At 46.1% G+C, this 106,031-nt stretch overlaps 2 protein-coding genes across 5 annotated transcripts in view; one reads left to right on the forward strand and one right to left on the reverse strand.

Moving 5' to 3' along the window:
* Oda (Ornithine decarboxylase antizyme) overlaps positions 1-488 on the forward strand; it is a 9,386-nt gene extending 8,898 nt beyond the window's left edge. The window contains exon 4 of the mRNA XM_089550990.1: positions 1-488. This exon is cut by the window's left edge and continues 484 nt beyond it. The gene's annotated coding sequence lies outside the window, so the exon portion shown is untranslated.
* A 5,492-nt stretch (positions 489-5,980) lies between these two features.
* Rbcn-3B (WD repeat-containing protein Rbcn-3B) lies at positions 5,981-104,429 on the reverse strand. Of its 4 annotated transcripts, XM_089548426.1 has the most exons (33): positions 104,298-104,429; positions 101,685-101,883; positions 100,663-100,769; positions 99,090-99,168; positions 95,311-95,479; positions 89,855-89,925; positions 89,467-89,586; positions 88,595-88,740; positions 86,469-86,492; positions 84,244-84,334; positions 83,178-83,343; positions 80,964-81,046; positions 79,418-79,577; positions 78,377-78,597; positions 76,561-76,756; positions 68,988-69,223; positions 66,564-66,699; positions 65,104-65,208; positions 63,243-63,374; positions 61,245-61,357; positions 56,680-56,826; positions 51,894-52,033; positions 45,879-46,097; positions 45,015-45,276; positions 42,557-42,787; positions 41,810-41,969; positions 40,579-40,782; positions 32,830-33,016; positions 26,100-26,370; positions 24,241-24,323; positions 22,197-22,296; positions 19,492-19,596; positions 5,981-11,648 (listed from the first exon to the last, which is right to left on the reverse strand). In XM_089548426.1, the coding sequence occupies exons 2-33, from the start codon at positions 101,844-101,846 to the stop codon at positions 11,463-11,465; spliced, it is 4,812 nt and encodes a 1,603-aa protein (XP_089404552.1). In that variant the 5' UTR covers positions 101,847-101,883; positions 104,298-104,429; the 3' UTR covers positions 5,981-11,462. The 4 variants fall into 4 exon arrangements, with proteins under 4 accessions (XP_089404552.1, XP_089404549.1, XP_089404550.1 ...); XM_089548423.1 differs by lacking the exon at positions 65,104-65,208; XM_089548424.1 differs by lacking the exons at positions 65,104-65,208; positions 86,469-86,492.
* Positions 104,430-106,031: the final 1,602 nt, after the last annotated feature.

Here is a 106,031-nt window from a genome sequence, read left to right on the forward strand (position 1 = left end):
TTGAGGTGTGCTTGTATGTGCCGTGACTGCACCTCTTTGTCTAGTTGCTGTAGGGGATGTATTGTAGAAGTTTGTTTGGGACCAATCCAGTTAGTGTCGGGGCTTAAGCTAGAGGTTAGGCTACTTACATTAGCAAAGGGGAAAAAAAAAAAGTTTGCATCTCAAAATTTGAAGCACCCATTTGCCTCGCTTGTGGTGAAACTGGCTTCCTCCTGTGCTAGGCTAGCAGGACGTCTTGTACTCTTCACTCATAAAGTTCAAAAATGTAAAAAAAATATGCATAAACTGCCAAAAATGTTCAAAAAAGACAAATGGCCTTGTGTATGTCATTTCTTCATTAAATATTTCTTTCTCGCATTGTGCGACTTTTTTTTTTTTACTTCACAGTTAACCTTCCTTTTTGTGCATGCAACACATACTTTTTTTTCTGTTCTCCACTTCCTTCTGGTTCTTCCTTCTAGTACAAATAAAACCTTTTGTCTTGCTGATGCTTCGTTTCCAGTTCTCTTTTGCTTCTCCCACAACTGCCTGTGAGGTACAGTCGGAGGAGATGGTGGCTGTAGCAAAGCTGCCCGAAACTGGCATGGAGCTCTGCCTCTAACTGCTTTATGTTTGGAGGTCCTGAGTAATTCTAGACCAATGCGTATTGTGAAATAGTGTTTGCTTGTTTTTGCAGATTAGAATGTGTGCGTGCATTCGGCAGGTTCTTTCACATCATGAATGGCAGTTTACCAATATCCCTCAAGGGAAAAGTATATAACAGCGGTATCCTACCGGTACCCGCCTATGGGGCAGAAACGTGGAGAAAAACGAAGAGGGTTCAGCTTAAGAACAACGCAGGAAAGAAAAAATGGTAGGTGTTAAGAGACTGGAAACTGGCGGAGTGGTTGAGGGAACAAACGCGGTTTAATGACATCTAGTCGAAATCAAGGGCTAGGAATGGGCGTGGGCAGAGCATGTAATGCGAAGGCAAGATAACCGCTGGTCTTAACCCTTTCAGGCGCCATTTTTTGTTTTGACTGAAATCGATTACTTTTTCACCTAAGTAGTGTATTGAGGCCTCAAAAAAGGGAATTTGTTAGTTTTCGAACGTTAAAGACTAGCAGGTAAGTTTTTACAACGATGTGAAGAATTTTGTACAAAGTGTCAGATTTGTTAGAAATAACATCGAAATTTTCTCCCGTGTCAGGTAAGCACCGTGGAAATCGTTGAATCGCTTTATGTTTCAAAGATTCACATTATGCTCGAAATTGAGCAAAAACAATGTTTTCACTCGCGGCAAAATCTGTCTGCACAAAAATGGCGGACAAAGTGCTACCTAGCTCTCTTAGGTGAAATATTTACTGCATTCGCTACATGGTACAAAAAAGCAACTTATTTGCAACAAGAAGGCTGCTCAATTTGACTGAAATAATGAAATCACTGTTAAGTGCTCCAGTTTCTCAGAAAAAGCTAAGTTTGCCGCTTACGCAATTGTGTACAAAGCGCCTAATAGGGTTAAGGGTAACAGAGTGGATTGCAAAAAAATGCAAATGCGACGGAGGGCGGCAGAAAGTTAGGTGGGCGGATGAGATTTTTTGCGATGATACGGTGCCCGCAGCTGGCAAAGGGCGAGACATGGGAGGGGCCTTTGCCGTGCAGTGGGCGTAGACGGGCTGGTAATGGATAATTTTGACCACCTGAGGTTTTTTAACATGCACCGACGTCGTGCAGTAGACGAGCCTCTAGCATTTCGCCTCCATCGAAATGCGACCACCACTACGTCTACGTAATTGCGTCCGGCTTCGTAGACGCAATTCAAGAAACACTAAAGAACATCATTCTGGAGCTGCCACAGAGGGAGCTTGCAGACTTTCGCGAAGTGAAGAAGGAACAATGGAAACTGGCAAAGAAAGTGCCTGGAGTTCAGACGCTCCACCTGTGGAAGTAGGTTCAGTCAACTGAAGGCAGCTCCTACCTGGCCTCCACCGCTGCTTCTGAATGGAAGAGACTGTGATCTGATCAGTGCTTCGTGCTGGACAATCTACTCCGCGCAAAACCGAAATCAACTGTCGCCGTTTATTTCTTGTTGGCATCCCATTTTTAATTGCCTCCCGATTAAAACTCCCCATGATTAAAAACCTTGCAGATAAATCGTTCCCCTCAGGAGACGACGTTTTGTTTCCTGACAGTGCCTTGTAGAACCATTCAACACAGAGGACGCAGGTTTGGAAACGCCGACTTCAGAAACGCATTAATATTAACTTTTCTAAACAAAAATTTTTCTAAGAACCGAGAAATGATCTAATATCTTTAATGAATCGATTATATATACCAATAGACCGTACGACGAATAAATTAGAGAATACAAACAACGTTTTACTGCTACCAGCCAATACTTATGACATCAGGCAAAATAGCGAATTTATTCCCATTTTCACGCATTAAGAGCGCCGCTAACAAGCGAATAGAAGCTCTATAAGCATTGAGAATGGTTCGGATATTGGGTTAAATAAAATGTAACCACGTTCAATGAGTGCTAAATCAAATTTCTTACAGCTACTATTTCTAAGAGGCAGTAATAAACAAAAACATGAACTCAGTTTTGTGCTCATTTTTGTATTTTAAAACAATATAATGCAACACTTTTTTAGTGCCTTAAAATTATCATTTATTAAGGATTATTCAGGCAAATTTTAACAAAATTCGATGATGATGTTTTTTTTAAACCCAATTGTCAAAGTTGTCACTTTTTTGGCGTTTTTGAACCTCGGCCAATTTTGAGACCGTACTGAAAACTATCTGTCAAGTCTAGAGCAACAGAACGTGCCTGAAGTGAGTAAAAACAGCTGAATACTGAGAAAAATATTCAGTGGGAAGATCTTTAGGCATCTTGCCCTAAGGCTGCCCTGAAAAGTGCCTTTTTTGCACCGCATAGCTCCAGAAGCGAAGTTTGCAATTTTTTTGCTCAGAAGGTTGAAAGAGCAAGAAAACATTTTTCATTTTTTTCGGATTGTACAAGCTGTAAAGAGGTTCTGAAAAAATGCTGATGTGCGGAAAAATTTTTTGTGCATGGAATGAGGCTTCAAAAACGACATTCTCCACTTCTTGTGACGTGCGATTTTTTTTCCGAGGAAACTACGAAGCTTCTTTCAAAAATAAGCTTCATTCCTTAGTGTGGACACATTTGCCCATCATATTATAAAAATTTCATTGAAAACAAAAAACGCTTATGGGACCTCGATTACCGTTCTTATCTGAACACGCCCTGCTACTTTCTCATGAGTGCAGCGCATATGGGCTGCGCACTTGGGAATACCCAACATTTCCTTCTTTTCTAATGTGGACGCAAACTCAGCTCCCCTGGCCTGGTGCTCGGCTGAATCAGGGTGAAATTCTCGGGAAATGGGTCTTTGACCTTGAGCAAACGAAAAAACATTGTGCCATGACGCTCTTTGGCCGCAGATGCCCTTGCGCCATAAAAATTTATCACCATCAAATTTCCAATGTGGAAATATTAGAAATTTCCAGTACGAATCGCGTATGTTTGACATTCGGTTCGTATTCGAGAAATTGATACTCGAAAATTCCTGAACAGTTGCCTGAACACTTGCCAGCGACCGTACACGTACCGCGACGACTTACACAAATTCGACCGTTGCAAAACCACAATGTCTGAACAAATGCAAATAATGCAATACAAAGGTCATATTCCCTTTCTTCGTCGTTTATCACATGGAGTGACGCATACCGACGCCGCTGGGCTCGACCTCGTGCGAAATTCCGCGAGTGGGCTTTCCCACATATCACACGTGTTGCGAACAAGATGGCCGCGGCGACCCGCTTCGAACAATCGCAATGCGAAAGCGCGGTTTTGTGTTATCCTTCCGTAATATGTTAAATGCCCACACCCATGATGTTCGTCCTGCCGCCCTCACAGCTCTCCTAGCTAGCGTGAGGTCCGACATCTCGTTTTGCGACTACGATATGCGGGAAAGCCCACTTGCGGAACTTCGCATGTGGCTCCCGAAAGGGAGAGTCGAGTTGTCACAGCAGGCCAACGATCGTGTAGAAACCCCGCCTATTTATTGGTTGGTGCATTGCGACCCGCGCACCTCTTAAATGGGCATAACAGCAGGCGTGACAACGATCGGAGGGACACCGTCGCCAGGCCAAAAAATAGCCTGGCCGCGTTGTTTCGGTTTCTGAGCTCCTCGCGGTCGACGGCAGCTGTCGGTCCGCGCAGTCGGCAGTAGTCCAATCGACGACTGGCGCGTCGCTGGTCATTTTCCTTTTTAAGGCGAAAGCCTTTAATGGCTCATGCTCGCGGTGTCCGCCCGTGGGAATCGTGCCAACTGTGGCCTCTTTTCCGCGCAGCGGCGCAACGTCCCCTCCTTAGCAACCGGCGTGCCGGTGGGGGGCGCAGCTGTGCATAGCAACCGTGACGTCACACAGTAGCGGTAGAGCGAGCGTGCGCGCGTCGGCGATGGCTGGCAGCTGCACTGTTGCAATGCTGAAAGTATTGCAATGTTGCAATGTATTGAAAGTATGTTGCAATGCTGAAAGAGACGCCTTTATGCTTGAGAGAGTTATTAATGCACTTTTTTTTTGCAGCATAGCACAGGAAACTGTAGATAGGGTAAAAATCTGGTTATTCCAGAGAATGTTCCATAATCGGGATTTTTTTGCATCCTTTTTTTTTTTTTGCAACAAAAGACAATGCACTACAAGCGCTCATTTTTGTGTGGGACACAAAATGCCCTATTTTTGCTCAATATTTCACAAATATGAAAACTGCAGGTTGTACAGAAAATAATGTTCACAAAATAACATTTTTGTCTCATCTATTGCAAATATTTTGTTGGCTGTCTGCTGTGAATTAAACATCGTAGAAGGTCTGAAATGGCAAGAGCCCTGCAAAGTCATTGGCGTGGAAAGTGTTTCATACATGATGTCGAATAAATGCTTGTTTAGCAAGTGTTTTGGAGTCTTGCTTCTGTAGGTTACTTTTTGAACCTATCCTGTAAGTCATGTCATGAATAACAACCGTGAAGATCATCAGTTGAAAAAACACTTCTCTTGAATAAGCAGAGGATATTTGCTAAATTTCATGCAGCATCTTCAGCTTGTTCAACAAAACCTACATTCTCCATGCCCTTTCCTATATACCTAAATATTAACAAGCCCCTCATTTTCTTTCCCTTAATTGTTTGTACTCTAGAAGGGGCATTTTTGGAAAGAAATTAGGTTTAACATGAAAATGAAGGGCTCTTGAGTATAGACAGCCCATTAGTTCCTAAACAAGAAACAATAATCAGAAAAACACTTTTTGCTAGTTTTCGGCAATTTTTTCCTCTGTGTACTAGTTGAGCTATACAATTCTACGCTGTATGCTCATGGTACTTTGTTGCATTGATAAATGGCAAGAAAGGGTTACTGAGGGAAGGTGCTTGCATATGATAAATGCACCGACATTAGGCTTTCTACATGCTAAGAAAGCTACAGGGCCTAATGACTTATCACCTAGAGTTATGAACGAATTCATCTCAATGTGTCGATGCTTCTTTGCAGTCACGCGCTCTACACAGACCAGACAAATTTAGGGGACGCTTAAGCTTCGCCTTTAACAGTAAACGTGATTAACGTTATCAGGTCCGTTCGCATCGCCTACTCAGTTGCCCAATTTCTAATTAGCACACTCGTAATTCACTAATGAAACACCACAATATATTCACTGGGTTCACCTTTATTCAGCTTGAACCAATTAGCCTCCGCGGCCCATGAGTATAGAATGCTCGTCTTGAATATGAAGGTCCTGGGTTCATTCTCACCAAACCCAAGATCGGCCAATTTTTCTTTTCAGCTCAATTTTAATAATTCCTTGCTTCCATCAGGATCTTTTACTCACGTTCTGCGACACAGGACACTAAATTCTCTCACGTCAAAACTTTCCACATATGTGTCTGCCATGTGTCCACTAATGCAAATGGACCAGAGGGACTTCAAGTCAACACATTTATTAACTATATATGCACACAACATGTTGACCCGAAAAACATGGTCAATTATTGTACACAATTCAAATAATACATACGAATCTTCCATGGAACCTTGACAATGTAACGCATAGCTAATGAAACAACAACACTTGTCAAGCATTCCTTATATCTTGCATGCACAATATACACAATATACTAAGCTGAACACGTGTCGTCTTCTTGCATGAGTCCGCTATGCACTAGACTAGATACGAAAGGGTGTTCGCATGGCTGGACAGTCCCCTGCAGCCACGGGTTGGGGTAAACAGGTTGCCAAAACCAAGAGCACACTGCGTACACAATTACTAGGGAAAAGCACACAGGTGGCAATAAAAACATGCAAAAGTTGCCTTAAATGTCATTCCTGCAGCCTGTTTTCTGTGGTGTCTAAGACTGAGCTGCCCTCCAGATGTTAACAGCAGCACTCGAAGTGTCTTGAGGAGAAAAAAAAGAGTATAATAAAAACGTCCCATGGTTACGTAACGTCAGATGGTTCACGGAAGCAGCATCTTGCTAAGAAGTTAGGACAGAAAGAATGAGATCCTGAAACACGGAGAGCAGAAACAGAGCATGAAATACACATGAACCAGTAAGTGAAACCATGTACAGTAGAAAGCAATTGACTGTTGGAATCCAAGCACCTAACAAACAACCCTGGAGTTACCTGTACGGAGGAGGAGCTGGAATATAACAAGAAAAAAAGCTTACAAAGCTAAAAAAATTGCCTAGTATCTTTGCTCATGCTTCTGTATTGTACAGAAGAAGCCAACTAATATGAAAGAGCTTTGTCAAAGCATGATGTCCAGGAAAATGACAGCAGAACCCAGTAATTTACACGGTCCTAGACAAACTGACCTCCTAAGGCATGCTGCTTGATTACAGGTGAGCTGGCTGCCCAGCTCATACACAGTTGAAAAACAAGCAACAATATAAAACTGTTAACCTAGGACAACAGTCTTAAACCTATAAAAAGTTCTGTAACTAAACCTTGTTATATATACACGGTACAACTGGCATATATTTTTCATACTCGATTCCAACACGATCAACCTTAATTTCCATGATTTCTAGGAATACACATGCCTAGAGAACAGAACACACGCAGCCTTCCAGTCATTTAACTAGCTTGTCAGTTTACAATAGCTAAGATATAGATATTTGATTTTGATGACACAGACTGAAAGAAACGAACCAACAAGCACCAATTTACGCAAAACAACCTTGATAATGGCTGCATCCTATGCTCTCCTTTCCTGCAAAGCACAGTAGGTAATGCTGCAGTGACGACCCTATCAAGCAAAATGATGCATGTTTCTTGCACACAACACATCAGTGCACAAGATCAGCACAGTATATGATGGGCTGGGCATGCAGAAAACAAAAACATGATCATGCGCAACATACAAAGGAGTCTCACATAACTTGAGCAATACAAGAAGAAAAGGGTCCACTCATCTTGTACAGGCAGCAGCATGTGCCCCATTCTATTAATTCGTGACCCAACAATTAGCAGAGATGCTTGAAAATTTTCAATGAAGATTTGCAGGGCATCAGAAAATAAATGCCTCACAGTGCACTCACAAAATAAATGAAAACAAGATCTGAAGTTCCGTTTTGCACAAAAAATACAAATTGTTTTCAGCATCAGCCACTTGTGTGTCATAACACTAATGGATGTGTCATAACACTAATGGAATTTTACAAATTTTATATATTGCTCCCAAATACGGTCACAAACAATGGCAGCTCATCTGTCTATCCCACACTCAAGCACAGCTTAACTTCTAAGAAGCACTTGGTTTGCTTCACAGAATTGCAACCTTAAATGCTTTTTTCTACAAATTCGCTCACTTTGAGATGTACCACGAATTGGGAATACAGCACAAATTGCTCAAGCTTGGCGAGAAATAACCGCTCTTTGTAACATCAAAGCACTGACATGTACAATCGATCCCGGATATATAGAATTGTTATATTATCTATATAGAATTAGATATTACATATAATTGGATATTAGATATATAAAATTAAATATTGTTCATACTGAACAGTCAGAACATCCCCTCGAAAAATCCCCTGCTAAAGTATAACACGACTGTTCGTGTTTATCGAACTCCTGTTCAATGGAACAGTGAATCTATCGAACGGCGCGCCACACCCCTTCGAGTAGCATGTCTCCTGGTGACATTTACTTCTTGCACATTGACCTGTGTTGGCAGCACAGCCTTGGACACCTGCGGGCAGCGCTAGTTATGTGAATACATTATAAAATCACGTGATGTTGGAAACACGGAGTGTGGTTGTGGACAGCCTTCGGTCCGGCGTAAACGCGATACAGTTATCATACAGTAAGCCGGCGTTCCGTGCACTGGTTGTCGTGTGGTGAAGCCCAATCTAGCTGACCAAAGGCTTGTGGCGCGCTTCTCATGTGGCCTGCTTAACTGCTGGAAGCACTATGGAAATCAACTGTACTGTAATTTTAATTAGGTCTCATTGTGTTTATAGTGTCCAACTAACCGGATTATGTCGCTGCAGAATGTGTGTCGCTACCATGGTTGCCCCGTATTGATGCTTCTAGGTTACACACGGGCTCATCTACTGCCATGTTTTATATATCAAATCGATATATTTCGGTTCCCTTCGAGTTCAATATATACGGGATCAACTGTACACACATGCAACGAAAGAAAGAATTCATTTGAAAATCCTGCAGTGATATGCATTCCAGACATTCTGCACAGACCCTTGAAGGGCAATGATAACATGCATAGTGTGTCCATGTTAATGGTTAATGTGTTTCCATGTCACTACCAGAAAAAGGCAAAAAGAACAAAAAGGATAAAAAAAAATCTACAGGTGCCAGCAACACCCGCGCAGACCATTCAAGCGCACCATCAAAGATACGCACTTGAAATTGCTTGTTTCCAGGACATTCACGCACTGCACAACTTGAGGGCATGACTTGAGTGCCACATTTCTGCGTCCTATGTTTTAAAATTTTAGCTTAGAATGACAGCAGAAGAAACACAAAATCGCATTACCAAATATATAACAGCTGGAATATAGTTCAGTGAAAAAAAAAAAAAAAAAGGTCAAACAGCAGCCTGTCAAGCATGTTCAGCACAGCTTGAAGGCAAGTTACAAGGTGATCTTTTCTGTGCAATGAAAGGCTTTTGCTATGACAATATTTACAAGGGAAAAGTAGGAACCAACATAGGCACATCCATTTACAAAGGGAGGAGAGCAAAACACACTGCAGTGCAATAAAAGAAAACATCACTAAACATTACAGACATGGTGCAGGGTAAAACTGCCTCTGTGTGTGTATATAGTATATATATGTATGTATACGAAACAATTGTACAGTATTCTATCTCTGCAACAACTATCTTTCGAACATGACATCGCCAAAAACAGGTGTATCAGGGGGGGGGGGGGGGGGGGGCATAAAAGGGCGCTTTAGACAGAAGCAAAACAACAATTCTTGTAAATAAAACTATGGAAAAAGCATTCTCCCATACCGAGCCACAGAAAGATGGCAAGATCATCTGGGCACTGCGACAAAACGTGACAGTGGAGGGAGTCCAGAACAAAGCAACCAGCACTGTGGAATGCAGTGCTCTCATCTGTTGTGACGCAAGCTGGACGAAAATGTAGGCTCAGAGCCTACTGTTGCGAGCCTCCAACAATGAAAAGCAAAAAAATCCGGTTATTTAACATGGAATTCTCAAAACCTAGATCTGTCACCCTTAAGAGAGCATGCCGCTGAATGTGCAAACACAAACAATAACAGGAAGCATGCGCTTGTTGGGTTTGTTGTGTCCCCTTCACGTCCTTAGTTGTGTTTGCGCAGTTACCTATCACCCTGAAGTCCGGCACAATGCCAATCTCGGATGTGAGCTGTAATAAAGGCTTATAATAGTCATGAAAGCTAATAACTACGCCAAAATTATGAATTTTGTTCTGGAGTGCTTGCTTAACATGCCAAGCAAGCAATGTCTTACTTTCTGCTTAAGCAATTATAAACTTTGCCTTGCACTGGATGATAGAAGCACATTATGCACTTCGAACTGCAGGGTACCAAAAAACTGCGAATAATTCCACTGCCGAGACAGCTGAAGCTATCTCAACAGTGGTGCTATTGCGAGCTACACGTCAGCAGTTACTTACTGTAGAATAGATTTTTTGTTTCCCTCAGACTCTTTTCACAGACAACAGAAAAACAAAAGAATAACAATCTTAGTGACCTACAAAGTTATGCAGGTCAACCAGCTAGAAAAACAGATTTTCCATTGCTTTCTTTTTGCCAACACAACTGAGACGAGCGATCCACAAAGAATTATTAGCGGCACACAGCCATACATTACAAAGACTGCGAAACACACTGTTATGAGCATGTCTGTGGCATAGAGACAGTGAGGCTGCACCTTGATCAAAAGCTCTCACTCTTGCACTGTGTTTCGAATTACTACAGTGCAATGCATTTCTTTCACCAGACTGAAGCATACTTGTCTGCCCAAGACAAACACTCTGTGCGACCACCTACACTAGCAGCAGGGCTGCGACGGGAAACACTGCACTGCATGAACTGCGGCACTAGGAACAACACTGTGTAACAATGTGACATTTTCTTTGCGAGCTGTCTCCACATTATCCGCACAAAAATTGCAATGCTAGACGGCTCACTGATTCTGTGCACAGAGTCCCGTGCTTGATGCGGAGAAGCCATTCTTGCTCAATCGTAATGCCTACCAATTTAGACACTGCAGCAGGGATTCATACAACATGCAAGCACCGCAAAAAGAGGAGCGGGCTGTTTGCACGCTATGTGCAAGGGAGAATAAGCTGGCCTTAACTAGCGGCACAATGCAACACATTTTGTGTCACAGTGTCAGCAGACTTACCTATAAATCGAAGGCAGTGCATGCAGTTTTATGTCCAGCATCAAGATTCTTAAGTCTCACTACTAGTGTATGAGTGATCATTTCTATTGATTACACTTCGTGCAGCAACCATTGAGAATACCAAGGATGCCATTCTTCCTCACAGCATGGCAGCCTTATCCACAATCACGACTCACGAACAAGACCCCCGTGCTGGCAGCTGGAATGTCATTTTCGAACACAACTAGTTGGCATCCTTGTTCCCTATGCATCCTCCCGGCTAGAAAGGATTCCATCGCATCCTAGGCTTCATGCAACAACCGATATGTAATGCGAAAGCAGTGAGTACGTTAGAACACAAGGCAAGTGCAGCTCAAGAAAAATGGGCCGTTTTGTCTCCTTCACTGCACCCCGCAAAGCCTTTTCCCAAGAGTCACGTGGAACTGCTGATGCAGCAAAGCAACACAAAAAAGCGTCACCCCAGTTTCTTGGCCCCAACGTGACTGCCAACATAACGAATGTGGGGGTGGGTATGTACTTATGGCGAAGAGGATAAAGTGGATTAACTGAGGTTGAATCGGTGCTCGGAGCCGTCGGCCAGCATAAGGATGACGATGCGACTTGTCACCCACACCAGCCGCGCCATCTTGAGCGGGTTGGCCCGCACGCTCTCCGGCAGAGGCGGTGTCGAGTAGGTGCGCACGCAGCGCGTCTGCGCATTGCCCAGCCCAAAGAGGCCAGCCGCCGTCTGCATGAACACAGGCAGCGCAGAGTTAGCGACGTGCAGTCAAGCATCTTGCTGAGTTTTAAGTAACAAAGTGGCATGTCAGTGCATATATATCGACCTTGAATGCCCCATACACTGTCACCAAATAGGATCGCATTTTGTTTTGTTTTTTTTTCCCTCGCTGATTCTGACATTTCATCATCATCAGAAGGAGCAACAGCTTGACTACACCCACTGCAGGACAAAGGCCTCTCACACATCTCTCCAATTAATCTTGCCCAGTGCCAGCTGCAGCCACCTTATCCCCGCACATTTCTTAATCTCATCCGCACAGCTAAGTTTCTGCCACCCCCTGCTACGCTTGCCTTCTCTTGGAATCCACTACGTTACCCTTAAGGACCAGCATTCGGTTATCTTGCCTTCGCATTACATGCCCTGCCCAAGCCCATTTCTTTCTCTTGATTTCGACTATAGGATGTAATTAATCTGTGTTTGATCCCTCATGCAATCAGCCCTCTTCTGAACTGTTAACGTTACACCTATCATTTTTCTTTCCATAGCTTGCTACGCTGTCCTTAACTTAGGCTGAAACCTTTTCATTAACCCCCACGTTTCTGCCCCATAGGTGAGTACCGGTAAGATACCACTGTTGTAGACTTTTCTCTTGAGGGATACTGGTGAACTTCCATTCATGATCTGAGAGAACATGCCAAATGTGCTCCACCCCATTCTTATTCTTCTAGCTATTTCACTCCTTTCTAAATATGACTCAAAATGTGTTTGCAACTACTTTATTCCTACCTTATGATGTGATGCCACTGGCTGTAGCAAAGAGCAGGACAACTTTTTAGGTGCTTTTAAATTTAAATAGAGCTGAACCCCGCTAAGGAGGCATGGGGATGTGCCAGACAATTGGGAACCGGAGATATTTTCCTCACACTTGGTTGGCCACCCTATCTCCCATGAAGCAGAATCGATAATAAAGGACGTGTTGTCTTTAAATTATGATCAAGGACCTCGCATATAATCGACATTTCAACTCTAGTTAATTGCGGGGTTCGCCCCACCTACATGGATGTGGCACCGAAGTGGTGCCATTGCTTGCAAACCGCATGTGTGCTCGAGGGAGACTGCAAGGTACAATCACCCATGTGGCATTTATTACAACCCCAAGTAAGACAAAGTGGTCTGGCTAGCTGCAATGTGTTGGCGAGGAGCTCTTTAAGTACGAATGCTGCATTAGAAAGGGCTTGCAACCTGCTGGCAGGGGAAAGCGTGCAGTCGTCCGTCCGCACTACGAATGGTGGGGGCTTCCCTGCTTATGCGCCGCTCCTATGGCCACGAAGCTCAAAATGAGGTAAAAGGGCCATCAGCTAATGGCTTGCGCAGCCAGCAAAACATTCTGCAACCAACCAGCAACAAGCTGCAACCAACCAGCAAGCCTCCGCTAGCACGCTGCAATGTGCGCACCTCACTGCTGTGCTGATAGATGACGCATGTCATTGCCGCTGCTGGTTGTAGCTTGGCAAATTTATGGCAGAGACCCTGGAGAACTCATAGGAAGGGGCAAAGCAAAACCGTTTCCTAGGCCAAAGGGCAAATTGACGGCGGTGAAGCGAGAAGATGCAGGCCTCCAAGACCCCCCCCCCCATCTCAGATTGCTATGGACGCCTTATGAACATCATTGCACACCCAAAGCAGGCACCCAAAGCAGGCGCACTTTTTTGTTGGCTGTGCTTCATGTGCTACCGTGCCACTACACAGGGCTCCTTTTATTGCAGTTCAGTGCCTAGACTGAGCAGCAGATTTTGATCCGCAGAACAACACCAGACAGAAGGCTTAAATTTTAGAGCGCAGCTCTTAGGCACCCGTTTGTTGCTTGTGCGCTGTCATCACCGTAACCAACAGAGCTACAGCAAAGCGAAGAGTACGGCGAAAGATGAAAGTAAGACAATAACGAAGGGAGGGCGAGAACGAGAAGGCGGAGAAAGGGATATTGGTGGGAGAAAGAAAGGCAGAAAAGCCTAAGATGGAAAGTGGAGAAGGATGGTACGGCGGTGGCAGGTGAGAGGCGTCGTGCTCAGTTTGTGGCAGCCGTGGTGTAATGACTTTCCAAAAGCGTTACCCGATAGACATCATACTTAGAATGTGCACCGCAACCCCCTGTGCAAAAGGGACTGCAGTTAATGCAATAGCAGGCAGGTACCCCACAAACCCCACCATTTTCAGGCGGCACACATTGGAGGATTTGTCAAAAACGGCACACTGTCTTGCCCATATGAGGTGACTCCTTGCACAAATATTATGGGCCATTTCATTGTCGCGCAGGAATACGGCTGTTTGTGTTCGAATCAACTAAAATCTAGCACAAAACTGCTAGTCGCAACTTGGCTTAGCTGAATTGACACCTGAACCATCAACCAGCACCATGGGCATCTACGGAGGCTGTTTACCACGGAAACAGGCACACACAGCTCTGAATATGCGCGCCACATGGCTCTTGACCCATTCCAAATGAAGGTGCATTCTTTGTGGTTTTGGAGTTTCTTCTTGAAGCAATGAGACAAGCACATTGCAACGCATTCTCCCAGAGAGCAGCAAAACGCGGGAGAGTACGCCGCAACCAGGCAAGGGTTTCACAGCACCACTGTACACCACTGAGAAGCGTTCATTCAGTGCGATAGTTCAGAGGCCTTGCACAACAAAGCAGCAATGCTTTGCATTGTGCTCTTAACCCTTTCACTGCCAGGTTTTTTCACTCACATCTGCACACACCCTGCCGGGTTTTTTTGCATGTTAGTTTCCTGAAAATTTTTTGCTAGTAACGCACTAAAATGCTCTGCAGGACATGTAGACATGTTTATTCTGGATAATCTTATAGATATTAGTTGTAATGAATCAAATCTTCCAGCACCAATCTGGCCTGTCGGATTTCCTCCTCTTACGCGGATTTTTCGATGGCAGGGGGACTTAATAGCTGTCATCACTCGACAAAGCACTTAGGTGGGCGCCTTCTTCGTTCTCATTATCATTGAGCTCCAAATTCACAAGCAATTTTGAATTTCTTCGTCCGTCAAGGCGCGGATGAGTGTGGCACAGAGCATCATGGCTGCTGTGCGTAGACCAAAACGAAGTCACTCGCATGTGGAAACATGCGCGCCATCTGTTGTTTAAAATTTACCCTACAAGATCTATGAATTTTTCGAGTCTCTCCATAGATGGCGCTACATGTTTGCGTAGTTTTTTTTACACGAGTATTATCGGGAGCGGCAGGGGGTGAGTTAAAAAGCCAAAACGAGTTAACTCGGGATAGGCAGGGGGTGTGCATATGTGGTAGCCCGAGTTATCTCGGGAGTGGCAGATTAAGGGTTAAGGGTAGCTTAATCGTCATACAAGTTTTTTGCCTCAGTGTATCACAAAATCAAGCTGCGTTCAAATTCCACAATCGGGAACACCGTAATCGTTGGTCAATTTTTTTACAAATCCACGAACAGCATACTGAAAATTTCAGTAGTTCGCTTATCTCGCAACTCCGTTTATCGAAATATATCTCTGTTTTTGTGACTTGAAGCTACCAAGGACTGGCTGCACTTTTCAGCAGCAAATCAGTGCAAGAAAGATTGCCAACATGTGAAGCTGCAGGGCAGTGGAAGACCTGCACTGTTCTCAGGAACGCCATATTTAAAGCACACAAAATTAAACAGCTACCTCTGCAAGTGATGAACTAATGCAACATGCCTCTAGCCATCTTGTGTAAAATACTTGGGTCACTTGTGTGACATCAAAGTAGGCGCAGATCAGTAATTAATGAAAATACAAAACTTTGCTTATAAGAGACCTTTCATGTAAGAGACAAAACTGCTCTCTGGTACATGTCTCTTATAAGGGGCTCAACTGTGCGCAAAAAATTTTACAGTGGGAAAAAAATGCAAGGCTGACCACACTCTTAAGACTGCTCACAAAGCGGCCAGGTGCATGTCATCAATCATGGAATGGTGAAACATTAGTATCCAATACCAGCTGTTCTGTTGTCATTCAATGCTGCCACTTTAACCCGACAGATTAACAACAATGCTTTTGTCATGTCTTCACTACTCTTGTTGGTGTCACGCTAAAGGGGCTTTATAATGTGTCATGTAAAGTGCACACGAGCACATGACACCATAATGCAATGCCAACCAGAGTGATCGTACCCTCAAACACAACCTTCAAGAGCCATGAGGAGTGTTGCTGCTTCCTATTGCTTATTGCTGTTGCTTGTTTGAAAATCTAGTACTATATCCATCCAAAATGTTTAAAATATGACAAACCAGCTGTGTGAGTATCAGGTTTGCATAAAGCGAGAGTCAGGCATGCACAAATCAAAGTCTGCAGCTGGCCTTGTCCATGTGCATTACGAGCTAACCAAGCATCCACACTGATTGGCTAGAAGGCTCTTTCATAAGTCTAGCATGGCTCATTTCATCTTATATATTGGGCTGAACGATTAACTTACTGCAACTACGAATGCGTGGACATAAGTCTGAGCCGTAATGAGCTGCTATGATCCTAGGCTGTCTTCCACCTTGTGCATACAGCAGAAACTCATTGATAAGTTTTCCAAAATTTGAAAAAAAAAAGAAAAAATGACTGTGGCTCAACTTGGTTAAGCCGGGAAATTGCGAAAGCAATATCCATGGCTACGCCCCCGCTCACATGATAGTCGTGCTGTTGTGGTGCTTGTGTGAAACTTGTTGTATACCTTGGTGCTGCTGTGGTGATCACTTGGCTAATCTATGTAGCTCGCACGTTCTCGCCGAGCTGCATACTGGGCACGTCGCTTAGTGAGTCTTGTTTCACGCTCTTCCTCTGTCTCTGTAGCTCGCCGCTCTCTTTTACGCGCATTACGACGAGCCTCCCTAGTGGTAGGCGTCATCGCCGCGAAGCAATGTTAAGGCGCTGGTGGTTGGCACAGCTACTGCTTTCTAGCGACGTGAGTCGAGCCTAAATCTCTTCAGCGCCAAAATCGCGCTCCTAGCGGAGAGCGCAGGAGTTAGGCGCCCGTGGTCGTGGCCACCGCGATCTGCTCCGGCGGCGGCGCGCGCCGTTGCTCAAAAGCGCGCTTCGATCGCGGAGGCCACGCCGTGGTGGCACCGCCACGGCTTGCGACGGCGCGAGTCGGTCGCCCTTCTCTTCGGCGTGACGTCACAAAGCACCGGTTGCAGGCGTTAGGCACCGGTGGTGGTGGCACCGCCGCGCCACGGCAAAGGCTGAAAGTGCAAGTAGTAAAGCTTTCGCTTTAAAAAAAGCATTATCAGAGAAAGCATATGATCCAAACCACCAAATTCTGAGAAATGTGACTGTTAAACAATATACAAAAGCACTGACTGACCATCCGACTTCACAAAAATGTTGATTAATACTCCTTCCCACACGGTCTGAACAGCGAATTTTCTAGTGTTAGCAGAATTCAGCCCGCATCTGCGTTGTCCTCAGCGCGGAAGAAACATCCAATCAGTTGACAGCAATGGCAAAAGTAACCAGGATATCTTCCTCTTTGTTTACGGATGCTTCACCCTTTTCACTAGTATGCTGTAGGGAAATTGCTGCGGAGGATGATTATAGTATGTTTTTGATCTTCATGCTACATTCTCCAGACTCAGCCCACAAGCATGTTAGTGCAGTGTTGTAGTTCACAGATGCTTTGCCCCCTTGCACCTAGGCACTGTGAGGAAGTCGCCAGGATTCTCTTTCTCCTCTTCGTGTTGCTTCCCCCAGGAACAGCCAATTCATATGCTAGCACACTTTTTTTTTTTTTTGGATGCTTTGCCCTTTTGCACCTATAACTGCAGAAAAGCCACCACAGTGGGTGACTGCTGCCGTACTTGAGCTTTTCAAGTCAAGTTGATCCAGGTTCGGCCTACATGTATTGATCATCATCAACCTGACCACGCCCACTGCAGGGCAAAGGCCTCTCCCATGTCTCTCCAATTAACCCTGTCCTTTGCCAGTTGTGGCCACAGTATTCCCGCAAACATCTTAATCTCATCCGCCCACCAAACTTTCTGCCGTCCCCTGCTACGCTTGCCTTCTCTTGGACATGTGTTTATGACCAGAATTTGCAAAAATTCTCAACATGGTAGCCGGGAAAGTGCGCGATCTGAAAACATATTAATCTGAAGAAAAGTACCTTGTGTAACTCTATGGAACGTTTGTGCTGCCCATGATTTCAAAGATATAAATAGGGAACATACCAAAGGGGTTTTACTGTAGTGGATGCAAGTGACCATATGAAAGTACATGAAATTAAACGCTGCGTTCACTGTAATCCCTTTTCGAGGCATTGCCCTGCTTTTACCTGCTGAGCCACTGTCTTGTAGTTAAGTTGATCTCCGACGTGCATGTGTTTTGCGTGTCAGCCATTCATTTGTTTTCACTTACTAAGTCATTCTTGAGGGCAGCTATGCTCCCATATGCATGTGCAGAGCTTGTGTGTGGCGTCCGTTCACTCTACTTTCACTTGTTAGCCACTGTCTTGTATGTAGCTGTGCTTCCGCATGCATGTGCCCAGTTTGTGTGGTGGATGTAACGCCTGTATTCCTCACTAATTTATTGCTTGAGAAAACCTTGGGAAAAGTATCCAGTCTCACCACAATGTGGCTTATAACAGAAAACTAAGCTTGCCAGTGTTTTAGAGCACAACCCCCCCCCCCTTTCCCCTCGTTCCCCAGGCACACCCGTTCCCCAGGCACCCGTACCCCAGGCACCCGTACCCCAGGCACCCGTACCCCAGGCACCCGTACCCCAGGCACACCCATTACCCAGGCACCGTTCCCCAGGTTGAGCAGCGAGCCTTGACGTAACAGAGCGCTGAGCGCAGCGTACGAAGAAAGACGGCGACAGCGAAAAGAGAGCGAGGAGGAAAGCGGAGTCAGAACCGGTCACAACAACACTTGGTATGAGCTCCATAGTTGCCGACCGATTTCTAGAAGCGCCATCTGTTGTAGCGCACCTACACCTCTATGCTTTCTCTGCATGCTTGATGGTGCTGGTGACATCAAGGAGAGGAGCAAACAGACAAACAAGCAAGCCACCTGCGCCTCGCAACCTCGTTTGTGGTTTATGGTTATGGTTTATGGGGCTTAACGTCCCAAAGCGACTAAGGCTATGAGAGACGCCGTAGTGGAGGGCTCCGGAAATTTCGACCACCTGGGGTTCTGTAACGTGCACTGACATCGCACAGTACACGGGCCTCTAGAATTTCTTCTCCAAAGAAATTCCAGCCGCTGCGGCCGGGATCGAACCCGCGTCTTTCGGGTCAGTAGCCGAGCACCATAACCACTGAGCCACCGCGGTGGCCAACCTCGCTTGCATGGGAAAAAAAAAGTGCTGGGCTGCTCGAGCAGGCTCAGCGGTGGCAGCGCCAAGCCTCAACAGCTGTGCCCAAATTTCACATTAGGAGTATCATAGTCAGTGATTTTTGTCTTGGCACACTGAGTGTGGTTACACTAAAGGAAAGGGTGAATTTGGAAATGAATGCTATAAGATCCTAATATATCAATTTTGTGCAGTGAAACGAAAGAAAAAGACATCATAAACTGCTTAGTTAGAATCTCAAGTTTCATTACAAATGTATTAATATTTTCAAGTAAGCCGACTTTGTCAGGAAACAAACTTCACCTCATGAATCTGCATTCGGAATCGCAGTTGCAACTACTGTTACCATACCACTCCTTTCTTCGTAACCTCCAAGCATCCTTAAAATGCAGCGACTGCTAAGGGCTACAACTACTCATATCCTCTGTGGACATAGTTACACTTCAAGCGAAATACATCTACTCAGTGTGCCATTCACCTCTCATACTGGCCTAAAAGGCATCCTCACCTGCCAAAAGCACAGCTTGCTCTCCCCGCTGGAATAGGTGGCCAGGTATTTTCCGTCAGGGGAGAATGTGCAGGCCACCACCGATGTCGAGTGGGCTGTTATCACCTGAAGCACACGGGGCAAGAAAATGTTTAGTGCCACGACTGCACACTCACTATGCTGTTTGGAACACCACCATGTCAAAACGATCCCGCTGCCAGGAGAGACGCAAATTGTCCTTGTATTGGAAATGGAGAGAAAACCCACACATAGTAGTAATTGAAAACCATTTTAAAAAAAATTTTTCTGCCTAAACAGAATATCCAGGTCTCAAGAAGGCTCTTTACTTTTGCAATGCGAAACACCAATTCTTAATTTCTAATGACATCTACAAAATTGCGTACAAGGCCTCACAACGGTTAGAAATTGTAACATTGAAATACTTGGATTTGTCAAATAAAAACCTGATGAATCGTGGAATTGCTCAATCTTTTTTTGAACAAAAGGATGCTACAAACACAGAGAAAAGTATAGCACAGCATTCCTAGAAATAAGGGAGCAATAAGACCACAATAACACACTGACAGTGGCAAAGCACTCCAAACAAGAACTTTGGTTTGGTTTGGTTTACTGGGGTTTAATGTCCCAAAGCAACTCAGGCTATGAGGGACACCGTAGTGAAGGCCTCCGGAAATTTCGACCACCTGGGGTTCGTTAACGCGCACTGACATTGAACAGTACATGGCTCTCTAGAATTTCGCCTCCATCGAAATTCGACCGCTGCAGCCGGGATTGAACCCGTGTCTTTTGGGTCAGCAGTCGAGCGCCTAACCACTGAGCCACCGTGGCGGCCCTAACAAGAAGTCATGGCGAAGTAAGGTAATCGTAGCTAGCTGAAAGAATGAACCCTAAAACATTTGTCTACAGGGAGTCAGTTACCAGACCAAGTTAAGAAGGGATGCGGGTCTTGAGATCGCAAAAAATCGCGAGAGACTCATTTTTCGAAAAGCAGCTTTTCGTACTAACTACACTTTCTACTATATCTCTGAAAAATATCCATGCTCACAACAATCCCTAAATTGAGAAAAAATTACTATTTTGAGAGTTGCACGGCTCAGAAATGAAGCGCAAGCTTCGAAATGACATTCCACTTCACATCATCAAATCGCTACTATCGTTTAAAAGCTCGTTTTGCGCCCTTTTGTTTGATACCTTCTAAGATGGCGTCGGAGCAGCATAGCCAACACTAGAGCCATTTTCCCCCGACTTGATTTCCCAAGACTCGGTAAGTGCACATAGGCTTCAACTCTCCTTTATCTCCATGCCTGATTTTACAAATACAGTCTCTCTGCCTGATGGGCCTTTTCTCTGGTTTGCCTTGGACAATAGAAACGAGCTTGGTACCAATTTATTCAGGAGGAGTGGAGCTATGCGGTGGTGCTATCTTCACTGGCTCTTACATTATGCATTAAATTTAATTTGTTGCTTTCCTAAATTACCAGCAAACCATTTTCATATATTTTTTTACCAACATATTTATACTGAGGCAAACGTAAGAATAGCATCACTGCTCAAAGTACATTTTGAGTGGTGCAGTTCTCATAAATATCTTATAATTTATAAACATTTTTTTGGCTAACGACCTGAAACGAAGAGCCCAATTAAAACCAAAAAACCTCCGTATAACTCATTATCTATTTTATGTATTGAAAATCTAACTACACATCTTGACTCTAGATAAAAAAAAGCACACTTTTGTGACAACTATGAACCCAACTAAGCCAGAAATTTAAAAAAAGAAACAGTTTTAGGACCTGCATCCTGTCTAGTCCTTCAGTTAGGTTGATCGTTAAATACCACAATAAGAATTTAAATGCCCCGCAGTTGCTGTCACCTCTCATCTCTGACAAAGGTCATGGACCTAGACACCCCTACACACACACCACACACTCTGCTTGCAACTTAATAGAAAGGGTGCTTAAGTTCTCATTAATACCACACCTTTTTGTGGTGTAAGCAGCACAATGCCTCACAATTCACATGCGTTAGCTTAACTGACTCAGCAAGGCAGCAAAGCACAGCTGAGAAAAAAAAAATCTCCTCTGTAGCGGAAGCTTTTGGAATGAGAAGAATGGATATCTGACATGAAGAGCTAGCTTGGATCAAATCTTGCCCAGACCTAGTAAAAAACTTAGTTGGCAAAGCTGGTGCATTGCTATCTGAAGTGCCAAAGGACAGCACACAGGAGGGAGATGATGGGACATTCACTACCTGCAACTGCTCTATATAGCCGTGAACAAAAGGGTGAGAGAACACACACAAACTCCAAACACACGTGTCAATGGCAATACAGAAATGTATGGTCAGCAAAGCACTGTTTACTTTCCATTTCGAAAACATAGACCCGTATTTTTGAATTGCCTATGCCACACACATTTCTTCTCTCCCACACACGTGTGCTTCTTGGCCATGTGTCTTCTCATAAAAAACATGTCTCCCAAATTAGTATCAAACTTTTTGGTCAAAAACTGTGTCCATTATGTGAGCAAATATGGCACTGCACAAATATCTGCAATCATCGACTGGGTACACATTATGTAAAAGCTCTTTTGTTTTCCTGTCTCCTGATAGTAACAACTTGTTCACACTGTTAAAAACACGGAAGGGTCGTCGCAAAACTTGGCCACAAGACAAGCAAACCGTCCAGATAAAAACAAAAGACTTACCTGTGACTTGGAGGCCCTCAATTCGTACAGCGTCAGGTTTCCACTCTTGGCCCCAACAGCAATGCGCCGTGTTGCCCCGCAGTAGCTGACATTGTTAAACCTGGTGAGAAGTGCAAGGGGCACATGCAGCATGTCGCAGAGCACTCTACCACAAAGGACAGCTCCCAGGAAAATGAGGAAGACTGCATGAAGCGCTGACTTATAAAAATAAAACAAAACCTTATCACCCTCAGTCTCCTTGCATATTACACTGCCACTTATTCATGCAAATGTGGAATCTGGCAACCAAGACATCCTCACACAAAGCTCACTGCAGGACATGGTCAGGCCACTAGCTTCGCGCAATTTCGCAAATTTGGCAAAATTGCAAATTTTACCATTTTTCATGAAACTGTGCATTAGCAGCAACACTCTTTTTTTGATGATACTGTGCTTATGGTGACGTATATATATGACATATAATCCGGTGTCCAACGAAGTTTGTTGGTGCCCTGACACACTCAGGAGACGAGCTGCAAAGCATGATCAATGAATTATCGACAGGCACAGCAGAATTGTACGCCTTAAAATTAACAAGGAGAAAACCAAAGTAATGTTCAACAGTCTCGCAAGAGAACAGCAATGGTAAGGAAATAAATTCACTAAGGGCAGGCAGTGGCCGCTGATCTAGGTCGTGAGAGGGAAGTAACTAGAAGAATAAGAATAGGGTGGAGCACATATGGCAGGTTCTCTCAGAACATGAAGGCAGTTTACCAGTATCCAAGGAAAAGTATACAACAGACACATCTTACTGGCACTCACCTATGAGGCAGAAACATGGAGGCTAACAAAAAACATTCAGCTTAAGTTAAGGACAACTCAGCGAGATATGGAAAGAAAAATGATAGGTGCAACTTTAAGAGACCGAAGCGAGAGTGAGTCAGCGATCAACCTCGGGTTAATGACATCCTAATCAAAATCAAGAGGAAGAAATGGGCTTGGGCAGGGCATGTGATGCGAAGGCACAATAACCGCTGGTCCTTAAGGGTAACGAAGTGGATTCCAAGAGAAGGCAAACGTAGCAGGGGGCGGCAGAAAGTTAGGTGGGCGGATGAGATTAAGAAGTTTGCGGGGATACGGTGGCCACAACTGGCGAAGGACAGGGTTAATTGGAGACACATGGGTGAGGCCTTTGCTCTGCAGTGGGCGTAGTCATGCTGGTGATGATGATGATGATGATGGTGACACACACACACACTCCCCCCATTTGTGCAAGCAAGCTAGCGCTTCAAGTGCTACGGTTCTGGCACCTGTTGAAACAAATATCACCGTATCTGCGCAAATATAATGCATTTTTTTAACTCTTGAATCATGAGATTTAGAAACCATGTCACGTTATATTTGGAACCAAAGTATGAATACAGCATCGACCTTTTATTTGCAGTTCTTTCAGATACCTACAGCATGCTCACTCACTAGACTTATGAGCCGTGAGGAAAAGTCAACTTTTCTATGACCTTGGGCCACTGACGCGTGAAATGCCACATGCGTTAACGCAAGGGAGGCTTCCTGCGAAATAGTGAAGATTCTTTGTTCTCACTTCACTTTGCGGAATTTAAAATTTTCCGCCGCAGAAAGTTAAAAGCCTTGCCTATCAAACTGTACTCAAAGTTAATGAGCACCAAAATCCCAGCACACACACAGCTATGCTATCTGTGATGTTGTTTTCATTGCCACTTCTTAGTGGTTTGAGTGTAGCAGATCAACCTCTGGAAAGGTCTTATACGTTACGAACTAAAGTAGGCAGTAAGTTGACAGAGGTCGCCCAAGACTCCTGAGACCAGTACTAATTGTTAAAGGTGGCCGAAATTCACCTGCCTTACAGTCTGCCTGTTCTGGCACATAAAAATGCACTCACCATTAACGTCAACCATGTGTGCCTTGCTAAGGTGCAGCTGCTCTACCTCAACTCCCTGTCTGGCTTACGGTATGAGCTAAAATAAATTTTAAAAAATCCTGCAGCAATTTACTTTTAAAGTATGGGAGATACAAACTTGATGCATACCTGCAGATGGCAGGAAAGAGTTCATTGAGGCCGCGCAACTTGAGCTGTGTCGGGTCAAGGCAGTGGAGCACAATGTCCATCACCTGTGTCGTAAAAGCCGAAAAAGTGGGAAAAGCACACAGAAACATGGCTGATTACGCGTAGGAAACAATACACCACATTCAAAGTGCACACAAACCACTGAAAATGCTGCGATTAAGAGACCCCCAGGCTTTCCACTACCCCTCACTATCCTTTCTCACTCACTCACTCATTTGCAAGCATATATGCCCATGCAGACACATGCGCAAACTTATTTGAATTACACAAGAAAAAAAAAGTACCCATAAAAGTGCAAAAAATAAGGAATGCCACACAGGCCACACATTACCCTTGGTTATGCATCACCCTTTCATTATGCTGAAGCTTGATGAAGCAAACTTCTGCAAGTAGTGGAAGGTTACAGACATCATCCCCTCAGAGTACAAGAGACGCTTCACCAGAAAGAAATTCAGGAGCTGACCTTGAGTTGAGCAGTTATGGTGCATGCTCGCATACTTTCCTTTCCTACATCGTGAAAAACCCCATTTACTCACATAATAGGTGCAATGCCTTCATCAGTCGTTAAAATCTCTGAAAATTTGATAAATTTACCCTGTGTAATAAGTGCACTTCCCAAATTAGCGACAACTTTTCTTACAGAAAACCGTTCACTATGCGAATATATGTGGTTAAAACCTAAGCTAAGCCCGACACCCTGTAAAAAAGTACAGCAACACGTTTCACATGGTTGCCTTGCATATATAATGTCAGGTGGAATGCAAATAAAAAGGATTACACTGGCCCTGAAAAGTAGCATTCTCAGGACACCAAATGTGTTTATTGTAGGCTTGTGAAAATGTTGATTATTCGGTTCGAAGAGAATTCAAAGCAAACAGGGATTCTCTTTGAATAATTTCCAAGCAAATATTTCAAAAACCTTTGGCGCACAAGGCCACTACATAGAAAAAAAAAAAGAGAGTAGAATACTCTGAACCCTAGTCGCCCTCACTGAAGCTATGCTGACCTTTAGCAAAAATGGCCGTCCGAAATTGAGAGTTAACTTGCACGCGGAGCTGAGGGTATTATGTGCTTTGTGTTGGTGCATGTTCCCGCCACGATTCATGGATTTCCGCGTGTAAAAAAAAAATCAGTTCATATACAGGTCAGTTCTGCTAATCAAAATTCAAACTGTGTGCTGTACGCGCGGCTTGCTCATGCTGAGGGTCGCTTTCCTGGCGAAAGCAGTAGGTACCAGGACAGCAAACTTCCAGTGCTTTTGGTAATGTCCGGAACGTGCGTCATGTCAGGATCCGAAAGTACAAGACCATTGGCAGTTCGATTTAGCACTTAGTCAAGCGGGTCGTACATGAGTGGTAGGCATGGAAGCTGCACGGTTCTACTGCCTCTCATCGTCACTTGCCTCCGAATGCTGGTCTTAATTGTGATTGCAATTTTGTCATTGCGTGGCTATCGCTTTTAGCTGCCCACACGCTGCAATGCTACCCTGCAGGATGTGCATCGAACCGAAATGACACAAAGCGAGCATTCCGGACACGCTATTCGCTTCAGACCAACACTTTGAGATTTTGTATACCAAACATTCTGGACAAATGCAAAATACTTAACTATTCAACCAAATATATAAAATTATCGAATATTCGTGCAAGGCCAGTTTGTCTCATCGATGTCTCAACATAGCACATTAAAAAGCGCATACTGTGCGACTGAACATTGAATGCATATTACAAACTGTGTGTGAAAGCTCTGTAACATCACACCAGCAATGCACTGAGAGTGGTGCACTATGTCACTTAAATAGGACTAAACGCAAGACTCACCTCAACAAGCAGGTCTGCCACCTCCGTCTGCATCTTGTCGATCAGCAGCTCGACAATGCGCAGGATCTCGGGGCGTGCGCGGCTCAGCACCGTCTGGTGCAGCGAGATGTTCAGTGACTGTGCATTCTGGGCGAGCGTGTTGTAGCGGTGCACCTCGCGTGCCAGCGTCGTGATGAACGCTGGCGGACGCGCTGTGGCAATCAGGGACAGCGCATGCCGCGCTGTGCGGCACGAATCTGCCGCCGGTGTCAGCGGCAGGCCGTACGACATGCTGCAAGCAATGCCAACAGTGTTTCATGAAGTCTAGGGCCCAAGTCTCTGCCTTTTCAGTGCCATACGTGAAGACTTATGACACCCTTTTTCTTTAAATATAAAAAAAAAGCACCTCAGATCAAGCAGGCCAACTTATGCATGCAATTTGCAATCAGAGGTTACTTATCACTGAGATGTTTCCCACATTTAACTGTTGGCTTATAAGTTGAACTCGGAAGATGTACAGTTTTTGCCAAATGTAACCAGGCATCGGGGTTTGCTTCTCCACTACGCAGCAGAGCCCTAATGGCACCCCTAAAGACCAAAGCGGTCTCAAAAGGTGAGGGCAAGGGTTCTCCTTACCTTACACTGATCTCGAACTTAAGGGCTGCCATAAGTGCTCTCCTACATGGTTAAGAAACTTACTGCATTGCCTGGTCACTTTAGGTGGTAACTAGCACACATTAGAGAGTTATAGCATATCGTTACTGTGTTTCCATTACTGTTTACCGGGCTCTGCTAGCGAGATCTGCGCATGCGCGCCGATTACCGGGCCGCTAGCACTTTATGGAATGGCTTTTAGCACTGCTGAGAGAGCTAGCGTTCACTCGTAAACATACATGGCGGCACCCTGCACGGCCGCTTCGGACCAAATACAGCATCGCTCCGCACTCTTCAGCGTCATTTCCCGCTCTAAATGAAGGCATTCGCTCTTAATCCGCATGCTCTCACTCATACGTCGAGGTTGAAGTGACAACTGGCCCATGCTGTTGAGATAATTCAGCGATTTTCCACCAGTTCAGCCTAACTATCTGCGTATGTAGCCAAAGCACCAACGACAACACTAGTTTTTGTGCCAGCTTTAACGTTTTCCTCTATTGTCAGTTTTCTTCCTTGAAAAACAGAAACATTCTGGTAATGCTTGTCATATTAACCACTAAATTCAGAAAGAAAAAGTTTCTCCAGTCCAGAGTTCAAGGGCTTTGACTTACTGTCACCAGATGGCGCCACTATGTTTATGTCCAAATCATGCATTCAAACATCCAAAGAAGCGACGCTGCGCCCGGCAAACAAACAGGAGGTGTTGTAGCTGCATTTTTTACAGCGTTCGCAACGCAGTAAGCGCAGCGTACACAACATTAGTGCGTTCTGTATTGTAAACTTGTGCACTGGTCATGGTATCATTAAAGCCGCTGAGCCGGCTGTTAGCAGAAAAGTAGTGTGCACGTCTTTATATGCGGAGAAAACGATGATTAAGGAGCATGTAGCATCTCACTGCAAAGAAATGCTTGCAATGCATGCGTATTTTTGTTTGTAATTAATGTTGGGGCATCTGCCATCATCATCATTCATTTTCGCTTTATGGTAACTTGTTATGGGAGAGACGGTATGCTAAAATGTCTTCTAGAGTGCGCAGCGCTAGCCGGAAAGTCCGGCATCCAGTAACACGGTAAACGGTAACGTAATCACGGTAATAATATGCTATAACTCTCTATTAACTACATTAGACGTAGGATCAATTGCTTTGGTAGCTCACTTAATAATTTGTAATTTCATGAATTTGAAATTAACTGCAGCAAGGAAGAATTAAGCCACAAACTGTGCACAACAAGTACAGGCATTGGGAGAAGTGATGAAGCACCACTGCCGTGCAGGTAAGAACTTTCAGAACATGAACCTTGGGTGGCAAGCATTAGACTAATTTCTTGTATGTAAAAAATTTGCGCAACATAAAGACGTTCACACCCGCCACAGTGGCTCAGTGGTTAGGGCGCTCGGCTACCGAGCCGGAGTGCCCAGGTTTGAAGTCGACCGTGGAGGCTGCGTTTTGATGGAGGCGAATGCAAATGATGTCCGTGTGCTGTGCGATATCAATGCACAAAGATCCCCAGGTGGTCAAAATTATTCCAAAGCCCTCTACTACGACATCTCTTTCTTCCTTTCTTCTTTCACTTCCTCCTTTATCCCTTCCTTATAGTGTGGCATGGTTCGTGTGTCCACTGAGATATGTGAGACAATCACTGTGCCATATCTTTTTCTCAAAAACCAACTTTCAATTCAATTTCAAAGATGTTCACAAGAAAGAAAGACAGACACCTTCATGTTGCACTAATTTTTTTACCTACGAGAAAGGAGCCCTAACTAGCCCAGAAAAAAGTTATTTTCCACTAGACTAATGGCTGAAACCACTGAGCAGGACCTTTTGCAGAGATTTTGAGCCTATACTCAGCTTTTGCAGACCACCAAACTAAAGCAAGTCATTACACTTCTCACACAGACTGTTTACAGGCGGCACTTTATGTATAAATTGTGAGTAATCTACAGGTCTTTTTTTCTATCCAGTGTGTACTGCTAGCGAAGGTTTGCAATAGCTGAGTATCTGCGTCTGAGTACAGTCAAACCTGGATAAAAAGAACACGGACATTATGAATTATTGGCATGACATATTTTTGACAAACCCATGCAATTTCTACTTTATATATCGAAAGCGGTTGGCCATGAAACGGCTATATCGACCTTCCCAGTGCCAAACTGTGCCCGTTCAGATGGCAGGCTTCACCACACTGCACAAGTGACTGGTAGTGGTGCGGCAAGTGTTTGTGCCAAGGTTTGCACTTTCATCTCGCACTCTCTAACAGTGGCGTGTAGGGTTCGCAGTCTGGCAGTCAGCACGCCTTCACGCCTCTGGCATCCGTTGACAGCGCTATGGAAGCAGCACCATTTGTTGTAAGCTTGCAGTGAAAATCCAGTGCTCAGGTCGGCTGTGGCGGAGGTAGTGAAAACTTTGATAGCTTTCGCTCTGATGTACCGCTTCAAACGCGACACGGCTGTGATGTGGGGAAGCCACAGTAGACCGTGCTTAACCTGCGCTTGCATTGCTGTGCGGGGGAGCCAACCTAACTGGCGCTCGGTTTTTTGCGGCCTTCGGAATAGCCGCAGGTGTCTTCGAAACGCTTCCAAATCCTGGGAGAACGTCTCTCCATTTCTCTAGTAAGGATCGCCAGAATTGCTGTCTCTTCAATGACTAAATTGTGCCGCTGTTGCACGCGTTTCTGATGAAATTTTATATTAAGAATTTCGGCTATAGCAATCTATTCTACAATTTTTTACTTGTTCGCTATAAAGAGATTTCATTAGTGGTCAATGTGGCCACGGCAGTTTTGGGTACCAGTTATAATCTTCAGCTAAGTGCATGTGCCACGGTTTGCAACTACGGTAAGTTCAGAGCCTTGGTCAGCTTCAGGACCCCATAAAGGTTCTCAACATTCAGTGCAGAAAGAAGAAAAATGAAGACATTAAAGGTACTGCTATTCACTGACATTTCACCAGCACCTTAAATATAAGTTCTTGAAGCAGAAGTATCAAAGTACCAAATAGAGTTACTCTAGCACAGTACAACTATGAACAGTGTTATGTACTTTAGGATAAAAAAAGAGCACATATGCTTACGGTCCTCTACTGGAACAAAAATGTAGGTTCACTGATTAGAGACCAGACGCAAGAGCACTGCAGTGACACTGTGTTAATCACTTGTGTAAAATATGTCCACTTCAGGTGTCAAGATGTGTCCTTTTAAAAATTAATGTGAAGCATGAGGAAGTACTTGATAAAAATCTACTACTGTCTTTTGAAGAGTGACACAAGGTCATTTGCAAACAAATATGCACCCATGCACATGTCGCACCTACTAAAATGACAGGACGCTAGATCTGACATTGTCCACTTGACACTGACGATGCTCACTTGACATTTGACATTGCCGCCCCCAAAAAAACAATGGCAATCAAAATTTAATGTTATGGGCCACAGACTAAATGGCAACTGAAAGAATGGCACACAGCACAGGCTTTTTATACCTTAGGGCTGAAGATTGTCGCCTGAATTTCTTGCACTCAGTACCTCGCCTTAAGAACAGGAATTTTCTATCCATTTTTTTCTTGTTTCAGTTTGTTTTTGTCTTTAATGTCCCCTCAGGTAATGAATATATTTCGCATTTTAAACGCTTTCATGCAATCCGATCGATCGATCGATCGATCGATCGATCGATCGATCGATCGATCGATCGATCAATCAATCAATCAATCAATCAATCAATCAATCAATCAATCAATCAATCAATCAATCAAATTTATTTTCAACATCAATGGTGCTGAAGGACCGCAGGCAAAAAGCCTCAAGATGGGCTTGACAGGGTTCGCGTACCCGATAAAAGCTAGCTCAACATTGCAAATGTGTTCCTCAGCAACAAGTTTTAGCTTTGCTGCAGCAAAGATAAACTAAAATGAAACTGAGGATTCTTTCATGGAAAAGTATCAGCTTGCTACCTTCTAACCAATGGTGGTGCTTCTCAAAGTGGCTGATCCTCTGTCGCAACATGAAACTTTGGGCAAGTTCCAGGAACATTAAAACTATCGAGGGACCCTCAAAATGCCTTCAGTGCTAACCTGTTTGCAAGAAACTAGTCTAAAAAATATGCAGAAAACCAAATACTGTAATCCCCATACACGAGAGCAGTAAAGACAACACACCGAAAACTACCACACAAGCACCAACTTCTTAACAGCATCTCACAGATGTACTTAGAAAAGCCTTGTTAGTTGTCTAAGTGAAACTATAACGCAAAATTAAATGCCTCATGAGGATGAAGAAATTAAAGGGACAGTCTACAGCCAGAGACAAGTATAAAATAAATATCGGCATATTCTTGTATTTTTCCCTGTGATAACACTACAGAGTGTAGAACTTGCAGTTTTGCAGGAATTTGTATTTTAAACTGGCAAAGAAAGTCAAGCCAGAGTCAACAACTGCGGCATGCTGTGTTAAAACACCCCAGCTCTCCGAATAGTGGATGGCAGTTGCATGGAGTTAATATAGTAATACACTTTATAAATATGACTTTAATTTTTCTGAAAAAACTTCAAACATCTTAGTTTTTTTTGGTTAGCAACTATACGCAATTTTTTGCACAGTTTAAAGATGCTTCCTCATCATCATCTACTCAAATGTTTTTAGAAAGGCAGGCTGCCACTATGCTGCCAGTGACTTCATGCAACTCTATGGACACAACAACTGCGACATCGTCTAGGCAGCGTGCAGTGGTGACATTAACAGAGATGTGCAAGTATTATTGAAATTACGACTGAGAGCTGTTAAACAGTATTAGAAATACTATTTGTAAAATAATACTAGTGATACCTCTCACGGGTACCAACAACCACTTTTGCCAGCAGTACCGCTGGCAGCATAATGGCAGTCTGCTTTTCTAAAAACATTTGACTACGAGATGAGAAAGCATGGTTAAACTATGTCCTTGCCTGTGCAACTAGTGAATGAGCAATGAAAAGCATGCACTTTGCCCTGCTTCATAGCAACCTAGAGAAATGTGAAGACTAGAATGGTGCAGGCCTACTTAATCATGGTAATAGGCGCTGCGACTACTGTTCCCAAGCGTGCGTGCATGTGTGTGTGTGTGTTCGTGCGCGTGCGTGTGTGCATGTGTGTTGTTTTGGGCTTTATGCATTCAAAACTATCACACACCAAACACTAGGTTAAAATATCTGCATGCCGTGTTAAAATTTTTCAAGTCAACGATTGTTTCGAACATTTCCTTCCTTTAGGAACATAAAGACACACGATAAGCCTACAACTGCGTTTCGTCCTAACAGCAACACCACAGGTTGGAGAGAAATATGGTCATCATAAAATAGAGTAAATTAGCATTTTTTCCCAGTTCCTTAAGATTTTTATAACTCTGTCTTCATGCTAAACATAAACAGGTGATATCATGTGCTCCCACCAAAATCCTGAAGGCGTGATGATTTCAGTACTCTGATATAGAGCAAGCTACCTTTCAAACTTGATCAATGAGTATCAAGACAATATTGCTTTCAAGTGCGATTCTGAATCTTTAATGCAGTATAAATGCTATTCCAAATGAAAGGAAGTGCACAAAAAAAAAGGAAAAAAAAACCCTACTACACCTGCATATCTACCCGATCTGGACCAGCTCTAGACGTCCAAATTCAAAAAGCATATGTCACTGCTATGTGAATGTGATTGATATTTAGAGACCTTTTATAATGAAATGTTCAGACAGCTAGCTTGATCAATTCATTAGGAAAGACTACACACAAAAAAATCAAACCCTAGAAAAGAACAGGATGAAGCGCACTATTTGTCTTGTCCTTTCCTAGTATTCCATTTTTTTGTGCACGGCATTTCCTGATGCATTACCGATTGGACCAACGACGTTCTACGTTATAGTTTGATCAATGCGGGGAAAACACTTTTGCATCAAGTGCATAGTTTTTACAAGATATATTTACACGACTATACTGCAGTCTGGACAATTTTCTTCAACGTGCCATGAGGAGAAGGCATCAACGCGTGCCTAGTTTGGTAAGCTACCGGACGGCAGGGTGCAGACAAGCCAGTCCTCGCTAACAGGTGATGCAAGGAAAGAGAAGAGGGACCAGACCTGGGCACGAGCTTGTCCGAATCGCAGCAGAGCTCAAGCAGGCCAAGCAACACGCGAGAAACGTCCATGTAAGGCTGCCACACCGTGAAGCCCCGACCAATCAGGTCAATGGCTGCTCGGCGCAGTGAAGTGTGCGCAGGCAGGGCCGGCGACGCTGGTGTCAGCAGCAGGTATGCCAGCGCCTGACCTGTTGACACAAAAGCAGGTTGTCGGGCTCTGGCACAAGCTCACAAGCAATCTGCACAACAAGCAGGCAACACAAGTGTTTTTGTTAAAGGTGTAGGGACACCAATTTTTCAATTTCTGATAGCAGCTCAGAGGGCTTGGCTTTCAGTCTTACTTTGGCCAGAGCCTAGCTGAACACCGCAGAGCAATTAAACTGGCTTTTGAGCAATGTGCACAGTTTTTGTTTGGAAGCTTAGAACATTAGTGCAGAGCCAGACATCGGGACAATGAGTAAGCCATGACCTGTGCACGCGAGCATGCAAGTTCAGTTCCAAATTTTCTACAATACTCAAGAGGTGAGAACTTAGTCAAGAAGCCTGCACACATTGCTCCCTGTGATGAAGTTTCCAAACTGTGGAACACAAGCTCTCAGAACATATTTAGGAAGGCATGACTGCAGGTTAGTTTGGCATAGTATCGCGAAAATGGCATAGAGAAAATCTACTCTCCCAAAGCCACACAGACTAGCCCACAACCAAGCCTTCCTAAATGTAACTTCAAGCACATCGGGCCAAAACCACAGCAAATAATGTCTCTGTCCTTGTAGTAATTCACCAGTGCGCTATATTCACAATCTCAGACTACGTTGCGCTCATATTTTATGCACCCTGACATTGAATTCCAGACTGACTGGTTGGTTGATTCAAGCCAATCCGGGTAATCAAAAGGAGATGCATGAGTGAAGTGATCAAATAAAAACTCTTGTGGCCCTAACAAATACCGTATAAACGCATGTAAGGGCCGCACCCATGAACGGGCTGGACCCCGTTTTCCCGAAGGAAATATTAAAAAAAGAAGATCCGTGTAAGGGCCACACCCAAACTTTCCACGACCCAAGTGGGAATAGCCTTCTAAATGCACGTGCCATGACCTCTGCGATCACCTCCAGCTGCGAGCAACGGTGCGCTTAATCATGGAGGCCAAGCACGCACACAGGAGCTTCCAGGTGCCGTCCACGGATGGCGCCCTAGGCCACGGCTCATCATCATCATCGTCGTCAACTTTTTTCTCTGCCGCGAGCTCCCGCTATCCATAATGGCATCATTATCACCAGCTCCAGCATACATGAAATGTATAAACACAAAATGAACGAAGAGAACCTGAAAGCTAAGAACGAAGTACCCACAGGTGAGAGATAGGGCTCAGCAGAATACTAGTATGAAAGCGGAGGTAAAGGAGACAGAAAGAAAGATGTGGAAAGAAAGAATGCAGGAAAAATCAGCGCTAGATATATATAGGACATGAAAACAGGGCATTAAGAAAGAGCGATTGTTTAGTAACTCGCGGGGCAGTTCACTGCTTTTTGAAGCTAGGACAGGGGCTTTGAGAACAAAAACGCACAGGTCCAAATATGAAGAAGTGGATATTCTGTGTGCTGCCTGTAGAACGAAAATGGAGACCACAGAACACTTGGTTTTTGCCGCCCCCCCCCCCCCCCCCCCCCTCACCGAGGGAGAAGCAACAGACATAGAGAGAGTGCTGGGATTGCTGAGGAGGACGGGCGAGTGGATGAGAAAAGCCTGAAATAAACGAAGGGGATGTCAGAGGATTGGTGGAGGAAGTCATGGGAGGGGTAAATTTGGAGAGGAAAAGATAGCCAAACTAGACATTTTAAAAGTGAAATAGAAGGAAAGGAAAAAAAAAAATTTAACAAGGGGGAAATTATAGGCAAGGCAGTGTACGCCCAATACAGAGGGTAATGCCATTATCATCCATCCATCCATCCTTTTTGTGGCTGTCAAAGGCACGGTAGTTCTGGTAGTGTGTTAGTTCACCGTAGTTGTGGCTTTTGTGTGCTGCCGCCGAGTGCTGCAATTTTAGCATGATGGGCAAGCACCTTAATAGCTACATGGCTGGGAGTTTGCTCTTGAACACGGCGAGCATGCTGCCGGGCAGGCAGGAAATTCGATGTGGCCGAGAAGTGCGTCAGATGATGGTGCAACCAAAAGGATGCATTGAGAAACACAAGCTGCAAAAAGCAGGCTCTCCGAGGCAAGTCATGCAAGTTTCCCGAACTGGAAGAAGAGCTGCTCTGCTATATCATGGAGGTGCGGAATAACTGCTACGCGTTGACAGCGGACATGCTGCGCGACTTCTCGTGGGATGAGCATGCACCACAGCACAGCACCAGCTCAGAGTTGGAAGCCTCCGTGAGTGATGATTGAATGTAAAATAAATGCCGCTCATTCCCTGATTGGTGCTTTTACTTAAATTTTTTTTTTCGCACATCGTGTGTATGGGCCGCACCCCAAAACTTGGCCCTAGAATCTGGAAAAAAAAGTGCGGCCTACTATGTGCCTTAGCCCAAAACTTTTGTGCTGTCTGCTGGCTTGCTATTCACTGTGAGAGACAAAGAAGCACTTTTTAGCAGTGCACCAGCATGTTGGTAACCGTGCAAAGCAGAAGGCCAGAAAGCATGCCAAAAGTGGTTTGGTCTATGAGTGTTTGACGTCCCAAAGCGACTCAGGCTATGAGAGATGCCGCAGTGGAGGGTTCCAGAAATTTCAACCACCTGGGGTTCTTAAACATGCACTGACATCGCACAGTACACAGGCCTCTACAATATCGCCTCCATCGAAATTCGACTGCCGCGGCCGGGATCGAACCTGCATCTTTCGGGTCAGCAGATGATTGCCATAACCACTGAGACACCACAGCGGCTTACATGCAAAAGTGGTATGATCATGCGAGCAAAGATGGTGTTGTCCATGCAATCTTGTTGTGAAGGGTCCACCAAACATGCAACAAAGTGCGTGCAAGTGCTTGACAATGTAAGTTACTGGCTACCTGCGGTATCTATAGTCGGATACAACTCAAGAACGAAGCGGCTTTTCCCCGTCAGAGGACTCTCTTCCAGCCAATGGTGTCGGCCGATTCTCATCAGCCTGCTAGCAAGAGAATGCGGAAAGTGGCAGATGAAAGGGGATAGCCCCTCTTTCCATGGTCGGGGATACTGTACATACTCGTTTATATGTGCACCAGTCTGCCCAAGTGGTACGTTAAACTGGGAGCTGATAACTGCATGCATGCGACCACGCGAGTCGCCCAGTGCACCAGACTCCGCCTGGAACTGCGAACATGCAGTGCCACAGCACTGCTAACTCTTCTTGTGTGCTTTGTGTTTGCACTGTTTGTACAAAACGTGACGCTGCACAAAAAACTGGACTGGGGTGCACCCACGCTAGTGGCGCGTTTCTTTGCGGTGAGGTGCCATTCGCCAGGAGTCGCTAGGCCTAGTAAGCTCCACATCAAAGTGCTTTGAATCTAGTTGCGGTTAACTACAAAAGGTCTAACCTTGTTACCAGTTCACTATCACACAACAACCTCACATTAAAATGACATATAACTGATTTTTGCAAGGCGTTCAACAGTGAAGCGCGTGGAAAAGCAGGCCAGGCGAACGCCACCTCATAATGATGGCCGCGGGCCGCAAGCGTGGTGAGCCGCTCCAAACCCTTCTCCACGGTCGGTCAGTCAAGCGCCAGAGCTTTACAGGATATCCTTTAGAGGATCTTTAGAGGAGAGGACCTTTAGAGCAGAGGCCTTTGCCTGCAGTGGGCGTAGTTAGGCTGATGATGATGATGATCTTAGAATCGTGCAACGTTTGCCAGTAAACTGATCTAACAACCTATTGCACATTTTGCGGTTACTAATTCACGTTGGTCATTGGGCACGCGCGTCCTACCATGGATACTTTCGATGCATTATGTATTTTAAGGATTTGCTGGGACTGCGCTAATTTGTCATAAAAATGCCTGTTGCAGCATAAAAAAGGGACGCATAATCGAGGTATCTTTCTGACTGGGGTGCGGCCCTTACTTGGGACCGCACCCCGTCAAAAACATGGAAATAAAACGCGGTCCTTAAACGAGTATTTACGGTAGTTCCCTCCCTGCAATGTCATGCTAGCGGGCATATGAGAATCAGCTGAAGCCAGTGGCTGGAAGGGGGTTCTTTGATGGGGAAAAGCTGCTTCGTTCTTGCGTTGTATCCGACCATAACATCTATCATTTGTGTGTCAATGTCATCAGCATTACGTATCGCAAGTAGATGTCATGCATTTGAGGAAGTTCATTTTTTATCTGAGTTTACAAAGAGCATTTGATTCATTTGGATCATCAGCAGTCATGCAGGCACTGCGTAATCGGGGTGTGGAGGAAGCATATGCAAAGGTGCATCAGAATGTCTATGGGGACTACACAGTGACCACAGTACTGCCGAGAAAGGGTGGCAGGTTATCAATCTGAAAGGGTGCCAAAGCAAGGTCGCACAACCTCTTCCCTGTTATTTGTTACATATCTACAAGTTGAGTTCAAAGAAAACACACGTTAGGCTTTGGGTGTGACCTGCAATGAAAGAGGGGACAGCAGAGAGCCAGGTCGGGTATGAGATTAGGAAATTGGTAGAGAAAGGGTGGCTACAGCTGGTGCAAAACAATTAAGTGGAGATCAATGGGAGAGGCTTTTGTCCTGCAATAAGTGGAACCAGGCCACTGATGACGATGAAATTATCCAACAGTGTGAAAGAGCAACAAATGTGTGCGAACATTTCATCTTTCTGACCACCAGATGACAGCCCATGACAGGCTCCAAGCTACTCACAATGTGTGTACAGCATAGTCAAGCAAGTACAGCTAGAAGCAATATGAGAGGGAACACAGGAGCGCGTGGCCTCCGTGCTTCGCAAAGCACTGCTGCTGACAGATGACGAGAATGGGTGGCACCAGAGGCATGCACGGAAAGAGCAGCCGGCCATGCTTACTGGGCATGTGCTTTTGATGCCGATTCTCACCACCTTTCGGCGAGAGCGGTTCGCAAAAGTGCGGCGGCCATGCGCTCCCGTGTTCCCTCTCATATTGTTTCTAGCTGTAGCAGAGACCAGGGGCTGGTTACTTGTATATTTCAGTCGGCAAATAAGTTTGCCAACTTATGTTTTGTTCTCTAACCTACTGCATTTTGCACATATCAAGGGAAACCCTAGGGATTCTCAAGCTACAACTTGTTCCACACAGTAGAGTCTCCTGTAAGAGTGGAGTTACTCGCTATCAAGCAAATTTGTCATGCTTTCTTCATTGCTGGGCATGTTCAGTGGCAGTGTGTAGCATGTCGGGCTTTCGGTCTGTCCAATCTCCCTTAGATCACAAAGAATGAGCAATAAGTATTCCCTCTTTAGAAACCCAGTGAGGCGCATTTTCTTCTAGGTTGTTTCTAGGTTACAGAAAAAGCCTATCTATTGCCATTTTTGATATATCCAATTATCGACATATCGAACTTTTGAGCCATATCCTTCAAGTCCTATATATCTAGGTTCTGCTTGTAGAGCTACAATGCCGCATTGGTTAAAAATTCAGCTCCCATTTAACTGTGCAGATTCCAAATCAACTACCAGGTTTCCAGAGGCAATGCGCGCATGATGCTGTGGTCTGCCTATGTCAGATTGCATAGGCCGACCCCTACCTGGCCTAGCCAGACCTGCAAGGTAGCTTTCCCGCACAATCGCGTGAAGGCGCGGGAAAGTTACCTTGCAAGATAATATAAAATATGAGAAAGCTCTCTTGCATGGTATGTTTTCTGGCGATGAAGTTTTCTTTTAAATTTTTTTTTCTAGCTTTCCTCGAAAGTGCCTCACAGAGGCTCTGTACACCGTAAAGGTTCGTCTTAACCAAAGAACGCATGAAATAATTCCTATTAAGGAATTTTTTTATACTTAGTCTATGGGAAACCAACCAAACGCTGTACATAATACTGTTCACCTTATCGGAGAATCATGCTAGCAGAGTTCACCTTAAAGGGACACTGAGGAGAGCACTATTAATATTTTTTTTATAGTAAAATCCGATAGTTCGGCATGTCATGGCTTTGTTGCCACTTGGCCGGCAGCGAAAGATGCATTTATTTCTAAGAAATTTGGATTCGAAGTTGAAAAAGTTTTTCCCGCCGCTCTGATTCAAACTTGGGATTCGTCTATGACGACAGAGGACTAAGAGATGTGAAACATGACGTGCACATGACGTAACGCAGACTCCGTGATTTCTGGCTGCCAGCAGTGCGGCCTAGCAGCAGCCGAAAAGAAAGCTACCGCCGGCCGCACGTTGAAGGCATCTATCGGCTATTGCGGCCGTCGCTACAGTCGCTTCAATTACGTTTGCACTGGCGTTTTGCCAGCGTTACGATGGATCTCGTTCTCGAAGTCGTCAACGAAGTTCTCGCAAATAGACACCTTTAGCATATCGTGTACCTTGTTACCGCTAGCGGAATACCGGGAGCCCGCCTACCGCCGGAAAACAGGCGCTGATTTGTCCCGATGCTTCAGGAGCGCGCGTAGCAGCCGGGCACGTGGCGCCATCTGGCGACGTCAAGGAGATTTGCGCATGCATTGGCTGCGCCTCAGTGATGCATGGTTTCTCGGTTCCTGGTGTTGCTAGAACCATTCGTTCTAGCAACACTGTTTTGTTCTATGATCTCATCACGCTTGTACTTGCGAGTTTGGCCTGTGGCGGCGATACCTGTATTTTGGTTCTTGCTCTTTTCTACGTTACAAGAGCTTTGTTGTCAGTATGAGTGGCGTTTTTGTAATCAGGAGCTGGTATTCTGTCGATACAAGCCAACTTCGATTTCTCCTCAGTGTCCCTTTAATGGGAGTCTACTGTAGTGTCTGTTTTCGGTGGCTTCACCTCAGGGTACCGTATGCACCAAGCATATGCATTTTGCAAGGCATTCAGAAAATGTTGCATAGGGATTTTCACTGCTTGCGTATGCAGAAAGAAGCGCATGAAGTTTGCTGCATAGGCATTTGCGTTTTTCACCCAGAAGGGTACGTGGCATACTGCAGACCGGTGGCTACGGGGAGCTGTGCCCGTCATTGCGTTTGCAGCTTAAAGACTGGCCTTGAAAAAGGAAGAGGACTGAAGAATTGTAAAAATGAAAAATATTGAGGAAGGCACATTTACAGAATGAACACATATCTTAGCACCTTGTACCACTTCGTCAAGGCATTTCCACAGTACTGAAGACAAGGTGTGCCTTCAGGTGCCTTTGTATCGGATAAAAGCGAAACACACAACTCAGTTATTAAGTAGCCCAGCAATGTGAGCATTTAGTTTTTGAATGAAAGGTAAAGCGTCTCATTGAGAGCAAGCAATATTAGTTTATAGGTGCTGATAGTTTGTGTGCTAGATGCTACTTTTTATGTGCACTTCTTGCACACGATGGTGCAAACCAAACAATGCACAAGACAATGCGCAAATAACCATAAATTTGCTCTGAAGTGGGCGACTCATTGTAAAAGGCGTCAATACCTTGGGGAACAAGATGGGCCTAGAAGATACCTACAGTTTTTTGGGGGGCAGGCGCAAACCAGGAGATGGCTAGGGACCATGACATATGTTTCTGCTTAATCTTGAACTCATCTAAGTGAAGCAAATGGCCCCAGAGCTTGTCTATATGTTTCTTTCCTCCAGTGCCTGAATGAAAAAAATGGTGGGACTCCCCCTCCTCAACCTGTCCAAAAGCGAGAAACACTCACTGGTGTGCCATGCGAGGGAGTAGTTGGTGGGGCCAAATCCGTCCACGACAGACTTCTTCTTCTGGTCGTCGGCGCCCTTCCGCTTGCTCTGTTCAATCTCGTGGCCGTACTCCGCCCCGATCACGCCCAGAAGAACAATGGCTGTCGACTGCTTACGGCGGCCCTCGGCAGCACTCCAGGCATGCTTGGAGACCCCCTCCCCACCTGCAGGCAACGGTGAGGTGCTCAGGTGCTCAGTGCCACCACACTGCCCTCTCATTCAGTTTCTCGTTAACTTACGTTGCTGTTCAAGTAAGCTAATACGTTAAGTGCACTTACAGGGAGTGCGCTTTGGCATTCTGAGTGACACTTTAGGCTATGCAGTGCTAAATGGGAAAGCAAAGTGCACTTGTAGTAAAAAAAAAATGGTGACAGAAAATGAGCGGAATTGCTGAAGAGGACGATGGAAAAGAAAAAGGACTCATAATAATTATTTAACGTGATAGCGCAAATAAAACGAGGTTAAACAGTTTTCAACGATGAAAAAAAAACAGAAATAGAAGAAAAGCCAAGACCAGCCAAGACTATCTAGAATTTCCACAACAAACAAGATGGCGGCAGGCAGTGATGTTGCATGTGACCACGTTTCCTTTGTTTTGTTGCTTCGCCTGTAGCTATAACGAACAAATTTTTTTTCTGAAAGCAGTGTTATAGCATGTAAAATAAAGTTGTAAGTACTTTTTATGCACTATACATGTTTTGCCTTTGAAGTCGCTGGTGGCGAGGCTACGCACTCGGCCAGAAAAGTGTGGTCCGTGAACGCACTCCTAGCGGAGTGCACTCTTCCGCGAGTGACACTCTACTTGCGTCATTTAGATGTGGCAAAGTGTACTTGCAGCGAGTGACACTCTCCGTAAGTGCACTTAACTTGCCCGCTTGACAGGGGTATAAGTTTGCTGTTCAAGATAAGTAAGGACCAGTACAAGGACTGTTTGACCAGGCTAGTTAATCCCTTTCTGAAACATTATCTCTCCTGGACAGCCTGAGCAGCTGGCTAGAGGGCACAACTGCTAGCATAATTTCGGCTAAAATCTACTAAGAGGTTCTCATTCACAGGATGTCATCCAATAGAAGTATCCTACCGATGCATATGATTACATGCATCACTTGAACACAAAAAAACTTCATGCACTTCACGCAAAACAAAAAAACAAAAAATCTGACAACATGCAAGTTTGGTGGACAGCCTCACCTTCCCTCTCTTCTTCATCCTCTTCCTCCGATGAGTTCTGTCCATCGCTAGTTCGAATCGACTGTGCGTCCGCCTTGGGTTGGGCCCCAGAAGGCGTGCTGGCTCCCGAAGAAGCACGGCTGGCTGCCGCAGCACCCACTTGATAGCTTGCAACACTACCCTGGAGGCCAAACAGCAGGGATACTATGAGGCGCAAGCAATAATACCAGATGTGAAGTTCAGCACACCCGTTATGAAAAGACGCATGATCTTTGCAAGCACTGAAACAAGAACAACGTGTTAGCTGCAAAAAACAGCGCTAGAATGAGGAAGAGAAGTACAGGAAGACAAATAAACAAAAAAAGGAAGGAGAATTCAAGGAATGAAACAGAGGAGTAAGGGCCACCCCTTACACGGGAGCGGCCCTTACATGAGTATGTGCAGTATTTTTGCCTGAGGTACTGTTCTCTACCTAAAGTCAGCATCGTGTTCTCAAATGCCCCATGCATCCAGTGTATATCAAATTTTTGACATTACCAATCGACTTATATTTGCAGCTACCGTTACTGCTTTCCTTCTTTTTAAAGTGGCAGAATTGCCGGAGTTTGAATTCAGCACTACTAGCTAGGTTTTGGGCAGACTTTTTGTCAATCATCATCATCAGCCAGATTTTTTAGAAGATAACGCAAACTAAAGAGCCTTCCTAAGGGCCTGAGAAGTGACCTGCTGTAAGAGAGAAGAAAGAGAGGTCACCACTGTGATACCCACCTCAATATTCACGCTGCTTGGGCTGGCAGCCCCAGCATTTCCCGCCTGCTGTCCGGCCTGTCCCACCTGTGGTGCTGAGGCGCTGGGCCCGCCTGGGACGTTGTGCGGTGCAAGAAAGGCCTCGCCGTAGTTGGGCAGGTAGACGGCCCACTCGTCCACGACCATCTTGCGCCCTTTGGGGCCAATGCGCCGAAGTTCCGCGAGTAGCAGCGCCTGTGCTGCCTCACGCACCTGGACGACAACCAGCCTTCTTTGTCAGGGTTACAATCCATGGGGTTTTCCCTGCACTACAATCCTGAATCTAATCTCAGACAGATAAGGACGACAGAAGAAGCGAACAGCAAATTCCAATTTCATCAAGAATAAAAGAAAAGAAACACGAATTTTCTGGCTGCAGACTGCTGAGTAGCACATATGCTGCAGTCTATCACAACAACAGACAACTAAATGTAAATTCATGAGCTGAAATTGTTCTGAATCTGTCATGCTTCAGCCCTTTTTGGCTGCCACTCACTGTTTCTATTCAAAATGAATTTTCTTCCACCTGAATACTCTAAGCAGGCCAGAAGAAAGCTGCTAGTTATAGCGGACTCAGTTTAAGCCGAATTTTAAGAGACAGAAAATTTGTTTGCCTAAACAGAGGTATGCCCCCCCCCAAAAGGTATGTCAGCGTGCAAGATGGACCCGAATATATGTTAGATGAAAACAATACATAAAATAGCCTTGCAGTGAGAGGACAATTGCTAACAGAACATTCATTGTACTATGCATGAGCTGAGCTGAAGACTAAGAGCATGAAACAGGCTCACGTTGTTTAACTTGAAAATGACATTGGGCTAGTTTTCTTTTTCCACTGTCTTTCTTTTTTTTTCTCACTGTATCCCCAACAACAGCTGCTATTATTTTTTTTTTTTTTTTTCTGATTTTTGCTTTCCACCCAGCTCTGAGCACTTCAAAGGCCCCCCAGCAGCGTAGCAGTATGTCTCTTATCTCACTCCTTTTGCGGCATAGTTTCCAACTCCATGAGCAGGCACACCTTTCAGGCGTTTTTGTTCAACATTACTGGAGCCCAGCTCGGCTCGTCGCGTATGCTCGTGACGGTGCGGCTACGAAACAACCTTGAGTCGCCGTTGCCTAGCAACCGCTTCAGCTGCGCTCCAACAGATGGCGCTGTGCCGCTGCCGCCTACACACCCAGAGGGCAACACCCTCGCACAGGCGCTGGGTTTCACAGCTCATGACGGCGCCGTGCCGGCCAGGGAGCCAGCACGAGCTAAACCAAATGCTTAAACGCAAGCGTATCAGCAACAACGGCATGTACGATCTTCACTTCACTTCACTTCACTTTATTTTCCTTAAAGACCCTAGCAACCCGAGCTTACTACCCGAGCTTACACGAGTTGCTTGGGTAAGCTCGGGTAGTAACTCGGGTAAGGTCGGACGAGCGTCGTGCCATCTGCACGAGAGGTTGCTCGGGAAGAGCAACATGGGTCGCAAAATCTCGACGGGTGGCTGGGATAGAAACAAGCCACCTGCCAGTGCAGTGGCGCATCGCTCAACCGCTGCGCCACTGCGCTGGTATAGTGGTATATGAGGACTCGTCGCCATCTATGAATCATAAGTAGTAGTTACCAACTCAGCTTACATGGGCATTAACCCACTAAATACATCATGCCACACCCCTAAGGCGGAGTTTAAGTGCCCCCTCCAATTGAAGAATGAACACCTGCTTTTGCAGGTCTACTCGGTTTAACTGTGTTAAGCCCCTGTCAATTTTTTTCATTTGCCACAGACAACATGTGCATCACCAATATCTGGCCATCTCTGCTTGACGATAACAAATGCTGCGACACTGGGTCAATTGAAAAAGCGGCCTCAGAGCTTTTAAGCCCCAAGTCAACGAACAAGTGTACTCTGCACATACGTGCCTATTAGTCTGTCAAAGGTACGCACGCATGAGGGTGGCCTGCCCTTCCTTTTTAAATTAACGGTGGTGATGTGGGGGACACAACTTATCGACCACGTGGGTTTTGGTTGATTCTAGACGTAAGAATGGGCAGATGAATGAACAAGGGGGTGAGCGGGCGGACGAACGGGCGTACATAAGATATGAAATTTCGACTTACAAGAAGATCCGAAACTTTTTTTTTTTTTCCGCGTAATGAGTCCTTAAAATAATAATCAGTAACAACAATTTTAAAGAGGTCAGCATTTGTAATGGAGGCGATGGAGGCAGGGTGGGTGGTTCCATTTCTTGGACGTCTTGGGACTCCCTTTCACTGACGTCTAAGGGTCAGAAACCCTTATAGCCAACAACCACCATTCTGTGTGTGTGCACTGCGCTACTGGACCAGAATGAATGTGTAGACAGGGAAGCCACAACAACCACCAGTGATAAGACTGCCTTTCGTGCGGTCAAGGAGATAAAAAGCTGAAAGAGAGGGGGGAAAAGCACCAACCTCCAGGCAGCGATCCTGCCAGCGGCGTGCGAGCATCTCCACCTGGGGCCGCTTGAAGTCGGGCGTGCGCACCAGGTCGGGCAGCAGGACGCAGTGCAGCGCAGCCAGCAAGCTCCAGCCCTGCTTGACGTGAGCCTGCTGCTGCGACAGCACCTCCTGGATCACAGCCAGGGCCCCACTGCTGTCCATCCCCTGGCCACCACTGCCACCCCCTGCCTCGGGGGCCATCATGAAGGCACGGCTGTCCGCACGGCTCAAGCGCCTGCAAGGGATGATGGGGCATGTGCTCATGCACGGCACAGCGACTTCCACGAGTGCAGTTCACTCTTTCAGTGAAATTCAGTGTCTTCGTGCCTTTCCCTCTCCTCTCGTCACTTTTTGCATGCCCAAAGGTGGGCACTCCACCGACAGCCCCACAGCGGGAATTCCCCGGGGGAGGCGGAGGGGAGCTTCCTGACCTGCTGGAGCGACGTTGCTAACTGGCCACAGCCATGGGAGCTGCCTGATACCTGAAAGCATCCAGTCACACTAGCCATCTCTTGAACAGAACTGCACAGGAGTGCGCAACGAAGCAGGGCGCGAGCGTGAAAAGGTCACTGAAAAGGACTCGCCAACTTTCGCGGGCCACTGTGAGCTCTCTGCTGCGTGTAGAAGTGTATTATTTGGCTCAGGTGTTCACGATGAGAGAATGTAGTGATTGAGCGAATTTATGCACTCTCCCCACAAGCTGCTCCAGAGCCCCTTTAAAAGAATCGCTGTGTACAACCAGCAAAAGAATATACTTTCCATGGTGACGTCTTTGATGAAACTTCACGTGCTGCTCAACAGCTCACCGGCTGAAAGCAAAGCCGCTGTGGCACTTGCCTGTGCAGCTTCCGCCGCTTCTCCTGCTCGGGCACAAAGGTGGCGCTGTTCATGGACATGAGCGTGTTGGCCAGGGCAATCACCGACAGCAGGTGGTTGGTTGTGACGGCTGTCGAGAGCTCCCAGTGACCCCGAGAAGAGAAGCGTCGCGCTCGCTCCTCTTCCTCGATCTGCTCCTTGGGCACTGGGATTATCACCTTGCGGGACTCGCCCTTGTTGCTGCAAGATAGGCGACAATGGGGAACCATTGTCACTTGAATCAACACTTGAATCAACAACATCATAAAAAAAAGGTGGCCTTCCTTTACACTTTCCTGTTTCATTGACTGTTGGCTTACTTCGCACACAAAAACCAAGTGAACTAGAGTGCAAGGCAAAATCAAACCTTCTTAAGGTGGTCATTACGAAATCCAAAAATGCAGCTCGAAACTATACCAAGGGAACTTGAAGACAATGGCATGGGACATGAGCGACTATGATCGTTTGGGCTCTGGCTCACTCTGTCCACCTCTGCCTACAGCTACTGCTCTCAACGGTCAAATACATGTACAATGAACAATGTACAATGAAGACTTGCAGAATTTAGTCACTCGCAGGGAATTCTCCTCTGTGTTGAGGCAATAATGACACCTTCAGCATCCCCTTAACCACATGCCCGTCTGGATTACAAAAACAGCAATAAAGCATCAATGCGCTGTTTCTCCAGATATAAAAGGAGCTTTTTTTTTTTAAGGGCAAAGCAGCGAGCTATGGAAAGAAAAATGATAGGTGTAACGTTAACAGATCGGAAGCGGGGGAAGTGCTTGAGAGAACAAATGTGGGCTAATGACATCCTAGTCGAAATCAAGAGGAAGAAATGGGCTTGGGCAAGGCATGTAATGCGAAGGCAAGACAATCGGTGGTCCTTAAAGGGATACTGAGGCGGTTTTCGAATCAGCTAACCTTCTAGGGTTTTGAAGTACTGTCATTGCTGATCACGTCTGTGAAATTATTTTTTCGATTTTGGCTAAAACAGTGGCGCAATCACCAATTAAAAATGCGATGTTTAAATTTCCCGCGCCCCGCGCGAGCGCAGGAGAGGGGAACAGCGGAGAGGGAAACCTCGTCCATGTCGGCCAGCGTGACGTCATGTTGAGGAGCCGGGGATGCTTCGGCGCACCCGAGCGCGCTTTCAGCACGCGTTGTTTCTCGTGCTGCATGCGTTGTTCCTCGTACTGCGTGCGTTGTGACGTACAAAGCGTGTCAGCCGACCTTGCGAATCAGATTCAACAGGCACTACTCTGCGTTCGTGTCCACGAACAACTACGGCCGCGACTGTGTCGTCTTCCACTGTTTTCCGCAAGATCACAAGCTCGCAGCGCAACCGCTCGCTGCTGTGACGAAGAATTCAAGCCGACAAAAGCAAGCTTACTCTGCTCGAAACACTTTCGTAAGAGCGGCTACAGGCAGAGCTTGTCCTAGTGTGATCTTTGGAGATTTCTGTCGAAAAGCCGCGGCTGAACCATGACACAGTTCCATTGATTTCCTCGCGCATAAGAGGCGTGTCACCATTTCGAAGAAGCGCCTCTTTTAAAAGTAGAAACATGCTCACTTAGCCCCTGAAGAAACCTTATAGAGGCTTAAGCATGTGTCGCTCTCCTCAGCTTAGGTGCGGCCAGACCACCTGAGACGTGCTCAGCAAGGCTCGGTTAGTGATTTTATACTCGGTTCGACGTGTCCAAGCAAGTAAGCAAGCAAGCAAGCAAGCAGAGCAAAGCACAATAAAGCAAAGCAAGCAAGCATCGAAGCTCTTCATATGCGGCATCTCGTTTAATCCTAGCTAAGCAATTAAAATGAAAGCGTTCGACGTTGATTTCGGATGCAAATTTATGAGAGAAATGAATGCCAACCGAGTTTTTGCAAAAAAACGCCGCAACCTTACTCGGTTTCTTCATCAAGTTGTGGCAGCGGGCGAGTTGCAGCTAGCTTGGCTTTTAAACACACATATAGTTGGCAACTACTTCACTGAACCTAAACTGCAAATCTAGGAAGGGCGAACGTTTCCGAGGCAGCGATTAATATTTTCTGGCATCTGCTGAACGCGCCAGGAGTGAAGCGTATTTGTGCGCGTATTTGTGCGCGTATTTGGCTTGGTTTCCAGCACACCATGATTGCGTCACTATCTTGTGGTCACATGCCTCGCAGTGCTTGGCCACTGCGCTTCGCTAATTTTGACACCAACTTTGTGCTTCTTCATCGTTTCCTTGAAATACTTTCTTGCCCCAACCTGCGACGCCGGGTACTGAGAACAGGATTTTTTGTACACAGTGTTTTGGGCCTTTTCTTTAGGATGACGCTCTTCCGGGCGAGCCAGGAGGCGTCCGGTGGTGGTAATTGACTTGAGTATTGTTCGCACCCCTTCCTTTCCGAGAATACGAGCCGAGGTTGTGCTGGCACCTTTTACGCATGGTCTGCATCGCGTCTTTGACGCTGGCGTATGCTTGTGCTAGGCATAGAATTTTTTGCTTGTGTCTTTTTTGGTTTCAGGCGATATGTGGAATGAGCAAACTGTAGTATCCTTTTGTTCGGTGGTCAGTAAAAAAAAATACTCGCCGTATTCGCTTTTACAACGACACGGAAAGCTGCGATCTGCCCTCAACGCAGCGCCGGATCCGCATCGGCAGCTTCTCCAGTCCTCAAAGTGACGTCACGACCTCTCTTGACCAATCACGGGCGGCGGCGCGCCGCGCGGTGTGCCTCGCGGCACAGGCCGCATATTTCGGCTGAAAAAGGCAATTCGCGCTTGTTTTTGCCTTATTTGGATGCGATATTCCAGTATACAGCATGAAAAACTATAGGATGGCGCTGCCAGCCCGATTTTCAGAAAAAGTGCTTCAGTCTCCCTTTAAGGGTAACGGAGTGGATTCCAAGAGAAGGCAAGCGTAGCAGGGGACGGCAGAAAGTCAGGTGGGCGAATGAGGTTAAGAAGTTTGTGGGGATACGGTGGCCGCAACTGGCAAATGACAGGGTTAATTGGACAGACATGGGAGACTTTTGCCCTGCAGTGGACGAGGTCAGGCTGATGATGATGATTTTTTTTTTATTACAGAGACCTTGCCCACACAACAAGCAGAAGCACGAAAGAATGGCATAACCTTTCACGTGGCAACAACAATCTTGAATTTCCTCAGGCAAGATTCTGAATACGCAAGAGAACTTTTTTCAAAATATAAGTCATTTTTGGAGAAAAAAACTGCTTTAATTAACATGTTGCTTCAAGGGGTATGAAAGGTGCAATTCTTTGTGAGCACTATACATAGTGCTAGGGTCGTTCAAGCTAGATTTTAAAATTGTGAAAAATCCTGAACACAGAAATAATGATTAAAATACAGTATAATCTAAATAATATGATAGGGTTAATACGAATTTCGAGATGATACGAATTAGTCAAATTTCCTGGCCGAGTGCAAAGTGTACAATGCAGAGAATTTTGGATGAATTTCACACGCACAGTGCCAATCATCCTGCTGATTGCGATGCACGAGAATGTGCTTGTCCAGGCCAATAGAGACTCGCATTCAACACGCAGACACTGCACGGCGAAAGTCCATGTTGCGGTTTTCATGAATATTACGTTCAGTCCACTTAGTGCGAACATCTGGTTACAACAAGCGAACAATGCTTTACAGTCATGTTCATTATAAGGGGCTGGACAGAAACACTAACTAACACAAGAGAACAGCAGTAGCAGTGTGGCTGCGGATTTCTATGACATTCTAAAGCACATGCTCTAAAGCGGTCCCTATATTTAGCTTGATGAAATGAAGTTCTCACTTTTCCTCCTTCCAAATTGGTCTTAGTAAAATGTCCATTACAATTCACAAATATCGGCTTCTTCAACTTGAAAATGCTCTGAAAAGATATCAGTTGTGTATGATTCAGCACTTAACTGGGATGGCATACGCCTTGGGTTTCCACGAATTTTCTGGCTCCTGCTGCATCTTCTGAAACTACATTTCAGGTGCTCACATCACAGCGGGACCAATAATTTTAAAACATGCCAGCGACGCTTTTGAGAATTCTAAATGGCGCATTTTTGCGCTGGCATTCAGTATGTTGCAATTAAAACTGTGAACATGCAAGTCAGGGCATAAAAAAATAAAGGACTCCCGGGAACTGGCCGCGGTGGCTCAGTTGTTAGGGCACTCGGCTAATGAGTCCCAGTTCGAGGGTTTGACTCAGTTGTTAGGGCACTCGGCTAATGAGTCCCAGTTCGAGGGTTTGACTCAGTTGTTAGGGCACTCGGCTAATGAGTCCCAGTTCGAGGGTTTGACTCAGTTGTTAGGGCACTCAGCTAATGAGTCCCAGTTCAAGGTTTGACTCGGTTGTTAGGGCCCTCAGCTAATGAGTTCCAGTTCCAGGGTTTGACTCAGTTGTTAGGGCACTCGGCTAATGAGTCCCAGTTCCAAGGTTTGACTCAGCTGTTAGGGCACTCAGCTAATGAGTCCCAGTTCGAGGGTTTGACTCAGTTGTTAGGGCACTCAGCTAATGAGTCCCAGTTCTGGGGTTTGACTCAGCTGTTAGGGCACTCAGCTAATGAGTCCCAGTTCGAGGGTTCGACTCAGTTGTTAGGGCACTCAGCTAATGAGTCCCAGTTCCAAGGTTTGACTCAGTTGTTAGGGCACTCAGCTAATGAGTCCCAGTTCCAAGGTTTCACGCAGTTGTTATGGCACTCAGCTAATGAGTCCCAGTTCTAGGGTTTGACTCAGTTGTTAGGGCACTCAGCTAATGAGTCCCAGTTCCAGGGTTTGACTCAGTTGTTAGGGCACTAAGCTAATAAGTTCCAGTTCCAGGGTTTGACTCAGTTGTCAGGGCACTCAGCTAATGAGTCCCAGTTCCAAGGTTTGACTCAGTTGTTAGGGCACTCAGCTAATGAGTCCCAGTTCCAGGGTTTGACTCAGTTGTTAGGGCACTCAGCTAATGAGTCCCAGTTCCAGGGTTTGACTCAGTTGTTAGGGCACTAAGCTAATAAGTCCCAGTTCCAGGGTTTGACTCAGTTGTTAGGGCACTCAGCTAATGAGTCCCAGTTCCAAGGTTTGACTCAGTTGTTAGGGCACTCAGCTAATGAGTCCCAGTTCCAAGGTTTCACGCAGTTGTTAGGGCACTCAGCTAATGAGTCCCAGTTCTAGGGTTTGACTCAGTTGTTAGGGCACTCAGCTAATGAGTCCCAGTTCCAGGGTTTGACTCAGTTGTTAGGGCACTAAGCTAATAAGTCCCAGTTCCAGGGTTTGACTCAGTTGTCAGGGCACTCAGCTAATGAGTCCCAGTTTCAGGGTTTGACTCAGTTGTTAGGGCACTAAGCTAATAAGTCCCAGTTCCAGGGTTTGACTCAGTTGTTAGGGCACTCAGCTAATGAGTCCCAGTTCCAGGGTTTGACTCAGTTGTTAGGGCACTAAGCTAATAAGTCCCAGTTCCAGGGTTTGACTCAGTTGTCAGGGCACTCAGCTAATGAGTCCCAGTTTCAGGGTTTGACTCAGTTGTTAGGGCACTAAGCTAATAAGTCCCAGTTCCAGGGTTTGACTCAGTTGTTAGGGCACTAAGCTAATGAGTCCCAGTTCCAGGGTTTGACTCAGTTGTTAGGGCACTAAGCTAATGAGTCCCAGTTCCAGGGTTTCACTCAGTTGTTAGGGCACTCAGCTAATGAGTCCCAGTTTCAGGGTTTGACTCAGTTGTCAGGGCACTCAGCTAATGAGTCCCAGTCCCAGGGTTTGACTCAGTTGTTAGGCACTCAGCTAATGAGTCCCAGTTCCAGGGTTTTACTCAGTTGTTATGGCACTCAGCTAATGAGTCCCAGTTCCAGGGTTTGAACCCGGCCGTGATGTCCACTGAGATGAGACAATTACTGCACCATTTCCTTTCCCCAAAAGCCAATTTTCAATTTTTCATTTTTTTTTTCTCCCAGGGTTTCCAGAACTTTCCAGAACCTTCGGGAGGAAGAGACCAGGGGTCGTCTGTACAGGTGCCCACGGCCCCTACCTGACTGCGGCCGTTTCCTGGCAGGGCAGAATGCGGTACGTGTGGGTGGGCAGCAGCAGGCTCATGTGGCTGCCTCGTGACAACAGGCCAAAGCAGATGGGCCGCATGGGGCACAGCAGGCCAAGCTTCCCTTCGCAAACCTGCCACAAAGAGAGAGTCAGCTGCATTACACCTTCAACCCTGTCGACAGACACATACAGCGGTTAGAGAAGTTACAGCACATCACTGAGTAAACAATGGATAATGTTGAGTTGGCTACTGAAGCAATGCCAAGACAGAACTCCACTGCGTGTTTTTTTTAGACTTCTGCCCATTTTCTTCATTCAGTGGCTCATTAGGACGATCTGTGCCAGGGAAGACATGATAAGAAGTGCGGAGATTCAGCGCTGTACAAGACTTGCTCGTGCCAAGAAACTTCGTGGCCTCTTGCAACTTTTTAAGGCGAAAACCTTTCATGCCTCATCGTTGTCAATAGAAGGTTGTCAGCAGAGGTGTCACGCTTTCAGGGGTGGAAGCAGGCTCCAACTTTTTGGAGCAAGCACAGGAGCAGCAAAAGTCTTATTTTGGAGCAGGTTTGGAGCAGCAAAAGTCCCATTTTGGAGCAGGTTTGGAGCAATTTGCAGGATATTTCGGAGCACTTTTGGAGCAGATTGGCAACATTTAAATGCGACTGAAAGCAATTTTGTTTGCAACTAGTCCAAAATCTGCATAAATATTGATCACGGATCCCACAGGCCAGAATTAATTAAAAAGATTGCAATTATTCTAAAGATATTTTCTAAAGTTCATAAAAAATTAGACATGTGGCAGCTACTACAAACACATTAGCTATTACTAATTTTAGTTCAGAAAAAAAAGAAGAAAGCAACAACATAATGGGGACAGTTTGTCAAAACCACCAAAAGAGTGCAGCAGAATCTTGAATATACTATATCAGGACCGGAAAAAGAAAAAAAGAATCAATGCTCACCAACCGGTGGATTTTAAAATTCGGAAAATTGCCGCAGCCAAACAGACAAGGAGGGGGCTAACTTACCCTATTTACTCGCATAATTTGCGCCCTCGTGTAAATGCGCACCCAGAATTTATTACCCAAGCATATATGAAAAAAAAAATGCACCAGCGTGCACGCAAGACAGGCTGTGGAAGACCGGCACGAACACGTTGCGGTGTACGGCTGTGAAAGGTGCGAGCGGTGCGAGCAGCGAGGGGATGCCGGCCGCGCCGCTGTGAAGATTAACTGTCCAGGCCAAGCCAAAGCAACGTCAACTGGGTGCGAGGTGCGAGCACGACGGGTAGTAAGCCCGGTGTCCATTCCCTGGCAGCTCCATGTGTAAGAAGTTCGTAATTCGTTTGTTCAATTAGCTCTGGTAAAGAAAATTATATTTGCGCGCAGTTTACCCGGCCCACTCGCGCTGGCAGTTGCTTTCCAGGACAAGGTGCCCGAATTCCTAAACAACAGAACCGCTGGCGATTCTGTTAGCCGCTAGTCACCCGGGCCCATCGCGAGGACGCCATTTTAGCGCCGTTTATCTCCACTGGCTCCTGACTGCTGGCTCTGCGATTGTATCATTGCACATTTATTGCTCAGAGCTGCGCACGTGGCGTCATACCATCCAGCGGAGACAGGGGTTGCGTCGACAGCGAGGGGTGCAAGTGGAGGGTCGACGTTTGCGCGACAATGTAGGACATATATGCGCGTTATGATCTTCATGGAGTTTTTTTAGGACGCGTTTCGCGAAATCTCCATATCTCTTTTTGGAGCCCTAAAGTACGAAAAAAGTGCATTAATTATGCTAGTAAACCTGGTATCTTGTCCGCACAATACCGGCCGTGCTCAAGTTACATTACCAGACAATAGTTAACCGTACTTTTACTCATGGCTGTACAAGCCTTTCGAGACAGCCGCGCCGACCACCACGAGCGAACCCAACTGTCAATGCGAATGCGGTTGCGCCCGTTTCGTCGCGAGCGCCCAGTGTTGCCCCGCCGACAATAACACTCGGCTAAATTTGGTTCTGTATACTTGCAATAGGCGTAAATTGCCGTTTAGGCGCAGCTTGGCACAGGAGATCAAATTGGCGCAGCATGGCACAATTGGCGCAGCACTTCCACCCCTGAGTTTTTTCTAGTCAGACCAGAAAAAAAATCTTTGTGCACGATGGGATCTGAACCACCATCCTCCTTCCGTTCCGCAGCCGAGCGTGCTAATGGCTACGCTACTTCCTGCCAACGCATATGTAGTTCTCCTTGTCTAGGATGCTGGAGAGTGTTTGCAGAAAGGCGTCGAATCCGACGGAGGCCTCTCAAATGCCCTCCAGGGTCTCCAGCATTTTAGACTCACAAACAATTGTGTACTTAATTAACATCTTACCCACACATCAGTGACACAACCACACTGCACTAAATGCTTTCGCCTCACCGCACTTTAGGTCAACGAAGTGGCCCCATGAATTTTTTTCTGGTTTGGTTTGGTTTTATGGGGTTTAACGTCCCAAAGCGACTAAGGCTATGAGAGACGCCGTAGTGAAGGGCTCCGGAAATTTCGACCACCTGGGGTTCTTTAACGTGCACTGACATCGCACAGTACACGGGCCTCAAGAATTTCTCCTCCAAAGAAATTCAACCGCCGCGGCCGGGATCGCACCCGCGTCTTTCGGGTCAGCAGCCGAGCACCATAACCACTGAGCCACCGCGGCTGTCATTATTTTTATTTTTCTGCACAGAGTCTAACCATTTCAAGACCAATATGCAAAAATCATGTAGAATGAAAGCAGCCTCTATGAAACACTATGAAAGTGCATGCTTTTTCATGCAAGCCCCCCACTCCACTACTATCTGCCCATCCTCTACGGCAGGGGTTCTCAAACTGGGTTCCCCAGAACCAAGGAGTTCTGCCGGCTGCTTTTGTGTGTTCCGCGAGCATCCACACTGAATTGGCTCCCTTTCTGGGGACACTTCTTCTGGGGACACTTGTTCTGGGTGTGTGCGAAACAGACACAGTAGCCGGCTTGTTGAAACTCATTTCATTCAGAGCGTCAGCTCTTCTTAGCTCGTTCCTTAGTTTCATGCTGTCGGTGCCAGCCACAGCACACACTTTGGCAGCACGGCAAAATGCTGTGTGCCAGTAACGGCACCACTTGTTTACATTTTGATGGGAGCGCCAGTGATGGTGGCTCGCCCGGTGAACTTGGCAGAGTGCCAAGACAGTGCTGCGCCCAGCTGCACCAGTGCACGTATGTTTAGAGCGCTGGCAAGATGGTGTGGAAGAGGCATGGCGCACAAGGCAGCACTTGTTACGTGCATGCGACGTGAATGAAAGTGTGGGCTGCATTGCTAAACTAGCCAAGCCAAGCCCAGCCAAGACAAAAAAAAAAGTGAGCATCTCTTGGGCGTTTTTGCCGTTGACGGAGCCACAGTGAAGTTTTGCCACCAGCAAGCCAATTTGCGCTGGAAAGGCAGTACCTGTCGAAATTAGAAAAATGCCGACTCCACGCTGATGCCGTAGCGGGGAGCAGCAGAGAGCCAATGAAAGCTGAAAGAGGAGCCAGTTTGACTCTAAGCGCAGCCCAGACAGTCCAGTGCGCGAATGCAGGGGAACGTACTATGCCTTGTGACTAGTTTTTTGTGTTTTTATCTCGGGGTTAGAGGCCTGAGCATGAGTGAGAGATGTGCACTGAATAAAAAACTTATTGCTGAAAGCAAGAAAACAAACAAATGGTTGGTTTATGGCGTTTAACGTCCCAAAGCGACTAAGGCTATGAGAGACGCCGTAGTGGAGGGCTCCGGAAATTTCGACCACCTGGGGTTCTTTAACGTGCACTGACATCGCACAGCACACGGGCCTCTAGAATTTCTCCTCCAAAGAAATTTGGCCGCCGTGGACGGGATCGAACCCGTGTCTTTCGGGTCAGCAGCCGAGCACCATAACCACTGAGCCACCGCGGCGAAAAAACAAACAAATATTCGTAGACGTGAAAGAAACAGCAAAAAAAAGAGCACAAAGGATGATGCCCTATAATGACAGGAAGCTCTCTGGCACGTGTTCCTTCGGTCAAAAATTGTGAGAACCCCTGCTCTGTGGCCCAGGTTTTACAGAGGCTATGCTTCTGCATGTGCCATCTTCTACAGTGAAGATGGGAACAATATCAGACTTGAACAGCAGCACTTGCACACACTCGCTTTCTGCACTGGAATGTTCACAGCAGGTTGAATGCGTCACGGCCCTCAGTACTAGCGAGACGCTGTGCTGCACTTAGTTTTGATCTACGAGTAAAAGGCATCTGCACTGAAAACAGTGGCACCTCACAACAGATGTCAACTAGTTAGCCTTTATGCATGCGATCAGGCCCATCTAGTAAACCCAGCAGTTGCTTTTGCTGTGAACTGGCAATAAACTTCGCAAGTTTGGGAGAGAGCTGAACGAGCAAGTTTATTGCTGCAACAAGTGTGACATCCGTAACAAAATGCAAACTACGTGCAACAACAATTCAAACAAAAAACTGAACTGAACCGGCAAGTGTCATTCGGGAAGGCCACAACACTTGGCCACAAGTTCGAATGAGCAATTGAATTCACAATTTTTGCACATTCCACCGGCAAAAGTATGGTGTGAATTGCACTGAATAGCAAAGTGCTATACTCAAACTATATTAAAAATTTCAAATATGCATGCATTACTGCTTCTATTTACTGATTCATCAGAAAAAATGAGAGAGAGAGTAAACGTTTATCTGATAAACATAAAGGGGGAGGAAAACTGAGCCCTCCCTGCAGCAGCCTTTACCTTGTCCAGGTCATTGTCGAGGCCCCAGGCATGCAGGAGGGAGAGCAGCAACTGGGCAATCTCCATGGTCAGGTTGGTCTCGGCCAGGCTCAGGTGCTTCATCTTGGCCCCAGCTGCTGCTCCCGTCACACTCCTTGCCTCTCCTGGCTGAGGGCCAAACAGGGCAAGACATGATCCACCATCATCATCATCATCATCCTGACTACACCCACTGCAGGGCAAAGGCCTCTCCCATATCTCTCCAATTAACCCTGTCCTGTGCCAGCTGCGGCCACCCTATCTCTGCAAACTTCTTAATCTCACCTAACTTTCTGCCGCCCTCTGTTGTGCTTGCCTTCTCTCGGAATCCAGTCCGCTACGCTTAACGACCATCAATGATCCTGCCTTCACATTACATGCCCTGCCCAAGCCCATTTCTTCCTCCCGATTTTGGCTGAGATGTCAATCCAGGGAGGGGCCTTGCTAAAAATTTGGGGCTTGGGAGTGGGTTAACTCGCACGTTACCATGATCAGTAATGATTTCAAATCTGTCCTTCACTAGCCATGGCAAAGCCCTTTTGTGAAAGTGCCAAAGTCACTCTAGTTCACAAAAGCAGGGCTCCTGTTCTGAAATGATTACTTTCAGCTACACTTTCATATCTGTGCCACACTGCAATATCTGCGGCAGTGCAGTGGTGCAGTGAAGGGCATTGGCTCGCAGTACTGAATGAAACCTGCCTGCCATGTTTACTTGAAGATGTGGAGCTCTAATTTCAAACTTGGAAACAGAATCTCTGTAGCCATGTAGAGAGGGTTGCGTGGCAACAAGATTCGGCTGAATAGCTGTTGATATACCAACGAATTATGGTGATAAATGCCTTGCAGATGTCAGATAGAGCTTCAGAAGCTAAAAAAATGAGTTAACGTGTGTGTAAGCCCCATTCTTTCATTTGCGGCAGCAGCTTTTGGGGAGCTAATCGGCATACCTCAGCTCTAAGTACACACTGAAAACAAAGTGATGAGTTATGCAGCTGTGACGCACAGTTTCAGTCCTTCATGCCTTGCAATTTTGAGATGCAACTAAATTAAGCCCTGAAAAAATAATTAAGCTGCAAATTTACCACCAAGCAGTGCTATTTGTGCTGAAATTTCACAACACTTCTGTGCTGCGGCAAATAACCAGCCATAAAAAAGGCTACTACAGAATGAACAGCACCTGACAGCATTCAACTTACAGTTCGCAGATGCAAGCGTGATAAAGCTAGTCTGATGCATTGCAGAAATGCGAAAGCATTTGCATGTGAACATCACCAACTTTTTTTTTGCAAGTCATTGTTGTCACTAACACTTATCATGAGACACTTAGATGACACCAGCAACATTTTTTTTTTTTTTGCAAGTCAGCATTGTCTAACATCAGTATACATCCGCAACCAGGGGTGTAGCCAAGGCGGTGTTTCAATGTCAGAAGCCCCGTTCTCGTGTGGACACGCTGTGATGATGCGTTCTGCCAACAAGCTCTGCTGACAGGTCCTTGTACTAGAGGTGTCGACTTTAAGCAAAGCATGCTGGCGGACTCTTCAAACAGGCCACCACATTACACTCACAGCCAGAATGAAACAAAGCATGAATGAAACAGCATGTGACCACTAATCGCATTATCTGTGCAGTTTGGACGCTACTAACGGAGCGACAGACACTCGTGGGCATGGCTGTGTAATGCTATGACCACACTTGCATTTTGATGTCCTATTATAGAGGATGTGAATTCGGTAGTTTACTGCAAGCAGCAGGGATTGCATTTAACTGAAATTCACTTCATCTCATGCCTTTACTGTTTTAAGGTCATGCCTGTATGCAATCACAAAATGCACACTCTCGTAACGTTTCATGTCATTCACTTATTGTTAATGGATCTATACTTGTCCCTGCACTGACTGTGGTCCAGTCAGCACATGACTGGTGCTGTATCAATGGAGACTATGAGCCCTCAGGAAATAGCGTAACTGATGTCACCCCTGCATACTTATTTGCAGAGTACAAATGAAGATAAAAGGGGGAAAAAAAAAAAACCCCAGGAAAGAAGATATGATCCCTGGAAGAAGAGTCATCCCAAGATAATTGTTAAGCAGCAAGTGTGAATATGGCAGTAACAAGCGCTAATGTGCAGCAACATGAAAAAAAAAAACCCACATAAAAACGCAAAAGAAATCAGGTGCAGCATGAGAGAAACTGGGAGAGAAACTGCAAGAAACTGGGGTGGGACATATATCCTACACTTTTCACTAGGAGTGCATGCACTAAGGCATAACAAGAGACACACAAACGTAGAAAATTCGGGAACTACAAACAAACAAACAAAAACAAGAAGAAGACATCACACAAGCATTCTAACAATGTTCACTAATAAAAGTCAATTGATTGCATGCAGCAAGCAAGCAGACTCCACTAATATACATCCACACAGGATGTTTGCAAAAACCACATGCCTACTAAGGTATGACGAGACTAAGTTAGCATACAAAGTGAAACCTCGTTCATGCACATTTTGAAAATAAGAGGAAAAAAGTATTACTTAGGAAAACGCATGACCAACCCACCTGAATTTCAGAAACTAACTGCTGAATGCGGTACAAAGACATTTTCTGATAATTTAGCATTTTCACCACAAGGTTTGAACAGCTCCTTAACTAGTGCTCGCAGAATTCGACCCGCATTTGCGTTGTCTTAAGCGCGGAATGCCCTTCCCAACACACCCGGTCCCCCGATGTCAATGACAAAAGTAACCAAAATCTTCCATTTCTTTTTTTTTTAATGCTTCGCCCACTTGCACCTAAGCAATGCGGGGAAGCCGCGGCTGCGGCTGACTGTCGCAGCGTTTGAACCTTTCGTGCTGCGTTCCCCGGACCCGGCCCACTCGAATGTTAGCGCGTCGTTGTAGTCCTCAAATGCTTCGTCCCTTAGCGTTTAGGCTCCGCGAAGAAGCCAATGCGTTTCTCCTATTCATGCCGCGTTCCCGCAGAAATAACCTGCTCGTGACCATTTTTTTTTCTCCTTCGCCCCCGTGCATGAAAGCACTGCAAGAAAGCCACCGCGGCGGGTTTCGTCGTTGCATTCCAGATCAAGTCGCGTGCCCCCATATTCCGCTAATCTGTACGTTTGCACATCTGCGGTTGGCCACTAAAGGCATTATAAGACTAGAATTTTGGGAATCGCAAACGCAGTAGCCGGGAAATCGTGTTACCCGGGAACATATTAACCAGGAAAATAATAGTGCAACTCTATTGGACCTTTTTAATGCCCACGATTTTGAGCTTATGAACAGGGAACAAACATATCAATGAGGCTTAACATGGAACATAGGCGAAAAAAGAAACAATTCTAGAAGAAGCATTTTGTTTAAACACAAGCAGTGCATAGTGGAGAAGCTCAGAGAAAGGCATGCAAGTCCTGAAAAGAAAACCTAACACAACTGTGAAGTTAATCAGGCAAGCCATATGCAACGTGCGTTCAAGCAAACGAAACTTTGAAACGAGCATACCCCCAGTTGCAATAACAGCGAGCACGCATTTCAATGAAATTTCAAACCTCAGTGGCAGCGTGATCGGGTATGTGGACACCTTTAAATCATTGGCTGTAATGTTTAGCAGTACGATGACATGGGATGCACATGTTAATAACCTTACATCAACACTTTCTAGAATCGTTGAAATTGCGCTGCGTAACAGGCATACTTTACCTATCAAAACTAAAATTACATTGTATTACGCATTTTTCTATACCCACCCAAGCTATTGTTTCCTCGTCTGGGGCAACACAACGGTATCTAATGTCCTATAACTGCAAACACTGCAAAAGAAAATGCTTCGTGCAATTGTCAACGGATCGTGTGATTCGCCGACTAGACACATTTACCCGCATAATAATACTGTACCTGCAAACAAATTATTTGACGACAGAATTGCAGGTTTTCATAAAACAGTGATAAAAAAGAGTGATTCATTTATTTCTCAAACTGTACCAATTACCTGTCGCCACTCATCATACGACATCAGATTGCAGTGTCAGTTTGCACTACCAAAATGAAGGACTAACTATGAATTCTGTATGTTAAGGTATATTGTGCCATAGTTCCTCAATACCTCATTCAGTGACCAAGTGAATATTTTGTCTTTGTCTGCCATCCGGAAAAGCTTTATTCAGCAATCTGTGCCACAGAGATGCCAAGTGTCTGCGTGTACTGTGCCACTTCTGTGTTATAGCCTCACTGTCTTTTGCCAACAATTATTGCTGCCAATCACTAGATCTGTTTCGGTCAACCTTGTTCCCCATAAGCGCACTTGTATTCACTTTTTAGCAGTGGTTGTTTTTGCCTCGTGCCAACTGCTGACTTGCAAGGATGGTGAGGACTGTCAAGCGGTGTATCATTCACTCCTTTTTTTCTCACCATCCCCAGTTTGCATGTACAAACTGAAATAAAAGATTGATGGATTGATTGACGTGTGAGGTTTCTGAGAAGACGATGGCAACGCGACCTTCAGGATAAGATTGCACTCGAAAAGAAAAATCGAAAGAGAGTTCCATACTTTGCTGCCCCCTGAAGAATCTGTCTGAGACGTCTTGATGCCGACGCTTTCTGCCTTGGCTTGAATTTTCGATGCTGCCGTTTCTGCGGTGTCTTTTACCTTCGCAATGAACCCTAAATGGCACAAACAGAGAATTAGAAGCTTTTTTTTTTTTCATCAACTCAAAGCTACAACTAAGAAGTTATCCTCAAAAAACGTCAAACTTTTCTAATATAGAAATAAGCTGGACTGTTTATATACACAGGCAATCTCTAAAGCAAAACGTGGCAAGACAAAAACATCTACTGGAACTTGACCGGTGTAGTAATCCAGCATAAATATAAGTGACATCTTAGAGTGAAACATAGGATGTACAAAGATTAAACTGCACCACCAACATTCAAAACATGCAAAACATATTAGACATAACTAAGACACTTTGTGAAAAGAGAAAGGAATTTGTTAACACTTGTTCATACACAGATATGGTTAGCAAACACACATATCAAGCAACTGTTTAAAGACTGACAAGGAACAGACAGCAAATGTAGCAACATGGTTTTGACTGACACAGTTCTGAGCAGTGTGCGAAAAAGTAATGAATACAGACTTCAGTGAGTCAATGCTAACTCGTGAAGCCATTCAGCACACGGCAAACACCAGTTGCTGGTGCGCACCTCAAGAAAAGAATTAGATATAAATAGTTAAGCTTCATTTCAGTTTGCTAATAATGTTTCTTTAGCTCCATCAGCAATATATGAGTTTCAAACAAGAACAGATTGAGTGAGTTGTCACCCCTTCCCCATGAGAGGCAGTGATTATCTGTGATGGCCAAGCTTGTGAAAACATCAGATATGTAACAAACAAGAGGCTAAAGCCAGGAATGAAATTTGTAAGCAGACTGCATGCTGCTTACAAATGCCAAGTACGCCTACTTTTAAACTATGTTTAGACTAATGGTGTGTGAAACGACAGAATGAAACTGAGAAGCTGCGGGTCCTCAAACTCAACCAACAGCAATCTACACTCTAAACAAGAACATGTCTATATGGGAGTAAGAAAAAGGAGTAAGCTGTCCTCTATCAAACTCCCCTTTACAAAAGGGTGTGCACTGGAAGACAGCTGACTGGCTTTTTACTCCTTTCTGTTTAGTACGAGTGATGGAGAGTTGTCACAGATGTGAATAAATTCACTTCAGTGTGAAAGTTTAAACTAGGAACCACCTGCACTCCTCAACGCTTCCTCTTCCAATTAGGTTGAAACAAAAGCAGGTAAAAATGAGCAAAAGGCTGCCTTAATTGACAAGCATAGCAGCAGGTTAGTTAGCTGGATGCTAATACAAAGCAATGCAAGCCCAAGATTAGATTAGTTTAAGCAAGCAGCTGATCATTTCTTAGTGTGTTTCTTGTCAGTCTCCACTTTTAAAATAATAACTGCATCCAAATAACTCGTACATACAAATGAAAACATAGCAGGCTTTACAAACCATCATCATCATCACCATCAGCCTGCCTACGCCCACTGCAGGGCAAAGGCCTCTCCCATGTCTCTCCAATTAACCCTGTCCTTTGCCAGTTGCGGCCAACGTATTCCTGCAAACTTCTTGATCTCATCCGCCCACCCAACTTTCTGCCGCCCCCTGCTACGCTTGCCTTCTCTTGGAATCCACTCCGTTACCCTTAAGGACCAGCGGTTGTCTTGTCTTCGCATTACATGCCCTGCCCAAGCCCACTTCTTCCTCTTTATTTCAACTAGGATGTCATTAACCCACGTTTGTTCTTTCACCCACTCCGCCAGCTTCTGTCACCTCAGAAGCTCTCTGTGCAAGTAAATTGAGGCCTTCGCTAACGCCATCCCTCTCAGTTGCCATCGCTACTTCCCCACACAGCGGCAGCTCGCACATTGCAGTTTTAAGCAATCCAGCTAGTATGAGCTCCTCTTGTTCATACAAGTATACCATTCCCTCAGAATTACGATGCAGTGGATTCAGTTTCACAGGGACCAGCATCTGCTATGCACCTGAGAGCTTCTTGTGTGTCTCCGGTGACGAAGATAAGGTCAAGTACTTCTGGTACTCGGACTGGTTGATGAGCCCCTGGGACTCCAGTGTGCCGGGCGACATTCCCGAGTACTCTTCAGACAGCAGTTGCACTGAAAGCAATGCAGAGTCCCAAGGACATCAGAGGCCCTCCTGTGCTGGGAAACTTGGAGCACAGGCAATGTCTCCAACGTGCCCCAAAAACTCTTCAGTTCTCGTGGGGCATTTATTTCGCTACTTGAAAACTGTGCTCACGTATGGTTCACTAGCATTTATGGTGGAACTGGTTCAGCATAGAATTCAAAACAAATTCAATAAATATTGACCTTCCCCTGTGCCTTCGCAGTACATGGGTCTAAGACACTGAGGTAAGAGAATGTATGTTGCTCGGGTACACCCGCAAACAGCACAACTTATGCTAGGATTGAATAAATAATGAATGTGTTTCACGAAATGGACAAGGCAAGCAATCATACATGACTAAAGGGCCAGTATAAAACTTCTTTTTACTTTCACAGTTTTTTCCCCTTGTCCTAAAGGCTGTTTGCCATATACACCAAACAAAAGAGCATGCTTGTCCTGCACCCCTTATACGACATATTTAATAATAAATATGTCATATTATTGCGCCAATTCAGCCCATGGCCAATAGCACTTTGATTATTAGGGCAAGGTTATCAGAACCGGCCCATGGACAATACTTAATTTATAGTATATATGCGCAATACTTAGCTCACACGAAAGTAAGCTCGTGAAAATCAGCCCATAACCAAATGCACTTGGATTATCAAAGTTGAGCTTATCAGAATCAGCCCAAGGGCAAAGGTTGGCTTATGGCCAGTGGCCAATACTTCACTTACTAGAACCAGCCCAGTGGCACGCAGCAGCTTTAGTGAAGAGGGTGTTGAATTCTCTGCTTTGCGTCTTTTTACATTTGTGATAGTCAGAGTGACAAAGTACCATATGATGTGAAGTATCTTTAACACCTTAAACGTGAACAGCATCCATTCCAGAGCAGTTGGCCCGCATTAGGGTTTCAGGGTCCTTCACTGAATGCACAATGGGCAGATGTACATGACTGAATTCTCTTAAGAGTGACCCTCATCCCAATCACAGCGAAGCTAACCTGAACCATGAAGGTCTGGACACAAGAACCACAAAATCTGGTAGTAGAAAACGTAACTGTTATGAGCCCAATTCCTAGAAACTGGCACCAAACTGAACATGATAAGTGAACTTGAAACTGGACTGAAAGATAAGAGAATATCCCTGACCAATCTTCAAAATGCAAGTGAAAAAGGGAGCAATTGCTTTAAGGTACGTCGGTGTTGCATTTTTTTCTTAAACCTTCACAGTTTTTCTGCGGAAATCAGTTATGTTTTGTGGTTTGCATGATGAGTAGCTACACACACAATTATTCAAGCAGCTGGAATATCTATGCACAACTGTTAACTTTTATAAATCGTCTGCAAGGGCTCTGTAATGCAGGTAATCTGCATCTATGTATATCTAGAGCACTGGGACGAGCTTACTGTTTTCATGAAGAGAAGGATTTCTGTGTTGTACACAACATTTTCAGAAAAATCTAGCAGTTATCAATAAAGCATGGCCTTTAGCCAAATTTTTTAGGACGAAGGTGTACTAAAGTCCTAGGCTTCGCTCCACCACGTGTTTGAAACTAATATTTCTGTGCACACTGAAGTTAGGCTCCTTTCCCCTATCTACACCTAGAAGAAGCAAAAGACCCCCAGCCAACAAAAGTGCAAACATGATGCACACCACAGACACAATTAATAAGAAAACAGCACCAATGCATCAGCAGCCCCCAGACAAGACTCGCACCTTTGAATTCAGCCAGCAGCTCTGACATATCTCGAGAGGTAAGCTTGGCCACCCGAGCAAAGGAGGCATCTCTGCGTTGTTTGCTCTTGAGAGAGTGCAGGATGCCTTCATGCAAGCACATGCACACAGCAGATGGTGCAGGAGACAGAAGAACAAGAAAGTCAGGTCAGAAAGGGAGCTACAAAAAAAAAAACACTACAAGAGACAAACCAGAAGCAAGCAGTAGAAGGCAACCTAAGCTCGTTGACTGATGAGATACGCAGGCCACACTAATGCTTTTTCAAGCAAGCATGGACGCATGTCAAACGGAGCAAACAAAATAAAACTACAGGGGTGCACTTAAATCTGCTTAGGTACAGTAATACGAAAGCATTTCTCTCAATTACTGCGCGTCCTTCCTCCCTCCTGCGTGTCCGCCATCTCGCCTACGCGCGCGCCATCTACTGGACCAGTGCCGCACATTGCGAGGGAGGCTTTCAGTGGGTGCCGCACGATGGCGCTACGACTGCGCTCCAAGCATAGAGGAAATTTACCAGAAACGTACATCTGTAATTTAGATGCTCATAATCACTCGCATACGCGCCTCAGTGCTTATCTCGAAGATACGTTTCTGAGACATCTGTCTGTGCATTTACCAGACTTCATTATTTTTATTGAGTTTGTGTGGACACGCTTTGTCACAACTTCCACCCACAGCGCCTGTCCACAGCTTCCAGTGACACCGCTCATGAGACAAAAAATGCTTTCGCATTAAAAGTCTTCACGCTGCATCTGCTTAACCACTGATGTAAGCAAGAATAAAGCAGCGAACTTCACCAGTTAACAATGCTTGGCTTATAGTTAAAATTAAGTGCAATATGCATCCTTGCATCTTTAAAAGGAGCATGCCAAAATTACAGCATATGTCAAGCTCTAGCTCCATGTATGCGGCAGGACGCATGCAATATCAATAAAAAATACTGAGACTTATCTGAAACATAAGCCAAATTTTACTGTGCTTTTCGACATTAGTGCATTCCCCACACTAATATTCAAAGGTGTCATAAGAAGGCATCATCTCAGAGCTAACTGCCACGTATACACTGCATTCAAACTAATCAATTCATTTGACTTTTAAAATTTTCAAAAAGCAAGTAAAACTAATTAGCTTCTACCTCCACCCACCAGAACTGAAGAAGCAGGTATAGAGTTTTAGGATAAACCAACTCTCCATTTTGTGCTTGTGCTGTGCTCATTTAGAACAAAATATGGGAATCTGTGCTTATGGGAAAAAAACCAGCTGCACAGAAGGCCAGGAGGTGAATGCCATGCATGACAGCTAATGGGCAAAAGCATTCTGCATCCAAGCAAGGACAAACAAGCCAGCGCATCAGAGGCAAAACAAGTTATCCAAAGTGGTTGCGTTCTTCTCTGAACTGTGAGCCAGCTGTACGCAAGCTTCGGGATGCACAGGTGCCCACCGATGAGCGCTTCAATGTCGAAGAAGAGCACGTGGCTGTCCTGATCAACAGGGTTGGTCCTCAGCCCTTGGATCATGAGTGGATGTGCCCGGGATCTGGCATGAGCACTGTCGCCCACTTCGTGGCCCATGGCATGCTGCAAAGAAGCATGAGCTAGACTCAAAAAAAGAAAAACTTAGGTTTCGTCTTTCCTGCGGACACAACAGTGTGACCAGAAGCTACATCACAATCCCCTCCTCACGGCAACACCTATTGGAGCATGCCCATGTGGACCATGTCTTGGTGGAGCATGCTCAGGTGGAGAATGCTCAGGTGGAGCATGCCCGTGTTGACCATGCCTAAATGGAACATATATCTATGAAGGGCATCCTTTTCTAGGCAGCACTCACTCCCTTGTCCACCTGTACAATATTTTTATAGGCCAGCATGTCAACGTAGATGTCTTCATTCGCAGCATTTATTGGCCCTAAAAATGTCGTAATCTCAAAAGGAAGCCCGTCAGCCAGCTGCTGTCGCAGAGCTTTTCAGTGCTTCTTTCCCAATGCTTGGAGCATGAAGCAAGAATTTATGGGATGAGAAGCTCAGCTTTCTGGCAGGGCAGAATAAAGTACCACTACAGGCACTTTGAGGGGCCTTGTAATACTTGGATGCAGTCAGCATCCGGTAGCCAGGAAGACAATTAGCATCTCCATGCATTTTCTGCACCTTTTGTAGAGGCAGGTTTTGACGCTGGGCCTTCAGTAACATTTTTAAACAGGCTGTAGATGCTTCGAAACTTGAAGCAAGTGTGCAGCCGGTTTTGCCACATTTTTCATTGGGCAAAGGGCAGTCAGGAGGCTTGTTCTCCATGCAACCAGGTGCTTCTACCACATGCACTTTTATTTGATGTTTTCAGGTAAAATGCGAATGTGTTTGTTGTGCAAAGGAAAAGCTTTCCCCTTTCATGTTATTGCTCTAGTCAAACCTCGCTACAACGAACACCATGGCAGCAAAATTTCTGTCGCAACAAAGTATTTCCAATCTCCCGTCAGCAAATTACCCAAAGCAATGCAATTATTTCCCTCCATAACGAGCAATTTTCAACTAATTTTTTTTTACTAAGCGGTCGATTTGCTTTTTTTTTTTTTCCTTTACGCATCCACACATGCCTGTATCTCATAAGGTTTTACCAAAAACAGCTGCCAAAAACATTTGCACTTTCAATAGCGCAGCTGACATTCTCTGTGGAATCGGAATTAATGTGCGCTTAAGATGCGATGCGGCGCACGAATGCTAGTGATGGTTTTGCCGGCGTCTCAGAATCCGTGCTTGCAAAACCGTGGTTGTTGATGCAAGTAGGCTTTCAGTTTTTTTGTAAGTTTCACAGAACTGTAAGTTTCAACGAAAATCAGTTCAGCAGCGTTCATTTCGGCGTGAAGCTATCATGTCGATGAAAACCGGTGAAAACGTTGAGCGGTTTATGATAAGCGGTGGCTAGTTCCGAAGCACTTTTTCCGAGGCTTCACCGTGGAGCACGTTACACCTAGTCACACCGAGCAAGCAACGCACAACGATCTGCTGTCGCCCAGCATGCTCGTGGGCAGCACATCATTGCAAGATGCCTGCGCTCACTAGGGTGTGCTCTTGCTTTTGCACTGCAGGCAAGCATCATAATAACTTTTTTTTTTTCCTATATGGTGCATCTGGGCACTTGGTGGTTCTAGGTGGAGTCTCAAAAGAACAACACTCCACTGGTATGTTTGTACCGCATGTTGCAAAACGTCAAAGAATCGGAGCAAACTCATTTCTGGCACATCATCTAGAGCACTGATTTCGAGGTGCATGTGGCCGCTACTCAAAGTGCGGAGACACGGGCGCATGCGTGACTAGCCCGTGTGGAAATGTCTCCAGGCAGTGCATTCTCAGTACGGGTTCTTGCAGGGCAAAAGCCCTAGGGACACTTTTAAAATGTGCGTTGAAAAAATATTACTTTTGATAACAAATGTAGCGGGTGCGTCCGAGATTTCCGGAGTACCAAGAAAATTGCGCTGCAGTGTCGACTTTGAAATGAAGGACAACCGAAGCTCACAGCCGTTTGGAAAGTAAACACTGTTCATGTATTTAGTCCAATCTATCGATTTTCTGGCCCGATTTCACGACTACGAATCTTCCTCTGCAACACAATTTTTCGGGGGCCCGTTAATGTCGTTAAAGTGGGATTCGACTGTATAACGCAGTGCGGACCTACTGAAAGCTGGATGACGTGGTGTAATGCAGTGCAGACGTACTGAAAGCTGGATGATGTGGTGTGGTGTCGTTTTAAGAAATGCACAGCGGGAAAGACTAAGCAAGGAACAAGACCAGACCTGTCCTGCTGTTTCTCGCTGGCATTTCTCAAAAACTGATCTGTGTTAAGGGCCCTTTTTCGCCACCTGTAATCCTGACCTGGTGGTGGCCGGGTCCACTGTGGCCGTGGTGATGCGAAGGCGGGTGGTGCTGCTGCAGGTGGTGGAGGCCCCTCTGGGCAGCGTGCCGGATGGCAGCCATATTGCGGTGGCGCAAGCCTCGGAAGAGGTGCACCGCAGGGTTTGTCATGCGCTCACCCGGGTGTCCCGTGTGCTCATCGCAGGCACTGAGAACCTCCTCTGCCGCGAGGCCCTGAAGCACCCGGTCCAGGTGGCCTGCAAAGTCAACAGAGCCGCACCACGCAACAGAGAGAGCCCTTGTCAGAGACATTCTCTAGGGAAGCAGAACACAAGGATATGCACATATTGTTCACCCCCATTTCGTTTTCTCACCACAAGCACTGCATGGTAAAGCCCCTATCCAGTCTTGCAAACAGTGGCAAATGGGCTTTAATCAGTGGACCACCCACTTAAAGCACACTAAAAGGAAACGTTAAAAAGAAAATTAGAAACTACATAAGCTGGAGTGATACAGTGAGCTGGAGTGATACAGTGACACGCCACCCTTCAGGAACACTACGGAGCACCCACTTTAAAAGGAAAGCACATTAAAAGAAAATTTAAAAAGAAAATTACAAACTACATAAGCTGGAGTGATACCACGCTCAAGGGATACTACCAGCATTTTTTCTGAGTGAGAAAGGTGGCTGCATTTTTAGAAAAAATCAGGAATGAAGTCCTTGATTTCTTCTCTGATTTACACATCCAAGCAGCACGGTGGGCGTTACATCCTTTTCCCATTGTGTGATCACCCTTTAGATGAATCAAAGAAAATGAAAGCAAAAACACCAGACCAGAACAGAGCCCTTTTGTTAAAGGGACACTGAGGAGAGCTCTATTAATATTTTTTTTATAGCAAAATCCGATAGTTCGGCATTTCATGGCTTTGTTGCCACTTGGCCGGCAGCGAAAGATGCATTTATTTCTAAGAAATTTGGATTCGAAGTTGAAGTAGTTTTTCCCGCCGCTATGATTCAAACTTGGGATTCTGCTGTGACGACACAGAACTAAGTGACGTGAAACATGACATTCCCATGACGTAACGCAGACTCCGTGATTGCTGGCAGCCAGCAGTGCGGTCCAGCAGCAGCCGAAAAGAAAGCTACCGCCGGCCGCACGTTGAAGGCATCTATCGGCTATTGCGGCCGTCGCTTCGTTTACATTTGCACCGGCGTTTTGCCAGCGTTACAATGGATCCCGTTCTCGAAGTCGTCAACGAAGTTCTCGCAAATAGACGCCTTTAGCATACCGTGTACCTTGTTACCGTTAGCGGAATACCGGGAGCCCCCATACCGCTGAGAGCAAGCGCTGATTGGTCCCGGCGCTGCAGGAGCGCGCGTAGCTATCGGGTACGTGGCGCCATCTGGCGACGTCAAGGAGATTTGCGCATGCATTTGCTGCGCCTCAGTGATTCGTAGCTTCTCGTGTCCTAGTGTTGCTAGAACTATTGGTTCTAGCAACACTGTTTTGTGCTATGACGCCATGAAGCTTGTACTTGCGAGTTTGGCCTGTGGCGGCGATACCTGTATTTTGGTTCTTGCTCTTTTCTATGTTACAGGAGCTTTGTTGTCAGTATGAATGGCGTTTTTGTAAAAAGGAGCTGGTATTCTGTCGATGCAAGTCAACTTCAATTTCTCCTCAGTGTCCCTTTAAAATATTTACTGCACTATTGGTCATGCTCTGAAAGAATCCTGTGAAGATACAGTGGCCTTGTGAATTGGAAAGAGCTTGAATCTGGCTGGTGTTTCTGAGGTTGCCAAGCAAAACGGCTTCAGGCAGGATGAATTGGTGGCATGCAGAGAGAAACTTTACATTCTCATCTCTCAGCAGAACTTGTCTCACTGCTCACCTGCATAGCAACAGTATACCTGCTCGTCCAAATAGTGCTGCATATGAAAGTGATGATCTGGTTTCGTTTGGTTTGGTTTATGGGGTTTAACGTCCCACAGTGACTAAGGCTATGGGAGACGCCATAGTGGAGGGCTCCGGAAATTTCGACCACCTGGGGTTCTTTTATGTGCACTGACATCGCACAGTACACGGGCCTCTAGAATTTCTCCTCCAAAGAAATTCAACTGCCGCGCGGCCGGGATCGAACCCACGTCTTTCGGGTCAGCAGCCGAGCACCATAACCACTGAGCCACTGCAGCGGCTGAAAGTGATGATCTAATCATGGCTTGTGTAGACTTCATGTGAATGGGCACAATAACCGAAATTTGCAGTGATCATTACTACATGTACTGTATTGCAATACGTTATAGCTGTACCAGTGGCACGAGGCGAAAATATCGGCGTCATCTGTGTGAAGCCTCAGCAAGTGAAGCCTCTGTGAATGAAGCCTCCTCTCTCCAGAAGCACCACGTACCTCCACCCCTCATGATGCCTCCACCTACTGGAATGGAAGCCCAAGCAGCAGCGGAACGAAAAAGTGACGCAAAATCAAGTTCAAGGACACAATGGGAAGGCCAGACGCTCGCCAGAACCTACACCTACCAGCCCAGCCCAGCCCAGCCCAGCCTGTATCGTAATCTGTATCTAATCTGCTCAGCATGCAGCGCGCTCTGTGTTCATGGCAAGATACGCCCCCATGTGATAAGGGCGTTACCCGCATGTTCACATCGTGTATAAAACCAGTGCTGAATAAACGCGGGGGCTCACTTTGGCCCAGCAAGTGACACGCGACGTGTCGTCGTCTGTTCCACTCGATGCATGGTGACAGAAGTGGTTAGCATGGCAATGCACTTCCTGCACGACGCGTGAAGACCAGCGACCCTGTGGCGGAAAATGGATTTCCTCAAAGCACCGGAGCCGCTCCTTACAACAGGCGACCTTCGCAAGAACTGGCAGCTCTTCAAACAAAGGTTTGAAATTTTCCTCACGGCGTCAGAGGTCGCAGAAAAGCCTCGGACTGAGTCCAAGAAGACAGCGTTGCTTTTGAGCGTCGCGGGCGCAGAGGCCATTGAAGTCTTTAACACCTTCACGTTTGCAGAAGGCGAGAAGAACGACGACTATGCCACAGTGGTGAAAAAATTTGATGAGTATTGCATTGCACAGACCAATGAGGTTCACGAGCGGTACATATTCAGGAGAAGAATCCAAGCTGCTGGCGAACCAGTGGAGCATTTCTTACGAGACCTGAAGAATCAAGCACGTGCTTGCAACTTTGGCGCTTTGGCGGAATCGATGGTGAGGGACCAAATTGTGTTCGGGATAAATGACGACACGGTACGTGAAAAACTCCTCAGGGACAACAACTTGACCCTGCAGAAAGCAGAACAAGCCTGTAAAGCAGCTGAAGCATCAGCAACTCACAAGGAAATGTGGAACCAGGAACACCAAGTGCATCCTATCAGCAGGACTAGCACGAGCCGCGAAAGCCGAGAACAGACACGTTATGACTGCCGAAACTGCGGCGGAAAACACTCCCCAAGAAGGTGCCCTGCTTTTGGGAAAACGTGCCGTAGATGTCAGCGGAAAAACCACTTTGCCAGATGTTGTAAAGCAACGGCAGTCGTTGGCGAGTTGCAAAGCGGCCAAGACGATTTCGACATTCTCGACGTATCCGCAAGGAACGTGTCCGGCAAGCATGACTGGACGGTGGAAGTCCAAATCAAGAACATGGCAGTTCAGTTAAAGGTTGACACTGGATCGCAGGCAAATTTGTTGCCTTATGGATTATACGCCAAAATGAACCCACAGCCGCCCCTGTACCCCAGCAGTGCGATTTTACGCTCCTACGGCGGAGATGTAATCAAACACATTGGCGTCATGCGGGCCGAAGTCTCTTTAAATGGTTGCATTGCCATGCTGAGCTTTTTCGTGGCACGAAAGGGGCGCCAAGCAATCCTAGGACTTGAGGCGAGTGAACGCCTGGGACTGATTTCACGCGTAAACAGCGTGTCGCAAAACAGCTCTGAAGAAGTGGTTGCCAGCTTTCGTAACCTTTTCACTGGCACCGGCTGCGTCAAACGAGTATACCACATGGTGCTTCGCAAGGACGCCACGCCAGTGGTTCAGAGACCTCGTCGAGTACCACTGGCTTTAGAGGAGCCACTTCGGGACGAATTGTCACGTATGGAACAAGCCGGAATAATTGCAAAAGTCACTGAGCCAACAGACTGGGTAAGTCCCCTTGTTATCGTACGAAAGAAAGACGGGAAGCTGCGAGTCTGCATGGACCCCAGGAAAATAAATGAGTGCCTCAAGCGCGAGCACTACGCGATGCCGAGGCGGGAAGACATAGAGGCCGAGCTGGCCGGCGCAAGAGTATTCTCTCGCCTAGATGCAAACGCAGGGTTTCACCAAATTCCCTTAGATGACGAGACGTCTAGGATATGCACTTTTGCGACACCCTTCGGCCGCTATCGATTTTTGCGACTGCCTTTCGGAATATCATCAGCGTCCGAAGTATTTCAGCAAACCCTAAGTGAAATTTTTGACGCGCTTCCTGGCGTTAGAGTGTATGTCGATGACATACTTGTGTGGGGCAATTCCCAACAAGAGCATGACCAACGTCTCAGATCAGCACTAGAAGCGGCAGAACGTGCGGGCCTTACGTTCAATCCAGCAAAGTGCGAGTTTGGCGTTCAACGAATTGAATTCCTGGGCGACGTGATAAACGAAGAAGGAATCCGTCCAAATGCATCCCATGTCGAGTGCATGTTGCAGATGCCACCCCCTAATGATAAACTAGCCGTTCAACGCATGCTGGGTGTCGTGAATTATTTCGGAAAGTTTTTGCCAGCACTAGCAGAAAGGACAACGCTTCTCAGAAGCTTGCTAAAAAAAGATACTGTTTTCGAATGGTCGGCAAATCACGAAAAAGAGTGGAGAGCGCTGTGCGACAGCCTTAGCAAGCAGCCCTTGTTATCAGTTTTTGACCCTGAAAAAGAAACCAAGTTATCATGCGATGCGTCACAAAACGGAATCGGTGCTGCCTTGCTCCAGTATCACAAAGGTGCATGGAAACCGGTTGCTTACGCCTCCAGAGTGCTTACAGATACGCAGCAACGCTATTCACAAATTGAAAAGGAAGCAATGGCCATAGTTTTCGGCTGCGAAAAATTTCACCATTTCATGTATGGGCGGAAGGTTGTCGTTGAGACTGACCATCGTCCGTTGATCTCCATTTCGCAGAAGGCGATCGGTGACATGCCGCCAAGACTGCAGCGATTTTTTTTGCGTCTGCTACGCTATGACATTTCCATGCATTATGTTCCAGGAAAACAGCTTCTATTGGCGGACATGCTGTCCAGGGCTTTCGTTAAGGACGCAGCAGATAACGCAGACAACGGCGACGACATCGAAGTGCACGCAGTAAGTGTGGTCGATTCTCTTGTCAGCGAAACCACGTGGAAAGAACTGGCTTCCGAGACACGGAAGGACAAGCAGCTCGCCGCTGTGCTAGAGCACCTGGAGAACGGGCAACCAATTGAAGGACCGCTCAAGCCTTTTGCCGCTGAGCTATCGGAAGTAAAAGGGGTTCTCTTGAAAGGCTGTAAGATTATCATTCCGGCAAGTATGAGGCGCGATATGTTGGCAAGAATTCATCAAGGCCACATGGGAATTAACAAGTGCAAAGAAAGGGCACGGCGCCTGGTGTTCTGGCCAGGAATGAACACTGATATCGAGACGTTTGTACAGGCATGTTCTGTATGTAAAACGCACGCTTACAAGTTGCCGCAAGAGCCTTTGATTATGCGTCCCGTTCCAGACCAACCATGGTACCCGCGTCGGCATGGACATTTTTTGCCACGCAGGTCGGTCATACTTGTGTATTTATGATGCCCTATCCAATTTTCCCGAAGTCCAACAGCTCGCAGACACTTCAGCAAAAAGTACTGTAGATGCAGCAAGTGCCATATTTTCCAGATATGGCATACCTGTCGAGGTATGCACTGATAACGGGCCTCAGTTTTCCAGTAGAGAATTTGCCATGTTCTCAAAAGTGTACGATTTCAAACACGTGACCTCAAGCCCGTATTTTCCCCGCTCCAACGGACTCGCCGAGAAGGGGGTACAAGTAGTCAAGAGAATCTTGAAGAAAACAACTAAAGCTAAACAAGACTTTTGGCTTGGTCTTCTCGCTTACAGGTCAACTCCACTGGAATGCGGCTGGTCACCAGCCGAAATATTGCAGGGACGCTCGCTGCGAACAACTCTACCAGCCGTTCAGGTCGGACAAAGCCGGCGGGTTGACAAACGCCAGCAAAAAGACTACTCAAGAGGGCCACTCGCACCACTCAACAACGGCGAAACGGTTAGAATAAAAGACGGCTCATCATGGAGAAGAAAGGCTCGGGTTCTTCGGTCGTCTGGTCAACCAAGGTCATACATAGTCATGACGGAAGACGGGCAACTCTTGCGACGCAACCGCGAGCATCTGCTACCAACCAGAGAATCTTTTCGCCTTAGGGGTCCTCCTCACGACGACGAAGGTGATTTTGAAGAATACGCTGCCCCTGCCAGCACACAACACGACCCAGAGGCGGCGCAAAGTCCAAACAGCACGGCGAGCATTGTGCCGACAGTTCCGCAACAAGCAGCTGCTCCAAGGAGGACTACAAGACAACGCAGACCACCTCGGCGCTTAATGTATGACGAGAACTTTCAACAAGTGCCGTGACTGTATTCAGTGCTCTGATCTTTGCTGTTTTTGATGTGCAGTGATTCTTTAACTTCCTTTTTGTTCTCCCGAGCTAAAAGCGCTCCTTGTCCGTTTTTTTTTTTTTTTTCTCTCTACGAAGGGGGATGTATCGTAATCTGTATCTAATCTGCTCAGCATGCAGCGCGCTCTGTGTTCATGGCAAGATACGCCCCCATGTGATAAGGGCGTTACCCGCATGTTCACATCGTGTATAAAACCAGTGCTGAATAAACGCGGGGGCTCACTTTGGCCCAGCAAGTGACACGCGACGTGTCGTCGTCTGTTCCACTCGATGCACAGCCCAGCCCCCCCCCCCCCCCCCCCCCTGTCCCACCATTGCAGCGAGGGGCCTACCCACCCACCGCCACTCTCCGGAAAAATCCTGTCAAGTGTGTCAAAAGCCTCGGCTTGGAGTAAAAGCATCGGCTTGGAATAAAAGCATCGAATTAATCAACGAGGCTGAATCCAACTGCTACCGCAACTTCCTGGCATTAGGTTTCACAACCGTCTTGTCAATTGTTTTCTTTTTTCTTTTACATAATACTCTAGCTCTACATAATACTCTAAAATCCTGTCAAGTGTGTCAAAAGCCTCGGCTTGGAGTAAAAGCATCGGCTTGGAATAAAAGCATCGAATTAATCAACGAGGGTAAATCCAACTGCTACCGCATCTTCCTCGCATTAGGTTTCACGACCGTCTTGTCAATTGTTTTCTTTTACATAATACTCTAGCTTACCTATGCTCTGTTCTCAATAAAAATGACATATCTGCTGCTTTGGGACACTAATCTCTCTATCTAGCTAGAAAATATTCCAGTTTATATCCCTGCAAGCTATTTTAAAAGACTTGAACAGCCCACACAACAGTTTCCATCCTATCCGCCTTCAATGGACCAGGCATTGCTCACCTGTCTCCATCTGCCAGACGTAGACTGAGCCGTCTGAGCAGCCAACCACCATGAAGTCGTCGAAGGGCCGCCACTTGACCACGCCCACGGGGAACAGGTGCCGGGAGGCCAGCATGACGCACTTGCGCTCTTTCAGGCTCACCAGTGCCACCGAGTGGTCACTGGCCACACTGCAGATGCTCTGCACCACACGGTTCTGCGACGGAAAGCAGCAGCTATACGAAACCGTGAGCACCTATCGTGTGCATTCTGCGGGAAATATGTAGTAACAACACCTGAGCCCTCCCGAATGAAAAATTCACACTGACACCTAATTTCACTCAGGTAGTGATAGCTGATCTGGACCATGAGAGGGAAATAACTAGAAGAATAAGAATGGGGTGGAGCGAGCGCTTAGGGCAGGTTCTCTCAGATCATGAATAGCAGTTTACCAATATCCCTCAAGAGAAAAGTATACAACAGCTGTATCTTACCGGTACTCACCTATGGGGCAGAAACATGGAGGCTAACAAAGAGGGTTCAGCATAAGTTAAGGACAACGCAGCGAGCTATGGAAAGAAAAATGATAGGTGTAACGTTAAGAGATCGGAAGCAGGCAGAGTGGGTGAGAGAAAAAACCCGCATTAATGATATCCTAGTTGAAATCAAGAGGAAGAAGTGGGCTTGGGCAGGGCATGCAATGCGAAGGCAAGATAACCGCTGGTCCTTAAGGGTAACGGGGTGGATTCCAAGAGAAGGCAAGCATAGCAAGGGGCGGCAGAAAGTTAGATGGGCGGATGAGATTAAGAAATTTGCGGGAATACGGTGGCCGCAACTGGCAAGGGACAGGGTTAATTGGAGAGACATGGGAGAGGCCTTTGCCCTGCAGTGGGCGTAGTCAGGCTGATGATGATGAATGCAATGACATTAGCAGCTGCCGATGCCTTTACTGGAAGTGACATCCCTTCTTTCCGGCCAATGGGAATGCTAGCATCTTGTGGTGTCATTTCCCTCCAGCCAATGGGAATGCTCCGGTCCAACGACTTCCCTTCCCTCCAGCCAACGGCCGAATTTTATGGCAGACGAGGCGTTTTGGCCTTGTGGGGCTTCGAATGCCACTGCATTAAAACAGGCAAAGAATACAGCAGTGTTCTGGCTGCACTGAGATCCTAACCCAAGGAAAGTTATTTGTGGTGTCCATGTGTGATGAAACAACTAAACCAACTAGGCCATGCATAACCACTCTATGCCTATTGATTTCCACCAGGATGTATCAGAAATCTGAACAGGTCTGCAGATTGAGGCATCCCAAACGCAGACAGCATAAAGGCTGCTTCCTGTAAGATGGGTAATAAAGGATGCTAATTTTCCGATCGTAAATAAAACCTACTCTCTCAGCAAATGCAACTTTTGATGAAAAAATACCGCTCAAAGACACACAGACCACTTTTCTGTGTGGTCCACCCAGAATATTCCACCCAGAAATATTACTGTGAGCAAATCAAAGAGAAAAAGGAAGGCACTAAGAAAAATGAAACAAAGAAAATTATTTGATGATTTATGTTACACATCGGAACGATGTCATTTAAGGATAGCGATCATTGTGCACTTTATGTGCGAAGGCTACCCCTAGTATAATTTGGCAACCATTGTTAAGATCTCCTTATTTTTTATATTTCATTTGTTTAATTTTTTTCACCATAAACCAAAGAGGCCAACAGTCACACGTCAAGCACAGGCAACAGTTCATCTAGCTGGCGACAGGTTTGGCAGCCATGAAAACACTGCTCCAGCCAGGAAGTCAGAGAAGCTAGTTTAAGAAGCCAGGCAGACTCACACTGCAGTTGCTGGGCGGCACTAGTAGCTGTGTGACTTCACCAGCATGGACACAAAACCGATGCAAGAGGGTGCCCGCGTACAGGTCCCACAGGCAGACCGAGAAGTCGACGCCACCGGACACCAGGTGTGCAATTTCGTAGCGCGAGTGCACGTGGTTTGGATACAGCAGGCACGTCACTCGACCCGCGTGGCCATGCAGCAGCTGGTGCTGTGGGTGGTCTGCACAGGCAGCCAGCAGAAGAAAAGAGTGGCACAACAACTGCTACACGGACAAGATGGGATTGTTCGTTCCCTCTGGGAGACTGCATAGCACTGGCCCACACACATAAATGAAGGAGTAAGAGATGGCGCGGTATGTTCTGTGTCCAGAATGCATCTGTGGCAGCACTACACACTCTCTCAGCGCTGTTGGCTTTTGGGATCACTGGCTCAGAACTACAAGAAAGCAGCGCTAGTAAGGATAGGCACTGACTAGCAACTCAGTTTTCTTTTTTAAAAATGAAGGAATGGCTTAAAGGGATAATGAAATGGTGCTCACCAGACTTAAGTCAAGCAGATGGGTGATAGGTACTCCCGTCGCTCGTCCCCACCCCTCCCCCCTCCCAAAGAATTTTTTGCAATGTCTTCCCGTCTGTCATGAGATGGGATGCCCTCTCTCCCAATAGTGCCACCATGCACTGAGGGATGCTAGTGAGGCCTTTTCCGTTATATGGCAATATTCAGTGGCTGCTGCTAACCGCTCACAGCGACCACAATCCGCACATGCAGCACATGCGTTGTGGTGCCACACTTTGAAGAGTGCCTGCACCTCTTAACAAAAGTTTCATTCTTGTGTGTGAAACTTAGGCCAAGGAATTGTGGGACAATCCTCGTATATTACAGGACAAAATGCTGGTGTTTTCCCAGTGTCAAGACACATGTTACCAATGCCACGCTGTATGTGCCTAGTTTCTGCCAATGCGTAGAGCATGTGTTAAGAAGGGGTGAAGGCACACTCACATGAGCACACACACACACATAAAAAAGGGCCTCTCCTTACCGTCATGGTGGTGCTTTCCGTAGAGTAGCTGCAGCATGACAGCCTGGGTGGCTGACACCACCACTATGCTGCCATCCTCCCTGCCAACCACCAGGCGCCCTTGCAGGGGAAGGTACACACTGGCAGTGAGCTTCAGTTCTTGGCTCTCTCCAGGCAGCTCCTGCACACGCATGGAATGCACATGTTTTTCGTTTTCCAATGCAATCAGCAACATACACACTACTTGCTAGGAAAGTAAAAAAACAAAATAAAAGTTGCTAGTCCACTTCGTTACATCTATGTCAGATGAACACGACTGTTGGTAGTTCATTGTGACAGAACAGCAACAAAGAAAAAAAGACCATGACTGTTGGTAGTTCATTGTGACAGAACAGCAACGAAGAAAAGAAGACGACAACAAATGTAATGCGATTGTATTGCCGCACTCGTGTCATCATGTTCTTTTCTTCATCCGTGTCTTTTCTGCGCTGCTCGATCACAATCAATCTAGATGCACGAAAACCTTTGCAGTCAAGACCTCAGCACGACCTAGCAATGTTGCACAAGGAAAAACTTTGCTGTACAGCCAAGCACCATCTGGCACTGGGCAACGTAACTTTGCTACCATGCGAGTGACAGTACTGCAGTACTCCTGCAAAAGTTGACACTTCTTCAATGCTCTGTGGTCAAATTTTTCTATTCTGCTATAAAGTCGATCGAAATCAGTTTCCACACACTTGCCTCTTAAAATTACCAAAATGTTGCCCCGACTCATCACATGTTTAATAAAAACTGGACACTTTAAAGGGCTACTGAAGCGGTTTTAGAATTCGATAAGTTTAAGATTGCCGAATGTGTGAAATGTGCTGGTAAAGCCTGCGAAATCATTTTGCTCTAGCATTTCAAATGGTGGCGTAATCACCGAATAAAGTTGTCGTCGGCATTCAGCTTCTCTGAAGTGCACAGTGACGGGCAGAGACCCCGATAATGACGTCACGTATGACGGCGCTACGTTTCCAGCGAAGAAACGGTTATTCCATGGAAGGAAACCGACGCCATAGAAGGCGAAGCTCACGATGCATTGTTTGACGCCATCTGACGACGCACAGCAGCATGCAGGTGTAAGCAGCGGACATCTCAAATTTCGGCAACAATGACGTCACTGCAGAGTTTCCTCGCACTCCTCCAACGTAGTGAGGAGAAGCCTAAACATCGTCACGGTTTTAATAGACAATTATGTCACCATTTTAAATGCTGGCGCAAAAATACTTTGGATGCTTTGTGTAGAAGCTTGATAGATTCGAATTCTTGAATAACCTCGAATTCTCAAAAAACCGTTTCAGCTTCCGTTTAAGAAATGCTCAACTTGTGCCCTCCTGGAGACAATGGAAGAAATATGAATGTTGCCAACACATTTTCAGAGATGGCAATTACATCACTTTGCCCCTTCCAGAAAAAGTGGGCAGCACAACAGTTACAGGCTGCTAACGTAAACTTGCAGCTTTACAGCAGTGGAGTAATACTTAACATCCAATGCAATAAGCTCAGCAAAGATGCAGCGACGAACCATTTTGTCTAGGATGCCCGGTGGTGGAGGCTTCATTTCGTCCCAAGCCTCCTGCAGAGCCAGGCTCAGGAACGGTTCCATTTCTGAGACACAGGCAAGAAAATGATGACAGCACACGGTTAATTTACAGCACATGAAAGCTTCTCCCACTGTGCGTGCTAGGCAATCGCAATGACAAAACTATATACAAGCAAAAAAAAAAAAAATTCAGCAAGGCAGACTTCGAAAAACCAGCGTTTACTATACTGAATGCTTGCTTTACCCTACAAATATACAGTTACACTTCCAACTACACTGCCAGTATTGCAGACAAACTATGGCATTAATTAAACAGCAGTAATGAAGAAACAAATGAAAAAAGCTTATGCATTTCATATTATTCACTCTAGATACAATGATAAAAATATTCAGGCACTGTGGATGTCCCTTGCCAAAGGGGGTCCTAATATGAAAAGAGAAGGTTTGGATTAGGTTTGGTTTATGAAAAATTAACGTCCCAAAGGGACTCAGGCTGTGAGGGACGCCGTAGTGAAGGGCTCTGGAAATTCCGACCACCTGGGGTTCTTTAACGAGCACTGACACCGCACAGTTACACTGGCCTCTTGAATTTCGGCTCCATCGAAATTCGACCGCTGCAGCTGGGGCGGAACCCACGTCTTTCGGGTCAGCAGCCGGACACCAAGAGAAGGCTTCGTACGAATTCACATGTGGTACCACCAGGAGTTACGTTAGTTTACACCATTTCAAAACAGCTTGTAGTCTTCTTAACCCTTTCACTGTCACGGACGTACCGGTACGTTTTTGCGCTTTCCCCCCACAGTGTCACTGACGTACCGGTACGTTCTCTATCGTGCGTTCAAAATTTCGCGCTTGAGCGCAAAGCTGACGTTCTTGGACTAGATGCGCCATCTGTTGAATCTTCCTACAAGTTCATATTTTCGCCCCTTACTGTTTTGGTACTTGTATTGAAGAGTACGGAGCGACTGCCATCCCACCCCTCCCTCTTTGCTGAGTGGCGCGTTCGCCAGATCATGACGCGCGCGTGTGGTTATGGGTCCAAGGGTTGTTCTGCCATCTGCCGCTGTTTTGCAGGTTTTTATTTTTCTTCTGTCGGCGTGTGAGCTACGGCGCTTCAAGTTCAAGGGCGCGCCCCGTTGCCACTCCGAGAGTCAGAGACTGACACATGACTCGATCGCTGCTTTCGCTCTCTCGTGCACCGTCGCTTGCGGCTGGAAGCAGCAAATGCAAAGCCCCTCAACTTTGTTTTAGCCTTTTTCCATCTCCCTCTCTCATCTTTATTACACAGCGTCCCATTTCTCTCCGTTTTGCGGGCCACTGAAAGCACACCCCCGCTGCGCGCGGTTACTTTCGGATATGGCTGAATGCGTGGGACCTTCCTCTGCGCATTGGAGCGGTGGCTCTTCAGATTCTAAATACGAGCCGAGCTCGGATTGGGACTCTGACAGTGTCTCATCCGAGGAAGAGGCGAGTTCCGCATCGTCAGATTCTGACGCTGAAACGGCGGGACCATCATCCCGGAAGTGTGCGACACTGGGGGTGCGTCACGGGCAGAAACACCTGACAGCGAAAGGGTTAAAAGCCTAAAACTGATTCATTAAGTCAGCATGTAAAGTGTGCGATACCTGTATCCAATGACACTGCATTTCTCTGTACTGAAGTCAAGCTCTACACTGATGTCAATAGGCTGTGTGCATTGATGATGTTGACAGGAAATGTTTTTAGAAACAGGTTTCTCCCATAACATCTGGACTCATATATCCCTGGCAGTCCTCATACCGATCCTGGCGCAGTTGTTCAGCGGTTAAGCGGTGCGCCACTGTCCTGCGATGGGATGGCAGGCGCTGCCACCGGTGGGAATTTTGTGACCAAAGTTGTCCCAAGCAACCTCGTGTGACCAATGTTTAATTTAACCGCCACCTACCAGGCTGCATGAGAGCATCATCTTTTATAGGTACCATTGAGCGTCAACACACACAAAAGGGCTTTCCCTCAATGGGGCAAGTAAGGCTTATGCCTAAATAAAGGACAGCGCACATCCCCAATCTGCAGCATCCAATGTCACAACAAGGTCTCTATAAGATTAAGATGTGAAAAAAGTGCTCACATGCAGAGTCATGCCATAACTTCTCACAATGCAGTAGGCTGCAGGAGAACAGTGACAATCATATTTGAGGTAACAAAAGAAAAACTCACGAACAACCGCATTTGCCTCCTGGCGCATGCGGGCTACATCAGAAGCAGCTACGTCCACAACATTCCATAGAACTACGCGGCCGTTTGAGTCTCCTCGCAGCAGCACTTTGTGAAAGCCACCTCGTGTGCCCAGAAAGTAGCCCATGGCAGGGGGGCACACAAGCCTCTGTAATGAAACACAGCACACAAGTAATGACTGTCACAATGCAATAGCATACGTTAGTCAACAATACTGCAGCAGTATCACCCACAGGCAAAGTGCAGGAAGCTCCCAAAGAACAAGGGATGCCCTGCATGTGCGTAACTAAACTGTTTCCTTGATTTGCCAGTTCAAAAGAATTACCACCACTTTAGGCAACTGCCAGGTACCTGCCTTCTGGTCAGCACACCACCAACCATTCTCCCAGAAGAATGTTAGATGCACTACCTTAAGCTCCCAATAAGTGGTAAGAATCTCACAACAGAGCGCCTTTGCACAGAAAGACACCTCCCCGACAGTGGTGCAACTCAACACCCTCATCTTTGTCATTAACAGTTTTATCAAGCAGCAAGCGTCTCTCCAAAGCACTGGTGGCAAAAGAAAATCCAGTTTGCATGGTACTTTGGCATGCACCAGGAAAGCTGAACAGATGATGTGTACCATTTTAAGAGAAAAGAAGAGGAGATGTAGTCATTCAGCCCTTGTGACACATCCCTTCCACAAACGGAGCGCTTAGGTTCAATGCCAAGTACTGCAATGTTTAACCATGCAACGCTTTAGCTTGTAATAGACCCTTCACAAGAATGTTCAGCCCACTCCACACCAATGCTCTGTGCACGAGTAATGGTCACAGAGCCAATTTTTAATGCAGCAAACACAGGTGTTGTCCATGTGTAGTGGATGACGACATGGTAGAAGGAAAAGATGTTGCTAGCAACAGGATCTGCCATAGAAACCTGAAGCATCTGAGCTGCGGCTTTTACAACGCGGATGACAACATGGTTCCCGCATAAAAAAAAGCAAATCTCAGACAATCCTAGCTAGACGTAGTAATGCAAATGAGTGAGGAATAAGGAAGAGACTTGCCTCGTCATTGGGAACGCCTAGCACGCAGAACAGGAAAGCGTTTTCTTCGGACCTGGGCCCAGTTCGGAACTCCTTGCTGTCGGCAATGGCACTGAGGCCAGCACAAGCAATGAGGCAAGCTTTATAGTAGTCTGCAGGTGACAAGCACAGCTTTTGTCAAACCCCCGGAGCCACTGTGCCAGTTAGCGGGCAAAGATAATTTTGGGATGACCAGCCAGGCGCACTGACGACAGCCACTGACTTTAACAAGCAAAAAACTGCTTTGAGTATTCAGTGATGACACTTCAACTTGCTGCTTGATGCTGGTCAAGAAAGCAGCAGGCTTGCTGGCTCCTGAAGTTTGACAATTTTTTAAACAATACACGAACTGTGAGAGCAGCCTCAGCTGTGCCATTCAAAAACCTAATCGAATTAACAGCATGAATGTTCAAAGCTGTTCTCACAGGTCCCGGTTGTTTGGAAATGTGAAGCAGATAAAGCACAAATTACTAGAAAACACAAAAACGCACATGCATTTTACTCAACAAGCTCAGCTATGACATCAAAAACTGGTAGCCGGACATGAGTCTGTGTTACTGAAACCTCAAGGCATCTTTAACAGTGCCAGGTTATGAGCAAGTATTAACTAAAAGGAAAAGCAAACATGCTCGAGCACTTGCAAATGCCTATGTACATACCATGCTAGACTCAGTACAGGCCTTCTATTCGAAGCAGTGCAATATGTTTTGTCAACAGCTTTTACAACAACATCCACCCTGTCTGAAAGAGTGTTTTTTTTTTCAATTAAAAAGATTGGAAATTCTTGTAATTCTTGATATGGAAGGTGTTTACGGAAGAGCTAGTTTAGTGCAGTGCCGCACATTAAAAAATTCACAGGGACATCTAAGTCCATTATGTGCTGTCAATCCAATAATATAAGCAGCTGTTGACGCCTTTACTGGATGTGGCATTCCTTCCTGTCTGGTGATGTCACTTCCCTTCATTCAGCCAATGAAAAAGCTCCCATGTGGTGACGTCACTTCCCTTCAGCCGATGGGAACGCTCCCGTCTGGTGATGTCACTTCCCTTCAGCCGATGGGAACGCTCCCGTCTGGTGACGTCACTTCCCTTCAGCCGATGGGAACGCTCCCGTCTGGTGACGTCACTTCCCTTCAGCCGATGGGAACGCTCCCGTCTGGTGATGTCACTTCCCTTCAGCCGATGGGAACGCTCACGTCTGGTGACGTCACTTCCCTTCAGCCGATGGGAACGCTCCCGTCTGGTGACGTCACTTCCCTTCAGCCGATGAGAACGCTCCCGTCTGGTGACGTCACTTCCCTTCAGCCGATGGGAACGCTCCCGTCTGGTGACGTCACTTCCCTTCAGCCGATGGGAACACTCCCGTCTGGTGACGTCACTTTCCTTCAGCCGATGGGAACGCTCCCGTCTGGTGACGTCACTTCCCTTCAGCCGATGGGAACGCTTCCGTCTGGTGACGTCACTTCCCTTCAGCCGATGGGAACGCTCCCGTCTGGTGATGTCACTTCCCTTCAGCCAATGGGAACGCTCCCGTCTGGTGACGTCACTTCCCTTCAGCCAATGGGAATGATTCAGTCTTGTAACGCCACTTCCCTCCAGCCAATGGACGAATTTTATGACCGAGAGATTTTGGCCCCATGGGGTTTCTAATGATTAAAAGAGCAATACTATTTACCACTGAACCTTCAATACACAACAAAATGTAATGCATTTTTTATACAACTTGGTACAAGCTTACTAAATTACACGCATGAGTATTGCGAGTGAGCGCTGCACCAGGTTACTCCAGTGATAATGCAATCTGAACCCAGCCCTCGTTTTGTGTAAAAAGCTTTCTTTCTTGAAATCTTGCTTCAGCCCTATGAGATACAAGGGGGTGGACTCAGTGTTGCTTGCTCAAACTGAGGAATTACTAAATTAGAAAAAAAAAAAAAAATCTTCACACAGTTTGCAAGAAGGAACGAATTTCAAAAGCATCACCTTTCAGGCAGGGTGCAGAGAACTTGCAAAACCCGAGCCGTAAAAGTCACTACTGCACAACAGCTAGGAAGGGTTGGAGGCAAACTTGCTCAAAACAGCAAGCAGAGTGCATTCTGGGCAGGCGAAGAAGTTTCTGTGCATGCGCGTGGCACTCAAAATGGCAAACAGGAAGCACAGCAACTGGGGTGCAGGGCGTGAGCGGAGGGGACAGTGTTGTCTATACCAACCTAATTGCTTTTCCCTTCAGTTTGCTGTTTGGAGAGAGGAGACAAGGCGAGGTTGGCTTCTCATTTCCTTTTTCTTCATTTTTTTTTTTTTCACACGAAAAAAAGCATTCCACAACACTCGCAACTGTGTTGCCCATTGGTAAAACTGCTCAGCGTAGAGCGAAAATACACTACTGCACAGGAATGCAAATTTCATCAATTTTATAACCTTCCTTCCCTGATACAAAAGTGCATATTCTAAAGAGCAGCATCAATTAAAGTAGTCTATGGCCTGCTTTCAGCTTACAAGGCTGCATTCAATAGATACGCAAGCAGTTTTCATGTAAAAAAATGTGTCACAGCACACTGAGCTATCTTTTAATTCATTTGCATTTGCATATCTGCAACTGTACTGACACAAGCCAGCCAGTGCTGCCAAACCTATGCTTCTTTCTCTGTTAGCACTGTAGTTTGGTCGACATATAAAAAAAGATGCAACGAATGTGTAGATTGTTATGAAAGCCCAAGATCTGTTAGCCCAAAGGCCACACAAGAACATCACCATGAGATAGAAATGATAGAAGGGTTATAACCAACTCAATCATGGGCACCATCTTTCATTAGTGCACTCCTGAGCAACTTGCATGCCTTGTCAAGAACATGTAGTCGAACACATCAAGTACTCAGAACTCCAGGCATTCTACACAGGATGTTATAAACGGGATGGATATCCAGCACTTTAGCAGACCTACTAAATAAAGTAGCAAAAACCTGCTCACCCTTCAATAATGTTTCAGCCTAAATACTTTCACAGCACTGTTTTTTTTCTTTAAGTGTTATTGCAGTTGACATTTCCAACCTTGCAGTGAACTAGAATACACATATATGTGTAACAAAGTTAGTTTAGGAGTGTACAAGCCTCAGAATTATCAGTTACTTTTGATAAGACCATTATTTTTTACCTAATCTAACTGCTGTACCAGTACACCAAAATAATGCAAATATATACAAAGTAAATAAAAGTGCCGCTCCTCAGTGCTTGACATAGTTGCACCAGCATAAAAGTCAACTTGAGCAACTTTCCGTCCACAGTGCTACACTAGTGCAGCTATACGACAATATCAGCACGACAAATCTTTGTGAATCTTATGGCTTTCTTTTAATGTTGGTCCAAATATATCAGATGAGGTTATAAACTAGAAACTACACTTGATTCGAATTTCGAGTTTGGTTCAAAAATTAATTCTGACTAATTTATGGCCTGCCCCCTTTTGCCCGAGTACCACAGGTTGCAAAAAAAAAAAATTGATGACCACAATGACAGCCAAGTTTTGTTAAAGAAATAGCGAAAAAGAAAATCAACTAACCTCAACAAAACTAAAACGCAGAGATAACAAATGTATAATGTTTAGAAACCGGAAACTAGGGTACACTACTCCAAGAAGTAGCAACACAACTAGAATAGTCCTTTCATAGTACACATGGGTAAAGCACACGTTTCAGCATAAACATTTTCCCTAGAGGCAGAAAGATTACCTGAGCAAGCAGCAAAGTGTAAGGTCGCACAAGCAGCGAGATGGCAGAATTAGCTTCAGATGTGTCATGTTAAATAAACGTAGACCAGACTTTTGAATTTTGATCTGATCAAAGTTCTGATTTCAGATAATCAGATTTCAACATAAGGCCTCCTATATAACATTTGACTTAATCTTGATATAAATGCAACAAAACTCTGAGGTGGTCAAATATTGGAAACATGTACATGGGTTTCCCATAACCATGGTTGGTTTATGGGGTTTAACGTCCCAAAGCGACTCAGGCTATGAGAGATGCCATAGTGAAGGGCTCCGGAAATTTCGGCCACCTGGGGTTCTTTAACACGGTCACATTCTCCTTAACTATGCTCAGCAACTGCAATGTGTAATAATACCACTTGCTTGTGCTCATACTTGGCACGGTACAGCCACCAGTGTCACGTAAAGCTGGGGACAGGCCTGCACATGAACCCCGTGTGCAATACGTGGGCTTAATCAAACCGAATGCATACTATGTAGCGTTTTACACACTTCCCAATACTGACCATTGGTGAGAAAGCTTGCGTGGAAGAAAATCAACTACGGGTTAACAGCAGGAAGCAAAGAACTCACTTGGCTGGCAGCTGGTAAAGGTAACCTCGACCCTTGTCGCTCCAGACACACACACGATCTGCGGAGATGAAGTCTCCGCCCATCCACCGCTCACCGGGCCGGTTGTCCGTCGAGCAAAGCAGCGAAAAGTCGTATGCATCGTAGATCTGGCCACAGCAGGAAATAGGTAGCACAATATCATTCACAGACTCATAGACAGTCCATCCTCCCCGCATATAGCGATACAAAATGATGCACCAGCTATACATATCCAAAACTAGCCCAGCTGTCTCACGAGAAAATGGCCTAGAATATTGTCACGACCAGAGGAGCCGTGAAGGTAAGCGTCAAGAAGAACCCAAGACTGGGAGCCTTCTTTTAATTATAGAGCCAGCTTCCATGACACCGAACAGAACAAGCGCGCCGCGAGAGCCCACCGCCGCTTCGTCGTCGTCTTCGATTCAGCGTGGAGGCTGCGCGGCGCGTTAGGCGTGTGGCAATATACTGAACAGAAATTACATGCCTCATGCACAAACAGGAGAAGCATAGGCATCTCAGTTCATTAAGATACAGGTGCCAGTGACAACACAAACACACACACACACAAAAAGTTTTGTGCTGTGAGAGAAAAAAAGAAACAGCAAAGTCCTACATCCTAGTTAAGCTAACCCAGTCCACAAATATTCTACATGTTATGCTTCTGACTGAAGTAGCAGGCCGAAAAGTAGCTCTCCGCTTGCACATCATGTGAAATTAAGAGTGAAATTAAGTGATAAGAGTAGTACCGCTGCTGCTCCCGAAATGCTTCACGAGTCCCTAACTCGTGTTACTCCAGGGCATGTGAAACAGCAAGGATACCTGGCTTTGGATGTGAACAGCACAAATGATCTTACATGCCAGAACTTTGCAGTCACCACGAGCACTGTGCGCTGGTTATAGGCGCAGCAAGCCAGGCACAATGCATTCAGGCACTTCAGGGTCTTGGACTCGCTCTCGTACAGTGGGTCGGAACTCTGCATTAAGGGTAATGGCAAACATCACAAGCAGCACTTGCATTGCTTCTGCAGTCAAATAACTCACAGGCTGCACATTTCATACAAGGCCAGCGGAGTTTTCATTTTGAAACGTAACTACAAGGCTCTATGTGCTAGACACGTCACTGCACACAACTCAGAGTTCACAGAAAATGGTACGTTGTACAAGGTCAAACTACATGCAGAATGGTATTACCAGCCATGGTACTACCCCCCCCCCTCGAGCCCCATCAAGTCTGTGACGAACCTTCATATCCTCAGGTGACAAGGTCCACACCTTGGCCATGCCGCAAGAGGACAAGGCTACGACGACGTCATCTGCGCAAGGCATGGTCAAATGTGATTTCAGCAGCCTTCAAGCCCAGTGTTCTGTGAAGGACAACACTACAACACAATACAATTAAGCAATGATGCTCTCACTGATCAGCAGCTGATTCACTTCCTACTATAGAGCAATTCATTTCAAACTATTATTACTAATGTAAAGAGGAAGATGAGCAGTGGCAGCCGCCGCTCCGCTAGCGCGCGGCACGAGATCGCTGGCTGGATGACCGAAGCTCGGACCGGCATTTTGGCTATCTGTCGCTAAGTTCCTTTCCCCGGAAATCCTGCTACAATTTGGTGGAGGTGCGGGGTAAAGTAAGAGAATTAGTAGCAAGAGAACATGATTCGGCGCATCGTTCGGGATCGAGCAAAGAGTCGACGGGCTGAATGTGGCCAAGGCATTCGCCACGGAGAAATATGCAGGGGCTCAAAAAAGGGTTCGAGATCGGGATGAGGCTGCAGCCGTCTTGAACAGTGAGCAGAGTGAATGGCAGAGGCAGACCGTGTCGAGAGATGAAGACGTCGGATGGTGTAAAGACGACAGCGCCGTCAGATGCGGTGAGGCAGGAGACAGGGACAGGAACAGATGAGCACGGAGGAATCTCGATGTCGTCAGCCACAGACAGTTTGCCCCACGAAGATGACGTATCAGGCGAGGTAGCACTGCACGGAAGAAGTTCGAGCTCGGCACGAGCGCAGTCGATGAAGGCCTCATGTTGGGAAAGAAAGTCCCAACCTAAAATAATGTCATGCGAGCACGATGAGAGAACGACGAATTCAACAGTATATAAGGAACCGTAAATGATGACCCTGGCTGTGCAGGCGGCTAAAGGCGAGATGCGCTGCGCATTAGCTGTATGAAGCGAAAATCCGGATAACGGCGTCGTCACTTTGCGAAGTTTTTGGCACAGTTTCTCATTCATCACAGAAACAGCAGCGCCAGTATCAACAAGCGCCAAGGCGGTGTGGCCCTCCACAGAAACGTCGAGCACATTCGCTGGGGACAAACGAGGCCTTGAACTTGTCGCCGAATACGCAGTTCTTGCCTCGGGAACTGCGGCAACTAGTTTTCCTGGCGCATAGGGGAATGAGGACGCAGTGGCGAAACAGAACGGCGCCGCGGGGATGGCGAACGGCGGCGAGAATACGGGCGGCGATCGGAGGCATCAAGCTGTTCGGCGGCCGACGGACGTGGCGGGGGCTGTGGTGCCGCGTAGACGTAGGTTCTGGGGTCATCCACGGGTGGTGGCACACGGCATCGGCACAGGCGCTCAACGTGGCCAGGGACACCACATGCATAGCAAATAGGACGGTTGTCACGGGTGCGCCAAGGGTTGACACGAGCTGGAGGTGGTCGGGTTGGAAAGGCAGGCGGCGGCGTCGGAGGATAATACGGGACAAACGGCTCGGCTCTTGGTTTTCGGACGGCGTCGGCGTATGTGAGCGGCGCTGCAGCGGGAACCGGCGGACGAACAGGTGGTAGCGCTTCGGTCACTTGCTCGCGAATCACCGTTTGTAGGGTCGGATCCAGGTTGGAGGGAGGCCCCTGCACGCCGTGAAGAAGTGACAGCTGTCGAGCCACCTCCTCACGTACAAAGTCTTTTATCTGGTCAAGCAGTGAGCTGTGGGAGGTTGTCACGGCGAGGCTGGAAAGCGAGTCAGGCTGCACGGAAGGTGGTAGCACCAGAATGCGCTGCCTGCGGAGCTCATCGTAGCTCTGACACAGGTTGAACACTTCGGCAACGGTGGTAGGGTTCCGGGCGATAAGCATCTGAAATGCTTCCGTTTCGATGCCTTTCAGGACATGCTTAATCCGGTCCGCCTCGGTCATAGACGAGTCCACCCTTGAACAGAGGTTGATGACATCCTCGATATAACTCGTGAACGATTCTCCGTGTAGCTGGGCTCTCACTCGCAGGCGCTGTTCAGCGCGCAGCTTGCGTACTGCAGGGCGCCCAAAGATGTCAGAAAAGGCTCTTTTGAAGGCAGACCAGGCGGTAAAGTCTGATTCATGGTTCCTGTGCCATAGGCTGGCCACGTCCGAGAGGTAAAACACCACGTTGTTCAGTTTCATGGCGTCGTCCCATCGGTTGTGGCCGCTTACCCGCTCGTAGGAGGCAAGCCAATCCTCCACGTCGTGATCATCGGACCCGGTAAAAATGGCTGAGTTCCCCAAGCCGTCGACTCAGAAGGAACTTCGCAGCTTTCTCGGCCTGTGTTCTTATTTCCGACGTTTCGTCCGAAATTTTGCCTCTATCATCGCACCACTTACGAAACTTCTTCGGGGCGCCAACAACCTGTCCGATTGGTCACCTGACTGCGACGACGCCTTCATCACCTTACGCCGGCTGCTCACAGCGCCTCCCATTTTACGCCACTTCGACCCCACTGCTCCCACTGAAATTCACACCGATGCCAGTGGCGTTGGCCTCGGCGCTGTCCTTACGCAACGTAAACCCGGATTTCCCGAGTATGTCGTTGCCTACGCGAGCCGTGCACTGACAAAAGCGGAATCCAACTACTCAGTAACCGAGAAGGAATGCTTGGCGATTGTTTGGGCGATCGGAAAGTTTCGCCCTTACGTTTATGGCCGCCCTTTCGATATCGTCACGGACCATCATTCCCTGTGCTGGCTGGCCTCCTTGAAAGACCCTACAGGCCGCCTCGCTCGCTGGGCCCTACGCCTACAGGAGTATGATATCCGTGTCATCTATCGCTCCGGCCGAAAACATAACGACGCCGACGCATTGTCCCGCTCTCCACTGCCGCCAGACGTTGTCTGCCACTCGCCAACCGGTTGCGCTTCGCTGTCGTTTTCAACAGATACCATGGGCAGCGAGCAAAATAAGGACCCCTGGATATCTTCGCTTGTACGTTTTCTCTCAAATTCTTCGGCGGCACCCGTGCCTCGTGCCCTCCGCCGCCAGGCTGCTCACTTCGCCATTCGTGATGGTCTATTGTACCGCCGCAACTACGTCCCTACCGGCAGGAAGTGGTTGCTTGTCGTCCCTGCCTATCTACGGTCGACATTCTGCGCCCTGTTTCACAACGACCCGCAGTCTGCTCATGCCGGCGCCTTTAAAACATACACGCGACTCCGTCTCCGCTATTATTGGCGCGGTATGTCCACCTACGTCCGCAAATACGTCCGCTCGTGCCCTGACTGTCAACGTCGCAAGCCGGCTCCTCACCACTCAGTCGGCCAGATGCAGCCTCTCCCTTGCCCTTTCCGTCCTTTTGACAGAGTTGGAATTGACCTCTACGGCCCCCTTCCTTACACTGCTGCTGGCAACCGCTGGGTTATTGTAGCCGTCGACCACCTCACGCGTTACGCTGAAACCGCGGCTCTTCCTGCTGCTACGGCACCACACGTTGCCTCTTTCATCTTGCATCACTTCATTCTTCGCCATGGAGCGCCCCGAGAACTGCTGAGCGACCGTGGGCGCGTTTTTCTGTCCGAGGTCGTGGAATCTCTTCTCAAACAGTGTAAGATCACTCACCATACCGCCACAGCCTACCATCCTCAGACTAACGGTTTGACGGAACGGTTTAACCGCACCTTGGGCGATATGCTGTCGATGTACGTGTCTTCCGACCACTCCGACTGGGACAGGATCCTGCCGTTCATCACCTACGCCTACAACACCGCCACGCAGACCACCACCGGCTTCTCGCCATTTTTTCTCCTCTACGGGCGCGAACCTTCCTCACCACTCGACACAGTACTTCCTTACCGGCCCGACGTGTCCAAGTGCACCACTCTTTCGGAGGCGTCCAAGCATGCCGAGGAGTGCCGTCAGCTCGCTCGGTCGTTAACATCCGGCGAGCAGGGGCGTCAAAAATTCCGTTTCGACACAAGCCACACTGATGACAGTTTTCTACCCGGCTCTCTCGTCTGGTTTCACGTGCCGTCTACCTCACCTGGCCTTTCGTCCAAACTTCTCCCCAAGTACCACGGACCTTACCGCATCGTAGAGCGCACTTCCCCGGTTAACTACATTGTCGACCCAGTGACACCCTCCACGGATCAACGCCGACGCAGCCGCGAGACTGTTCATGTGTCACGCCTGAAGCCGTACTATGACCCGTGTGTGTTGTCGTCTCCCTGACTCGCCAGGATGGCTTCGCCTTCAGCCCGGGGGTGATTGTAAAGAGGAAGATGAGCAGCGGCAGCCGCCGCTCCGCTAGCGCGCGGCGCGAGATCGCTGGCTGGATGACCGAAGCTCGGACCGGCATTTTGGCTATCTGTCGCTAAGTTCCTTTCCCCGGAAATCCTGCTACACTAATTACAAATTAAATGTTTTTCTTGTTCATTATCTGTTCTGCTGCTTTTTGTAAGCATGAAATTCGTGATTTTTCTTCACTTTGCCACTCCTGTTTCTTTCTTGCATTTCCCATCCTTTCGGAAATTTTCCTCTACAAGTAACCTGAGCTTAAGGGGAGATGCGGGTCTTGAAATGAAAATTTTTATTCTTTAAGAAATCGTAATGAAATTGGGTAAACGTGCATTTCTTCTTCCTGTTTTCAAAAATATAATTAGTTTCAGTATATCTCAGTTATTTTCCATGTTATACGAAAGTAACTGAAGCCTAATTACCTAAATTATTACAGGTTATTAAAACACTTTCTTTCAACATTTTTTGGTTTCTTAGATATGGAGCCCTAGCCAAAGAACTGCCATGCAGAGCTATGCTAACTATATTGTTCCTGAGGTACATCATCATATAAAAAATGTTCAGTTATGTCCAAGCACCATAACATAATGTCCAAGAACCATAACATTATGGTTCACAAAATTTGTACTGTTCGACTCAGCCAAAAAAAAAAAAAATAACATAGCTCGCAGTTTAGCTCTCTGTGAATTCAACTGTATAAGATTAAATCAAATTGCACAATAAGAACATAATAAAAATTCCCGTAAGGCTAGTAAAGTTGGCAAAAAACACACAGCTAAGAAAATTGCAGTTGAAGTGTGTGCGCCAGCCATTCAGAGGTTGTTGTAGAGGCCTCAAAAAACAGCAAAATACGGACGTTCCAAAGAAAATGTCACAGCAGTGAGTAATAACAAGATGTGGGGATGGGGCCCAGTTTTTAAACAAAACCAACACGGCAGCCATCGGGGACGGGATGGTGGTTAGCGACGGGCACAAAGTTGTGCCGCATTTTGCTTCGAAATCACCATTTTTGCTCTTCAAAGGTGTGAAATATACAGCTTTTTAGTAATTGGAGGTCGAATTAGGCCTTGAAATGCATTAGGCAAGTATTTTAGAGTGTATAGATCCTATATATGCCATTTTTGCAAAATCAAAACTTTCGCATTCTTTGATCAAGACCACCATCTCCCCTTAAAAATAAAATGTACAAACAGACAAAACTCACCATTTCGCTTAGGGGTCCTAATAACGTGCATGGCACTGATCCAGTCTGAGGCAACACGTGACACTAACTGAAAGGCCACTGTCAGGGTCATGGTGTCAAGGACAACAATGTCTGCATAGTAGCCGTTGCAGAACAGGTGAGATATTTCACCCCCTGAAAGGATGTGTGACTGAAAAGAGTCAAACACAATGGTGCAGTTTAGGATCTAGTCCAGAAATAAATTTCTTACGAACAGCAAGTGATGATCTGTTGCACCGAAAAAATCCACCGACTTTGAAGGACTAGAACTTAGAAAATTAAAAAAAAAAAAGCATCTTAGGCCTCTTGGGCATAACATATTTACTCGCGTAATGAAACCACTTTTTTCCAAAGTCGAAATTTCATATATGTCTGCCCGCTCACCCGCTTGCCGGCCCTTCTGTATATCCATTTGTCTGTCTCCCAGCCAATCTGTCCATTCACCCATTCATCATGAAAAAAAGCATGCAGTCAGCTGCATTTGTGTTGCCAATGTTAACCATCGTTCACTTCGAAAAGTGTTCGCTGTCTAACGGTGTGATAAAGCGAACATGCCAAACATCGGTCCTGGAGGTCAGGCACACATTTTTTATGCAAGGTTAAAAAAACCCACAGGATAGTAATGAGTGTACAATGTGAACATTTAATCATTAGCTGTGGTGTGAGGAGGTAACATAGATAACAGGGAAAGCAAGGCTGGTTGGTGGTTTGAACTCGTAAGCATAATGTAACTGCGCGAACGCCAAGGTTTGGTTTATGGTTTATGGGGGTTTAAACGTGCACTGAAGAGGAATCTGAACTCGTCTTTTTGCTGCGGGAACTCGATCTACCCATTCCTAGCATTCTTAGAAACAGTGACTTATTGCCCTGTGTGGCCGATTTCCCCAATTAAGTCGAATTAACGTCCGGCTCCTGCCTTTTTTTTTAATTCTGCCTCGTACAGTGGGCGGAGTCGACCAACGCGTGGAGCGCCTTTCACCCAGTCCCGTGGAGGCTTTGCTTTCGCTTTATTTTGTTTTTTAGGTTTCCGTGAATAAATAGTTTCATTCGCAGATAATATAGCCGCAAAATAAGCTCACAGAAATAAAAATACGTGTGGACTATTTGCTTCTACGGACTACTACGTATTACTCCGCAGATGGCAAAGCGGCAAGCTGCCACGGGACTGGGTGAAAGGCACTCCACGCATTGGTCGACTCCGCCCACCGTACAGGGGAGAATTAAAAAAAAAAAGCGGGAGCCAGATGTTAATTTGATTTAATTAGGGAAATCGGTCACACAGGGCAATAAATTGAAGTTTCTAAGAATGCTCGGAACGTGCAGATTGAGTTCCCGCGGCAAAAAGACGAGTTCAGATTCCTCTTCACTGCACCTTTAATGTCCCAAAGCGACTCAGGCTATGAAGGACGGCATAGTGAAGGGCTCCGGAAATTTCGACCACCTGGGGTTCTTTAACGTGCACTGACATCACGCAGTACACGAGCCTCTAGCATTTCGCCTCCATCAAAATTTGACCGCCGCGGCCGGGATGTGAACGACAAGGGATGAAGAAAGAAACAGACAGGTTGGAATACAGAACTTGAAGTTCTGCGCTTCGTACTGTGTGTTTCTTTCATCGCCCCTTGTCACTCACGCAGCTACTTTATGCATACAAGGGTTAGAAGGGTTAGGCATTTTTGCTTCCTCCACACCATTTCAGTGTAGAGGATGTTTTGCAGCTTTCTGGTTTAAAGTGCTACTCTCCTCTCCGATGCTCGAGCGCTCGCCGGCTTTCCTAGCATACACTGGCACAGCTGAGCCAAGTTCGCTGAGTGCGCCACCCCCACAGTAGCTCTCATCGAAAGGTAAACCCACCGTAATGCTATCGACACTAAGGAAAGCTAATGCTTTAAAAAAGAAAGTAAATTTCAACAACAAAAGTGAGGGATGGGTTCATTACTAGAGTGAAGCTGGTATGTCTACTTATTTCTGAGGCCCGCTTACATTATCAGCGACGAAAGAACCACGAACAAGACAAGTGAAACATGAACCGCGAAATGAGAAGATCTAAGAAGGACGGAAGGTATCAATACTAGCACAGGCTGACTTGAATTAGAAGGTGCGAAGGCTGTCCTTTAGAAGTGCTAACCAATCTCGCTTGTATGTGCTTTCCAGGAACTAGTATGTCCATGTTTTCGTGTTGGCATTGCACTCTTGTTCGCGTTTCGTTTGTTGCTGATAGTACACACTATGACTACAAAAAATAATTATTTTAAAAAAATAAAATTTAAGGTAGCAAAAAAAGTAAAGCAAACTTACAGCAATATATTTTGACGCACATGTCTAAAGGCTGCACAAGTCTCCATAATTTGTTTTCATTTGTCACATGAACAATTAAAAAATTACAGAGGGTTTCAATAAATGACATGGAAAATTAATCTATCTGTTTTTTTTTCTTAGCTGCTGGTGGATATAAAATAGTACAAATCATTGAACAGCACAACAATAAATGACAAAACGCAAACACAAAGTCAAGTGAACATAAGCCTAGCACTTTAACTACAGTCTCAGAAATCAAACAATACAAAGTAGCTCCATCCAGATATGCAACAAAACCTTAAGAAAACAATGTTTAAAGTATATGAAATGAACAGCTGTCAACGAATGAAATTCAATGTTGTGAGCACACTGCCTGCAGTAAATTCTGCACTGTGGATCAGTGTACATGCTTCAGGATGCACCCAAAAATGTCAGTAACAAAGATACCTCAACAAAGATACCCCCAACAAAGATACCCCCAACAAAGATACCCCCAACAAAGATACCCCCACAAAGATACCCCCACAAAGATACCCCAACAAAGATACCCCCACAAAGATACCCCAACAAAGATACCCCAACAAAGATACCCCCACAAAGATACCCCCACAAAGATACCCCAACAAAGATACCCCAACAAAGATACCCCAACAAAGATACCCCAACAAAGATACCTCAACAAAGATACCCCGAGTAAGCACTGCAGAGTGCCAAATATACATCTAGGGATACAGAGTCCGCATATTGCATTTTCTTTGTGGATTACTGCATATCAGTGACAAAAGTAAAATGCAGTGATCACTGAATATTTCATACAATACACATTTCCTTACTACTATGAGAGCAGCATACCATAAACTGAATTATTTGAATGAACCCCCCCCCTCCCCCCCCTCTTTTATACTGCACCAAGGAGTGCATACTGCCAGTTAGCCTTCATAAAAAATGCACAACTGATTGCTGTACATGCGAAAAAACGATACAAAGATTGGTTTGGTTAATGGGTTTAATGTCTCAAAGCAACCCAGGCTTTGAGGGATGCTGTAGTGGAGGACTCCAGATAATTTCGGCCACCTAGGGTTCTTTAACATGCACTGACATTGCATAGCACACGGGCATCTAGCATTTCGCCTCCATCAAAATGCGATCGCCGCGGCCAGGATCGAACTCGTGCCTTTCGCAACAAAGAATCCTTTAAACATACTATTTCGAGGAAGCAGCACAGTCGACTCTGAAAAGTTGGGATTTTTAAAGTAAAAAAGTCTTGGTCGGAGATGTCTCACTGTTTTCTATACTAGACAGGCAATTCTGCCGAAACGCTTAGTCTTCAGTATATTTTAATTACCTGGGCCAGACTGATGTCTGACCACTGCTACTGGCATCTACGGTACCCTTACCAAATATTTGCATCTACTGAGCATTTACAAAAAGTACAAAGCAGCAGTTTAAAATGTGGGCCCCACCTGCATGCGTGTGTGAACATAGGGAAGTTTGGTGTTCTCCAGGCACCTGCCGTCCGTCAAGTCCCAGAGAGACATTTCACTGCACAAGGAGAAGAACACATCACATGCACCGAACAGCATGCGAAGTTACGATGTTACCTGAAGAAGTCTAACTTGAAAATAGGAGCATGCACACAGCTACTCTAATAATGAAGTTAAAGACAGTTATGCATCATATGGCCAAATTTCAAAATTAAAACCTGACAGCTTTAACCCTTCCTTTAACTTTAACCTTGAATATTACAAGAATACCTACCTTTCCATGCTGCTTAAAGAGCTCCACACTGCATTTCTATGATTTCGAAATCTAATTTCCACAATATACTTCGGCTGAAAAAATTTTTAGCCTACTGTGTTTTGCTGCATATGCCTACAAAATAAAGCTCACTAGGCAGCAAAGAATTCCATGAAAGAGTAGCACAGATAGAATGTTTCTTAAAGAGACACTGCAGAACTTTCATTCTCAAAAAAATAGATTTTACGGCTCTTTCTAGTTATACTGATGCTTGCCTGGCAGCCAAATTCACATTTAGTCATGCCTCATTAACGTGGACACTTCTGCTTTCGTTTGGCATGGTCTGGTTTATGGGCCTTCACGTCCCAAAGCGACTGAAGCTATGAGGGATGCCGCAGTGGAAGGTTTCGGAAAATTCCGACCATCTGGGGTTCTTTAATGCGTATTGGCATCGCTCAGTACACGAGTCTCTAGCATTTCGCCTCCATCAAAATGCGACCACTACGGCCGGTATCAAACCTGTGTGTTTTGGGTCAGCAGTAGTTTATAGACACTTTCGCTCCTGAGGAAAACTGTGCATAAAGCGAGTGCTTGATAATAACAAATGGCAAACAAATCAATATTGAAAAAAAAAAAAAAATGCATCTGTATTTCATTTTATGGCCTTTTTGTAGCTCATAAAAGCTCAGTTTTCAGAGAAAGTAACGCCCTTCTTGTTAGAATGCGGTAATCTATCGATGCTGACCAGCTTAAACACACACTGAGGACGACCACATATTCCCCCTTTTAGCATGACCAGCATAAATTTAAATATCTATTTAAGAAAACATCTCACCATGAATGTCTGGCCAGCTTAATAATTTGAAGCTTCATGTAGTCACTTTTTTTTTACTTATCATGGGCAAGGTACGAAAAATTGGTTGCAGAATGTCATCCAAGTAAAACACCCTTCCTCAACAGAAGCAACTTATAGGGTGCCAGGGTCTATGACAGTGACTACACTGTCATGTGATCATTTTTATGACTATACTTTCACTTCTTTGTCTAGTACGATGCCTCACTGAAACTAAGGAAAACCGCTGGTGTCCCCTTGTTTCACACAGAATATTCTGACACATTCGACTTGTTCGACTTCCGATAGTGGCTTTGCAGGTGAGAAGATTAGTCCTCTAGTCATGCTCAATGTCCTGCGATAGCAAGAACAGAGCGCACTGAAAATGACATGATTAACGTGGCTAGTTCAAGAACATGTTCTTCCTTGTAACGTCATGTTCCCTTGAGAAAAGAGCATCTACGCACCCTGCCTCGGAGGAGCTGACGAGCAAGGAGCCATCCCCAGAGGGCGACGCACTGGCAAGACACAGCACTGGACCAGTGTGCCCAAACAGCATGCTGCGTGGCACAATCTGCAAGCACCAACACAGTACAGCTCTTGAGCAAACCAGGTAATACAAACAGGACACAGCTGCACAGCAAACCAGGACCTTCCTCCAGTTAATCTCACCATATTTCCTCCTCCCCGCTCTCTCTCCTCTCTCAAAGTTCTGAATGAAACATTTCTTTTTAAATACTGAAATCACGGCCCACCAGTTACCGAGCATTTTAAGCATATTCCTGAAGAAAGCATTGTCTTGCAAGTAGAGTCTGCATTTCCCTTTTTTTTTTTTCACCTTTTATGCTAAGCCAGCAATCTAGAGTATTGCGTAGAGTAATGTAAAGTAGGCGTTGTGTTTGTAAACAGCTCCTCACATTTGCAGGCTCCCTCAACCTGAGATCAAATATGGATTTCTGAATGAAAAAATCAATACACACAGCACAAAATGGTCAACTTCTCGGTATTTAAAATATAATCTCAAGTAAAGACTCTGAGGATTCAATTAAAACTTAGGCAGTAGAAAATCTATACGCTCACTTGTGGTGCTAACAAGCCATCACTTGTGATGCTAAGTGATGTTAGCAAGCCATGATGGGGTAACTTCTGATTGTGCACACTAAACCTGGTCACATATATAGTGCAAAATAAGCATAAATCAGCCACCACCCTTATAGCAGCATAAGCATGCGACTGTCTGAGTCAGATCATCTCAGAAAGACAGTCCCTAAAATGAATGTGACCTCAATACTGTAACTACATGACCACAGCAGACGTGATGCACCAGGCACAACCACAGCATGCGCTACCATGGTAAGGGTTTCCAAAGCTTTCAGCACAGCTTTCAAGAACAAGACTCACCCCCCTGCCCCCCAAGCCCCTTATTTTTTTTCCAGTTTTCAGACAGCTCTGAGTTCCGTGTCCTCAGTGAAAGCAGGAGGAAACGCACCTTTGCACCATCCACTATATCCCAGACACATATCTGCCCATCGTTGCAGCCCGTGACAATCATCTTCTGGTCCTTTGTGATGAATACGGATGACATGCAGTGCGTGGGGGCAATCTTGCCCCACAGTGTCATGGGGACCACCAGCTGGCTGGAGATGGTCATCTTGGTGCCGTGCTGGGCAGTGGTCTCACTGCACACTCTGCGTAGGAGTCACCAAAGCTGGTGATCAATTTGTGACAGCAGCAATCAGCCTGGCTTGGCACTCATATAACTTTCACACTGTTAGTCTTATGGAGTGATTACCGATATCTCATTTACAACTGGTTCCCTGAACATCAAGAAGCAACGGCCTAATGTTACAAAGTCAGGCTGGATGCACAGCTTGTGTGCACACATATAACTTCAGAAGCAGTATCTTTAGCATAGGTACTCCATGACGGTATGGGAGGTTTAACGTCCAAAGCTGCATACAGGCTATGAGAGATGCTGTAGTAGAGAGCTCTGGATTACTGTAGTTACTCGTATAATGAATGCAGCTTTTTTCCCCAAAAGAACACTGAAAATTTGGGGGTGCATTCATTATGTACGGTAATATTCAGAAAAAAATTTGAAGTGGTAAAAATGGGACAAAAACTGGGCTGGTTGGATAAAACCAAGCGTATAACTTGCATAGCAGCCTATAATGCTGTATAAAGGTACAACAACAACTACAGTTCGCTCTAGCACACCTCTCAACAGCGCGAAGCCCAACAGCAAAAAGTTTCTTAAGTCCTGAATATGGCAGACCAAAGAGAAAAATCCGTTGAGACTATCCGTGGTTTCTTCCTTGAATTTCTTGCAGAAATTTCTTATTGGCTGTTCGTCTCGTAGGGAGAGTTATGGTTTGGTTGGTGACTCAAGCTATGAGGGATGCCGTAGTGGAAGGCTCTAGATAATTACAACTGCCTGGGCTCTTTAGCGTACACTAACGTCAAACAGCACACACACCTCTAGCATTTCATCTCCACTGAAATGCGACCAACAAGAAATAAGCCTTTTGGGTCAGCAGTCGAGCACTATAACCGCTGATCCACCGCGGCAGCTTGGAGAGATATACTAGTTTTGACACTTAACAGATGGCTTAACTTAACAGCAATAAAAAAAAAGGGTACATGCAGCAGACTGTGTTCCCAATAAATGGTGTGCATTGGTTATGCGAGAGAAAAAAGTTGCACATTTTGCAGCCAAAGTAGGTGCTGCGTCCATTACGCGAGCATATTCTTTACGAAAATAAATATGATAATTTCGACAACCCATGGTTCTTCAACATGCACTTATGTCACACAGCAAACAAGTGTTTTTGTATTTTGCTTCTACCAAAATGCATACACTGCATCCAAATTCACTCCTGAATCCTCGGGCACTGAATGGCGCAGCTACTAAGCCACTGCGGACGGTAAAAAGCATTCACAAAAAACATACTAGCATTAACTTAATTCTGCATTAGAAAGTGCAGAGGCACCAGACTCATAAGAGAAGGATCACCTGACAAGGACACCAACATGAACCATGTTTACATGGTACACAGTGTGATGCTGATAACATTCTTCAATGTTTGACAGAGGTCACTGACACAAGATACTGGTTAGCTTTTGACAGCTTGTATTAAATCCTAGCATGTCCGTGATGCATCAGGAATTAGTGAGCTGATGTGATAACCAGTTCTGATAACCAGAGCACCAGGTAACACCCAAATGCACTACACATGGCGCCCGTGACAGCTGAAACCTAAACTGACTTTCACAAATGATAAAGATTATCAGTCATGAAACCAAGCAAGATAACTCAGTCAATGGCCAATCAGTGAAGAAAAATGTGAAAATAATTAAAATTAAATACTCCAGAAAGAATCCTCAAACTTCAGGCTAAGCTTAGAAGGGTGAGAGCACAGTAGTACACGAGTGTGCGTGATGCTTTCCTCTCAAAATGGCTCGGATGACACATGTGTAGAAAACTGATATGTAATGCAAGTCACTAACTTAACCCGCTTTTTCTTTTCATTCAAAAATTCTGACACAAAGGCATAAAAGTAAAGCAGCTCTGAAATGTTATATGCGATCAAAAGAGGGGGCGGGGCAATCTTGGTATAAAACAAGCATACAAGAGGAACTGAGCCTGCAGTCACAATCTCACACGATCGGTCTGGTGCGCTAACACAGTGCGCTGCGGTACGCTGCTCGAGCATAAAAATAGCCTCCGTTCACACATCGAGGGGCTATGTACTGTATATACGGTACTACGCATCTGAAACAGAGTGTGGACGTTTATTTCGCAGTCATATTGAGAGAATAGGCGCAGTACTACACGCAGGGTCGTAATCATCGTCGGTACGACTGCAGCTGTGTGCAGGTATCAACACTGTACGCTCCAAAAAGGAGATGGACTGAAGCGATTACAGAAAAGAAATAATGAGATTAAACATAACAAATCTCACAAAGCTTTAAATGGAATTTACTGCGCAGCTCGGACCATCGTAGAGGCGCTGTGGGCAGGTGAGCATTGCAAGTTCATATGGCATTAGTTCTTATAAGCTAGAGAGCGGTATGAAGCTAAACATTGAACGAAAACTCTCACCAGACGTTTAGGAAGTAGCAGTCATCCTCAAAAAGATACGCTGATCCAAACGCGGGGAGCACTGGAGCAGCGTTGCCAGCAGCTGTCAGCTCGCGAGAAGTCACGCGCCACGTTTGTCGTTCATTATTGACGTTTTTTTTCGCGGCGACCGTGCCTAAACATTTGATCATTCTTTTTGTCTTAGCTACAGAGCAACTCCTAGAGACAGGCTGCTGTCAGACGCTCGGAATCACAAAAACAGGTCTTTTGAGCGCTCCAAATTCTCCTCTGAAAATCGCGGGAATATTTAAATATTTATTGCAGATAAAGGATGCTAAAGCAACACTCACTCCAAAGGAGTGCAGGGCCTGGAGGAGGCTTCAGGTCAACAGATTCTTTCCCTACTTTATACTACACGATGAAGACACTGGGGAGCCTGAGCTCTGCAGTAGCTGCCACAGAATCACTTCGCAAAATCACCTAATTTGGGAGTGTCAGGATTCTCCTGGAGCTAAATCACAAATCATCCCAGACCTTGCCACCTGGGAAGCGCTGATCCGAAGCCACGACCCGGATCAGCAAAGACTCATCATCCGTCAGGCGGAGACAGCTTACCACAAGACTCTCTCCGCGGTCTCCGGTGCTGAGAGCCGGCTGGGAGGCGCCCCCATTCTAATTGCTGCGCCCCGACCGTGAGGCCCCGTGATGACGGAAATAAAGTTCAGTCATTATGCTAAAGCAACTCAGGAAACATATCTGGCCGGCGGAAAACGCCACGTAGGCGCTTTATTAGCGGCACATTACGCTACGAAAAGCTGCTGAACGTACAAAACTTTGAGAGGATTGTATCTGGGCGATATCGAGACAGCAAAAATTCTTTCAGGGCGACCTCGCTCGTAAAACTTCTGTGAAGTCATCGAACCTGAGGTGACCTAGCTGCAGTTATGGACTTACAATCTCCGACGTTGGTTTGGCGACCAGTGGTGCAGTACTGGCGGAATCTTCATGATACTCTACATGCACACACTATATCACCCTCTTTGTCTTGAATTCACTGACTTTACTGTAGCGCAGCCTCAGCGTTGCGTGTGACGAAGGCTCGTACGTCTTTCCTCGGGGAAGCACTTGCTCCTGCAAACATATGTGCACATGTGTGAGCGTGTGAATTTTGCGCGTGTATCACTTCGTATTTATCATCCTTATCTGAAGTGGCGAGGCATATCTTAGCAGGCAAACAACACTGTCGCCAGTAAAAAGTTCCTCCGACCGACGTCCAAAATAAAGGCTTGTTGATGGCAGCGTACATAGGACCCATCACCTTCAGCCCAGTGTTTTCGATGACAGGGTGCTCGATTAAACGACTTTCCATCACTTGTCCTGAAGCTGGTCGCGCGCATTTTTCACTGCTCGTGGCGCCTGCCCATGTGGGAAAATGTACATCGTCGCGAAGCTTTGTAATGTTTGCTTTTGTTGCGAAAGCAACACTACGCGAGTCGCCGAGCCATTTCGCGGTGCTGAGGCATGCGCGAGGAGCAGTGACGTCACACGGCGCACAGCTGGCACGCCACCGCTGCGCGGGTGACTCGGAGGCGCCGCCGCCGCGCTCGCCAGTTGCGCATGCGCAGTAGCGGCGCATAGATAGCGTGCCGGGGCCGCCGCTGCTGCCGCGCGCTCTCCATCGCCCCTCTCTCTCCTCGTTGCTTTCGCAATCCTCCAGGTTTAACAAGAGCTATTTCATTGTTCAAAGCCGCCGGC

This window comes from Amblyomma mixtum, chromosome 6, assembly GCF_055824585.1.
Source record: "Amblyomma mixtum isolate Tamu chromosome 6, ASM5582458v1, whole genome shotgun sequence".
Taxonomy (NCBI): Eukaryota; Metazoa; Arthropoda; class Arachnida; order Ixodida; family Ixodidae; genus Amblyomma; species Amblyomma mixtum.

What these genes read in the sequence shown, in the direction of transcription:
- Rbcn-3B (XM_089548426.1), bottom strand. Translation starts at nt 101,846, where the DNA reads ATGACCATCTCCAGCCAGCTGGTGGTCCCCATGACACTGTGGGGCAAG. An exon ending in CGTCTGGCAGATGGAGACAG is followed by an intron (nt 69,224 to 76,560) that starts GTGAGCAATGCC and finishes TTGACTTTGCAG; the next exon opens with GCCACCTGGACCGGGTGCTT. An exon ending in GGATGAAGAAGAGAGGGAAG is followed by an intron (nt 40,783 to 41,809) that starts GTGAGGCTGTCC and finishes CGTTGCCTGCAG; the next exon opens with GTGGGGAGGGGGTCTCCAAG.